Here is a 144,179-nt window from a genome sequence, read left to right as displayed (position 1 = left end):
CATCCTATTCACCTCTCTGGCCAAAAACAATGAAAATTCATTAGTGGAAACTATAGAATCATAGAATAATAGAATGCTTTTGATTGGAAGAGATGTTCCCAATCATCTAGTTCCAATCCTCCTGCCATGGGCAAGGACACCTTCCACTAGACCAGGCTGCTCAAAGCCCCATCCAACCTGGCCTTCAGCACTTCCACAGAGGGGGCAGACACAGATTCTCTGGGCAACTTGCTCCAGTGCCTCACCACCCTCATAGTAAATAATTTCTATTATATCTAATCTAAATCTGCCCTTTTTCAGTTTAAAGCCATTACCCCTTTTCCTATCATCACACGCCCTTGCAAAAAGTCCCTCTCCAGCTTGCTTGCAGGTCCCTTTCAGGTACTGGAAGGCTTCTATGAGGTGTCCCCGGACCCTTCTCTTCTGCAGGCTGAAGAACCTCTACTCTCTCAGCCTTTCCTCATAGGAGTGGTGTTCCATCCTGCTGACCATTTTAGTGGCCCTCCTTTGGACCTGTTCCAGCAGGTCCATTTCTTTCTTGTGTTGGGGACCACAGACTGGTTGCAGAATGAACACCCCCAAGTCCTTCTTGACAGGGTTGCTCTCAATCCATTCTCCACTGAGCCTGTATTTGTGCTTGGGATTGCCCTAACCCATTTGCAGGACCTTGCACTTGGCCTTGTTGAACTTCACGAGGTTCGAACGGGACCACCTTTCAAGTCTGTCGAGGTCCCTCTGGATGGCATCCCTTCCCTCAGCCTGTCGACCGCACCACACAGCTCAGTGTCATCGACAAACTTGCGAAAGGTGCACTCAGTCCCGCTGTCCATATCACTGACAAAGATGCTAAGCAGCATGGGTCTCAGTACTGACCCCTAAAGAACACCACTGTTCACTGCTCTCCACTTAGACACTGAGCCTTTGACCGCAGCTCTTTGAGTGTGACCATCCAGCCAATTCTTTCTCCATCAAGTGGTCCATCTATCAAATCCATGCCTCTCCAATTTAGAGACAAGGATTTCATGAGGGACAGTGTCAAATGCTTTGCACAAGTCCAGGTAGATGACATCAGTTTCTCTTCCCTTATCCACCAGCACTGTAATCGCTTTGTAGAAGACCACCAAATTTATCAGGCATGATTTGCCCTTAGTGAAGCCATGCTGGCTGTCACCAATCACCTCCTTATTTTCTATGTGCCTTAGCGTAGTTTCCAGGAGGATGTGCTCCATGATTTTGCCAGGCACAGAGGTGAGGCTGACTGGCTTGTAATTTCCCGGGTCCTCGTTTTTTCCCTTTTCCAAAATGAGGGTTATGTTTCCCCTCTTCCAGTCAGTGGGAACTTCACTGAACTGACACAACTTCTCAGATATGATTGATAGTGACTTAGCAACCTCACCTGACAGTTCACTCGGAACCCGCAGATGCATCTCTTCAGGTCCCATGGGCTTGTGCATCTTCAGGTTCCTTAGATGGTCTCAAACCTGATCTTCTCCTATAGTGGGTAGTTTTTCATTCTCCCAGACCCTGCCTTTGCTTTCTGTGACTTGGGCAGTGTGGCTGGAGCACTTGCAGATGAAGACTGAGGCAAAAAAGTCATTGAGTACCTCATCCTTTTGCGTATCCTGCGTAACCAGGTCTCTCATTTTATTACGGAGAGGGGCCACGTTTTCCCTAGCCTTCCTTTTATCACTGATATACCTATAGAACCTTTCCCTGTTGCCCTTGATGTTCCTCGCCAGATTTAATTTCTATCAGGGCTTTAGCTTTCCTAACCTGTTCCCTGACTGCTTGGACAATTTCTTTGTATTCCTCCCAGGCTGCCTGTCCTTGCGGTCCTGCAGAGGGATCTGGACAGACTGGATCAATGGGCCGAGGCCAGCTGTATGAGGTACAACAAGTCCAAGTGCCAGGTCCTTCACTTCGGTCATAACAACCCCATGCAACAATACAAGTCTGGGGAGGAGTGGCTGGAAAACTACCCAGCAAAAAAGGACCTTGGGTGTTGGTTGACAGCCGGCTGAACATGAGGCAGCAGTGTGCCCAGGTAGCCAAGAAACCCAGCGGCATCCTGGCTCGTATCAGGAATAGTGTGGCCAGCAGGACTAGGGAGGTGATCGTGCGCCTGTACTTAGCACTGGTGAGGCCGCACCTCAAGTACTGTGTTCAGTTTTGGGCCCCTCGCTACAAGAAAGACATCGAGTTGCTGGCATGTGTCCAGAGAAGGGCAATGAGGCTGGTGTGGGGTGTAGAGAACAAGCCTTATGAGGAGCGGCTGAGGGAACTGGGGCTGTTTAGTCTAGAGAAGAGGAGGCTGAGAGGGGAAAATTATTGCTCTTTACAGCTACCTGAAAGGAGGTTGTAGTGAGGCAGGTGTTGGTCTCTTCTCCCAGGTAACTAGCGATAGGACGAGAGGCAATGGCCTCAAGTTGCGTCAGGGAAGGTTTAGATTGGTTATTAGGAAAAATGTCTTTACTGAATGAGTGGTGAGACACTGGATTGGGCTGCCCAGGGAAGTGGTGGAGTTCTCATCCATGGAGGCGTTCAAAAAACATGTAGATGTGGCACTTTGGGATATGGTTTAGTAGGCATGGTGTTGTTGGGTGGATGGTTGGACTCGATGATGTTAGAGGTCTTTTCCAACCTATGATTCTATGCTTCCACCCTCTGTAGACCTCCTTTTTGTGTTTAAATTTGTCCAGGAGCTCCTTGTTCATCCATGCAGGATTCCTGGCATTTTTTCTCTTTGTTGGGATGCATTGCTCCTGAGCTTGGAGGAGGTGATCCTTGAATATTAACCAGCTTTCCTATGCTCCTCTTCCCTCCAGGGCTTTATCCCATGCTACTTTACCAAGCAGATCCCTCCAGAGGCCAAAGCCTGTTCTCCTGAAGTCCAGAGTAATGAGCTTGCTGTGCACTCTCCTTGCTGCCCTAAGGATCTTGAACTTCACCATGGTCACTGCAGCCAAGGCCACCATTGAGCTTCATATTCCTCACCAGCCGCTCCTTGTTGGAGAGAACGAGGTCCAGCATATGGCCTCTCCTTGTAGGATTCTCTGTTACTTCGAGAAGGAAGTTATCATCAACACATTCCAGGAACCTCCTGGATTGCTTATGCCCTGCCGTGTTGTCCCTCCAACAGATATTGGGGTAGTTGAAGTCCCTCATGAGAAACAGGGCTTGTGAATGTGAGGTTGCTCCTATCTGTCTATAGAGGGCCTCGTCCACTCAGTCTTCATGGTTGGGTGGCCTGTAGAAGACCAACATATAGGTAGATAAGTATATATGCAGTATGGATCCCTCCAGTAGCTGCCATTAGACACTCAATCCATCTATCCAGCTGCCCCTGGGTTCTCTGGTCTCCATGTTGCAGGCATCTTGGCATGTGAGCCATCAAGGCCACAGTCCCACTCCAGTTGCTGATACTCAGAAACCCCATCACAGAGGCGCACTACACACCCAGTCTACTCAGTCACTGTCCCCCATTCTCTCAGTTGCCTTACGCACAGACATATACATGCAAACAGGTCTCTCCACTACCTAGGTGAGACTCATGACCTTAGCTGTCCAGTAGCTGACCACCAGGCTCCACAGTCTCTCCAGAATCCAGAGTGGGCCTCCTGATCCCTCCAGTAGCCGTCACACAGACCCACTGCTTTCTAGTGTCTGGCCCAGACTTATGGCTGCTCCGATGTGTGTCTCCCTAACATCTTACCCTATTCCCTCGCTAGTCCTCGCTAGTTTGATGTTTGTCAGCTATTTCATACTGGCCTAGGGTCCCCCACAATGTTCACGCACCCCAGTCTTGCTGGATACTGCACCCCGGGTGCCGGGTCCGTGTGCCCTGAGTCCACCCAAGACTCACAGGTCACTATGACCTGATCCTGCTCCAGTGGCTGCACTCAGGCCCCCATGCACACACACACACACACACACAGAGTTCATCACTCGGGAAAACAAGTAGAAATGGGGTTTAATGAGAAGCCAAGACTGACTGCAGGCACCAGCCACGGGGCATGGCCAGACAAGTCTACTGACCTTCCAGCTGTTCAGCTGTTCACCCAACAAACCGCTGTTATTTTCCCACATTTCCTCCTGAGTCAGCCATGTTCCTTGCCTTTCCCTCCCTTTGGTTCCTCCCTAAATATTCTATAATAAGTCTTGTGCAATCCCCACATGCTTTTTCCCATTTAATGAGCCCACACCCCCTGGCAGCAACCCTCCAGTCTGTAGGTAATCTCAGGACAGCCCCTCCTAGGGGCTTACAGTGGTGGGTGTCACTTCAGAGCCATCAGGCTGATGTCGTCTTGGGACACCCTGAGGGGGCCAGGGCAGGAGCTTGTGTCTCTAGCTGGATTATTGGGATTCTCTTGCTTGGCACTGCGCTGTTCTGCTCCTTTGAGTCTGGGGAGACTGAAAGGAGGCAAATGTCACTCCTGTCCTCAAGCAGAGCAAGAAGTGAGATCTGGGACACTACAGGCTGGTTCTCCTCACCTCTGTCCCTGGGAATGTCATGGAGAAAATAATTCTGGAAAATGGAAGCTGATCAGCAGCAATCAGCATGGATTTATGAAGGGGAAAGCTGGTTTAACTAACTCGATAGCCTTCTACAATGAAGTGACGATCTTGGTGGATTAGGGAAGAACAGTGGATGATGTTTACCACCATTTCAGTAAGGTTTTCAACACTGACATCCTCACAGACAAATTAATGAAATATGTCTAGTTAGTGGATAGTGTAGTGGTTTGAAAACTGGCTGAATGGCCAAGACCAGGAAGTGGTGATGAGTGGCAAAAAATCCATTTTCTAGTGGTGTACAAGGGTCAGTACTGCAGCTAGTACTACTAGTCACCATTAATGACTTGGATGATGGGGCAGAGCACACTCACAGCAAGGCTTCAGATGATAAAAAACATGGAGTAGTGGCTGATGGTACACCAGAGGGCTGTGCTGGCATTCAGAGGGACTTCTACAGGCTGGAAAATTGGGCACACAAGAACCTGATGAAGTTCAACAAATGTAAATGCAAAGTGCTTACCTGAGAAGCAGTAATCCCAGGAACCAGTACATATTTATGGCTGACTGGATGGAAAGCAGCTCTGCAGAGAAGAACCTAGGGAACCTGGTGGACACCAACTTGACCATGAGCCAGGAATGCAGCCTCCTGGCAAAGAAGGCGAAAATCATCCTGGGCTGCATTAGGAAGAGTGTTGCCAGCAGGTTGAGGGAAGGTGATCCTTTGCTTCTGCTGAGCACTGGTGATGTCTCAACTGGAGTGCTGGGTCTAGTTCTGCTCTGCTACGTACAAGAGAGACATGAACAGACTTGAGTGAGTCCGGCAAAAGACCACAAAGATGATCAAGGGATTGGAGCAGCTCTTATACGAGAAGTGGCTGAGAGACCTGGGACTGTTCAGTCTGGAGATGTGGAGATTCAGAGGGGATGTTATCAATCTGTATAAATACTTGATGGGAGGTAATGAAGAAGAGGAACCAGTCTTTGCAGTAGCATCTGCTGACAGCACAAGAAGCAATTGGCACTAATTAAAAAATAGGATACTTCATCTGTACACAAGAAAATATTTCTTTGCTGTGAGGGTGGCCAAACACTGGAATCAGTTGTCCAGAGAGACTGTGGAATCTCCGTCTATGAATATATTCAAAACCCAAGTGGACACAGTCACAGGCGACCTTGTCTAGCCGACCCATCTTGAGCAGGGTGTTGAACGAGATCTCAAGAAGTCTCTTTCAATGGAAATAATTCTGTCATTCTGTGAAATGAGCCTTTATTCTTGAAGTCTAACACTTTAAAATACTAAAATCTAGTTTCTTAATGCAGAAAACTGTTACAGACCTCAGAATTCCATTTTCATAATCCAGGAAATTTATTAGTAATGCTAAATACTGTGGTACTTACTTACACAATGCAGGCCCATTACTTTTACAGTACTGCTGAGATGTACAAATCAGTGTACTTTAGACTTTCAGTCAGTACATGTTTCTCTTGAAGAGTCTACACTCTCTGTGTGGATATGGATTTGTATGTATGTATGTGTTTTAAGAAAAGAACACATGGCTGAAGTGGAGAAAAAACAAGAAAATATGCAGACTACTTTTGAGAACTGAACTTTCACGAATATCCCTCCAAAACCACCAAAACAGGAAAGAAAAAGCAAACAGGGACATAAAGGACCGAAGAAGGGGAAACGCTCACTTAACTGCATCATCCCAGCAACACCCCAAGAATATGCTAAGCTTTCAGCAATCTGAAAACCCTCCTAGCTTTGTTTTTAAATTGTGTGGGAACAATTGCAAGCTATCAAGATAGACCAATCTTAAAAGTTATTTTTCTGTCACCTGGATATTATTACACCCTTCATTGAAACACAAGATCTGGTCTTATACTTAGCAGTGTAAAATTAATGTCAATATTACTGAGTGCATTGCAATCTAAAGTAAACAAGTTAAGCTAAAGCTGCCACTGACAGTGAAGTAGTTCATGCCAAGCATTGATAAAAAATCTGGAACTCTTACAACTTGCTTTATATTATTAACTAATTTCAACTGATTTGCAAGTAAACTTTTTTCTTTTGTAATCACTCTGATTCAGTATGAATTCTGCACCGTATTCTGCTTAGTGGAATCATGATAAATGTGTGATCACAGTACATTAGAAGAAATGATTCAGCCTAATGGATGTATAAAGCATGAACCAAATATCTTTGAGATATCATGATCTTGGAAAAGTTAGATATTAATGGTACCAAGGGAGCTATTATGATCTAGTTTGCTAAAAAGAGCATTGAGATTAATCAGATTCAAGGCCATCCTACTGCAAAGAGTCACTTCTACTCAAGCTAATATGATACTCAAACTCCCTTCACATAAAGTTAATTTGAAATATTGTAGAGGTGTATTAAAGGAGACTTCAGGCATAAAACCATAGTGAGGCTGGTTACATACTTTATATTTTTTAGTTTAAATCACATGTGACAGGAGGATGAAATTTGAGTATGAGCTATTTATAACTTAATTCAATTAATATTTTGACTTTTATTTTCTTATTTTTCTTACTGCTTTAAACCATAGTTTGGGGAGTACTTAACATTTTGTCAGTGAGGCAACATTTTATAAATACCACTATAGATTAAAAATTCATATAACGCATTTAATAACTGATTTGCAAACAGTTGAAGACATGCTTGGTAAAAAACCCCTTGTGTTACATCAACTGTGCAAGAGGCTGATTTCTGGAAAAGGTCTATAAAACCCTGCAATTACAATTAGGTTATGAATGATGTTCTCACTTAATTACAAATCCTGATTAGGGTTGTCTATGCTAGGTTCTCTTTAATGTTAAGATTAAATAACGAGCTCCATAAAAGCTGTCCAGTTTGCCTGACCTTTAAATAACACTGGGTTAGATATCTGCGTATTGTGTGTGTGCCTTTTATGAGTCTGTTAGCTCAATCCCTGCGTTGACTGTATTTGAATTCCATTAATACAGCTGCTGCCAGAACACAGTCTAACAAAGTGAAATACAGGCAAAGGCTGGCAAAAAGGCTATTTTCTCTGTCTTATGACCTCGAAAAGAATCCTAAGAGAAGGCCACTAAGTAAATTTTGGAATTTTCAGCCATATGCCTAGGATGTTTAGGCAGAGTCAGAGATGCTCGAATTTAGTGCCAAGTAAGGAGGTAGTACAGATAAGTGTAATTATTCATTTATAACAATCCTCCTTATAATGAAAATCTATTTTTAAACAGCTTAAACTCATCAGTTTAATTTTAAGAGTCATAAATTTATATATTTTATGAAACCAAAAAAGTTAATACTGTAATCCATCTACTGGAAAAAATATCCTTGAGTATTTTATGAGCATTCATAGAATAAGACAAAAAAAAAGCATTGGAAAAAGACATATACTTGTGTTGTTTTTCACAACAATTTCAACGATACAACTTAGCTTACCAAATTGAATAGCCAGGTCACAGGTAGGTAAGTATTGGCAACAAGTTTAAACAAGCTTCCACGAGATCTGCCTGAGAAGTGGCAGTATTTCACAACACAAAAATATTAACAACTTTGAGTATCAGGCATAATTGTGTAGACAATGTAATGCTTTTAGATGCAAAATAAACTGCAGTATTCTAACCCAAATCTCAAATAGTTCTTTTCAAATGCTACTGGCAGATTTTGTGGGGCTTGAGATTAACATTGCTCGTGATCAGTTTCTGAAGATTCTTTCGTCTTGGTTTTTCTCTTCTTCAGAAAGAAGCAGTGATTAAATCTATTTGGGAAGTATGGCCAGCAAACAGGAAGGGCAACACAAGTCACTGAGCTGTATTTCTCATTAGGTAACATGTAAATATGTTCAAATCCACAAGAGTTATTTTCTGCCTGCTCATTTTCAGCAGAAATTGAAATATTTGTTTTAAACTTACTCAGTGTTTTCCACAAAAAAAATAAAACTATACTTATTTTTATGATAGCTGGAATTTTAGAAACAAAAAAGCAATTAAGGTCATTCAATGAAAAGCTGTAAGCCAGCCACAGTATTAAAAATTTGATGTTAAAAGAATGGGATTCTCAAGGTCTTATTGCAGAAAGTGAGATAAACCAAGTAATTCTCTTACTGTACCTAGCAGTAGACAGAAAATGGCCCAAAGCACAAGCCACCAAATAAGGACTTGTAAAAAACATTTATGATAGCAAGACTGGCAGTAGATAACATAAAACCGTTTTTCCCATTGATTTAATATTAGTTCAAAACCACTAAAATATGAAAAATTAAAGTGTTTTCCTCATGACAACCTGTGTCAGGCCTTTGTTTAAGCACAGAATATTCATTGTAACTAAACCTTTTATATCAAAACATATTTGTTGTTGTAAAAGTTTGCAGTGCCTATTGCAATTTTAGCCTGTCACTCTCAAGGTTTATTTTCACATTTCATACCTTAGCCAAGATGTGTGCTGGAAATATGATCCTGCTATAAAATTCAGAAAATAAAAATATTATATAAACAGACCTTGTACTTCTCTGAAGAGTAATGTTATTAATGGGTTAACTTCTGACATCTTTACTCACTTTTGAGTCAGTCCTATTTCAAACTGATCTCTGTTGTATTCCCTCAGTAACATACTTGCTTCATTAAAGAACTGTGATTTTGTCCTGCATAATCTTGTACTTCTTCTGTTGACACTAGTGAGGTTCCTTTCAGGTCTTTCAATATCTTTACCCCACCAAAACTGCCGAGTTTCAGCATCCGTGCAAGGACGGGAACGACTTTCACACACATTGATACGATGCACAGTTGGATCCTTTATTATCCCGCTTGTGTGGTTATATACATTTTCCATATCTGTACACGCGATTACACTTACTCGGATAGGCTACAGACATAAATCACACGCTGTTCACACGCCCCACATTCCCTTATGATTGGTAACTATGCACTAACGCCAATAGCAACAGACTGCCTCCACGTCCTTGAACACATCTTGTTTTTGCTAACCCACACCATGTGCACTATCAGAACTTTCTCAATGGCTATTCTTAGCTGCCTTTTCCAGCAGCCTGTTCAGTTATGCTGTTTTGCTTAAGCGGCCTAGTCGTGCTAATTCTCAAGCTACATCGACCCCAACATCTCCCCCTTTTTCTTTTCAAAAAAAGCTAAGCTATCTTATCATTGCCTTAAAAACATTTGCTCAATTTGTGTTAGTTGCATCACAAAAATTTTCTTCACAGTTACCTCTAGTGCCTTTTGTGTTATGCGTATTATACACGGGACCAACATAATCACTGCCATAATCATTACAACAATAAGCAATAACATTTTGATTAGTGACATTAACCAGCCAGAAATTCCCCATCTCTTTCTTGCTGCTTCAAATACTTCTGCAGCCCCAATAAATCAGAATGCAGATACAATAGTCTAAAGTCAAAAACCGGAAAACTTACCAAACCAGAAGATGCAAAGGCAGTTACTTAGTCCAGACAAATCCATTAGATCACAAAAACCAAATCAGTCCATCAGATCACATAAATACAAACACCATAACATAAAATCACACATTTATGGTTGCGACCACACACACACACACACACAGGCACACCAAGTTTTCAACATAAATCCAAATATTACAAAGACTTATGAACAGACAGCAGGCAGGCAACAAAAGTAATACTGGAAGAATTCCTTTGTCTTATTAATAGTCCCTGCTCAGAACTTTTTGGTCCAGTGATCAGAGGTTCTCCCCAAGAATACCTCGGTGCCGGCTGGAGGTCCTGCGATCCCTGGGACCATTGATGTTCAATAGCAGGGTCCTACCTGGGTACCCAAACTCTACTACCAGAAAGGAGCAAAATAATTCACTCTCCAAAACTTAACCCCGGAGCCCTAGAAAACAGGCACTCATATTGACACTCATCAGATAGTACAGATAACAGCTATACATCGTTAGGATGTAGCATCTTTGTTAACAGGACCCACTGTCTTTTTATCACCTCCCCTTCTTCTTCCGTGTTCATTCAAGATGGGTTTGATCCATTTTGCTGGCACCCACTCCGTCTGTCCATTATCTGTAGAAATACAAGCATATCCCCTCCCCCAAGTGAGTAGTCGTACTGGACCTTCCCAAACCCCTTTATCTGGGCGGAATACCGTTACTAACACCACATCATTGTCATAGACATTTTTGTTTGTTCCCCTGTGCTGAACAGCTGGGGGTCACTATGACCTCCTCTAACATTCAACCAATTCAGGACAAAAAGGGTTTTGTGTAGACAGTCTATCGGGGATTGCTCTCCCCCCTTTTTTGAAATATTTAAATGATCTTTTAGTAAGCAATGGGAACGCTCAACAATAGCTTGACCAGTGGATTTATATGGGATGCCCCGTACATGCTTAACACCCCACCGCTGAAGGAAACGGACCACCACCTGAGACCAGTAGGCTGGGCCATTATCAGTTTTAATTTGTTCAGGTACTCCCAACACAGCAAAGGCTTGCGCCCAATGTCGTTGGGTTGCTTTGGCATTGGTAGAAGTAGCTTCTGTTGCCCTGATGGCAGCCGAACACGTATCGACAGAGACATGGATGTGCTTCAAACGCCCAAACTGGGGGAACTCAGTCACATCGGTTTGCCAAAGTTGTCTGGGCTGTAGACCTCGAGGATTTACACCACCATCCTGTATAGGAGTGAGTCTTGCACAGTCAGGGCAGGCTGCAACAATAGCATGCGCATCTGCTTTAGATAATGAAAACTGTCATTGCAGCACCGCCACAGACCGCTAGAAAAAACCATGCGCTGCTCGTGCAGCGTCAAAGCTTGTGGACAGTAGTATGGGAGTGGCTGTCACTAGTTGGTCCGCATGGTGGTTACCTTCTGTTAGGCCCCCAGGAGTGGAAGTATGACTTCTAATATGAGCTACAAATAGTGGTTCTTGCCGCTGTTGAAGCATGTGCCATAACTGAGTTATGGCACTGAACAGCAATGGGTTTTGTATCTTACCAATAAATGCAAAATGTAACCTTTGTACGATAACAAAGACATATAGTGAGTCAATCACAATATTAAGAGGTTGTTGAGGCCGCCGTTTCAATACTTCCACTACCACTAAAAATTCTAAAATTTGAGCAGATCCTTCCGCCACAAGTGTGTGCAAGTACCAGTAGCCATGTAGTTGCCACACAAAACCAGCACGCTTCGATTTGCTGCTCGCATCCGTAAACACTGTCAATGCATCTAGCGGGCAACCCATCACAATATTCCGTGGCAACAACCGTAAACCTGTCTTAAACAATGGGTGACGCGGGTAGTGATTATCTATTACAAATGGTTGGTTCAATACGGCCACCGCAAATTCATCATTGGTTTGACAAAACTGTGCGACCAATTGGGATGTAAGTGGCATTATTACTTGGTGTGGTACAGCTCCAGCAATAATTTTTGCTAGTTTGCATCCTTTATGGATTATAGCCGCAATAGCCTCAATCCTTGTGGTCACAGTTCGTTTGAAATGGCTAGGACCAAAAATCTATTCCAGGATGCATAATGGGTCTGATTGTTGCTCCCGCCATTGAGCCAATATCCCAATGATCTCTTCCCGAGAGTCATAGATATATAACTGGATCGGGAGCCTTCAAGTATCCGGGAGACAGAACCATGTGAAATCTTCTGCACAATAATTTGAAGTGCTGCCTCTGCTGGTTGTGTTAATTGGCGTGGTTCGTAAGGATCCTTTCCATCCTGCAATAGTTCATACAAGGGCTATAAATCCGTATTGGTTATTCCACAAACGTTCCGAATCCGTTGAAGGTCTCCCACCAACTTTTGGACATCATTAAGGGTTTTGACGTTGTCAGCACGTATAGTCAACTTTTGTGGCCTAATCACGGTTTCAGTTAAAGTCATGCCCAAATATTTCCATGGGGGTTGTCGTTGAATCTTTTCAGGAGCCACCACTAAACCCCAATCTTCCAACACCCCCTTTAATTCAAGAACAATGTCATCTTGGATTGGACATCGTGAGGCCAATAATAAGTCATCCATGTAATGATACAAAAATAGTTCCTGATGAGATCGTCGGAAAGGTTGCAGCACCAAATCCACATACCATTGGCACATTGTTGGTGAGTTTTTCATACCTTGTAGTAGCACTACCCATTGGTACCGCTTCGTGGGTGATGCTCTGTTAATGGCGGGTACTGTAAATGCAAACTTTTCACAATCATCCGGATGTAACGGTGTCCTGGGTTTGGCCAGAACAGGGTTAATTTTCACCGGACTCCAGGAAGGGGCACAGCCGGGGGGTGGGGGCTGACCCCACCTGGCCAAACAGAGCCCGGTATTCCATACCATGTGACGTCACGCTGGGTTCCGGTGGGGGGGGAGCGGCGCGGCGGGAACGCACTCGCGGCTTGGGGCGGGCGCAGCGCCGGTCCGGTTTCAGGAGAGCGGCTGTTGTACGGTTCGTGGTTGTGTTTTCTCCTTATTTGTATCGTTGTTGTTCCTGTTTTCCCTCTGTTTGCTGTTCTGTTAAACTGCCCTTATCCCGACCCACCAGTTTCTGCCTCTTTCTTTCCATTCTCCTCCGCACGCCGGCGGGGGGAGGGGCGGCCGCGTGGCGCTTTTGTTGCCGGCGGCAGCCGAAACCAAAACATTAAATTGGCGCCCAACGTGGGGCAGGGATAACGGCAGGGCTGAGCAGCGGGTGTTAAAACTGTTTTCTTAGATTTGCTTAAATTTTGTTATACGCATTTACTGTGTTAGTTAAAGTCGCCGGCAAAAATGTTTCTGACTTTGATCAAATATCTCTGCTACGTAAATCCTTACTTCCTGTATGTGTTTGTGGCCGTGCTGTTTGTTACCTCGGGAAAAAAGATCAGGATGATGATTTTGCTGTACTGTACGATATCGACTTATGATATGATAACATCACTGTGCATGAAATTAGTCTTGTATTTGCATGCGGCACTGCGGTCATTTCCGTACCTCGGATCCTATGTCTTAGATTTTGTTAATAATCAAACCCAGTCTGTGGGGAAAGCCGAAGGGGATACCTTCCCCCACTCTTTCGCCCCCCCTCTCTCCCTCAGGCTGGTCCTAACTGCTTTTGAGAATTTCGAGTACCCGTGGGATGCTCAGGGCAGCACTCTCCTTTTGTTATGCCTCCTGAATGGGTTGCAGGTTTTGTTTAGGGTTAAGCAAGTCGTTAAGAACATCGTGCAGAGACCTGCCCCGGGGCTGGATAGCTGTGAGTGGCTGGGTGTGTGGGACAGCATGGGCAGATGTCTAGAGCAGTGGGCACCTGCGGTGTGTTTTAAACTCACCCCTGAACAAATACAGAATCCGGACAATCTGGTAAAATATCTGAAGAAAGTGTGCTGCCACCCTGGGAACTCCAGAGAGACACAGATCACCACAATGTGCTGGGGTCTGGCCCATGCCTACCGAGCCCTGTTCAACACTGTTCAGTGCCTTAAGGGGGAAAGGGGGGGAAGCGAAGCGGCAGGCGCTGCAACTGGCGCTGCCCCCCCAGCCGGCCCTGCAGCCCCTCCAGCCCAGCAAGCAGTCACAGCCCGCCAGACTAGCACCGCCGCTGCCACAGCTGCAGGGTCTGCCTCGGTTTCCCTGGCAGGCACAGCAGCTGCTCCAGCCCCAGCTCCAGCTGCAGGCAGCGTGGCTGAGCCCAGTGACCAACCTGTGCCCGTAGCAGTCGCCCCTGTAAAACTAAAGAAAGACGCAAAGAGAGCAGATCGCTCCGGGAGGGATGACGATGAGCCAGGGTCATCACGGGAGATAGAGACAGAGATCATCACCCGGTCCCTGTCCCTGGGCGAGCTGCGAGACATGCGGAAAGATTTCAGCCGCCACCCAGGCGAGCACATTGCCACCTGGCTGCTGCGGTGCTGGGATAATGGGGCCAGCAGCTTGGAATTAGAGGGCAAGGAAGCCAAGCAGCTGGGATCCCTGGCCAGGGATGGGGGCATTGACAAGGCCATTGGGAAAAAGGAACAAATCCTCAGCCTCTGGAGGAGACTTCTGTTGGGCGTGAGGGAGAGGTACCCCTTCAGTGACGATTTTGTATGCTATCCTGGCAAGTGGACCAATATGGAAAGGGGTATTCAGTACTTGAGGGAATTAGCTGTGCGGGAGCTGGTTTACTGTGACACAGACGATGAGCAGGTACCCACAGACCCAGATGAACTCCAGTGCTCACAATCCATGTGGAGGAAGTTTGTGCGGAGCGCACCCTCCTCGCATGCCAACTCACTGGCAGTTGTAAACTGGAAAGGTAAAGACGCACCAACAGTAGACGAGGTGGCTGTCAGACTCCGCCAATATGAGGAAAGTCTCTCTTCCTCCCTTGTCTCAGCCGTGGAGAAACTGGTCAAGCGACTAGACAGGAATATGTCCTACTCCCCACCTGTACGGGCCAGTGTCTCAGCTATTAGGGGCAGGCGTTTCTCTGCTCAGGAGAGGGAATACAGAGGCTATACACCCCGGGGCACCCTGTGGTTCTACCTGCGTGACCACGGAGAGGACATGAGGAAGTGGGATGGAAAACCCACCTCAAGTCTGGAGGCACGAGTACGTGAGTTGCGAGGTAAAACAATCACAAAAGGGGACTCTGTTAGGAAAAATGCCGCTCCAGTTTCTAAAAGCCAGCTCTCCAGACCAGGTAGACAGTTTGACCTTGATTCCGATCCTCTGGAGGGGACCTCCAAGTCATTTTTACAGCAGGTGAGCAGCAATTTCTCTGACGAGGATTAGAGGGGCCCTGCCTCCAGCCAGGTGGAGGAAAGGGACAACCGTGTCTATTGGACGGTGTGGATTCGGTGGCCTGGCACGTCAGATCCACAAGAGTATAAAGCTCTAGTGGACACTGGTGCACAGTGTACTTTAATGCCATCAGAGTTCAAAGGGTCAGAGTCCATTTGCATTTCTGGAGTGACAGGGGGGTCCCAAGAGCTGAGTCTACTGGAGGCTGAAGTGAGCCTCACTGGGCAGGACTGGCAGAAGCACCCCATTGTAACTGGCCCCGAGGCTCCGTGCATCCTTGGGATAGACTATCTTAGGAGAGGCTATTTCAAGGACCCAAAGGGGTATCGGTGGGCTTTTGGCATAGCTGCTGTGGAGACGGAAGAAATTAAACAGCTGTCCATCTTGCCTGGTCTCTCGGAGGATCCTTCCGTTGTGGGGTTGCTGAGGGTTGAAGAACAACAGGTACCCATCGCAACCACAACGGTGCACCGGCGACAGTATCGTACCAACCGAGACTCCCTTCTCCCCATTCATCAGCTGATCCGCCAGCTGGAGAGTCAAGGAGTGATCAGCAAAACTCACTCACCCTTTAATAGTCCCATATGGCCAGTGAGAAAATCTACTGGAGAGTGGAGACTGACAATAGACTACCGTGGCCTGAATGAAGTCACACCACCACTGAGTGCTGCCGTGCCAGACATGCTAGAACTTCAATATCAGCTGGAGTCAAAGGCAGCCAAGTGGTACGCTACAATTGACATCGCTAATGCATTCTTCTCCATCCCTTTGGCAGCAGAGTGCAGGCCACAGTTTGCTTTCACCTGGAGGGGCATCCAGTACACCTGGAATCGACTGCCCCAGGGGTGGAAACACAGTCCCACCATTTGCCATGGACTAATCCAGACTGCACTGGAAAAGGGTGAAGCCCCAGAACATCTGCAGTACATCGACGACATCATTATATGGGGCGACACAGCGGAGGAGGTTTTCGAGAAAGGGGAGAAAATAGTTCAGATCCTTCTGAAAGCCGGTTTCGCCATTAAGCGAAGTAAAGTAAAGGGACCTGCGCAAGAGATCCAGTTTTTGGGAATAAAATGGCAGGATGGGCGCCGTCAAATCCCAATGGATGTCATCAACAAAATAGCAGCTATGTCTCCACCAACCAGCAAAAAGGAAGCACAGGCCTTCCTGGGTGTTGTGGGTTTTTGGAGGATGCACATCCCAAATTACAGCCAAATTGTGAGTCCTCTGTACCACGTGACCCGGAAGAAGAATGATTTTGAATGGGGCCCTGAGCAACGACAGGCATTTGAACAGATTAAAAGGGAGATAGTTCATGCCGTAGCCCTTGGTCCAGTCCGGTCAGGGCAAGATGTTAAAAACGTGCTCTACAACGCAGCCGGGGAGAATGGCCCAACCTGGAGTCTCTGGCAGAAAGCACCAGGGGAGACTCGAGGTCGACCCCTGGGGTTCTGGAGCCGGGGATACAAAGGATCCGAGGCCCGCTATACTCCCACTGAAAAAGAGATTCTGGCAGCATATGAAGGCGTTCGAGCTGCTTCAGAAGTGGTCGGCACTGAAGCACAGCTCCTCCTAGCTCCACGATTGCCGGTCCTGGGCTGGATGTTCAAAGAGAGGGTCCCCTCTACGCATCATGCCACCGATGCTACGTGGAGTAAGTGGGTCGCTCTGATCACCCAGCGCGCCCAAATGGGAAACCCCAGTCGCCCAGGAATTCTGGAGGTCATCATGGACTGGCCAGAAGGCAAAGATTTTGGAGCATCGCCAGAGGAGGAGGTGACACGTGCTGAAGAGGCCCCACTGTATAACCAGCTGCCAGAAGATAAGAAACAGTATGCCCTGTTCACGGATGGGTCCTGTCGCATTGTGGGGAAGCAGCGGAGGTGGAAGGCTGCTGTATGGAGCCCTACACGACAAGTCGCGGAAACTGCCGAGGGAGAAGGTGAGTCCAGCCAGTTTGCAGAGGTGAAAGCCATCCAGCTGGCTTTAGACATTGCCAGTCGAGAGAAGTGGCCAGTGCTCTATCTTTACACCGACTCTTGGATGGTGGCCAATGCCTTGTGGGGGTGGCTGCAGCAATGGAAGAAGAACAACTGGCAGCGCAGAGGCAAACCTATCTGGGCTGCCCCATTGTGGCAAGATATTGCTGCCCAGCTAGAGCAGTTGGCTGTAAAAGTCCGTCACGTGGACGCCCACGTCCCTAAGAGTCGGGCCACTGAAGAACATCAAAACAACCACCAGGTAGATCAGGCTGCTAAGATTGAAGTGGCTCAGGTGGATCTGGACTGGCAACATAAGGGTGAACTCTTTATAGCTCGGTGGGCCCATGACACCTCGGGCCACCAAGGAAGAGACGCGACATACAGATGGGCTCGTGACCGAGGGGTGGACTTGACCATGGACACTATTGCACAGGTTATCCATGAATGTGAGACATGCGCTGCAATCAAGCAAGCCAAGCGGGTAAAGCCTCAGTGGTATGGAGGACAATGGCTAAAATATAAATATGGGGAGGCTTGGCAGATTGACTATATCACACTGCCACAGACCCGCCAAGGCAAGCGCTACGTGCTCACAATGGTGGAGGCCACCACCGGATGGCTGGAAACCTACCCTGTGCCCCATGCCACCGCCCGGAATACCATCCTGGGCCTGGAAAAACAAGTCCTGTGGCGACATGGCACTCCTGAAAGAATCGAGTCGGACAACGGGACTCATTTTCGCAACAGCCTCATAGACACCTGGGCCAAAGAACACGGTATTGAGTGGGTGTATCACATCCCCTACCATGCACCAGCCTCTGGAAAGATCGAACGTTACAATGGGCTGCTAAAAACCACTTTGAGGGCAATGGGGGGTGGGACTTTCAAAAATTGGGATACCCATTTAGCAAAGGCCACCTGGTTGGTTAACACCAGAGGGTCCACCAACCGGGCTGGTCCTGCCCAGTCAAAACCTCAGCGCCCAGTAGAAGGGGATAAAGTCCCTGTAGTGCACATGCGGAACATGTTAGGGAAGACGGTTTGGGTTAGTCCTGCCTCAGGCAAAGGCAAGCCCGTCCGCGGGATTGCCTTTGCTCAAGGACCCGGGTGTACCTGGTGGGTAATGCGGAAGGATGGGGAAGTCCGATGTGTACCTCATGGGGATTTAATTTTGGGCGAGAATAGTCCATAAATAAATTGTATAAAGTTAGTTGTTAAATAACCCTGTCACTGTCTGTTATCACTGTTATAATTGTTATATGTTGTACCAGTAGTAGCATAGTAAGAATCGTCCAGATTAAAGAAGGATGGACTTTTTCAATGAAAACCTAGCAGAGCACGGTGATAATGGAACTGGACCTGGTTTTCAACAACTGGCATCCAGCGACTTCATCAAGATCAACATCTCCTGCAGACTGTGGGCACGGGCTGCACCAGATACATCAGCCGTGAGCTCCGGATGCAGCAAGTGACCGCCCATCACCACACATCACCTCCCCTGCCACGGAAGACCATAACGACAGATGGAGCCTGAAGTCATGGATTAAATGAACTCAATGGACACTTTAGAGTGATGATCCATAGACTAAAGGAATGATATCTGGAGACAGGAGAAGTGGTGGTGATCAACCGGACAGTGGGGGACCTGGGCATGACGTAGATGGTATGGAATAAGGGGTGGATAATGTCCTGGGTTTGGCCAGGACAGGGTTAATTTTCACCGGACTCCAGGAAGGGGCACAGCCGGGGGGTGGGGGCTGACCCCACCTGGCCAAACAGAGCCCGGTATTCCATACCATGTGATGTCACGCTGGGTTCCGGTGGGGGGGGAGCGGCGCGGCGGGAACGCACTCGCGGCTTGGGGCGGGCGCAGTGCCGGTCCGGTTTCGGGAGAGCGGCTGTTGTACGGTTCGTGGTTGTGTTTTCTCCTTATTTGTATCGTTGTTGTTCCTGTTTTCCCTCTGTTTGCTGTTCTGTTAAACTGCCCTTATCCTGACCCACCAGTTTCTGCCTCTTTCTTTCCATTCTCCTCCACACGCCGGCGGGGGGAGGGGCGGCCGCGTGGCGCTTTTGTTGCCGGCGGCAGCCGAAACCAAAACAAACGGGATGGTAAAAAAGCAATCCTTCAAATCTAGAATCAGGATATCCCATTGTTCAGGTATCATAGCTGGCGACGGTAGTCCAGGTTGTAGTGGCCCCATATCCTGCATTACTGCATTAAGTGCTCTTAGGTCTTGTAAGAGTCTCCATTTTCCGAACTTTTTCTGAATGGTAAACACAGGAGTATTCCAAGGACTAGTGGATGGGACCAAGTGCCCCAACTTCACTTGTTCATCCACCAATTCTTGGAGACGGGCGAGCTTTTCAGTAGACAGCGGCCATTGGTCCACCCAGATCGGCTTTTTTGTCAACCACGTGAGCTTCAGTGTAGGCCTGGATGCACTCGCTTCAATGGCCGCTGTCAAAAAGGCGTCTGAATGACACAACCCCATTGTGATAGTACGTCTCTGCCTAATAGCCAAATAGTGGTATTCAGGACATAAGGGCGTGCTTGTGCCAGCAACTTACCATCTTGGTCTACAAAGGTAAGGAACTCAGTACTCATTTGTGTTGTTGTTGCACCACCGATTCCTGTCACCATGCCCAACACTACCATCAATGGCCATGACTCTGGCCATTGGGCCCTCGGGATTATAATAACATCCGCTCCAGAGTCTAACAACATTTTCTGGTCTTTTAGTACAATGTAGTTCGGTCCTTTAATAGTGATCTTTCTTGTGGGCTGTTCTGTGGAAAGAGATTTTACGAATGCCACCAAGGGGGGTCCACTTGAGCCAAAGGCATCACTTCCCCGATAGTTAGGGTCAGTTAGGGGGACCTGAGCAATAAAAGGAATCAGTTGGGCAACCTTGCTGCCTCGTTTGATGGTTAATGGTGGCATGAATACATTTAACATAATCCCTGTTGGGCCTGTGAAATCTGCATCAATTACCCCTGATAGGACAAAAATTCCCTGTCCAGATGCAGAGGATCGCCCCACCAACAATGGACTCAGCCCATGACCTAAAGGTCCTGTGGCTACTGAGGGGACAACATGCACCTTATCATCTTCCATAGTGATGTTTTGTCCCACGGCCAGATCGACTCCTGTGGAGCCGCTTGTGGCGGCTCGGAGCTCATCGAGACAGCCATAGCTGTGGGGAACTTTCTTGTCCTCACGCCCCACATCCTGGTGCTGCTCTGCCCGTTTCCCGACAGGTGGGTACCATCCTTTTTAACTGCGACCTGCATTGAGCTGCTTTATGCCCGAACTTGTCACATCTGTGGCATGTCCCTACAAATTCATCAGCCACCACCTTTTGCTTCTTGATCTGAGGACAGTTTCTTTTGTAATGGTCTTCCTCTCCATAAATAAGACAACCAGTTTTTGCTTTAACACCTCGATCCCCTTTCCCCGTTTGCATGGCAGGTCGTAAAGCAGCAGCAATAGCAGCCGCATGTATTCTGGCCTTCTCTCTTTCCTCTGCTAAGCGAGGTAATCGGGAATAAGCCTCCATGTACTGACTAAGGGTAGACCCACTAGGTAGGGATGCAATTATCTGTTGACATTGAGTGCTGGCATTTTGAAAAGCTAAATCCTTTCCTACTGCACCTTTTGCTTCACTTGGCAGATTTGGTGCCACATCTAATGCTTCCTTTAATCGGTCTATAAAGTGCATGTACGGCTCATCAGGACCCTGACGAATCTGCATATAAGGTAATACAGGCTTCGCAATCTGTGGTAACTCAGTTAAAGCGGCCAGGGCTAAGCTCTGTGACTGTTGCAATATTCGAGGGTGTAACGCTGCTTGAGCCGCCCCGTCGCGGAAAGCGCCAGTGCCCATGAGCTGGTCTAGTGTAACTACACATAAAGGATCATCGACACCTAGATGAAGGTTTTGCATGATTGCAACCTCACATTTATCCCGCCACTTATCCTTCCACAACATAAAGGCAGTGGGGGGCAACATCAATTCTAACAAGGCTCGGGCATCAGCTGGCACTAATATCTGATATTTGAAAAAGGTGGTAACCAGCATCATAACTTGCTTGTTATCCAAACCATAGTTCATTACGGTTTTTTGTAACTGACTCACTGTTTTCCAATCAAAAGGAGCCCATATCTGTTGATTACCCTGCGTAAACACCGGGAATGCTGTTAAACTCTTTGGTAGCTTTTGTCCTTCAATTACAGCATTTTCTATTACCTCCCTCCATCGTTGTCCCATATTAAAATTAGGCTCACGTACTGGGGGCGTCCCGTCTCCATTCTGACCTCCAGCGGCCACAGCACCACCCTCTGTACCGCCGGGTCCCTGCAGACCACACCCACCGCGTGCACAATCAGGCTTCTGAACACTGGATGCCCCTCCTCCTTGCTCTCTCCACTTCACGCCCCTCTTTCACGCCTCACGTTCATCATCCCCCACCCCCTTACCGTATTTACTGCGTAAATAGTGATCAGTGTCAGCTAAGCTCATTTCCCTGTCTTCCAGCATCAGCCTAACCCAGCGCCGTTGCGAATACTGTGCCGGCACACTTTCATTAATACTTCCATTATTTGACCTCCCTGAAATCACCTCCCCCATCCCGTCCGACTCCCCACATATCTGCTGCTCCACCTCTCGCAAACCGTCTGTTATGGCCTGGTGAGCCTTTCGATATGCCTGTTTAATCGTGGTGTTACGGGATCCTTTATCTAGTCGTTGCATCTCGTTCAACAGCTTTGTCATTTGATCCTGTTTCTTTCTCAATGTGTCCATAAGTTCACTTTTATGAATCTTTGGGTATAATAGCAATGTTGGTCCTTCGGGTGAGTCAGTATCCATTTCTTGAAAATCAGAGTCCGGGAGCAGCACATTCTCCGGCAGTGGTGGGGCTGTAGGTGGCGCTGGTGCCCAGTCTCCCAATTCAATACTCGGTTCTCTCCAAAACTCCATTTCACTAGGACGAACGGGGTAAACTCGAGGTGCCGTACAGGGATCTTGATACTCTCCCGCAGGCTGACTGATTGCATAAACAGCTCTCGCGGCGGCTGCAGCCACAGTAGCATCGTCCTTCATATCAGCAACCATATTTTTAACAGTTCGGAAAACAGGGGCTAATTGTCGCGCCTCTTTGTTTCCGACCTGCACAGTGTCCCACAAGTCCATCCCAGTTCTGTGCCACGCATCCGGATTGAACAGCTGATCCATTGTTGTTATCAGCTTTCAGCGGCAGCACCATAATAATAGTCCCGATATGTCTCCTTCAGTTAACTTAGCATTGTTTCGATCCGCCAATTCCAACAGGCTTTTCAGCGCCCTGTTTTCCAACGCTGATACAGTGGAACCCATACTGCCAATGTTCACGCCCCCCCCGGCATGCTGCGGATCCGCTCCTGCCTTTCTCAGGCAGCCTGGCGTACCTCGCCAGCTGGCAGTCCCCTGCGTTCTTCGGCTGCGATAAATCCTCAGGGTCACCACAATGCCGTGTTTCAGCATCCGTGCAAGGACGGGAATGACTTTCACACACATTGATACGATGCACAGTCAGATCCTTTATTATCCCACTTGTGTGGTTATATACATTTTCCATATCTGTACACGCGATTACACTTATTCGGATAGGCTACAGACATAAATCACACGCTGTTCACATGCCCCACATTCCCTTATGGTTGGTAACTATGCACTAATGCCAATAGCAACAGACTGCCTCCATGTCCTTGAACACATCTTGTTTTTGCTAACCCACACCATGTGCACTATCAGAACTTTCTCAATGGCTATTCTTAGCTGTCTTTTCCAGCAGCCTGTTCAGTTATGCTGTTTTGCTTAAGCGGCCTAGTCGTGCTAATTCTCAACCTACAGGAATAACCAAATTAGTGAAGTAGCTCACTCTGGACATCCATGTCAAGCTGGAGATTCAGAGGGAATTCTGGGACTCGGTGCCATTTTGAAGAACTGCTGTTCGAAATGTTTAACTTGAGCTGGGAAAACCCGCCTCTGGAGCTTGTTTTCTTCCTCCACAGACTGTAGTCCAAAAAACCAGACTAGTTACCTGTCTTCTCAACATCTACCATTAAGTGAGATGACTGTACTTCTAAATGACAAATGGCTTCTCTCCAACCCCCGTTCTCTCAGGCGAGGTACGATGCCTGCAGCAAGACTGCTGACTGCAGCAACTCTTGTTTAACCCTCTCCCCACACCTTTCCCACCTTATTCTCCCTAGGAAACTATGTGCTAACTCAAGACCCAGATTCAAGGACTTCAACGTCGACATCCTTCTGTGAGACTAAGTTGTAAGCCATTTCTCTTACAATCATTTTTGAAAACCTGAAGAATCTTGTTTTGGAATTATGTTCTTAAACTTTGTAGATGGTTTAAGACATGTTTTTGACACTCTTCCTGCCTCAGGAAAGCTTAGCCAGTCTTGGAAATGCTCCACATTCTAAGAAAATCTGCAGGTGGACTTGGTGCTACCATGATCCTATTTACAATTTCCAGCTTCAGGGCTGCTAGTCTCACCTGTGCAACTTATAGAAAAGAGGAATGGCAAAGATGCCACTATACACAAGAGGTCTGCTAATATCACAGAGATCCTTTCTGGCTCTCAGCACTGCTCTAACACCCTACAGAATTAGTCTTGCTTCCCTGTGGCCTTTGATCTAGAAAGCAGTAACGGAAAACAGAGACACATTTTAACTTACCTGGATCTGGTGTATCTGTGCAGATGAAACCCATTTACCAGAAGTAAACCCGAAGAAAAATGCTACTGCATAGAAATAACTTATTTGGGATATTTTTTTACTCATTTTTGGCCTCTGATTTTCATAAAGTTTTCTCCTCTGTTTTATGCTATTTACCCATCACAGAGTCAGCATGTGTACAATGTTGAGTTACTTTGCACATATACATTAGTTCCCATCCTCCTTTTACTGGTCATATGTGGACCATGGGGCACATCCTAAGTAGGTCAGTCCAGTGACTCAGAAGTATGAACCTCTTCTCAAAAACATGAGAAGCAGGGAGACAAGGCCCTGTATTCAGGTGACACAGTCTTCAAGTCATCTCTGTTCTTCTTACAAGTGAAGATGATGATGAATAAGACCTCCTGTGGAGCACAATATTATCATAACTTCTTACTAGATGATTAAAAGTACAAAGAGATCCTTGAAGCTCCGAAGGGGTCAATATTTTTTATGAGTGAATTAAAGTAAGTGCCTTACCATGACAAAAACATGGGGTGAGCTTTGAGCGCTACTGAATAAGATACCTAGATAATCTCGGAAAAGCTAAATGCTATGATGTTGAAACTCTTACGGGTTTTCAAGATTGCAAATAAGATGCAACAGGGTCTTTATAATTAGCAATCACAGAGACGCCAGAATCAAGTACAAAAACAGAAGAATGACTATTTGTTTTAAAACAACCTTGCTTAATCATCCTGTGATCGCTTAAAGAATGATGAGACCTTTTAGAAAATCATTAACAGTGCTGTCTTGGCCAGCACCTTCATGATGTTGGGAATTTCAGTAAAGGTGACATTTGCATCGAAGGATTTTGCCTTTTGTTTTTCAATGTATGAACATTTAAGAGAATACAGATCATTTATGCCGGCATTAAGAGCTTTTCATTCTTCTCCAGGTTCCAGTTATCATTCATGCAAATTAATTCATACAGCCATTAAAAAGCGTATTAATCTCTTTAATATCCAAGAGCCTAGCAACTTAATCATTTTTACCTTTTGCTATGTTGTAAGAACTTGCTGGTTTTCTTGCTATTAACCTACCAATTTTGTGACTGCATTGAGGTAAAGCCAGTTCTTCCAGTGAGAAAGGTGATGCAGATAAGTCAAATAATTTCCTGTTGAAGTTATTGATCTTTAACTTAAGTTCTACCTAAGTTACAACATTCTTTTTTCCTTCTTGCTGTAAATGACATTTCTGTCATTGCACTTCTGATGTAGGATCTTCATATAAAATAACAGTCTTATACGAAAGGAGTTTACTTTTAAAAAGAAATTCCAGGAATTAAAATAGAAGGGCAACATATTTCCTTCTTGATAAGTTCTGATGGAAATAAATTGTTATTTTGATGAGAATTAGGAAGATGAAAAGGAAAAAATGTCTATTAGACTTAGATTACACCTGGAGAGAAAATTCAGACACAGAAAGTATCAAAAAGACAATTTTCAAAAAGATATTTGTCATCTTTAGATTTCTCCTCTCCCTTGTCTTTCTCTAACACTTTAATAAGAATAATGCATCATTCTGTGTATGTGAACAGCACAGCTCTGTAAACAAGACCTCATCTATGCTTAAACACAGATTTAAGAACTTTGGGCATAGAGTTTTAAAAACATTGGTTCAAATAAAGAATTGCTCTGTCATGGTAGGTCACTGCCTACATTCTCTGAGATATTATACAGGCTTTCTGATCATGATTTCATAATACTGTTGATATTTTGCTCAGTACGGAGGAAAGCATTACCTGAAACACATAAAGAAATAATGGGTTATACGTATATTAACCAGTGATATACTGCTTCAATACAGCATAATAAGAGCTTGAAGTAACTGCCTTTATTGTCACAGGAAGAATCATTTAAAACACCATCCCCTGCCCCTTTCTTAGTAGGTTATGATAGATGAAGATTGCTGCTCAACGGTGTCTATATAAAGGTATAGAAAATAACTCTAATATGATGATAAACCTCCTGCCAGTGACCTATATGCAGCATGATTTTTCTATCCTTAGGGCTGCTTAACAAGGCTATCGAACCCCTATGATTCCAGGAGGATGTTAGTTCAATATATCCAGTCATACAGGATTAACACAGAAATGATGAGTGATTCATAGCACTACAGGACATCCCACTCAAATGTTAGGAAGGCAACTGAATGCATCATTAGCATAGGAAGGATAAAGCTTAAATTGTTAATGAGGTTCACCCTGAAGTCATGAAGTTATAGTGTCTAAAACAGATGAAGAATAAATATATGATTTTTCATACTCCCCTTGCCAATATGGTATTCCCGCATGAATGGAGTGATAGCATTTTATTCACATTTACACTAGCATCACTAACAATACAAGGCAGACAACGGTGGAGCATCAGCCTGCAAAAATAGCACCTCAGATAATTTCACATAGATTATCTTCTTTTTTCTTTTTTCTTTTTCTTTTCAGCGGGGAGGTCTTGCAGAATTCCATTATTGTCATATTCAATATTTATCCTCAAAACCTTGTTCCTTGCTCCTATTCTTTACCTACCCTGCCCCCTCTCAAGAGATAAACACACATCCTCAATCATTTGGCAGCTTGAAGAATGGAAATACAACAATTTGCCAGGGGTCAAATAGGATACCTGTGGTGGAGCAAAGAACCATATCCAGGTCTCCTTGAAGCCAGATTAATGAAGTAGACACCCTCTTTACACATTGTTCATTTTCCACAGAGAGGTTTCAAGCAACTTGTTTTCAGTTCCAGAATCATTGTAGGATAAAAATACAAAATCATTCAGCACCAACAGTCTTGCTAGGATGTCTAATAATAATAATAATAATACAAATGAGTATAAAACAAAATGTATGCATATACATGTTTATATTGCTGTACATATACATGTGTACAGGTGTATACACACACACGGAAGAAGATAAAGATGTTTATATCTAAAAAAAATAGTGTTAAACAGAGAAGTAACTAATGCTTTTGAGCCATTGATTCAAATAGAGGTACACATAAAATAAGATTTAGGCCAGGGATTATTACTAAATTCCATATATGTTGATTTAAATCCATATGTAACTTAAGTGAAAAAAAACTGCTATGTTTTGGTTTTATTAGTTTTTTGGTAACCAGTGAATTAATTTATTCATGTGAGCGAAATCTTGCTCAATCCAGCAGCACAGAAAAAAAACCAAAATATATGTTGGATTCTGAGCTCCAAAGTATATCAAGCTTTCAATGGGCAATTGCTTTCTCACTTTCCAACAACTATAAAAAGTTTTATGGCATATTTGATGTAGCTGAATATGGCAGAGACAAACATTTTTATTTACAGTAATTCCAGTGCTGTTAACCTGTTCAGCATAACAAAACATATTGCTCAAAGACAAAAAAAAAATCAAACCAATAAATCAGAAAAGAAAATAAAGGTGAAATTCTATATGTAGTAAAGGTCTCCCATGAATGTTGCCTAAGCCACTAAAGCAAGTGTAATATCTGATGAAATAAATGGGTAATGGTTTTTAAGGTTTATTTTCCAAACGATCCTAAGATTGCGGTGAGACCATTACCTAACTAAGTCCTCTAGATATCTTTAATCACAGCCCAAGAATCTGATTCAGAGTCCCCTGAAAATGATAAAAAAAAGATGACTGATTTCTTCAGGCTATAGATCTAGGTCAGTATCTTAATACTAGCAGTGATTCCATTCTCCTGTTGGTTACTGTTTATTCTGGGTAATATCCAGATATGATGACACCCATGGCCAAATTTTTCATATTGCATTGAAATATCTGTGCCATGACAGATATACTTCTGAAGAAATTCGGCTTGAATGTCAACTTCTTGGTTGTCACCATGGCACTAACATTAAATCCTCAAGATACACAGAAAAGCAAAAGGAAAGATGATCTTTCTCGTTGGCTTTTTCCCTGGAACAATTCAGGAGAGAAAAAAGTCACCACAGTTAATAGTGTAAAGTCTCTGAGTGGCCTGAAGCAAAAGCACCTGTCAAAACTGCAATCACAAAAAGAAAAGGTCATCAGAGGACAAATGCTGTATACAGTTTTATAGCAGTTCTTTGAAAATCAAGTTCGAATATACTGCAATTGCACTGTTATACAAGCAAATTTAAGGATTATTTTTTTAAATATGGAAATAAAGAATATCACTATGGATATGAAGTCAGTGGGACTTCAAATGGAAATCATTACACAGTAGGCAAGCTACATTACTGAATGCCCAGTTATGGTATTGAATTTGTGATTAAACAGGAGTTGAAGAAAAAATGCTCATGGAATTTTTAACTCTCATGGCAAGAAAATAGATTTTTTAATGCCAGCCTACCTAATGGATTTACTGTCTTCTATTGTGAGGTTAGAAAGACCAAGGAGGAAATGTGCTTTCAGCCACAACAGAAAAATGTAGAACAAAAATCTGCTCCTTCTCCACAAAAATTTCAAATTCCACCTTGACTGCTTGTGAATAAAGGATTTCACTAAACAGGAAATGCTGATTTATAATAGCACTGGAAGGAAACTATGTCATTTTTGTTTCCTTCTCTCAGAGAGGACTCAGCACTCATGCAAATACAAACAGCACCAACAGCCTCATCCTATTCCCCGCTCCAACTGATCAGGATTCGTGGGAGACATATATATATATTTCCACAGAGAGATGTACAATGTGGATTTTTGCTATAGCTGAGCTCAGACACTCAATCTGCCCTCATGTCTCCAGTGTATTAATAAGCCCTTTATTCATATCTTTAAAACCTTCAAAGCACCCTAAAGCTTATGACTCCTCAAAATATTGAAATATGGGGGGGATAAATTTATATTTTATTAAAAAATTATAGACAAAATCCCATATACATATGTTGAGCTTCCTCCTTCTTCCTGCTGTTACTTTGTTCAGGTTTGGCTCCCCAGAAATTCACTTCTAACCTTCCTCTCACCGCATTCCCCCAGGATCCTGGCATTTGATGCCAAGATCCTAGTGACAACTGAAGCCAAGCCCACACAATTCTGTAGCCCTTCTTGCAGAAACCAAATGTTTCTGGCAGGAATATCAAGTAGATTCATCATACAAGGAACTCACACAGCCAGGACTCGAGGATTTAAAAGACACAAAATGTCCAAAAGAACCCAACAAACTGATCTACAGTAATTTAAAACTCCTGCCAATTTGGAAAATCTTAGAGGTCTCCAGATGCAACTGTACCTCACCTTACATTAAAAACTCATCTAATTATGCACCTTGAAACATATTTCTTTGAAAATGTTTGGTATTCTTTTAGCAAAACTTTAGGTCTAGTTGCTGGTTTTTAGAGGTATTTTGTGCCACTAGTAGAGGATAAGTGTATGAGCAATACTACTGGATACATCTCTGTGGCTATAAATTCCTCTGAGATCTTTGTTAATAACAGCTAACCCAGTAAGCTCTGTAAATTTTTTCCACACCAAAAAATAAACCTCTTCCCCTCCTCCTCTGCCATTTTTGATTGTAAGACTCAATTTCTGTTTAACAGATACGCTATTAAGTCAGGGAGATTAGTTCAAAAAGCTACCCTTAAAAAACAAAAAATACATATATATATACTCACAACTATTTTGTCCAAATCCATAGGCTTTTTAAGTGATTATACCCAGAGTGGATTAGTGACTTGTAAACATAGCGACTCAGCTTCCTCTCCTATTTCTCCACCACTCTGCATTGTTGTCACACTCCACTGTGACAGGGTCTCATCACGCACATTGAGTTTAGTAAGTGAATCTTGTCAAGTGAGCTTCAGTCATGCCTAAGGCTCAGAGGCTTGTTGCAGTCAGCATTCCTTTGGACTGCTCTGTCAGCAGAAACTGGAAGAAAAGCTCTCACTTATGTTTTGAATCTGGGGCACTGACTACCTTGAAACACCAATTGATGCTCAAATGCTGCGCACTCAAAAAAAGGAAATGTTAGTTTTGCTAGTTTGGTGTTTACTTACACATATCATTTTTGCCATAACTTCTCACTTGAACGGAAGAGAACTATCAACAAGAAATATGTGACTCCCTGAACTGTTACAGTGAGAAAACAAAAAGAGTAGTACCTATTCCATTGTGCTAAATTACCTGCAGATTGAATTTAAAATAGAACTGTTTAATGAAGCTTTTGACTAGGCATTTCAGTACAGGGATTATGCTGTGCATTTGCTTTAAAGCGAATGTACAGCTAGTAGTGATTTTGACAATTAAATACATGTAGGAACTGCTTGAAGAGTTTTAAAAAAATATTTTAAAAGTAGTTAAACATATAGTATATTTCATGGAATAGATTCACTAAGGGGAGTTGTATCCTTTAAACCATTCAGTAGCCAGAAATCCCCTCCAGACCAGGTCCTTCGTTTGACTCCACAGCTGCCGTACTGCACATGTTGAGGTAAGGGAAGAGTCCCAGACGTTGGAGAATTTATTCCTTTCCTTCTGCCTGCTCTCCAGCGGCTTATGGGCCTCAAAGCAAGCAGAAGAAGAACCCGATCCTAAATAAAAGTAGCTTCCTGAAACCTTCACTTGCATTTCTCTCTGTAGCTCTATGACACTAAACAGAGTCTGTCTCCAGATATTTACTCTTTTGTTTCTTGCAGTTTTACATGAACAAGTTCATTTGCATAAGAACTGGAACTTTTCTGTCTTTATAATTCTTTAATGTCCTACTGCATGTTCCTTGCTGAAATGTTCCTCTTCAAATACGACAACTGTATGATGCCAGAAACAGAAGAACGTCTCAATGAGGGGTAAGCAAGAATCGCTGATAGAAAAACTATTTGGCAATAAAGATTTTCTGTTGCATTTTCTACTGCTCTAACCAATGTTTACACCCCTGTTGACTGAATTAGGACCAAACTTCAAGAGGCAGCACTAGCACAAGGAGAAATGTATGAGGTAGTTAAACTCTGAAATTCTTTTTAAAGCTTCCAAATAAGATCTTCGTAAGAAAACTTTAATTCTAAATTAATAATTCAGAACAGTTGCAGAAAGTAAATTATAAATTAATAATCACAAGTCTTCACACAGAAAACTTGATTCTCTCTGAGTTTGATGTGAACAGAAATAGCAACATGACCTACTTTGCTAGTCAAAACAGTCTGACTCACAGATACTCCCAGTGAACTCTTCACTGATGACATAAACTCTATGAACAAGTTTATCACTAGTCAGAAACTGAAAAATTAATAAAGATTTGCCTTTCTTTAAAGCACACAAGCACAACACATGCACTCACCCACATTACATATACACCTGAATATATGTGCATACAAATATATATGAATGTCTTACTGATTTATAATTTAGTAATGGGAAAACCTAGACTTCTTCACTGTACCTGCTGCTTCTTTGTTTTGTAAAAACTGATGTGAAATGGACTGGCAGAGAGTGGGTGAAGGCATTCAGGTACAAGATCTTTCAATTCACTCCTTAGAGACAGTTCCACTGTGCTAGAAAATTTTGAGCTGATTCAGCTGAAGCTACAGCCAGTTTCTGAACGATCTGGCACAAATTTCATTCCATCACCTATATCCACCCATGCTGTCCCTTATCGCTGGAAGACAAAACAGTCACAGATGCCTTTTCCCCAGAGTCAGGTAGCTGTTGAAGGACTTCACAGACAGCTTTCTCCCCTGCATTCTTTTCTTATTCTGTTCAGCTTGCACGAGGAAAGACCTGCCTGCTCCCTTTCAGTGGCCAAGCCATGTATTCATGGGCCTTAGTTGCAACCTTAGACATGGAGGCTATGAAGTGGTAGAAATTCCCCATGATGACAGAAATTAATTCAGATAACATTTTTGAAAAAGCAACACTGAAAGGCTGGCAAATATTTTCCTGGAGGACGTTCTTAGGCATACGGGAAAATAAACCTCTGGCAAACAGATTGAACTATTTCACTAACACATAAAATTATATTAAGGTCCAGTAGTTACACTTATGATTATGTAAGGAAATTATTTTTTTAATGCGCAGTCAAAATTTTCTCTTTTCCAGGAGATGCGTGTGTTTGAATTTGAACACACTGAGAAATCAATTAGTGACTACAAGGGTTTTTATTCTAGAAAATGCATATCATTACATTGATGACATGAGATTAATACTCAGAAATTTAGGATTGCTTCCTCACCTTTTTCAATATTTGGATAAAAATACATGCGAAAACTAGGATACAGGTGCTAACGTGTTTGCCTATTACAGTCACTGTTGCATCTATGTGTCAGACTTCTCAGTCTGAGCTCAGGCTTAACTGCCCACAAGCTTATTTATAGCTGTAACAAAAGTGTAACTGGTCTTTCATAACACTGTGCACAGAATCATTTTTACATGTTGTGGTATAGCTGAAATGAGAAAACATACAATACTTCATGTCTTTTGGAAATAGCACCAACATATGAATATATGGTTGTTCACAGACTTTTAAGCCTTATGCCTTAGAGATGACCAAGATAAATATCCAGCACCAAGTTAATCTTCGAAAAGAACTTGTTCTTCATGTCATGAAAAATTCTTTATTTCAAGTGATGGAGTTTACTCTGTAAATTAAATTTCTAAAGCAATGTAAGAAATAACCCATGACACCAGTGGGGGAAATTAAATTAGAGTCACTAATAGCAGGTCAGCACAGTCCGAGCAGAGGTAATAGAAGTGACCACATGAATGATAAGCAGGCCTTCGCTGGGCTGTGACATCTGTCTCCCAGAGACTGTGACAAGCATTCATCTTTGTGGTAAGCAATTCACAATTCAGGCACTTGCATGTTTATAGTGCGGCCTGACACTGGCGCAGTCAAAGCACACCAGTCTTTCTCAGCAGGATGCTTTCATTCCCTAATGAAGACCATTAAGACAAGTAAAAATCTTTGACCTTAGTCCTTCTGCTAAATCAATCTGCCACCGTTCTAGATAATCCTTTTGCTTTATTTATTTATTTATTTATAAGCATGGAAGATATTTTCTGAGCTACTACAATCCCCATTCCTTCCAATATTGCTAAGTTACGGTAATTCTACCCTGGAGCAGTAAAATACAAGGGGGAAAAAGGTAGGAATATATACAGAACAGATTCTGATTTGGAATTATAGAAAATCTAATGTATGCTTTCTCTAAAGACTTTAACATCACTGCAATAGCTGCTGGCAAAATAGCAGGGTAAGGCGTTAAGGTAAGATGGACTTTTACATGTCATACAAAGGACCTCTGAAATTCAAGTGCTGATGCATTTCCTAACATCTGAGCATGATCACTGATCTTCTGATGTAAACATAATAATGTCATAAATAACATATGGCCAGAGAAAATACAGGTTTCTATAAGATACAGGGCTAAAGCATAAGGCTGTATTCTACCACCCCTTTTCTCTGTATTAAAACAACTTATTAACACACACCACTATCATTATCAAAAATTTTCAGTAGTAATTAGGAATACAGACAGTAGAAGTGCCATTAGGATGACAAATATCAAAGTGCTTGGCAAAGTAAGGGTGTAAGCAAGTAAATAAATAAATAAAACTTACAGTATATGAGCTCCTGTTCAGATAATAAAAGAAGCTGAAAGAACTGCTTGTTTACATTATCCACAGGATATATGTGATCTTAACCTTTTAGTCATTATGTTAAAACAAACAGCATATTAAAATGGAAATTTCCCCAGAGTTACTGATTTGCAAAGTGTAATAATGAACTTCATATCCATCGTTCACTGACACAACTTGTTTCCATTTAAATGGTGATTAGGCTTGCTCAGTACTAATGATCATTTGGCAGTATTATTACATGGCTTAAAAATCCGGAGGTACAACTGCAAGGAGAAAATGCTACCGAAAATGCCAGTCAACATTTTCTGGTGTTGCAATAGAGGCTAGCGCACTGAGTTTGACATTTCCAGACAGCATTCTGGCACAACAGTACCCCTTGTGCCAAGGCTCAGTCACTCTTCAGGGGCAGAGCATCGGTCTCTCCAGCCCTGCAGTTCCCTGCCTCGCTCCTGAAAAATTCCTCCTGTGGACATACCGCATCCCTCTGCGGTGCTGAGGGCTGTCCAGGACACATTATAAACTGGCTTTGGGTCCAGACCCCGCTGATGACAGGAGGAGTCCTGAAGAAATGGCTAGATGAAGACACACAAGCAAAATGAATATAAGGTACACTGTGGAGGACACAAAAAATTGAATTAATTAATTAATTAGTTAAAGCCCTCTCAAACCTAACTTTTATATTTTCCATAGGCTGGATTTCAGAGCTTTCTAACATACAGATTCTCTTAATTTCATTTTAAAAAATTTTAACTATCAGTTCTAGAAGCCATAAACTTCATATGTAGTAGATATCCTTTTCTCAAATAAGTATTTTGACAAAAGTATTGGACTTGTCTTCCAAGAAGGCTGGAGAAGAGATGTACCACAGATCTCCAAAGTTCCTCAGAATGAACTCCTCAGAACTACAAAACTAACTGAAATAAAGACCCACGTGCTTCGAAAGCAAAAATAGACTATCTTAGTATCTATTTGGAAAAAAAAAAAGTTTGTAAAACAACTTTCCAAACTTCTACCCACCTACTACTACAACTAAGAAAAATTTCACATGTTTGTCTGTGCAGGTTTATAACTATGTACCTATAAATAAATGTTTATAAATATGTGCTGTGACAGGCTTGAGAAGTAGGACCACGTGAACCTCGTGAGGTTTAACAAGGCCAAGTGCAAGGTCATGCACATGGGCCCAGGCAATCCCAAGCACTAATACAGCCCGGACAAAGAATGTATTAAGAGTAGCCCTGACAAGAAGGATTTGTGGGCGTTAGTTAATGAGAAGCTCAACTTGACCTGGAAAGGTGCACTAACAGCCCAGAAGGCCAACCGCATCCTGGTCTGCATCAAAAGCAGCGTGGCCAGCAGGTCGAGGGAGGGGATTCTGCCCTTCTGCTCTGCTCTGGTGAGACCCCACTGGAGTCCTGCGTCCATCTCTGGAGCCCTTAGCACAAGTAGGACATGGAGCTGTTGGAGCAGGTTCGGAGGAGGGCTACTAAAATGGTCAGAGGGATGGAACACCTCCCCTGTGAGGAAAGGCTGAGAGAGTTGGGGCTGTTCAGCCTAGAGAAGAGATAGTGCCAGGGAGACCTTATTGCAGCCTTTCAGTACTTACAGGAGGCTTCTAAAAAAGGTGGGGACAGGCTTTTTACCAGGGTCTGTTGCGATAGGAAAAGGGGTAATGGCTTTAAACTGAAAGAGGGTAGATTTAGATTAGATATAAGAAAGATGTTCTTTACTATGAGGGTGGTGAGGCACTGGAACAGGTTGCCCACAGAAGTTGTGGCTGCCCCCTCCCTGGAAGTGTTCAAGGCCAGGTTGGATGGAGCTCTGAGCAACCTGGTCTAGTGGAAGGCGTCCTTGCCCATGGCAGGGGGGTTGGAACTAGATGATCTTGAAGGTCCCTTCCAACCCAAACCATTCTATGATTCTTTGATTCTATGCCTATACATACATATATATACACATATACAGATCAGATTGAAGATATACACAGACATTACACACTCTTGCAATCCTTCTCTCCTGCACCAACACCAGACTATTTCCAGTGTTACTTGGATTTGCAACACTTCTCTCACCTCTAAAGACAATTAAAAGGAAAAAGTTGCACGCTAAATGGTCCCATTATGAATTCATTTGCTAGGGTTTTTTATTAGCACACAGGATGATGAATTAATTTGGTATTCAAGTAACGCTAATTTCTGCCTCCAATAAGAGTTCGCTCATAACGCACCATTAGCTAAATGCACCATCACAATAAAAATCTAACAAAAAAAATCCTTTACGTTACTTCAAATAATGAGCCATCAGAAAAGCTGAATTAGCACTATAAATTAAGAAATGTTGCATTACGGTAAGAATATATTCTTTAGGTAGCATTAGTTCACAAGAGCAATATCCAAACTCAATCATTCTGTCTCCCAATTTAATTGTATAAGAAAGAGGGGAAAAAAAAAGAAAAAAGGAAAAGAAAACCCGTATTTAGGGCCCACATATACTCCCCCATGTGCCTGAGAGGGATAAAATGAGAATCATAGATTCTAGTTTCAGTAATAAAATAATAAATGCCAGCCACCTACCAATGTGTCATTATCAAATTTCATTAGTACACACCTACTTCTGTGCCAAAGCCTTTAATAGAAATATTATGTAAGACAACATTGAAAGACACAGGTAATCTATCCAGATGCGAGTTCTTTTTTCAACATAACCAACCGGACATTTCTCCTTCAGCTTGCTTCTAAACTATCTGACAATCTGTATACAAATCATCCTCTTGTCCTTTTAACTGGAACCTTCCTCTGAAGGGACTTTAATTCAGAGATATTACTTTTACTTGCACAAACCTCCTCTAGTATATCAGAAATGTGAACTACATTTCTCACTGTTTGTGCCAGTAACATACACAAAAAACTGTAGAAATGCAGATATGTTTATCTTACTCATTAGTCGAACTCTACAATACTGTGAAGGATTTCTTTTTTGTTCTTCTGGATATTTCACTGCTTTTCATAAAATTCAAGCCACTGACACTGAAAATTTTGCCCAAATTTCAGACAGCATCAGTCTACAAGTTAGGCAGACAAGAACAGTGAATACTAGTCCTGACCCGTGGTGATATTGATAGATTTTTTCAGAAAAAAAAAAAATAAAAATAAAAATCTACCAAAGAGATTCAATGAGCCTATGAATTTTTAATTCAATGCACACCAGCTCTCCCACACACCGATGTGAAAATACAATCCAGTAACTAATACTGGCAGCGCTAAGCACAGAACAAAATGCAGTCTGTATACACAGGCTACATCTATGCTATGAATTGAAAATATGAGTTCCGCCCTGTGGTTTTCCATACTGTTAATAAATTAGTGCAGTTTTGGGCTGAGTCAATCAGTACTCTCCTGGAAAGCGCTGCTTACAAACCCGTGCACTATGGAAAGGCATAGGAGAGTTTAGCTGTGTGAATGCAAACTCTGCCACGGCAGGCATTCTCAGGGACAGAGAACAATCTCTGCCTCATTTGATTTGTTTTCTGAGTGTAAAATGTAACTAAAGAAATGTGCTAGTAGTACATACCTCCTAATAAATAGAATTGTTCAGGAATTTCCAGTGAAATTTTTTTTTTTTCTTAAGAAAACACTGGTTCATTAAAACTGAGACCTTTTGCAGGAATGTTCATACCAGTTTCAGCAAAGATAGAACATCTACTCAAAATTAGAGACAAGAATGACATTAGCAACCAGAAAGGTCAACAGCTGATAGGATATTTACCTGGCATGTGAGATAATGAAGTTCAAGTCCCTGTTCTGAATCAGCTAGAACAAAGACTTGTGTTCTCCTCTCATTCAGCCTGCACAAATATTTTGAACTAATAGCTACTCTGAGATGAAGCACAGTTATTTTTTCATTCTCTGTTTTTTACCTGTTAAAGTTTAGGTTTCAATCCATGGGCAAGGGATTTTTTAACTCTCTCTCACATAGTTCTAACCAGAAATTATATCACCATCTTTACTCATCCACTTCTTTGACATCCACCAAACACCAACTCAATCATCTGTATGTTCTTTTATAAAGACTTAGGGGTCAAGTACATAAATATTTTACTTGATCCTGCAATAGGATGTAAGTATAGCTAATCATCAGAGGTGATTGACAGGGATGGCATACAAAAAAAGGAAAGGTAAGCTATATAAAGTTTCTTAAGGACATTGATCAATGCCTTTTAACTTAGAAAAGATGCACTAAAAGTGTATAACTCTGATCACAGGAGTTACACAAGAACTCTATGGGAGATTCTTGGTAAAATCTGAGGTGTGGACATGGATATTCTGCTCCAAAGAGATATCGTTTCATTTGGCTTTGGAGCCAGGGAACAGGATGACTTCAACAGTTCAGGTGTAGCCAACATTGTATCACTGATCAGACACAAAAATAGATGGTACAGTTGAAATGATGCACATTTTTCAGTGATATTTTACAATGATTTGTACTAAAATGTAGCTAACTTTCCTATATTTATGGTATAGCCAACAGTACTGAAACAGGTAAAATGCACAAGACAGGTTGTACTGCAGAGTGTTTTTATTAAAGTGTTACCTTGCTTATTGTATTCTGTTGGAACCTGCTTATTACCAGCATTTAGGTTAACCATGAGGCAGCAGTGTGCCCTGGTTGCCAAGAAAGCCAATGGAATCCTGGGGTGCATCAAGAAGAGTGTGGCCAGCAGGACGAGGGAGGTTCTCCTTCCCCTCTACACTGCCCTGGTGAGGCCTCATCTGGAGTACTCTGTCCAGTTCTGGGCTCCCCAGTTCAAGAAAGATGAAGAGCTACTGGAGAGAGTCCAGCGGAGGGCTACAAGGATGGTGAGGGGACTGGAACATCTCCCCTACGAGGAGAGGCTGAGGGAGCTGGGCTTGTTCAGCCTGAAGAAGAGAAGGCTGCGAGGGGACCTAATAAATGCTTATAAATATCTGAAGGGTAGGTGTCAGGAGGATGGGGCCAAGCTCTTTTCAGTGGTGCCCAGTGACAGGACAAGGGGCAATGGGCACAAACTGAGGCACAGGAAGTTCCGTCTGAACATGAGGAAGAACTTCTTCCCTCTGAGGGTGACGGAGCACTGGAACATTCTGCCCAGAGAGGTTGTGGAGTCTCCTTCTCTGGAGATATTCAAGACCCGCCTGGACAACATCCTGTGCAGCCTGCTGTAGGTGACCCTGCTTCGGCAGGAGGGTTGGACTAGATGACCCACAGAGGTCCCTTCCAACCCCTACTATTCTGTGATTCTGTGATTCTGTGATTCTGTGATTCTGTGATTTATAGAGTCACCTAATTTTTCCTTGATTAGATATAGGCTTTTGTATTTATGCAGGCTGAACTGATTTGCATTAGCAGCAGAGATCCATGCTATAGCTTTGCCCCAAAAATCTAATGTCTTCAAACTCATTCTGGACTGATGATATCTGTTGATAATCTCAGTATCTCTTCATCATACCTGTACAATTGCCTCATCCTTCTGCTGTATAGCACCTTTAAGTGGTTTCTTCAAAGTAGGTCATAGTTATACAGCACCTCAACCCCCTCCAGTTTTCCTTGACAAAGTGTCAGAAGGTTCTTGCTCCACTTGCCGGTATATGAAGCCATGAGATGCGAGTGAAGGCAGTCCTCTTTACTGCTTTGCATGTGCATGTATCTTTCATCTCTGTGCATTTTTTTCCTTTCTTATTTTTTTCCTTTTACTTTTTTCTTTTTTTGGCACAAAAGAAGCAGCTTACATCTGTTCTTTTTGTTCTCATGGTTTCATGCGCTCAACAAAAAAAAGACTGACTTTAAATGCTTCTGTACTAGAAGATTTAGCATGCTTTTCAGCTTGTCACTGAACTGATGAAAGGCACCACAACTGTACACTTTTCCCAACTGAGCTCAGATAGGTTTGTTCGCTAGAGTTCAAGTCTCCTGCCAGCAGCTCACTGCAGTTTCAAATTATTCTCCTTCCATATTCAATCTCTATGTGTGGATCAGCCTGTGCCTCTTCTTCCAGACTGTAAATTTGCCAGTTTTAAAGATTTAATAGCAGGGTTGCAGCAGTGACAGCTCTATTTGTGGCACGCCTCTCTTCCCACGGTTGATAGAGGTCTGGTGCTCAGCCGTAAAGTTCAACTCTCCAACACCTTATCAATCAGCTTCCCTAGGTGACCCATTTCAGGAAAGATTTAAATGAGGTAGTGTGCATTCTTCATAGTGAATATAGTAATTGGAGGGAAGAGCAAGCTTTACATTGTTCCTGTAATACATCAGTTCTTTCAATAGATTGTTTGGCTTTGACATTAATTCACAAATGGTACAAAAGGTGGAATCTGTGGAAAGGGGAAAAAATTTCTTAAGGAAAGTAGAACAAGTTCTTTTTATGAGATTCCTACAGGCTTCTCCTAGACTTAAATATGTCCTGTTCATGCCATGAAACAATCATTCCCTGTCACTTTCCCTTCAAACCAACTCGTCATGGTCCCCACTGTGAAATTCAAAAACATTGGGCTTCTCTCCCAGTCTTGGGTTATGCCTGCTATTCCAGAAAATACAGGTAGGAAGGACAGGGAAAGACTACAGACTTGCTGAGAAGTTGATTTCTTTCTTAAGAGCAAAAGAAGTTCTCTGGCTTCACCATTTATCATACAGATTTCCTTTCTGTCTGTATTGGTGCAGAGACTGGCATGTTTAATGTCACTCACTAGGCAGGGCTGCCTAGGATCTGTTCTGAAATAAGTTGTTGAATGAATGAAATTGTACAGTCAGAGTGGTAAATAAGAGGACACTCAGACTCCAGAAATGGAGGCAAAGAACAGGGCAAGCACAAGCTGCAAATCAGTCCTCTCCTACCCCTTCATGATGAAGAGACGATTGTACTGAACTGTTTGCAAAAGGAAACAAGGTCACCTTCCATAGCAGCTGCTTTCAGACCTATCCACTATTGAGCAATTACTGCTGCTAAAGAATACATGACCGTCTATTGTAATGAAAGATATAACAAAACTGTCAATTTTAAGAAACAACGCACATAAACAAAGCTGCAGCTTGAAGAAACACAGAGTATTTCAATAAAAATCTATCACTTCACTGACTATTCTACCCATTTTTGTCTTTCACAAAGTTTTAATTTCATATTTAATCTTTATTTTAATCTTTAATCTTGATTTTCGTTAATCAAGCGTAAGTCACTCCACTTATAAGGATAGTTAAAAAATCCATTTTGCAGTTAAATTACTGAGAGGAAGCAGAAAATCAGAGAAGAAATCTAGAAAACAAAGCAATCCAAAGAACAGACCAAAAGCTATTTCACCTCCACCTCTTGCCCATTTCACTTTCATGCTTAACGTACTCTGTTACAGTTACAACCTTTGGTCAAGTCCCTGTACGTTGTCATGCACTCTTCTCCAAATCTGTCAAGAGGTTAAAACTTTTTTTATTTTTTCTTTTTTAGATACATTTGCTTTAATACCACTAATCAAACAACACCTTTTGGAAAAGTCTCAGTTTCTGTTCTTGTGAATAAATGCCCACTTTGGAAACAGGGGCACAAAGTCAGGTGCCAACTAGTTTCAAAGCATAAAACTTAAAATAACACAAAAGTGATAAAAGTTAAAGTCAGGTCCAGATAGAAGAGTAAGGGTGTAATTTCAAAAGAAGAATCTAGAAGATCTAGTTGGAGACATGAAACGGAGAATCTGAAGTCAGGTATTGATCATTTGTCTGAACAGCCACAGTAATTTGAGACGTCACAGATTCAGCCCCTGCTTCAAAACAGATCACTCATCTCCCAGGTATTTAATCCAACTACTGCGCTCCAGCCGCAGGGTTTCTCTAGTTTCCAGTGAGAAATATAGAACTGATTTTGAACAATTAACTACAAAATATGGAAGACTAAAGATCCGAGACACTGTGAGACTCCAAGAAGAAATCTTTGGCAGACCTTTTTCAGTAGATTGGACATGTTGATGAATCGCTTTCTCTAGGAATATCAGCCCAACAAGTCTCATAAGTCTGACCTCAACAGTGGTCATGTTGTGTGTGTGTTTTCAATTTTTCTTATTAAAAAAAAAAAAATTATAAAAATGTGTGTAAACAGAAAGCACAGCTCATTTGCAAATTCTTGCTTGGAATTGAGAGAAACGCTGCCCAAACCACAACAGACGCTTTTATTTTCCTTTTAACACCACCTCAAGCGAGACCTCACAACAACTCAGGTAAAAGGAAGGCAAACTGTGAGCTGGTGCTGATGATGAGAACCAGACCTTTTGAATAGAGAGTCACTAAAAATGAGCAATTAACAGTTTTTCTTCTCATTGTCATGCACTTTGTGTTAATGAACTGTTAAGTCCTACATCAACTCAGAGATACTGATTGTATTAATAATCAATCATCAGAAGTCCCTCATCTCTGTTTGTAGTTCTCCTTGAATACATTCTGACACTATCACTTTGTTTCCCCACCTCCATGAATTCAGTCCTCAGATCTCACCCAAATGACGCGGCTGCTTGAGGTGCTGAACAGAACTGAAAAGTAATGTTTAGAAGAGAGAGGCAAATAGAGAATGACCACTTTGAAAGGTCTGGGTTTTATTAAAAGGAATGAAAAGTCAAAATAAAACAGAGTTGTCCTAGCTGCTTTCCAAACAGAAGAAATCTGCACAGGAGACTCAGTTCTTTTTGGTAGGACCATAGAGGAGAAATAAGTTTCTGGAAGAAAAATGTATTCTGTGAAGCTCAAAGCATCTTTTCATCTTTGTTTTACTTGAACCCAGCAGCAATAGTTCTTCTTAGCTACTTATTTATATTTCTTTCACTCAGTGACCCTCATTTCTTCTCTTTTATTGTCATACTTTGCTTTACTTTTAATCAATCATGTTGGATGTGTTCATGTTGGAAAACCTCTTTTTGTGTGTTTCACTGTCCTTCAATTTCTTTGGCTAGCTTTGTTATAGAAAAGAAACACACAATAGGAAGCTCCCTTGAGCCCGAGTCTCTGACTTGCTTTTCAGAGATGCTAAATACTCACACTTCACCATCTCTGAATGTCATGTCATTTATTACATTTCAGGTCCTGGCACAGTTCTGCAAGATGCTCTTTCTGCCTGTTTCTCTTCATCACAACACATCTGCTCCTCTTTTTTTTGTTTTGTTTTGTTTTGTTTTCCTCATTCCTTGCTATTTACTCTATTTATGTATACCCTTTCAATTTAACTTAGCCTTTTCTTTCGATGTTTTCTGTAAAGAAATACTCAAATGTTTTTATCATTCTTTCAACTTCTTTTGCCACAGTCCTTTCTATTTCCATCAGGCTGAACATAGCCACTTCTGATCTGTTATCATTCATCCACAATAGGACGAAGTCACCTGTTGCAGGTATGATGCACTCTAGAGTATGAGTTACAGGTCCAAATTTGCACTGCACTGTGGAGGGTAGGACTTTGCTTCTCCTGCTACAAAGCCTTAGTGATTAGATAACAGCTTGTACTTTTAGTTCAGAAGGCCATTCGGTAGACCCAAGTGAAATACAGCACCATACTCCAGAGCAACCAATGGTCTCTTGCCCAAGGTTTGAATTTAACAAAGTTATCGACCTCAGTTGCACAGAAAGAGTATCCCTATAGCATATATGGCTCAGTACTCTTCCAAAGACTGCATGTTCCATTCTGAATCTGAGGAACTTTTTCAGAATGCCTATAAATGGATAAAACTAATGCAAAATTGTATAAGTCACTGTAATTGGCCTATTCTTAGAGCTCTGGTTCAGTTCCATGCCGTCAGCCAAGAAGGTAACTATCACACATCTTCACAAGTCCTATAAAGAGTAACAGGCAAAACAGTCTCAACTTAGAGAATTTTTACTAAATTTAATTTATTCCCAGTAAACACAGACTTGTAACCACTGATTCCAGTATTAAGAAAAAGAAAACATAAAAAAATAAACAATTAGGCAAACACCTTCTCAAAGTTTAATCTAAGCCAACCACCTCTCCTTGCACCTTCCTAGTCTTGACAGCCACTGTTTTGGCCAGACTTTACTGCCACTGTCTCTCAATTACTTATATGAGGTTGCCGGCAGCACAGGAGGTTGGAATGGAGTGTAGTGGTTTCTTTCTGCTGCTCTTCATTTCCTAGTGGATTTCCTCTGCTCCTGCATGCTCCTAACTAGGTTTCCTCCACTCCTCTGTGCTTTTTAGTATCACTCCACAGGTACTTCAGGGTGTACTTGCCCTGGTTTGGGTCCACCAGCAGTTCATCAGTGGGTCAAATCCCCTTCAGACCAGAATGCCTCCTTCCAAGAGTGCACCCCTGGCCACATGTTTCCTCACCAGTCTGACCTTTCTGTCTGTGTCCAAGAATGCCTCTTCACATTTCTCCCATTGTATCTCTTCACATATCTCCTCATATGTCTCCCTGCCTTGTGGCTGCTGCCCCTTTTCAAGTATGCTTGAGCATAGATGTCCCATGTGCTCTCCTGGCTGGCTGAGTTTCTGGCACATGATGGGATTTGGTATGTGGTTGTTTTCTTGCTAAATCAAAAAATATCATAGACATGCTTCACAACACTTTTCTAAAATTTGCTGAGATGAGAAATGCAGAAAGTCTCCACTGATATTAAAATCATTCTGTGGCTTAGCCATCAGGGTTTGCTCAAAGAATGATGCTGAACATATCCTTTTGTTTCCATATTACAGACCATAACAGTAATTTCAGGAATGTCTTTGATGCCTGCCTGCCTATAAAGTCTACATTTAGATCACTCCTGTGAATCAACCTTTTTTGTGAGGATAACATCATAATTTGGCATAAATAGGTGTTTCCCTGCCTTAGTTCTGTGCATATTTAAGCTTTCCTTATATAAACTTATCACATGCAAAGAAATTATAGCAAAAAAACTGAAATAAATGTCCTAAATAAAATCTAATAAAATATGCAAGGAAAAAAATTGGGCAAAGATGAAGTTTCTGTTCCAAACTCTGTCTCTAATAGTCACTGTCAGCTATTTCCATAAAGAATTCTCAGAATGAAGTCTAAATCACACCACATGGCATTGGCTCTTACAGCGGCAAGTCTGCTATCCATCACTATAGCACTCTGAGCTGTAAACTCAGCAATGGACATCACCTTGTCAAATTCTCACAAAATACATCCAGCATTTCTCATCAGTCACAGACTTTGAAGGACAAACGCAACAACAACCAGCTGGTCAAAGTAGTTGAGATGCAGGGGTAATAAAATTAATTCAAAGTTTCCTACTTTTTACCTTCTCAGCTAGGAGAGATTTGCATATTTGCAAGATATGCTCTCTGTATCTTGTATTGACTTTCAGAAGTAAGGATCAAAGGGGTCTCCATATTCCAATATCCTTTGCTCTTTTGTTAATAATGTCTTAAAGGGAAAGGAGAGAGGAGAGAAATCATCTCTTTCTCCTAATCTCTTTGAGAAACTAGACGGAAATCCATACTGAGAAAACCAGCAGACAATTGCTTTTTTTACACGAGCAAAAATACTATTAATCTGTCATCCTTTATCATACTTGGATGATCATTAAGCCAAGCAGGCAAGCTGTTAATGTTTACAATATCTGATATTCCCCAACAATATACACAGACGAATAGGAGGAAAACAAATCTAATCCTGCCTTACCGCCAATGGGGATTAATTTCATTCAAATAAACATGTTTATGAAAATAAAGAAAAATTCCTTCTGCAAACAGCTGGTTAAATTTGACTTTTTTTTTCTTTAATTCATCCAAAAAGGCCAATTAGACTGGGTGCAGTAAGTGTTCTTCTCCCCTTGCTGATGCTTTATTAATTGCTAATGTTGGTGTGTGTAAATACCAATTAAATCTGTTCTGATTTACTCTTTTTAACCGGTGGTTAGCATTTTAAGGGGAAAAGTGGCTTTTTATATTTATATAGACAATGTGTGTCCTTTGTGATTTTCACAGCCTGTTCCAGTCAACAACAAATGAAGATAAATGCTGAGCAAATGTTTGCTGTTTCTATAGGAAAAAACAGCCCCATTTACAAGGTGTTGCCAAATACCTGGTATTTTATTATCCTTTATTTATTTATTGGCCATTAACTTCTAATCTTCTAATCCATTTGGTCACTTGCTTGTGATTTCGTATGTATCAGTCACAGAATAATGACAATGACATGGTAAGTGTTATCACACCACTTTACCTCAGTGCTAATTGCCAGTGATTTGTCAGTGAAGAGTGACAGTCATGTCAAAAGGGGTGACAAAGAGGAATATAATTCAAGTGGAGCTAAAGGAAGAATGAAGATATCTCCTTGGGTTTTAAGTGTTTCGCTTGACCCAAGTAAGCATCATTCCTTTAAATCATCATTTCAGATTGTTTTCTTCTGACATTCAAAGGATAATTTAGCAGGCTAGTTTGGTAAGGATGATTGACTAGACATGTAGACCAAACCAGAGACGGAATAAAGGGAATACGGAGTAGAAAAAAAATAACAGGATTACATCAAATTCATGGAGATTAGGTACTAGATTACAAATAAAAAATGCATGGTACAAGCTTAGACTTAACCATGATTAAATTGTGAAAGCTGGAAGGAAGGAAGCTGAAAATGAAGTTTCCTCTGTGGTGATTGTTTTATTCGGTTTAAAGCCGTGAAGCTCCATCACAGTCTCTTGTGTTCAGCAGTCCCATCAGCAGGCCTCATTCCTGACCTGCTGGGTTTTAGCCTACAGCAGAGCATGCCAAGAGCCACGCAGGTATTGCAGATTCAGCCAGTTCTCAGATAACCTGCTGCTGAGGGCAACTCTGGGAATTGGTGGGCAGCAGCACAGTAGAGTGATGAAATCAAAGGAGCTTGTTTCACGCTGGATCCCTCAAAGCTATCTAGCTATGTGACTGAAGTTTTTTTTAAATATTTTTCAAATATTTAACAACTATACAGCTGGTTATATGTTTGCGACTGGTTTCTGGTAAGCAGAGCATTTGCTCCAACTCCTAGTTTTAGTGTACTTCTAATGCAATCCTCTTGATTCACCTTTTCCTAACGTTACAATAAATCAAGAGTAACTCCACTTAAGTCCTGATTTTCAGATGGTCTACCCCTGTAAAATATTTCTGGTGAAAGCAGAGGTCTTCCACAGTGTCCTTACAGCTACTGATAGTAGGCTTGGGGTTTTTTGTTATCTTCAATGAATCCTTTAAAAGGATTTAGAGGATACCTTTTAGAGCAGAACCTGAGATCCCTGCTTCATGAGTTGGATGCCAAAACAGAAAAAGTTGTTAATGTCCAAACCAGGATCCTCATGTATAATAACGGCTCTGCAGTACAACTAATTAAGCAGTAATTCCCAACCTAGGACAAAATGTTTCCGTGGTTGGAGTTTGTAAGGCTCTTCCTGAGGGTTTGAGCTATATTATACTGCAGATTTTCCTGGTATTTGATCAAATCCTAGCTTAGCAGCACAAAAGATATAGAATTTGAAGACAGTTCTCATTTACACTCTGGTCCAAACCAGCCAGTACTCAGTACTTGGAACTCTAGTTAAATTAAAAATCCCACACTACTTTTCATGTCATATAAGCAGGTCAAAGTTCTAGCAATGGTAAGGTACAAGGAATGTGTCCACTGTATAAACTGAGAGCCTTCAGAAGACTTCAGAGTGTGATTGATACTTTCTGTCTTCACTCTCCTAAAAATGGCTTCAGCTTAGAGTGAGACTGCTCACCAGTGGAAATGAGGAGTAAGAGCATGGTCTAAACTGATAGACCGCCCTAGGACATCAAAATACCTTACAAAACAGCCTAGACAAATCCTCAGATCAAGGTCTATACTTTCTTCCTTCCTGGCTTTTCATGTCTCTTCATGTTAGCAATGTGTCTCTTTATTCATAGAATCACAGAATCTTAGAATAGTTTGCATTGGAAGGGACCTTTAAAGGTCATCTATTCCAACGCCCCTGCAATGAGAGGGACATCTTCAACTAGATCAGATTCCTCAGGGCCCCATCCAACTCGACCTTGAATGTTTCCAGGGATGGGGCATCTACCACCTCTCTGGGCAACCTGGTCCAATATTTACCACCCTCATTATGTAAAATATCTTCCTTATATCTAGTCTAAATCTACCCTCCTTTAGTTTTAAACCATTACCCCTTGTCCTATCGCAACAGGACCTGCGAAAAATTTTGTCCCCACCTTTCTTATAAGCCCCCTTTAAGTACTGAAAGGCCGTAGTAAGGTGTCCCTGGAGCCTTCTCTTCTCCAGGCTGAACAGCCCCAACTCTCTCAGCCTTTCCTCATAGGAGAGGAGTTCCAGTCCTCTAATCATTTTTGTGGCCCTCCTCTAGACCCGCTCCAACAGGTCCAATGTCTGTCGTGTGCTCAAGGCTCCAGAGCTGGACGCTATTCTATTTCTCACGGTTTTTAACTAAGAAAGGGAAGATAATTTAGCCAGACCTAAACCAAGGACTTCAATGCTCCCTCAAAATCATATTCATAAAGGTATAAATATTGCTATGTATATTTATTACACTGTAATCTTTTTTCTACCTACAGTTGCATGTCTTTCTTGCTGCTCTCTTCAACTGGGCTTCCATTTGCAGGACATGAATATAACACACTCAGGATTATTTTTCCTTCCTCTTTGTGCTTTGCACCATCACAAACATTTCTGTACTGAATAAAGCTACGTATTTTCTGTCATTGTTTAACTGCTTCTTCTCATCACATCATTTTATATCTTTCTTAGCGTAATGCTTTACTAATCTGTACAGTGTATTTTCAAGATGACACAGTGTCTTTGTAGACTCAGCTCTCTTTGATACAACCTCATTTTCTATTTCACCTTGACAAATGCAACACAGGGCATTCTGTGGACATCACAGCCCAGAATAGTCTTGGTTCAAATGTGATGTGTAGCACGTAGCAAAACATGCAGTAACAAATAAATGCATTGCTATTTTACAGGAACAGCATGGGTTATAATGGAAACGATGTCACTTTTTAACCTCAATTCTTTTCTTATGAATTTAATCCCAATTTGTACAAAAGGTTCCATTTATTTCTCAGTCATTCCTCTGGCAAGCCTGCAGCCCTTGTCTACTAGGTAATAAGTTGTAAGAGCTGTATATGAAATAACATTTTAAACAGGGGAAATCAACATGATATCAGATCCCTCTCTTCTTCCTTCCATTTTCACCCTCTTCTTCACTCACTGATGAGGAAGGCTAATACTAAACATTCTGTTAATGGTTGTCAAATCAATCATGGTTTTCACTGAGTTATGCTGGAAAGAAGCAACACACTTTATAAGAAATCAGAGAGTGGCTGAATGAGATAATGTAAAATCACTTATACATGCACTCTGGAGATGGAACCCCCTTTAATATTTAATGTAGTCATTAACCTGAGAGTGGAAGGAAGAGGGTAATGGATGGCCTATCGCTTTTACCTGCAGGACACGTTTCTGAAGCGAATCGTCTCCCCTGGGGCAAGTACCACACATACTGATAATCTATAAAGAGGGTCACAGATGAAAGGGGTTTGAGCAGCCTCAAAATTCCCATGTGAGCATCGTGAAAACTGCAGGCAGACCAGGTGGTGAAACTCACCATACTATGCACAGCCGTGGGCCATTGCCATCCAAATGCTCAATTAGTTTATTATGGCAACAGACGCACCATGCTGGTCAAATAACCAACGCATCTGCAGAAACTACAGAAAATAATCAATTATTAAAGAAAACTATCTACAAGTAACATCACTCTCACCCTTTCTTGTTCTCCTCTTTTTTTTTTTCATTCTGCCTAGATGCCCAGCTGGTGGAGATTACCCCTGAGAGCCAGAAATCTATGAACTAAATTTAACTTTGAGAAATACAGTGGGGGTATTGATTTGGTTTCAGTTTTCAGGTTTGTTTTTTCTTAAGAAACCACTCAAGCACATTAAACATTTGCAGGTGACTTTCTAAATACTGTAAATATTTCCTCTGTAGCAACAGCACAGCATATAGTGTGTTTTCGTACAGTGTAGCCAAGTTAAATAGTAAGCATTACAAAACAGTCAGGGCACATGCCCCACTGCCACAAGCGCATTGTACACAGATGTGAATTTACCCCAAAGTTTCAATGGGTTGTAGTGCAATGTTTTCCTCACCAGCACCACTTGGCATGGCACCCATCTTCCCAATTATATGGACCACCCAAACCCTTTGCCCAATAAGAAATGTTTAGCATCCAGCCTTGAATTGTATCTCCCTGCCTCCGTGCTAAACAGAGAAGCTATCAGGTCCTCCCACCTCTGTTGAAGTGCCTAAGCACAGGGATGAGGCAGGCAACTGCTGTCGTGCTGGTCCATCTATTTTTGCAGGTACAAAGAGCCACCACTGCATATTCTCTTACAAAGAGAGAGTGCAGAGCCTGACACACTCCCATAAGTGAATGGTCTTCCTCAAGCAAAGAGAATGTGATAGATGTCATTCTTCACTACTGCTCTGACTGATAGTCCTGCAGTTGGTATATCTGTAGATCAACATACATCTGACATAGAGGAGAGAGGAAAGAATGATATTTCTCAGAAACTGGAGTGACATGATTAATAATGTACTGTCCCTGGAGACATGGCATTGGAACGGGCTGCCCAGGGAAGTGCTGGAGTCATCATCCCTGGAGGTGTTCAAAAAATGTGTAGATATTGCTCTTTGGGACATGGTTTAGCAGACATGGTTGTATTGGGTTGATGGTTGGACTTGATGATCTTAGAGGTCTTTTCCAACCTTAATGATTCTGTGATTCTGTGATTCTAAAACTTGAAAAAACACAGAAATACAGGTCTATTTTTTTTTTTTCTGTCTCACTGCTAACTTATAGCACAGTATGGGTCATACATTGACCTACAAGGTAAATATCATGTGATAGCAAAAACAGAAAAATTACTAAGTGCTAGCATTTTATTAAATTTTGCCAGAACACCTTATTTTGTGCTAAACTCTATGTAACAGAGCTAGTTCCTTCACCATGAAATTTTCTTCTACAGAGATAGGAAAACACACAAAGTCAAGATCATACTTGGTGCCACCTTATTCACTACTTTTCTATCACTGGATTAGTTTGGTAAATACTTGAAAAAACAACAATAATTAATGCTACAAGAGAAGAGTAGTTTTAATAAGAATGGTCTCTCCTTAAAGAAGTTTCTCTTCCACAGGATCAAAGACCAAATTCCTGTATTTTAAAATTTCATTTTTTTCAGAAGTCTAGTGTTAAAAAAAGTAATTTTTTTAGTTTATTTCCAGAAATTAGCAGAATATTACTGCACCATTAAGGCTGCAGAATAAGCAGTAAATCAATTTCTGCCGCTCTTGAGAATCTATACAAAGGACAATGCTAAAGTTGGATCCACCCATCCTTTCACATCTGAAATCTAGCCTGTATACCAGTCTGAGATGTTCCTATGACTTTGCTTCACAAAGACTCTGGTACAGTTGGTCATCCACAGTTTGCATTGGATTCTATGTGAAGAAAGAAGAAAAAACACACTAGTAGGAGCAAAGTGATGTAGGATCATCAATAAAGCACCTTTGTCTTGTTATGAAAGGGGTTCCATCATGTTATCTTTAGTGTTGCACCATTATTTATCACATGCATAGTATCATTGCTGTAATACTTTCCAGGTAAATAAAAAGTCAAAGTACTTGCTACAGGGAAATTACAATCTAAATTAGGCCCATGAATGACAATCACCTGTGAAGTTCAGAGACAGGAAGAAGCAAAAGACAAGCAATATTGCTCTCCAGGGACAGTACATTATTAAGAATGAGTAAATCAGTACTGCATTCTTACTCTTAGCTCAATTAATTTATGATTATTAATATAATATTGTTATCGATACTTTAGTAATTTAGGTGACAGAACACAAATAAGTACAGTTAAAAAAAAAAAAAGCTGAAAGCAGGTATATGCTTTTAGTTCTTCATTTTGTTTAGCAAATATCCTGGTACCTATGAAATTCTGTCTTTGCTGGTACGGTGACTCGAATGAGTGATTATCTTGTGCCTCTGACTGTGAGTATTGTTTTCATGGCTGAGCCTTTGTGAAGGCGTTGACTGTATACTGAAGCATCCACCCGTGCAAGTGTACAACAGAGTCAATCCAAGATATAGATGCACAGGGTCTACCCTGCTAGAGCTGGGGTGTTGGACAAGATGACCTCCAGAGTCCCTCCCATCCTCAGCCATTCTGTGATTCTATCTGGAGCTGTAACCTTAGCACCGGCTGCCTCAGATATTTGGGCATATATTTGTGCATGAGTGGAGAGTCCTTTGGAAGATGTGGCTACTGAATTGATTATCACAGAGAGTATGTTTCTGGTGATTCTGTCACCATTGGACCCAAATCTCTGCAGCAGAGAGAGCTGATGAGTTCACAGCCAATATTCATCCATCTCACTGTTTGAAGGCAAGGGTGTAAGTGAGTTCATCACACAGCTGCTTTGCTCTCCTGATGCTGTGCTAGGCAGTCACTTATGAGAGCTGAAGATTCTGTCTTTCTAATAATTGACATTTTTCTCTCCAATCTTTCAGCTTTTGTGGTTGCCAGACTACACTGTTTACTGTATTGGGTAATAAGAACAGCTTGCTGAGCCACAGCAATATAATAACTATAAATCATTCGATAACGTTAAGAGATTGTGGTTGAACTCAGACATTTTTTATAATGGTCTAGTGAATCTAAAGTGGAAAATAGCTATATTTCTGTACCTGTAATTTTTGCTCACATATGAAAAATGCTAAAAAAGGCAGAGTTCAGAGCCAGAGGGAAAGTGGCCTTTATCATGAAAGATTTTTGTGTAGTAATAATTAAAAATATATTTTATCACTAAAACAGGCTAATGTATCACAACATTAACGAAATCTTTTGGTAAGGTCAAATGCATTATCCATACTTATGGTAAGAAATGGGGACATTAAGATGAAATATTAAACCCTTAGTAGCTAGGGGGGTAGGGAAAAGGATATTTTAAAGCACAACAACCAAAGCAGGCTGCTTTATATGCTTTTTTTTAAAGTTGCACTTGAAATTGGTATAAGAGTGATACAAGATGGTTAATTTTACATTTGATTTTAGAACTAAAAGAAGATGAAAGACAGATAGACAGGTAAATAATATTTACAGCTTCTTTTAAGAACACTAGATGCTGTACAAGGTCATAGGTCCTGATGGGATGCACCCACGAGTGCTGACGTAGCTGGGTGGTGTCCCTGTAATGCCACTCCTGGTAATCTTTGATCAATCATGGCAATGGGAAGAGGTGCCTGAGGACTGGAGGAAAAAAAATGTCACTTCTGTCTTCAAGAAGGACAAGAAGGAGGACCCAGGGAAGTACAGGTTGGTCAACCTCACCTCTCATCAGAGGCCAGTAACCATGAACCCTAGGTGTCAAAACTGAGTTCAGTACCATTCAACATCTTTATTAACAATCATAGAATCACAGAATAATTAAGGTTGGAAAAGACCTCTAAAATCATCAAGCCCAGCCATCAACCCAACACCACCATGTCTGCTAAACCATGTCCTGAAGTGCCATATCTACACATTTTTTGAACACCTCCAGCGATGATGACTCCACCACTTCCCTGGGCAGCCTGACATGATCTGGGTGATGTTCCAGAGTGTACACTCGGCAAGTCTGATGATGATACAAAACTGAGAGGAGCAGCTGATATGCCAGAGGGTCGTGCTGCCATCCAGAGGGACCTCAACAGGCTGAAGAAATGAGCTGACAGGAGCTTCATGCAGGGGAAGTGCAAGGGCCTGCAGCTGGAGACAAAAAGGATATGCTGGGCATCATCCTGCTGGAAAGCAATATGGCAGAAAAGGACCTGGGGATCCTGGCAAACACCAAGCTGCCCATGAGCCACCAAAACGTCCTTACTCCAATAAAGAGGTAATGGTATCCTGGGTTGCCTTAGACGAAGTATTACCAGCAGGTCAAGTGAGGTGGGCCTTCCCTTAGGGTGATGAAGCACTGGAATGGGTTGCCCAGAGAGCTAGTGGAGGTCCCATCCCTAGAAACATTCAAGGCCAGGTTGGACAGGGGTCTGAGCAAACTGATCAAGTTGAAGATGTTCCTGCTCACTGCAGGGGGGTTGGGCTAGATGACTTCTAAAGGTCCCTTCCAGCCCAAAGTATTCTATGATTCCCTTCTACTCATTTCTGGTCAGGCCACACCTGGAGTACTGGGTCCAGTTCCGGGCTTTCCAGCAGAAGAGAGACACTGCACATACTGGAGAAAGTCTAGCAAAGGGCCATGAAGATGCTGAAGGGCCCAGAGCACCTCACACATAAGGAAAGGCTGAGAGAGCTAGGACTGTTCAGCCTGGAGAAGAGGAGGCTCAGGAGTTATCTTCTCAATGTATATGAATATCTGAAAGGATGGTGCAGAGAGGATGGAGTCAGGCTCCTTTCTGTGGTGTCCAGGGACAGGAGCAGATGAAATAGGCACAAACTGAAGCACAGGAGGTTCCCTCTGAACATCAGGATACACTTTTTTATTGTGAGTGTGACTGAACATTGGCACAGGTTGCCTAGAGAGTTTATGACCCTTCTTGGAGATATTCAAAAGATGTCTCATCATAGGCCTGAGTAACCACCTCTAGGTGACCATACCTGAGCAGAGGCGTTGGACCAGATGACCTCCAGAGGTCCCTGCCAAACTTAACCATTATGTGAACAAGCACTTTTGGTCATAAACAGAAAAGAATGCAGGACTTTTGCTTTGATGCACATTCATGTTCTTTGAATGGATAACACCTTACCGAGTTACGTAACATTATCTGCTCGGTTTGGTTTTTCATTAGGCGTAGAAAGAAAAAAAAGAACTGAAGGAGGTGAGTATTCTTATTCACCTGTGATGCTATCAGCATGGAGTGAGAAACATCCAATGGGGTTGCCCATCTGTCAACATTGGAGCCCAGTCACTTCAAAGAGGAGGACTGAATTTCCCTACATGTACAAACAGTGAAAATCATGCATGCCGTGGGTCATCTATGTCAGTGGACATGACAGCAAAGATTGCTTCAGGGCTTGGTCACCAGTGCCTAGATTGAGAATGTGTTCCACCCCGGCTTGAAATAGCCTTTATCATTTTCCAGTCCAAGGACAATTGAGTACAGGTGCCTTTAAAAAGCTAAAGTATAATCAGTACCTTATTACCACAAAGGGTCCTAGCAGTCCTAGTGCTGAAAATCCCACACCTCAGATGGATTTCCTGTTTTATTAGAGTGAAGAATATTATGTGGTATTGACGAAGCTTTTGCTATTGGCATTTAATTACAAAATTTTCAGACATGTCTAAGAAATTGGAATGTCTCAGTGTTATGAATTGCAGCTCATATTGCATATCTCAAAAACAAAAGCAGTCACAGTAATTAAAAATATCAAGTTTAAGTAAGGTTCATGCTAATAGCAACTCTTTTCTTTTGTTTATAACTAAAATAATATAATACAATCAATATTTTCCCCAGAGGAAAGAGCAAACCATTTGAATAAAATCAATCTTTATTTTATCATCAACCAAAAATGGATAAAAATTGATTGTTTTTAATAACTGCACGGGTTCATTCATATTGGATTGGTTTTATTGACAGCAACATATGCCATTATCATTCTTACATATGAGCATAGAGTAAGTCTGATGATCTTATGTTAGGAGATTAATATTAATCATTTTAATTGCTTGCATTGCTACAACAAGAGATTTTACACAGATAATTCAAGTCAAACACAACACACTCTCCTTCCCAAATAAAATCTTACTTTTAGACAAAAAATATTTCATCATCCTTTTGGTCAGTGCCAGTATTTAACTAAGGTGTGATGATTCAGCACAGAAAATTAAAGTATCGGTAGAGAGGATGTTAAGTGATTCGTATGCACAAAAATAAGAATTATGAAAATAAGTGCATAAGCCTTATACTATTATCTGATCTTTATTTTTCCAAGGCAATAGTTAAACAATATTTCCAATAAATTATATTAACTCTATAATGTAAATATGTACGCTATAAATAAATGTACATCAAAAACAGAGTAAATACTTATTTTTCGGTTTTAATAAGTCACCTTTAAACAGGTGCTCATGGCCTAAGTAAAATGTGACTAAAGAAGAAAGACTTAATCAACATATCCTCATGATGCTCAGAAAAAATCCAATGGTGCAATGAGGAGATGAAGAATATTAAATACTGAACACTGAGCTAAGGGTAATTTTAGTAAATTAACTTTTCAACTCATATTTTATATGTGGCAGGAAAGAGCTTAAGGTTCTGATTATACTAAGCGTTTGAGCACCCGTCTAATTCCTTTGAAGCCAATGGGAGTCAAACATATGCTTCATAGAATCACAGAATCACAGAATGCTAGGTGTTGGAAGGGACCTCTGTGGATCATCTAGTCCAAACCCTTGCCGAAGCAGGGTCACCTACAGCAGGCTGCACAGGACCTTGTCCAGGCGGGTCTTGAATATCTCCAGAGAAGGAGACTCCACAACCTCCCTGGGCAGCCTGTTCCAGTGCTCCATCACCCTCAGAGGGAAGAAGTTCTTCCTCATGTTCAGACGGAACTTCCTGTGCCTCAGTTTGTGCCCATTGCCCCTTGTCCTGTCGCTGGGCACCACTGAAAAGAGTCTGGCCCCATCCTCCTGACACCCACCCTTCAGATATCTATAAGCATTTATAAGTTCCCCTCTCAGCCTTCTCTTCTTCAGGCTGAACAAGCCCAGCTCCTTCAACCTCTCCTCACAGGAGAGATGCTCCAGTCCCCTCATCATCCTCATAGCCCTCTGCTGGACTCTCTCCAGTAGCTCCTCATCTTTCTTGAACTGGGGAGCCCAGAACTGGATGCAGTACTGCAGATGGGGCCTCACTAGGGCAGTGTAGAGGGGAAGGAGAACCTCCCTCGTCCTGCTGGCCACACTCCTCCTAATGCATCCCAGGATCCCATTGGCCTTCTTGGCAACAAGGGCACACTGCTGGCTCATGGTCAACCTGTCGTCCACCAGCACTCCCAGGTCCCTCTCCACAGAGCTGCTCTCCAGCAGGTCCACCCCAAGCCTGTACTGCTGCATGGGGTTGTTCCTCCCCAGGTGCAGGACCCTGCACTTGCCCTTGTTGAACCTCATCAGGTTCCTCTCTGCCCAACTCTCCAGCCTGTCCAGGTCACGCTGAATGGAAGCACAGCCTTCTGGTGTATCCACCACTCCTCCCAGTTTTGTGTCATCAGCAAACTTGCTGAGGGTACATTCTAACTCTTCATCCAGGTCATTGATGAAGAAATTGAACAAGACTGGGCCCAGTACTGACCCCTGGGGGACACCACTAATTACAGGCCTCCAACTAGACTCAGCGCCGCTGATGACAACCCTCTGAGTTCTGCCATTCAGCCAGTGCTCAATCCACCTCACTGACCACTCATCCAGCCCACATTTCCTGAGCTTCCCTAGGAGGATGTTATGGGAGACAGTGTCGAAAGCCCTGCTTCTCTAAGACAAAGCAGTCACACACATGCACTTTGACAGGTCAGAGCCTGTATGGACACTTTCCTGTTGACCTTCTAGAGCACTCCTGGGAGCCTCAGTGTGGAGCAGTTGTCTGCATTCCCAACATAGCTCTAGGGTATTCCATGCATACCCCTGTTACGGGATTTGCATACAAATACGAGAGATTTGGGGGATAACACTAGTCCTTGAAGCCCAGGTGCATGATAGACCTTATCTAACATTTAAGCTTTTCTAATAATTACGTACATCTGGGCTCATCTCTATCATACTGTAGTTTGCAATATTCTTCATTGTATAAGGAGCCCACTGGACCTCATTTTCCACCCTGATGTCGACGCGTCAGCAGGCTTAGCCTAGCAATATTAGCAACACAGAGGAAAGATAGAAAATGGAGTAGGAGAAATAGGCAAGAAGCTGGTTCCCACACAATCGCATGGTGCAGTGCAGATAACCAAGTAGTTATCACTTCATCTTCTAAGTGCAAGCACCAGCCTTGCACCTTGTCCTAGGCACACTAATCTGTATTCCTGCAGAATGGCACAGTTGTGGGACAGCACAACTTTTCAGCCTATCGTACCTTGACTACTGCAGACTCACAGGTGCAGCAGGCTACAAATGTCCAAAGACAAAAAGCTACTTTCACAGCCTTCTGAAACAAAGGGACACTGATTGCAGCAGTCTTATTTCTAGATCTAAACTCCGTCCAGAAACAATCAGGCACTAGCTTTTGGAAGACCTCTATATCAGATATGAACAGAATTCGTGGAGCAACAGTTGTATCAGCAAGTCTATTGTTGTGGTGTGTACAAAACCATTTTCTGCTTGGTCTACTTCTGTTTGTCATCTGTGACATCCTAAACATCAGCACAGCCCTCAAGCAGGAAAGTCAATTGCACCAGAGTACTGCTAAGATATTCTGACCAAGTATTTGCTGAGGATGTTTGCAAGTATTCTTTTATTGCATTCTGACCTTGAAAAATCACATTACAAGTCTTTTATGCATGGTTAGACTGGTTTTAGAGGCCAAGGGCAAGGGCACAACACCCTCATATTTCAGAGTTCTGGTGTATCTTTCCCTGTACTACACTTGCATTATACTGCATGGGTCTTGATAATGTGAGGAACACTGCATGCTTCATCTTGTCGACTAGAGGAAAGGCTTGCTTGACCTTGGAAGATAATTGTTTTTTCCTGCACCCACACAAAGAATGGTTGTAACCACAACACATGGAGCACTCTGATGCGTCCAAAAGACTTGAGGATTTCAGAACTGTACTGAAAAAAGGCATTTTCTCTTTGCGTTCTACCTCTCCACCTTTCAGTGATTTCTGCCCAAGATACAGTTCTGCCTCACTCCGATGGAAGTTGACCCTATTCATAACGGAAAGGAGAAAAGACCTTTCCAAGGCCTTAATAATACTTCTTCTGCCATCAGTTTGCCACTCTGCTGTCACCCATAGCATGCAAAATAATTGTGCCATGACCAATGCCTGCTTAAAGAATTTCATACATCACTTCCCTTCCCACTCCCCTGCTGAGTCAAGTGTTACTGCCCCGTCCTACATCCTTCTTCCATTCTCTTCCAGTATGTGAACCCTACCATCCACTCCCACAAGAAGCTGCAGCTGGGTCCATCTAATGGTGGCACTGAGAGAATGTCATTTCTGCAGGTTTTCAGAAGTATCATTTTAAGCTAATAGATACATATTATCCACTGTAAAAGCGGATTACTACTTTTATTACTAAGAAAACACTTTACTCTTGTCAAGAGAAAGCAGAAATGGTGTCCTCACATTAAAAGGCTTTTAGGAAGGAATAGGCATTGAACTCCTGTTTGCAGCCTATTTCTTACAAGACTTTTTGTTGTCTTGGCAATGAAAAAGGCCTTACTTTCTTCATGCCTACTGAGATTAATTGGAGCTTACATCTGGACAATACATTCACTTAGGCCACCTTGTTTTAATTGGGCAAACTCAATTTAGCCACAGTCCTTGCAAAGGCATGAGATGGGACTCCATTCCCAGAATCATCTAAAATCGTATACATACAGACTTTCTTGTGGCTTCCTTGGAAGAGGAAGACAAGAAATAAAAAAAACAGGGACTACCCTCCCTTAGCCGTTAAAATAGCAGTGAACTGTAATTATACCAGTATTGTAAAGAAGAATCTGCCTTCATTATTGTCTCTTTTTTATGTTGGGGGTGTTGGTGAACCATTTCTGCCATCTTCGTGTTCTATGTATGTAATGTCATCTATGCCTTGTCTCTGAAACGCGTTCTTAAACTCAAGTCTCAGGGAAGACGGAGACGATAGTAACATGGATTTGGGGATGAGGCATGGCCTTAGGAGTGTGTTACATTTCTGCCTCTTCCTCTGCCTCCTCTCATCTAGGCAGTGCTTAAGAGCTATGGTGCACTGTGGGCCCTTCCAGGCTTTCTTTCCACCATCTGCAGAATGGGATAGCTGTGCTTCTCAGGAGGTACTGAACAGGCTCCAGCAATAATATATAGTGTGTCTTGCAGGTTGGGAGGGGACAAATGTTTTGCAGAATCACAGAATCACAGAATGGTAGGGGTTGGAAGGGACCTCTGTGGGTCATCTAGTCCAACCCCCCTGCCGAAGCAGGGTCACCTACAGCAGGCTGCACAGGACCTTGTCCAGGCGGGTCTTGAATATCTCCAGAGAAGGAGACTCCACAACCTCCCTGGGCAGCCTGTTCCAGTGCTCCGTCACCCTCAGAGGGAAGAAGTTCTTCCTCAGGTTCAGACGGAACTTCCTGTGCTTCAATTTGTGCCCATTGCCCCTTGTTCTGTCGCTGGGCACCACTGAAAAGAGACTGGCCCCATCCTCCTGACACCCACCCTTGAGATCTTTATAAACATTTATTAGGTCCCCTCTCAGCCTTCCCCAGGCTGAACAAGCCCAGCTCCCTCAGCCTCTACTCATAGGAGAGATGCTGCTGTCCTCTCACCATCCTCGTAGCCCTCCGCTGGACTTTCCAGCAGCTCCTCATCTTTCTTGAAGTGGGGAGCCCAGAACTGGACAGAGTACCCTACTAGGGCAGTGTAGAGGGGAAGGAGAACCTCCCTCGACCTACTGGCCACACTCCTCCTAATGCACCCCAGGATCCCATTAGCTTTCTTGGCAGCCAGGGCACACTGCTGGCTCATGGTCAACCTGTCGTCCACCAGGACACCCAGGTCCCTCTCCGCAGAGCTGCTCTCCAGCAGGTCCGCCCCAAGCCTGTACTGATGCATGAGGTTGTTACTCCCCAGGTGCAGGACCCTGCACTTGCCCTTGTTGAACCTCATCAGGTTCCTCTCTGCCCAACTCTCCAGCCTGTCCAGGTCACGCTGAATGGAAGCACAGCCTTCTGGTGTATCCACCACTCCTCCCAGTTTTGTGTCATCAGCAAACTTGCTGAGGGTACATTCTAACTCTTCATCCAGGTCATTGATGAAGAAGTTAAACAAGGCTGGGCCCAGTACTGACCCCTGAGGGACACCACTAGTTACCAACCTCCAACTAGACTCAGCGCCGCTGATGACAACCCTCTGAGTTCTGCCTTTCAGCCAGTTCTCATTCCATCTCACTGACCACTCATCCAGCCCACACTTCCTGAGCTTCCCTAGGAGGATGTTATGGGAGACCGTGTCGAAAGCCTTGCTGAAGTCGAGGTAGACAACATCCACGGCTCTCCCCTCATCTACCCAGCCAGTCATGCCATCATAGAAAGCTATCAGATTGGTCAGGCATGATTTCCCCTTGGTGAATCCATGCTGACTACTCCTGATAACCTTTTCCTCCACTTGCTTGATAATGAGCTCCAGGATAAGCTGCTCCATCACCTTTCCCGGGATGGAGATGAGGCTGACTGGCCTGTAGTTCCCTGGGTCCTCCTTCTTGCCCTTTTTGAAGATTGGAGTGACATTGGCCTTTCTCCAGTCCTTGGGCACCTCTCCTGTCCTCCAGGACCTCTCAAAGATGATGGAGGGTGGCTCAGCAATGACATCCGCCAGCTCGCTCAGCATCCCAGATACTTCCAGGGCTGCTCTGTCTGCACCTTTTCTGGGGCTGTCTGTAACCGAAGATCTTTAATGACGATTCTAATTTAGCGAAAGCAGTGAGCAGCACATGTTGTGTTTCAGCAGCAAGGAGGACATCATCCATATAATGATATAAGTAGATCTGATTGAAAGATTGCCGCACTTCTTTTAGTGCTGCATCCACAACTATCTGACAAATCATAGGGCTATTCATCATGCCTCGGGGCAGATTTACCAGACTTTTTTTGGAATGACAAATCTAGGGGTGTTCTATGGACTAGTAGATGGTACCAGGTGACCTAATGCCAGCTGTTTGTCCACAAGGAATTCTACTGCAGTAAGTGAATTGTACACACTTTTTCCAACCAAGGGCTTGAACATAAGGAAAACGGTTCTTGCCGCGCTGTTTCTGGGTCGCGTCAGGGGCAGGGAAGGGGGGGCCAGGCCGCGCCGCTGATTGCCGATCGAGGGGAGCCCACTGGCTTGGCAGGAAGGCGTGGCACGCGGGGGGCCGTTCCACTCGTTGCTCCAGTTCCACTCTTTTAGGAAGTAGGCCTGTGAGTCAACACAAGCTGCTTCAGAAAGGATCTCAGTGGAATCTTGCTGGCTCACAAGAGAGACTGGCAGCCTGTAAGGGACCACCATGAGGGAAGGAAGCCTGCCTGTTATATGACATGTGGATGGGGATGGAGGCTTACCTGTAGGTGACGGCTGACTATAATGTAGGTGCACTTAGGGACTGGTGGTCTGGGGTCTCCTTTCTGATCATCCTGGCCAGACTAGCAAACTGTTTATAACTGATACAGAGTCCAGGGGATTGGACATCTCCAGTGACTGAAAGGCCTACTGGTGTGCAGAGGTTTCACTTTGTCATTTGCACACTTCCCAAATCGAAATTTCTGCCATTGTGTAGCTGACAGTGTTCTTCAGTCTTTTTCACTTTCTTTCAACTTTGCCTCCAGATCCAAAGGTAACCCTGCTGATCTTCCAGTGCAGCCCTATACATGCAAAGTGTGCCTATGTTAAGAAAAAAGGAAAAAAAAACAACCAAAAAATAAAACACATAAAGAACCAAGAACTGTATCCATAGCAATAATTATAATATTAATGTAATAATTATGTGGAAGAAAAGCTTTGTGTTCTCCACTACCAGACTATTTTTCATAGCTGAGGCACAGCTGCAAGTTTCATCTTAACCACTGTGCTATGGGAGGTGAGGACAATGACATCAAGCTGAGGTTATCTGTTAATATCCTGATGGTTTATCCCATCCAACTTTAGGTAACGTTACACTACCAGCCAAACCTAAGTTAGGTTTCCATGCTGCCTCAGTATTTCTCAGCATTCAGAGAAATAACCCCTTCCTCTGGGTTATTAATCTCTGGCACCTAACTTGGAATACTCTCCAACTTGTAGGTACCAAAAGCTAAAGATTAAGAAAGCCCTCAATGCCCTGTTCAAAATTTCCTGACAAAAGCCTTATTAGCTGAAATATAGGTCTGGAGAATTGTACTACTTTAATATTATACAGAGTACTCGGAAGCATTGGATTGGTGTACCAAAACCAGAATAAAACCTGCAGTCAAATAAAAGGACAAGGGATCCTTCAAACCCACCTCAATTTGAACTGAACTATTAACTTTCATTCGTTCTGGGGCCCTCTCTGAATAGTCCCAGTTCTTCCATTTACACCATCCTCTGCTGGGATTTTATCACTCATTGACAGTGCCACATCTGCTGAGACATATGGTTTAAGGACACCACAAATTATGTAGTAATCTTCCTTACATCCTTGCAGAACAGTGATGTGGTAGCAGCCTCAAAGAACCAATTCTAATGTAAATCTCCAGACAAATGTTCCTTAACTGTGTAAAATATGGAACGCAGACCACATTCAAAAGCATTATGGAAAATGACAGAGCTATAGTGTGTGTCAAAAAAGCACACTTTGGGCATTAAATATTCTGCTATTTCAACAATATTATTGTCATTACATCAAAAGGGGTTAATCTGGTTACTAAGAGCTTGAAAAAGTCTATTCTTTTTAATATATTCTTTTGTTAGAGAAGTTAATTAAGGTAAAGAAATGCAAACCAGCAATTGTATTCTTCCTTTCTTAAGTAGTTTAATAGAATAACAGCTGAACTTTTGTAAATCAAGTTCTTTTTAGCAGACACACATACACGCAAAGACTAAAGTTTAGCCCAGTCTGACAAATTCTACATCACGTTGAAGTATAATGAAAAAAAGTAGGAAAGAGATTGCAAGCACACCACTAATGCTGTTCAGAATGGATATGCAGACCATGCTATATAGCAAATCAATCGGACATGTTAGAACAGTGGGATAATTAACTACCAACTAATGGCCAGTAAAGAATCAGACACACAATAAGCCAACTTCTCAGCTATGCAAATTGGCACAAATGTAGGACCTGATCTGCTCTATGCCTCGTAAATCATTGCAATTATAGACAGTAAGACTGGAAAGCAACACCCAAAGTTGTTTCATTTACCCTCTGCCCAAATGTGGGATCAACTGTACTGATGTCCTTCCTCACAAAATCTTGTCCAGTCTGTTTTCAAAAACATCCAGGAATGTGAACTCCTCTACTTCCCAGCAGCCTGCTCCTATTCTTCATCAAGAGATTGTTTTTTTCTCAATGTCTCACCTAAGTCTTCCCTGCTGTGATGAAACCCTCCTTCTCCTGCAAACATGAGCCAAGGAAGAGATTATTGCCTTCCATGTCATAGCCATCTTTTACATATCTTTCTCTCTTTTCCTTTCTTGACTAAATCATCCCAGATATTCCTGTCTTTCTGCTTCAGCCATGGTTTATCTGTTCTTTTTGCTCTGTACTCCACTGTCTCTCACTAAATTCTTAATCACAGAGAATTACTAGAATTACAGAATATCTCTGCACAGATAAGTCTGAGCTCTATAAATGTATAGCCCCTTGATTGGCTATATCAAGCTCTTTCACTCAGAAGGTTCTCATACATTTTGGTGACAAAGAAGTGGATAAATAAATATGAGTGTCTAGACTTTGGTGTCTTCTGCTAGTAAGTATCGTTGGATCTGATCCTGCTCTGTCTGAAGACTGAAATTCATCCAAGAATGCCAATTCAATCTCACTATGAGTGGCAGTTAAAACAAAGGAACGTGCATAAAAGGACACCATTCTATTTTGCCCCCAATAGGATAAAAGTGCCTTGGGCTCATACTGTATTGTGATCTGCTTTGATGCACTGCTTCTTGTGAAGGGGTTATTTTCCTTATTATAGACTCATAAATTCTTTCAGATAACACATCATCGCCCACTGACCCTGATGATGATTTCACCAGGGTGAATTTCATGTTGGAAAAAAAGACATTTGAATTCTGACCCATGTTATGAGATAAGAATTCATAATCACTCATAATCGCAGTCTTTCATAGTGTAAGAGCAAGGAAATTAACAGAACTTGCTAATTATACTTCTTCGATATTGCAGTTCTAAACCGTTCCCTTTCTGGTATCACCTCAATCACTTCTTTCCCTGAAAAATCGAGTGTATTAATTGATCAGCTGAATTCTCATGTTGCCAGACATAACTAATCTCTATATTTGTTTTTGATTTTGATTTTGCTGCACTTCCAACTGATGCCTGCTTTAAACAAAGTGTTCAAAAGGACTACTCCGTTCACATCATTGATCTCAGAAATACACCCTAATAGTAAAGTCCTGCTTTGATAACCAGGCCACTGTGGAGTTTTTTGGGGGGAAGGGATTGAATTATGTAGCAGCGGCTCCCTTGAAAACTCTGCTTCACAAACACCATTTATTGGCAAAGTTTTTTAGGCCTGAGCTTTTTGTTCTAACTGTTTGTTATTTTTCATTTTATTGCTAAGTTTTCACCTTCATTATCACACAGCTGCACGTACCTTAAGATACCTTTAATAACTCCCATCAATCTCCCTGTATTGACTCAAGTAACTTAAAATATCATCCTAACCCCCAGCAATTAAACCCATTATTTCAAAAGCAACATCTTTCTCCTGGTCCCTCGGCTAGCTCTGGCTGTGTTGATCTTTCAACAGAGCACAGCAGAATGCCATGCTTGCAGCAATATTAGCTCAGACCCTGCAAACAGTGAACATTTACTCAGGTTCAGTGCTGCGCTTATTCGATTTACTGTTCAGAGTGAGCCTGTGCAGTACCAGCTCTGCATGGAGCACTGTTAAGAGATGCAGATATGCTCTGGTTTATTTCTGTTTAGCCAGAGCAGTATCCCCCAGCTCCAGATTCTGTTAATGAACCACTATGTATCTAAACTGTCTTTTGTGCAATTCCCAGATTCGGATGGAACAGAGTCCCAAAACAATCCTTCCTATGTCCATGCCCTGGATCCCTTGGAGAAGAAACCTGGGAAGGTTTTCAACTGGGAAAGAAATTGCCCAGGTTAAAAGTCAGCCACTAACTACATGCTTATAGGTTTTCCACACTGAACAGCGAAGTACTAGGACTGCAGTAGAAATCGTCTCATAAGCATAATTTATTCCATGTGCTTTTGGATACTTGCACTTTCCATGTGATTCTTAATTAAGAATGTCCCCCACCGCAAACATCTCAGCACTATCAGTATATGCAGTGCCTTTTGCTGTCTTTGCTTGAAACACTCTCTGTATACAATCTTATCAAGAATAGCTGTTGCAGACACACATGTACACACACACACAGAAAAAGAAAGAAAAAGAAGATTCCCATTGCCTAGGCTTCTGCATTTCTCCTTTTTTTCCCTGCTTTTTCCCCTCTTTTCACAGCTCTTGAGGCAGAAGGAACCATAGAAATAGGGTCATCTCACCTGCTGCCCATAAGGGATTCAACTGGCTGGATAACCTTGGCATTCAACGCGTAGCTTTTTTGAAGCTTTAATGTTTTGTTGCAAATTTATGTTCTTAACTTGAAGATTACAAATGAGAGAGAGCCATTACCTGCTCAATTCCTTCAAAAGGGCTTTGAAACCTCCATTTCTGGGTGTTTTAGATCATCCACTGTAGGTAAGAGTAGCCAGACTAGAATGAATTTATCTTACCAGTTAAAGTAGAATCTGCCCCCATGATAAAATTTGGCTAGTGGGGCAGCAGAAATGAAAGTAACCAGCTCATTTTCTCTGAAGCATTCTACACTTGCAAAAATGTTCAGGAAAAAAACTGAGAGTTATTTTAGTGTGAAATTTCAGAACAGTCTCCGAATATATCCAGACAGACCTTGAACACAAGTAGGTATTTCAGGAGTCACTTTTAAGATGCAGTGGCATTATACTTGTCACATCAAGATTCAAGATAAAAACTGAAACCTCCTTAGAAGGATCACAGAATTCCAAAAATTATAGGTAAAAAAAGGTATGTTAAGACAATTTGTTACTATTTCTACCAACCCAGAAATATTGTCTGCAAAGCATTGCTGGCTGCAGTGTCCCATATATTGTCCAAACCAGCTGCTTGAATTTTTACCACTTTTGGGGTTGGAGGTGAAGGAGAAAGGGAGAGTGGAAGTTTTATTCTATAGTTCAACAAGGGTCATTTTTTTGTGCAACTATATGTCAAAGCATTTTTTGTCATTTCATGGCAAATACAGAATGCTATTATGGATTCACTGCAGTGTAAACTTGAAAGGGAAAGTTAACACTCGAGTTCGTGAAAAAGTGAGAACAGGCCCAGGCAAAGGGAGCAGCGTTTATCTGCCTGTACCGATTGTGAAAGCCAATAGCTTATCCAGAAGCATGAGGGGACTAGAGTCAAGGGTTAAAGATCTGTTTCAGTCCCCAACTGGTTTGCTTCTACATCTGCCATTCAGTTTGCTGCAAGCATCTGAAGAAGCCCAAGGGCCAGAGTAGTAAAAAAGTTTCTTAACTTCTCCATGATGTTCTTGCTATTGCAGGCTCATAGAGGAACAATCCTGGTTTTTGTCTCCTCCCTTGACAACCCTGAGTTTACCCAGTATCATTACATCTTTTTCAAATTCTCGCCATGAAAATCTCATGAAGAAGGCATTTCAAAGCTCCATAACATATACCTAAGAGAAACTTATACTTTGAGTACATAGGCTCAAATCCATCTTCCTTGAAGCTGGGACTCCACAAGGTGAGAATAATGGAGGAACCAGGGAAGGGCTGGGATCTTGCAAGACAAGATCCTCTGGCCCAATACTTTAAGAATTCAGTCACCTCTCCCAGTGTAGGTATCTGTGCTAAAAGAATGTACTGAAACACCAGACTCTGTCTGATACTGTTCAGGCATGAGTTGCTTGTGTTTACTGTGTGAGCTTGCGGGGATTCATTAATGGTCACTGGTGACGCAGCACTTTGACACCTCTGTCCCTGTGCACGTTTCACAGAAGCCAGCGTGCGTTTATCTGGTTTTCACTGCAGATCCTCTGCAGCAACTGGTATTTGTGAACTTGCTAGCTCCATCATGTGTCCTCCAGACAACACTGCAAGAAGGAAAACACTCCTCGGAATTTTCCACTTTTCTTGGCTTAGAAATAAAAACAAGTCTGTTTTAACACTTTGAGTTACAAAAGACTGTGCAATGCCTCTGATGACTACACCTGCACTGTCTGGCTGTGAACGAAAAGGCACACCTGTTCTTTATAATAAGAAAATCAACAACAGTAAGCACAATCTCTTTTGTTTTATTTTATGCTATCACAGCTGAACTAGAATTTTCTTAACTCACCAGTACTTTAGAATAATGATGATTGTAGCTAACAGACTGAAACGTGGCTGCTAGATTCAGCATCAAGTCTGACTCTAGGTTTTTTTCATTAGCTTGCTATGGTTTTGTGCGAGTTACACAATTTTCAGCCTTGCTTTATATGCACTTAGCACTTTGTTACAGGAGAAATGAGTTCAAAGGTATATTCATGTGGGTCATGATAGAGATGCACTATATGCCTTGTCACAGTGCTCCCCAATAAAACATCTGAATAGTGTCAATAATAAATAGACAGTATTATCAAAATATCATGTAGTCAATTAAACATTAATTAATTAATATTTCTGTCAGATTTTTATGCAAAAGAAGTAGAATCACTGATTCTTTTTGTGACACATCCTTCAGCACTCTGTACTTTGATGAAAGAGAAAGTACTTGAGCCAATTATGGTACTTGGGAAATGTTCAGAATGTATATTAGCTGCCATTTCTGCTTGGTGTAACATGGTTAATGTTACATCCTACAGGCACTACATTTAATAATTAATGTGTGAATGCAATTAATTGAGGGATTCGTCTGAATAAATGGAGATGTCAACAAATATAGACGTATACATCCAGGTTATTCCCCCCAGGCTCTCTTTGTAGTCTTATGAAAGAAAGCATCTTTAGGGAGCCATCCATCCTGTTCTGAGACAACCAACCAAACTATATCACACTATGTACAGTCTAAAGCTTCCTTTCCATTTCTCTCCAATAACTGGAAAAGGAGCTTCAATGACTAGTCAAAGTGCAGACATTAAGACTGTAGTTATCTACAGAGAGGTGAGCAGAAATATACATCAAAATTTGGAATATATACACATAGGAACTTGATTCACAGTTCTACCAGAAAAGTATTGAGTGATCTTTAATAGTTCACTCACTCTGTTCTGTTTCCATTTCTTCATTTGCACTAAGGTGATCATGAGATTTATCCATTATGAAGACCTTTGCAGTACTCAAGTGAGGGGAAACATTTAATCTCAAGTAATAATGTTATTATTACTATTGCAAATGACTCAGCAAGGGGAGTGCCATTTTCATTTCTTGTATGAAATTGTCTAGTTTGGTTTCAACCAGGAAGATACCAAAGATTAAATACTCATTGCATTCACTTCTTATCAGGTTAACTTTCCTCACTGAACATCTCCAGTACAATCACACTAAATAAATACCTCTGAAAATATTCAAAATCATTGCCCAAATAAGCTGGTATTAATGATCAAAATTACTTATTCTGTTCTTCCATTACTATGTTTCTGCACCAGATAAGTACTGTTTTTTTCATAACATGTCTCCTTTCCACACAGGCATAGCAAATAAAAGGTTGGATCTGAAGGCAATCTATAAATGCTAATGGCAATGTTGCATCATTTTTATCCCCTTACAACAAAACTTGCTAATTATATGTTCACCAAGCAACACAATGAAGTACAGCAAGAATGGGAGAAGAAGGAGGTACTGTCTCTTACCTGGCCTTTGGCCAGGCCTACAGGTATCCTGTGATCTGAGTGTGGAAATCAAAGCATGAACATTAGAATATGTAGTAATTGGAGCAATAAGAGGTTTGAAAGTCAGTAGTTTGTCGTTGCTTAACGTAAGTACAAGAGAATACTTAAATAAGTATAATAGAATTTTACTTTATAGAGATTTTCTATAACTCTGTTAGAATCCCTTACAATGCCAGTAATGTACTCCTGCTTCTGACAATACAGTTTCTATGGCTGGCTCACAGTAAACAACATTATTCATTTCAGGTGGTATAAGCTACCACCCAAAATTTAGAACTGGCTGTATCTGAGAGGTGGGAGACTCCAGAATATTCTTTGTTTTGGCAACAGGACTGTCTTGTAAGACACATTGTACAAACATTGCACTAAAGAGCAACAGTGTCATTCTTTAGTCAGCACAAAGATTTGATTGCTAATAAATTACAGATCACTGGAGCAGCCGGTTGTTACTTAAAAAGAAGATTGACTGATTGTCATCTAATCAACAACCTGCGGGAGGAACATCAGGGGAGTTAAAAAAAAAAGTTGCAATGGCTTGAGGAGATGGATTAGTCTGCAAGGAAGAAAAGAAATCACACTGAGCTGCAAGCTGATCCAGGTGGAACATACACTGAAAAGTCCAGACCGCAGTGGATATGAAATTTCCCATTTTGTTTTTTTAATTGAAAAATATTTACTTTGGAAATAAAAACTTCTGACAGAAATATACCACTTTTAATTTAGTTCTTGATAGGACATGTTTTTGCATGATGTAATTCTGGTCAAAACTAGAGGGAGGGAAGGAAGAAGAGAATGAAAGTCTAGCAGATAGTCGCGAGTGAACTAAGGCACTCCTCTTAAATATGGAAGGCTCAGGTCTCCCATTCTACTCATTTTGAAGAAAACTGAATCTTCTTCAGCCAAGGTAGATGACCTGATCACTGGAGTTTTAGTTACTTTTTGGACTGGGGGGAAGGTATATGTGAAAAATAGGCAAAGTCTGTAGGAAGTAAGTGAAAGTAATCTGTAGGAAAAACTTTTCTGACTTGTATTTCACCAAGCAGCAATAATCCTATCACGATAAAACAGCAGGATCAAATCTTCACTGAGTCCACTGCGCACCTTCGCTCTTTCACATGTCAGGACTATAGGCACACTCACTTATTTGGGCTTAAATATGTTAATCCCGATAGATCCTGGGACATGGAAGCATTGCATTGAAGTGGGGAACATGTGTGTCTGTCTTTTTCAGAATCAGATCACCCTATCAGTATTATTTTTTGCCATAGATTGTTTAGTCCTAGGGTAATTTCCAACCTTATCCCACAGGTAAGGAACAGTTAAAGACCTGCAATCTTTTCACATCCTGTGGGATCCCCAACCTCAAAAATTCTCAACTTTTTTATGGACACTTTCACCTTCTCACCTTGTATTTTTAGATGGATATTAAATGATTAAATTGCGTTGCATCTTGACAAAAAAATGTCTTTAAGCTTCTCAGTGCAGTTTGATTGTTAACAGACCTCACTGATTTATTTCTTGCCTTTGGTAATCAGATGCCATTCTTCCTTTTTGAATAGAAATAAAAATATATATTGAACAACTAGTGAAATCTTTTAAGAAAAAACCTTGTCTGAGAAGTGCAACAAATGAAAACCATCTTTCCTTCTTGGTGTGTCATAATGGGCAAATCTTTTTGGGGGTGTATCAGCCTGGCTTCATTAAACAGTGAGTCTATCCCAAGTTTCTTTATTTCCTCAGTTAGCTTTTTAAATGTGCTTTGAAGAGTGGCTAAATAACAGGGAGACTTATCCAAATCTGTGGTTTATTATTGTTATTATTATTGCTGCATAGATTTTCTCTGCGCTCACAATAGAAATAAAAGTAGAACTCCTTTACCAAGGGAAACATACAGAAGAACGAAGCAGGAGAACAGTCACATTTTATCTAGGCATGCAAACAGTAAAGCGCACTCCATTTCCACGGTACACTCCTCTGAGAGCCCTTCATCATGTCTGTGCTTACATACACTGGTTTCCATTAGATGTTTCTGGAGATGTGCAAGACTTAACATTTATACATAAAGAGCCATTAAAGCATTAAGAGCAATAAGGGGCTAACCAGGCAGTTGCAGAACACAAATATCACAGCTTGTGTATCACAGAAATGAAATGGTGAGCATGGTCTAAGCATATACATTGGGACCTCAGGATTTGTTTTTCTGCCTTGTATGAATTTTGTGACTTTTAAATAGTAAATCCAGGCCAAATTAGTTCACCTGGTAATGACAGCTGTGCAGTGACTATAGAACAACCTGCAGGAGTTCACATTTCTTCCATAAAGGGCAGCTCTGTGACTGATTGTCAAAGATGTATTAAAGGACGAGCCAGTCCCCAAAGAAGGCAATGACATTTTTCCTACAGCTTCTAAGGCAATTTGGACAGTTTCCAATATGTGTCAGACACAGTAGGAAGATTACGACTGACTTCATCCTGGGCAGGCTGGTCTTTAGGAAGAAGAGCTGGGGAGACAAGTCCTTTCATCTCTGGCCTCTTTACCACGTTCTTTTGCATACCTTGTCCTTGGTAAGAAAACTTGAACTGACAAAACTATGCCCACACTGTGCATTCAGCCAGAATCTGAACTCCAGGCTGTGGCCTGCTGGATTGCAACCATAGTTAGGCATGCAGCCCAGCTGGGAAAGGGTAGCTCAACTACCCTGCTGTGATTTGGAGCTGACAGGAGAGTTTGTCTCTGCTCTGGGGTCAACTGATTAGCAATTGCTGGCCAAACCTGAGCTCCTTAATACTGATCCAAAAGGGACCAAGAGACGAGAAATCCTAGAATAGGTTTGAAACAAGCAAATTAGAAGTTATCTAACATTTAAACCCAGAGTTTAGGTCTGGAGGTCATATGCAATGTAAACGTGGCTATAATGTTCTGTATCAAAAGATTTTGGGTTGCTTAGCACTACTCCAACTGTACCGGTGTTTTGTCACGCTGGAACAAATAGTGTTTAGACATAGGGAAATACAGGTTTTCTGATGGAGTGTTTAGAATTATTATAGCTGAAGAAAAATAGACAAAGAACAGAAGCCCTTTCTCAAGGTCTCTAAATCCAAATTCTTACTATCTTGTCCTAGTATATTAGTAGGTATAATAAAAAGCATTGTCTGTATCCACCAATTTTATTCCACTTTGCTTATGCGCTTTGATCTATATCTAACAACATAACCCTAAAACAAACTGTAGGTGCATCTTTATATCGTTGTAAAACTACTTGAAGATGTTCCCACAGTACTTCAAAGCCAAATAGTTATAGAGGTACCAAAATCACTACACTATGTTGGGTGCATTGTTGCTGAGATACTCACAGAGCCTAGACAAAATAATATCAATTTCCAACATGACACATTGAAAGTATTACTGCAAACAACTTACAAACTGAATTCGCCTTTCAACCTAGATGACTAACTAAGGATGTGATTAAGTCCAAGCAGTATCTTAGCATGTTCATGAGTATTCCTGGCTGAAAAGTAAGCAGTAAAATATAAATGTATGGTCAGCAACATATTTTCTAATGGTATGCCCATTTCAGTTCATTGATTGATTTTGAGGTGGGGGTTTTTTTTCAAATAGAAAACAAAGTATGGCAAAAAGTCAATATATTTCACACTCTCTGTCAAAAATAAGAATATGTTGCACAATACTTCATTTCAACATTGATTTCAGTATTTTGCTTTTACAGTCTTTAAAAGTTGACAAACAAGACACAGCTTGTTTTGGGATAAGGGAAACACTACACTCAGTTTCTTCTTTGTTTTACTTAGATGAAAATTTCCACAGATTTTCACTGCAAGTTAATGTGGAATTTATCTGTTTGTTGCTGTATTTTCATGTTAACTATCCAGTTTTGTTGAGCAATTTCTAAATCCTTAATGGTAGTTCTAATGTTATTACTTTTTAAAAATAGAATTAACTGGAATGCCACCTTCGGTTCCATAAACCCAGAGATTATTCATGGATCTAAGGTAATATAATGTTTGGTAATTCAGGGTTGTATAACTTAGAGATAACTCATTTGACTGCAGTATCAGTGTTGGGATTCCAGTAATACAAAAATGTGATATTTAGGGGTTTAAAAATTCTCTTCACTGTTCTAGATTCTTTAGAGCAGTTGGAAAATGGCTTAGAGACTAACTGTGTAAACAAAGTTGTTTAAAAGAAAGTGGCATTCTACATAGAGTTCTATAGATCCCTTCCAACCCAAACCATTCTATGATTCTATGATTCTACAATGCTATGATTCTATGAGTTTTATTTGGATGCACATTTTTTAAATTCCTCTGATTAGACTAATAAAAAAAATGGAAAAATGTCAGAACTAACATTTTCTGATGTGTTTTTCATAGTAATACATTTCAAATTTGTGTGTGTGGGTGTCAAGAGATTCTGAATTGCTCTGTTACCTAACTATTAGGTACAAACAGCATCTAACACTATCTTTTTACACTGGGCAAGGACACGTTTTGCATAGACAGCCTTTTCAGTGCTGATAACTTTTCTGCCTTAACCGTTTGGAGCAGAAGAGAAGGACTATAAAGGAAAATAGTGTTTAGAATTCCTCTTTACCCTAACATATCTTTTAAAAATCTGCATAGATCATTTCTTCATATTGTGCAGAAAAACTCTTCAAACGTTACTAAAGAGTGATTAAAATATTTAAAATCCTATTGGTGTTACAGGTTTGTCAGCCCAGTAGCTCCAACTGGAGGAAGGCCTCTCAACTTGAGAAGCCTGCTAAAGTCTTCAGGTTTATCTACAACCTGCTCAGCAAACCTGTGCTTACCAGAGATGAGCAAATGCCATTTATGTTTATTCAAGGGCACCATGAAGGACAGAATACTGCACAGACAGCTGAGGAATTCCAACAACATTAAAGAGACAAGAAATGAGTAGCAATCATTTCCCTCAGCATATTTCTTCTCTGTATGCTAGGCACTTCGCTGTGAATGAAAAAGAGCTTAGAGGTGGGACTTCTGAATAGATACCAAAGGTTACAAACCTTTTGATTAGAAGAGCTTTCAATTAAGGACTTCCTTTGCCTCCAGTATGTGGCCATTCACTTATTTTTATTTTAAAGGGCCATTCTATTCTATGAAATTAAAAATACTTACAGTGTAAGTGTTTTTTCAGGAAGATATCTTTTTTTTACAAAAAGGTAATTCATAAAAAATATTACAAAGAAAATTAGACAAAAGGAGTGAACTTGTATGTATTTGTTTGGTCTGAATGACTGCATACAGTTACATATTCAAACCACATTTTAAAAAAAAAGAAAAAATCATAGGCAGTAAAATGAAAGTTTGAAATTAAAGATTGGGTTAAAAACAAGAAACGATTAAAGGTTTATAGAAAATTTAAAAAGGAAAATTATTCTTCCAGTGCTATGTAGGTGTCTCTTGAATCTATTGAACAGTAAAAGCAATCATTACAGAAAGTGAATTTTCTTTAACACATAGAAAACATGGTGAAAATTGTTCTTCTTTCAGCCATTTGTAGGTTGCAAAGTAAAAAAAACAAACAAAAAACTAAAAAAAGAAAACGAAAAAAACAAACAAAAAAAATCAAAACAAAACCCCACAAACAAATAAACAAACCCCATCTTTGGCTAAAATAAGCAAAATCAGGTACTAATATTTTTTTTTTTTTTAATATTTTATGGAGAGATACTTTGCTCAGAACCGAAGCAACTGAATAACTATCATAGTCTGGCCTTTCATCCCCAGTAGGGATTTGTCTCGGTAAATACAGTTAAAAGATTTTTTTTTCTCCATTTTCCTACCCAGAACAGCAGTAGAAATTCTGTACAGAGACCAGTTTCAGTATATTTTAAGCATAAAGGGACTGTGCTGTGGGTAACTGCCCTAGTATTTTCTTCAATATTACGATCCAGAAACACTTTTTTTCTCAGTATCATTAGAAACCCATAGAAACTGAATGGTGTTTTCCAAATACTTTGCAACATGCATATTTTCCTCATATATCACCCCTCAGTTGTGATTCCTGGCATGTGATATCCCTTTTCTTTGTACCATATAGCACAATTTATGTCTATGCTTTCTTTTCTCCTGAATTCTCGGGAGAGTTTCAGGCTTTTCCTGGGCTACAAAAAATTAAAGAAGCTATTAATATTACACCTACTGCAGATGAAGAAACACTACTTTATAACCACTAATGAACGCAGTTTAAAGAATTTCATGTTTCCGTAGCAGCACATCACCATTTGTCTTACACACTGTGTTGTAATGACCCATTTGGTTTAGAACCTTATCGTATGTCTCGGGCACAGAAGGACACTGGGCTCAAGGAAAGACAAGATAGTCTCTGGCTGCATTTTAAACTCTGGCAGCTTGCACCCCCTTATATGCTAAATTAAAACATTTTAGTTATGCATCAAGCAGATCCAAGGGCAGAACGTGGCCCTGAGGAAGAAGCAGTTTTGAGAAGTGGAAGATGCCATCTGCAATTGTTTCCTTGTCTTAAAGACAGAGAGACACTCTGTTTTCCCTTTACACTCTTCAGTTTCCCAGCACTTTGTATTTTTATGAAAGCTATCAGCATTAGATACATCAAACTCCATTCGCTCCAGCCACCCCTGGATGACTTGCTTATTTCCCCAGCCTCCAGCCTGAGTTGCTGGAGAAGGTCTGCCAGACCAGCCCGTCGAATAGCCATCTCTGTGAGTCATAACACTGCAGCTCCAGATGGAAGACAGGGCAAACATCTCCCTCCAGAGTTATCACCAATTCAGTTCCCATCAATCAAACTGCAGCTGGGAGTGAAGAATCATTCACTGCTTTGCCTGGCTCGCTCATGCCAAAGACTCAGCACATTAGAGCTGCGCTTTCTTTCGCCTCCAGTCCTTGGGGAAGGAAAAGACTGAAGCCTCTCACAGATTTCCCACAGGGCTACTCAGCCCACCACCTCCAAGCATCACTGTAAAATTAGTGTGCGATGGGTATTTTGTCTTAGCATTTTGACTTGGCATTTTTAGTTTGGAGAATGAATCTATCTGGCTTGTCAAGCCAAGCCTGTGGTTTACAGGTGAAATCTAGTCAGTCTTGCCTCCACCCAAAAGGCAGAGGAGCATTACATGTATCATTCTAATGGCACAAGAGCAAGTGAATGGCAAGCCAAAGGCACGTCTGGGTTAACATGTGGGAAGCAAGCTCACTGAATAAATATGATTGCTCATGCCCATTCTACAGTTGGTAGAAGTAGTAGGAGTTGGCTGGTGAACTGTGATAATGGTGAGAATCTAGTTTCTGCTCTGTAGTAGCAGACGTGGCAGGAGGTGGCTGTTCCTTGAGCCAAGACAAAAATGGAGAACGAACAGTTGGAGCACTCTGGCAGCAGCGTTTTGGCACAAAGCTGCACAGCAAATGCTACATTGTGCCAGTGCGACCTGCTGAGCGGTGCTCTCAGCCGTCACCTGCCTGTGTGGATGGCTGCAGAAGCCGATACCTTGGAGGATATGAAAGAAACAAAACTGCATCGAAAACAAATACATAGCCTGACTATTATCTTCTAATCTGTTACAGACACAAGCAGTAAACAACAGAGAATGCTTCTCTGCTCAGAATTACATGGGCTGGCTGATATAGCCCTTGGTTTCCTTTCAGTTAACAACCCCCTGCCCCTGAGCATAGATGTTTGCTTTTACAGGAGACCGTGGGCCTGCCTAAGTGGGAATGGGAGCCTGGTCTGCAGGGCAATGCCTGACTACTGTTCTCAGGAAGGACATTCAGCACCCCAGATTTGCCTCTCCAAGTTGCGAGCAGGCCTAAAAGTCAGACGTCTTGTTCTGGGTTTTTTTTTTAAACTGTTAACACAGGAAGTTCTGCCACATATTCAATAACAAGAGGGAGCTGAAACAGATCTACACCACACAAGGTATTGGAGAATGAATCCGCCTCTGTTCGACGAAAACTCAATCAAAGGCATAGTGCTGATTCTTACCTTTAGCTAACTATGCAGTAGTGTTATTTGCCTGTGCTGCCTGGGCAAAGTAGGCAGGATCACTTTGTATCATTTCAATTGTATTCATCTGTTAAAAAGTTGACTCAGGTACTATTGGCATTGCATATCTGGGGAAAAAGGAACAGTGAGCAGACAAAAAGAAAATCATCCACTTGCAGGACAGAGAGAAGCAAAACAGAATCAGCCCAAGTGGAACAGAACATTAAAGAAAGCAATTCAGCTGGGAAATAAAATAGTACTATACACAAATTTTATACAGAAAGAAAAAGAGAAAGAAGGAAATCTACTTCTGTAGGTTAGCTTTTTGTAAGCATCATTTTATACCTAGCTTCTACAGGTAGCAGACCTTGCTTTTGCAGAAAACCATGCATTAGGAAAAGAAAACTTGAATCACCTACAGGGAAAAAGAGAAAGGCCTTAGGGCTTAATAATAGGAGTCAAAGATTTGAACTACATTGAACTACAGGTACAAAGCCAAAAAAAAATAGTGACAAATTCATAAATTCTACATAGTTGCTCCATTCAACACAAGACATTGTTCTCTGTCTCTGGTCCTGGGAGATTTTTTATTCACCTAGAAACCTGTCTTCAGTCTGTCCGAAATAGTATTTTAGTTCTAAGATACAGGGATGTCATTAAATAGAGGGCATCCGACATTGCCGTAGGGCTTCCCAATTGAAAAAGTGCTCTATCAGATGAGGGAATTTGGTATCATTGTATTGTTACTATCTACTGAAGTTAAATAAAAAATTATACCTTCTTTGCACCTTTTGTACTTCAGAGTCTCTGGGGAAATCAGGCAGATCACAACTGAGTTAAGATTCCAAATTGTCACCCAGAAGCAAAATGGGTTTTCAACATTTTAGGTAGGGCAAGTGGGTCACTCCCCAATTTTAACCCAAGGGGTGGAATAGCAAAGAAACCCAGCTGGACTCTGACTCTGACCCTCTTCCTGATTTCCTATAGCAGCACTGAAGAGAACTTTTGCAACCTATTGACAAGATTCTCTAAGGTTTTAATATCACCTCCTCCACCTCCTCCTCCTTTTTTCCCAAATTCATAATCACTGGAAGCCTGCATGCAACTTGGTGATAAAGCAGGCTTGTTTGTAGTTTTAAAAAATGTCACTGTCTTTTTTGAACTGTGTTCCGCTCATTTTTAAGCTTTCTTCTCTCAGTCCACCCATCACAATTCAAAAACGTCATGTTAATGTTTTATAGGCAGACGACTCCTAGCTTCTTCGTAGAAACAGCAGAATCCTTGAATAATTTACAGCCATGTGTTTCTGCTCTACTTTTTTCCTGGGCTTCAGCAGGCTTCCATGAAGGAGAGGAAGGAGAAATCAAATGAGCAAATGCTAGCGAGTATCTGCCTCTGTATCCAGCATTTGTCCTCCATCGTCCCCCCCATCTGGAAAGACAGGAAAGGAAACTCGTCTCTCAGAAATGTTAAAGGTTGATTTCAGGTTCAAAACTAGAAGGGCTTTCCAATAACAGCAACAAGGATCACAGCAGGTAAAATCAGGCTGAGCAAACACCTGCTTGTCAATATTGTGCTTAGCTTTGTAACTGGAAGATGTTTTAATGAAATATGGGGTAAAAAGGGAGTTTGACCATACAGGGGTCTCCACCTCGGGTCTTCTGTTGCCTCCCAAGCTGTTCTGTAACTTAAACAATTTATGACCTTGATGAAGAAATTTTAAAACCAAAACAAAGCAAAGCAACATCCCACACATACAAACACCACTACCACCCCCAATAAATAAATTCATTAATTAATTAAATATAACCTGCAAAGTCTGCAGGACTGCTAGAGTGTCCCTGCTTCAAGCTGAAATGCAGAGCAACAGCGAAGGGCTGGGGTCAGGCTGGAAACCCCCTGGCAGCAGCCACTGACATGGGGAACAGAATCCTCGCCCAGCAACCGCCATCCCAAGAAAGAAAATGCCCCCTCAGCCGGGAGGAAGAGCATGCCGAGCCGCGGGGGCACCCAGTCCTGCGGCCGCCCAGGCTCCCCTCTCCCCACCCGGGCTCATGTTTGTCCCTGCCAGCTCCCTTCAGCCCCGGCGTGCGACCCGTGGTGCAAAGGCCGCTTCAGAAGTGGCGCTCCTGCTTCTGCCAGGCGCTCGCACCAGGCTGCTGCCTGCGAGCGTGAGGGCGAGCCACCTGGCCCTGGTGTTTCGGGTTTGTGACTCCCTGCTCCGAAGGAATGAGCTTCTCGATCATGCTTTCCAAACGTACGTATGAAAACTTGAACTATGTTATTACTTCATGGCCTCCTCTTTGCTACGGTGGGAGCCAAGCGGTTCATGTCAGCCTCTAGGTGCCCGGAGGCGTGGGTCTGCCCCCCGGCTCTGCCCTGCGCCCAAGGGCCCGCTCGTTAGAAACCATCTCCTGTGCCACACAAGGAGATGCAGTCAAACAGCCAAAGGAATTTGCGTCTTTGAGAACGTCTCTTTGAATTATTTTTATCTAGCCAAGATCAACAGTTGATGTCTAATTTCTATTGGACTCACATGGTGTCACAAGGAGACCCGACCTTTCAGCCTCACTGTCTTGATATCCAGAGGAGAACTCCAGGTATATGGCTGCCACATGTCCTTGACTGCAGTGCTGGTCTTTAGATCAGCTTTATTCCCGTAGGTGTTCTCCCGCTTTGCCTGTCTTTTTGTCTCACCTTCATCCACTTAAGGCAGATAAATCATTTTCACTGTTTTACGCTGCAAATCAGAAGTGAGTCTGCAGTTTGTGTAGGCCATTTCTAGTCTCTTAACTGAGCCCAGAGACAGCGCATCTGCAGTAACGCAGGGTAAAAGCTGTCAGCTGAACATTTGCAAGGTATTGAACTCTGAGTTACTCCTGATGGGTAAGAAACAATGGCACTTTCATAGCTAGCCAAAAATGCTACTCAGGAGACTATTTATTAAACTTTCATCTTTCACTTTTGGAACGAAAATACTGAACTTGGATGACTAGGTGATTTGGCCTTCTCCTTTTCAATTTCTCAAAAGTAGAGAGGATAGCCTACCTGATACATCTTCACCAGCTAGTGCAGGGGTTGTTAATAGTGAGGCCAAGCATCACAAAACTGCAGAGACTAACTCTGTGATGTGTTTCTCCAGCTTTCTCCATGAAGGTGGCAATAGATCCTAGTTTCTTACAACTATTTGGTAGTGGCACCTGAGTTATCTTGTAACGTAAAGCTTGCCCTGTTATATTCAGACAGATTGAAGTCACACCTTTGCCTGAAGCATAGAAATGCCATGAAGAAATTGCTATTTCCTGATATCAAAAAGCCTGTTTGAAGTACCGCTGGCTTCTTAACTGCCTTCATAGCCACAGAAATGTATTCATGTTGAAAGTGTACAACTGTAAATTTTAATTTTAGAAGGACAGTAGTTTAATTTTACTTGTAAAATATAAAAGCTAATAAAGTAAGGGGTCAGATGTTTTTAGCCTTAAGAAACAGTACCATTATGATTTAGATATCAGTCATAAGTTAACTCCAAATCAATATTTGACACTTGCACTATATTTAAATTATATTGCTGTAAAGTACATTAAGAATTCACTGTTGAGAATACAGTTATTCCACAGATCAGGCTAAAGAAGGGCCAGTGTAATAAACAATTTATAACTGCAAGTATGTTTCCCACAATAAAGTTTCAAGATCTATCCTAAATAAATCTTGTGTAATATCTCATTATAACTCATAATTTAGTTATATGAAGAATTAAAGAAATAAATTATGGTTATTCTCTAATACTCTGGATGTTTTATCTCTGTCCTTAAGAATCACGTCACATGATAATTGATTGCTGGAGCCACATGCCTTATCTTAAGAGTGAATAAGAAAAACTTCACAAAATTATCTTAAGAGCTTTGGGACATGTATGAGGATGTGATAGGCACTTATCAGACCTCCAGAAACCACAAGTATAGTGAAATCTCTTATCACTGTAGGAGGCAGGGATTAGCAAATACACTTCCTTTATTAGTGTTACAATTGATTAGAGGAAAATCATAGCTACATTACACGCCCCTGAAGTAGAGTGGGTAAGTGTCTTCTGGAGTCAGACACGCAGTAAAACAACCATGTATCACTGTGGTGCCAGGATAGGGAGTGCTGTTGGATCACCCTGAAGCTGCTTCATCCTCCTGCTAACCCTGCATCGCAATCTGTGGCATTACTGGGCTATACAGGGTTAAAGCTGCAAGCACAATGGGAAAAGAGCGTGGCGTAGGAACGCTTCCAACTTTCAGCTAATTCAGTCAGTTTGACACTAAAAGTTAGCCTTGCCAAACTAAATTAAAATTAGCTAGAATGTTCCAGACATTAGTCATGGCTTTGGTTAGGAGTAGGTTTTCATGTGAGGCCAAAAAACGTGTAATAAACTTTGAAGTGTAAAATGAAACATCCATACAAATCTAAGTATGTAAATGGATAAGTGATCCAAAACACAATTCACCTATTGCTCTGAATTCTCAGTTTCCTTCCGCATCTCTCTTAGTTATGGTCTCCTCAGAAATTGTGTCAACTTACCCAAGTCCTTCATCTGCTTCTGCTGAGACAGAAAGTCAGTGGCATTAGGAATAAGCATTCCACTATCACAACCTGAAATCTTGTAAAATCTCTCAAAGGTCATGGGAAAGGAGCTGGACAGGGTATAAACACTTACTAAAACAAGCCTTCCTGTTCAGAACTTCCAAGGCAAGAACATAGTCTTGGTCGTGTGTGAGCTCCAATACGTACCAGCGGCAATTCAGAAATCAGAGGTCTCATCCACACCAAAAGTCAGAACGATCCCTGTTAGGAGCTGCTGTTTTCCAACAGCCATAGCCAGACGACAGCAGCTACCCCAGCTGGGCAGCCTGAAGGTCGTTGGGATATTCCTACACACACCCACAGAGTACAGACAAATACAGTTTGTCAGTGGTTTTCTTAAAGGCAACTGACCGTGTTGAAATTTCCTCTCAATTTTGGTCTCTGGTGTGTGTTTGCTTTTTGAGGCAGACTGCCCAGGAGCCAGAGCCTCATGTAGTCACAGCACAGGTAGAACAAGAGCACACCAGCCTGCCAAACCAGCCACGGTTGTAGATTGACACTTTGCTAACACCTTAGACTATAGTCATGCCTTGTATCACTGATTTTTCCTCCACAAGAAGTCCAGTCCATTTTCTGTTTGTAGTCTCACAGAAATATGCCAGATTAATATTAAGACCCCGATGTCAGGAATTTAGGGAACCATCACAATGTCTTGTGCTCAATGAATTTCTTTTCCTACCACCACTTTCTACAGACAGAGGCCTGTGTTTCTCTTTCAGGGAAGGCTGTTGTGAAGTTTGCGATGTAGCAGCTCTCATACCTCATTTCTTCCAAATTTCAGTACCTTATTAATCTGACTAGAGTAATATTATTCATTCACAGTTGAGGGGTTCCAAAGACTTATAGAGTCATTTCTCACTAGCTCTAAAGGCAGTCTGTCAACAGCGATAGGAGTCTATCCTATTATCTTAATTAAATATATGTGTGTGGCAGAGTAACAGTTAAATCAGTCAGAGAAGACCTGTGGGCTTCTAACTTCTAACGGCGTGCCTCTCTTTCCATTCTGGTACGTGGCAGGGATGAGAGTGAAAAACTCTTTCATTTTTCACCAGTGAAAAACTGGTGCCTAGGTTTAGAAGACGAGGTAAAAGAAAAGGTGAAACACACATTTTTGAAACTTCTGATTTTGGTACAAAATAGCCCAGAGCCAAGAAGTTCTAGAACATGCAAGTTGAATTTTCATTCTTCTGGCTTCTGAGAGAGATGTGGAACTGAGATGCTGGTGATGGCACAGAGTGGACAGGTATTTGTTTATAAGCTGTCTCATTAAAAAAAAAAATGCACTGAAAGCATTGTGTTATATTTTTGGTCATTTTAAATATTTGGCAGAGTAATGGAGCACTTTGGAATACGAACAGGTTTTGCTGATTGCAAATGTAAATAAACTAATCATAGCTTAAAAACCTCTGAGTAAATTTTTTAAAATATCAAGAACAGAAAAAAAAAAGTGAGAGAAAAAAAAATGCTGAAAACCATACATGACCAACAACAAAAACTTTAGCATGTTTAGATATTCGTCTAAGCAGAGAGGTATAACTACCCAGCTACAGAGACAGACAAGAAATAAAAATAAAACTGTTTTGATATTGCTATATATATATTTGAATCCTCTAGTATGTTAAAACACAGAAGTCCAGTCAGTATACTCAGATATTTATATGAAAGTAATTAGAGAAAAAAATGCAGCGTAATATCATTTTCTTTAACAGTGTAAATAGCACAACCAGCTTATCCAAAGAGTGTTTCTTACAAATTCTGTAGCAATTTTCTATATGCTCTGAAATATTTTACTGTTTTCTTTTCTGAAGGCATGAACAATGTTAAAAGCATGATAAACATTTCCTACATGTCTTCTCTTTTTTTCTTTTTTTGCAGGGTAGCTTCAGGAATAATCTTCAAGGCTCAATTTTTTTTTTTACTTTGGAAAAATAACAGAAAAAAAATCTTATCTTTCAGTGTAACTAAACAGTCTTTATACTCTGGGGGAATTCTAATCAACCTGTAATAATAATGGTAAAGAACGGGGGCGGGGGGGGAGTAAACAAGTTGTTGTACCCTAGTCTTCCCACATATCTGCCTAATTTTAGCAGAACTTATTTTGTTGAAAATAGTGGTGGGAACCACCAAGGTACAATTTCTATCACGTTTTTCAATTCTAGTGATATTTAGATCCAGAAATTGGCTAAAATTCATTTCTAGGATACTCAATGCTTCAGATGTACTTTTAAATTTTCTCTGTACCAAAATCAGGAAGCACTGAATTCTTCAGCACAATGTAGCTGTGCAGATTAAAATGCCAAAGTACTTTTCAGTGATTTCCCCAGCTTGCTTATACATGTCATTTCTCATATTGATTTTTTTCTTTTGTATTAGTCATTCCTGAGAAGCATGAGAATGAAAAAATAGATTACATGGACTTGCTCATAGTAAGCGTGGATAGAATGGAGTCTTTTTCATAGACACCAGTTCAGTATTTTGTTCGAGCGTACGCAGAGTTCTTCCTGGTAAACTTTTGCAGCAGGTGACTGAGGCAAAGGTCTGTCACACACTGGAGAACACGTCTGGTCCAGAGGTTGATGGAACAGAATGGAAGCCACACAGGTTTACTTAAAAATATACCATACTTCTGTATCGCTTTGAGCACAGCGACACACCTCTTACGTGCAGCATTTTACTCTGTTTGAAGGCCCATACCCTACAAATACCTGACTAGTGAGTTGCAATGCCCATGGGAGCACTGATTGGGCATGATACCACAGCATGTTTTCAAGGATTGAAGCAGAAGCATGTAGGAGAGCATAAGGAGTGATCACTTGAGTGAGCCATGTGCTCCATTGCTATGCACTGGTAGTTTGCTGAGTCTGAACCACAGTAAAATAATGCACTCTCCTGGTTCAGATCCTTGCATGCTATAAGTTACAAATACACACAAAGAAAATTGCTGCTCATAGTCAAGTCATTCAGAGAGCAAGTATGAGATACAATGGACAAAAAAGAGAAAGCAGTGCAAGTGATAAAAGGTTCCCTGTTGCCCTATCACATTTACTATCCCTGTATATGTTCCTGAATGCAGATTAGCTGAGCAAAGGTTCTCCAGCAGGAGTCTAAAATAAACTCTGGGGACTCCATAATACTCACAGTTCAATTGCATTGCTCCATAACTTCCTGAAGAGTGGAGAGTTTAAGAAAAATAAAGGTTCTTTCTTTCTGGTCAGGCATTTTTAAGTTATCTTTTGTAAGACCACATAAAATGATTTAGTTCTCAAAGAATAACGGAATTACATAAATAAAACATTACACAAAAGATGTCTCAGTACAATTTATGTGAAGTGAATTTCACAAGGACTGGTCTATTGTAGAAAATTCAACTTATCTCTTCCTGATCCTTTTATTCTATCTAAACATAGAAATTTATGTCAGTTCAAAAAAATCTATTACTGTTTCTCATAACTGAATCCATTATTTTCCCTTCACGATCCATCAGGTAAAAACAAGTGCAACAGATAGCTCTAGCAGAAACTTGAACATAAAAGGTCTCAAGAATAGAATGAGATAAGTTAAACACGTCTCGCTGTGCACTATGACTGAAAATGATAACCTGGATGTTTAATTTAAATCAAGTCATAGCAAAGACTTCTGACTATAATTGTTATCTGTCATATAAATAAAATTATTATAAAACAGAATTGGATTTCGAAAGGTGTAGTTTTGCTTGTTCCATTGCCTGTAAGCAAATTGAACTCTGTGAAGGTTTATCACCCTTTGTCGCCTTCTTCCTCCAGTCTTTCTCTGTAATGGATCCATTTGGCTGCAAAAATATGGAAAGAAAGAGCTGAAAACAAACGATTAGTTTTCCATATTATTCTTTATTTCCAGAGCTTTGCTGATTCCACTGCATCACTGATTTTTCTCTCCTTTGTTCCCCTGCCAGCCCAGGGAAAAAGACATCCAAAATAAGAGCTCATACTAGAGTGGCCGCATTTCACAATTAACATTTAACAGCAATTTATGGGCAGGGAAAATAGGGGAGCAAGTGCAAGTGCGTGGATTTCAGCCAGGAAGAGGAACCACTGGATCTCATAGCAGCATCTGTGATTTCCAAGCTTGGCCTCAGCTGGATTGTTGAAAGTGTCAAAGGGGCTTTACCAGGCACCAGACTTTCTCAGAGCAACCCCATGCAAGAGAAGAATGAACGTCCTGGCCCCGTAGTGTACCTGCCTTGCTGCCTTTCCTTCCTTCCTTTCCACTTCTGCTAAGAAAAGTGGATGCACTGGTCGCAGGACATGCACCAGTGGGGTGGAAATGGTGTTCAGGCTTGGAACACAAAGACTGACTGCACCTCTTCACCTACAATACACCGCCTTGGGGAGGCCAAATATACTTAGGCTGCCTCCAAGATGCGTGCAAAACAAACTAATTTCTTTGATGCAGTGCCTCTAATGAGACGCGCCAAAGTGAACCCACCTCCTGCTTTCAGGTGGTGCTGCTGCTTGTCTCCCACCCTGGGCCCGCAGGCACAGGAGGCAGCTGGCAGATCCAAACTCCATTAACTGGCTGCGGCTGTGCAAGCACGCAACGGCAAAGCGCAGGAGCTCAAACAGCAGGACGCAGCAGCGGAGGAACAGGCCTGCTGGCAGCAGCCCAGCATGCCGGGCCGTATCACCTGGAGGTGGTCAGACGCGGGTGCCCGCTCCTCACACAGCTCAGCAGGGTGCAGCTCATCAGCAGCTTCTGCTCCTTTCGGCTGAAGGTGGTTCATGAGGCCACACTTGGTAGAGGGAGCTTGATACAGTTAATTTCCGTTTACAGCGTGTGGGTTATTGCACACACCCCTCAGCAAAGGGTCTCATCTCTCCTGGATACCCTTACGGCAGCAAACAGAAAGAAGCCTGCCAGGGGTGCTTCAGAGGAGAAAAGCAGTTCTGCTGCATGGATTCATCACCTCAGAGAGCCTCTCTCTCTCCTTTGACTATAGGAGAAATTAAGGAGACAAAGTATTCAGCTTAGCTGGACGAACAGATCTTCTATTCCCTGCATATTGGTTTAGGAAGATATTTGTTGTGCAGGTGTGCTTTCCTCAGAATTACTGGTGTCACTTCAGTGGAGTCCTACAAGATTCTGCTGTCTTCCACCCGAGGGCAAAGGCCAGCAGAGAGCAGCTTGGACCAGTTGGTGTAATCTGGAAGTCTGAAAACCTTGCTATTTCCCTGCTGTCAATTTTTTTTTTTCCAGGTAACTCATCTGCTGTGAACAGCACACATCTGTGCTTTTTAAGATTGTATTTGTTTTATAAACAGCTTTTTTCAGGTGGAAAAACTCAACTTTTATTTGCAACATTCTTAATGTTTTAAGTCTGAAAAATCATGTTAGAAATAGTGCTTGAACATTAATATTGCAAGTTTGACACAGAGATCTTTCCAAATAACAGCCTTTGTTTTCTTATTACATAAACCTACTCTGTGGGATTTGCTAACCTTATACAGTAACAGTGTTAAATATAGCTCCTAGCCAGATGAGAGATGCATGCATTGACGGAGGTTTGATAATCATAAATAACATCTTGTTGGGGACATGAGCCGGGAGCTAGCATGAGTGTCAAAACAAACATGGACAGAGGACAGCAGGAGACTTTGCCTGGGAGTCTCCCACACCAGTTCTTACCAGGAAGGGTTTGGCAAAGCCATTTAACCTCTTTTTCTTTCTGAGTGGATGATTACTTTCCAAAATTGCATGGATGTTATGACAGCTAATTAATTATCGCTATATTGTGCTTTACAAAAGAAATTAGTATGAAGAGGGTTAGTAGGGAGAATCACTGTACAGAAAATGAAGGTGAACAGAGACAGAATGCTAGAAAGACTCTACGTGCACTAAGATAGGAAGAGGAGAAAAATAGTAAATAACAAAAAGAGTCTTGAATAGCGAGTGCATAAGAGATGTGTGTGAAAGAAAAAAAAAGGTGTGCTGCCTTCCAAAAGCAGAGGAGGGGAAAAGGAAATTAAAAATTAGAAGCAAGGCACTGAGATGAATGGATTTGAAGTACAAAGAATAGAAAAGAAAATGAAAAAGATGTAATAAAAGCCACCCAGCCTTTAAAATAATGAATCTTTTCATTTATTTATACCCTTTTTTGATATTAGAGGAAAATGGTAGCACACTTCTACTGAGCTCATTCGATGTTAACACAGTACAGCTCTTAATTCCTAGATAATATTGTTAAATAATTAACTGATGAATCATAAGTAAATAATTAAAACTTGGTTCTCTAACACTCACAATTGAGAACATAAAACTGTCACAGCGATATCGGATTTTAGCAGAACCAATATTGTAGTCAATTAGAAAAACCGCAAAAAAGTTCTAAAATCTGTAGCTGTAAAGACTGCTAGCAGAAGCACCTGGGCCCCCTTTCCCCATGGAACAAAATAACATGGATCATCTATCATTTAAATCTCCTATATTAAAGTTACATCAGGGAAAGATGGAGGCATGGATTGCTAGTTCCTCTGCAAAATACCTAGACCTGCTCTGGGCCTTGTCCTGTTGGAGATGGTCCGTGGTTTGGGCAGCAGGACAGGAAATGGGGTCACTCTAAATGGCTAAGCCAGTCTTGAGTTCATGTTAAAATATCTTTTCCTTCAACATCCCTAAAACGAAGAACTATAAAACAAATCTTTACACTTCAATGGACAATAACTCATCGGGTCCATGGCACAATTTAACTACTTTGAGAATAAACAGCTTCAAGAATCTAATAATAATTGTGTTTACTATTGTAAAAGAGGAACAGTAGACAAACTAAAAAAGATTGCTCTTTGCATCCACTAAACAAAATCATTCCTTTTCTCCCATGAACATCTGTTTTATTTTCCAATATAGCAAAAGCACACATACTTCAAGTCTAAGCAAGGTAATTAATCTGGGTTTTGCCATCATCACTGTCACGGGATTATTTTTAATGTGTTTTAGAATGAGAGGACTCTGGAAGCACAGATCCTGCTGTGCAGAGCCATTACATTCCTTCATGAAAACAACCCAGTAGGAACAAAAAATCTCAGGAACAGCAAATAATTATTCCAGTAAAGAAATAACAAAACACTACAGTGGTTATTGAGCAACACTCATTTCATTTGTCCATTCTTGTAATCTGTTATTCGAAAAATAAATAGAAGACATCTTATTTCTTAGAAGCCAACCCCCCCCCTCCAGCTTGCTGATGCTTAGTCTTGCAAAACGCTTGCCAGCAGCAAAAATTTTAAGTGTCTTTGAGTATCAGCACAGGGATAAAAATGTACCAGAATTCCTCAGCACGCCCTGAGAGGCTCCGCGTCCGAGGTTAGGCTGACTTCACAGCCCTGCCGCTGGCCATGCTGGCTGGCATCCATCCCTCGGCGCCCGCCTCAGGGTTCATTTCACCACGGCCTGGGGGTGGGCGTAGGACGAGGAGTCTCCCTCGAAGTAGCCCTCCAGCTGCGTGCAGAGGGCCTCGAATGTGGGCCGCCCGCCCGCCTCTGCGCTCCAGCACTGCAGCATCAGCTGGTAGAGCGGCGCCGGGCAGGTCTCTGGCCGAGGCAGTCTGTAGCCCTTGTCCAGCATCTGGATCACCTGGTGTCCAGGCAAACCTGCAGGCCGAGAGGAGTCCATCAGGCTACTCGGGGTCCGCTTAGCAATGCCGCGTGTCCCCGTCTCTCACCGCGATGAGGCAAGGGGATGCCCACCGTGTAGCACCCATGCACACCAAGCGCAGACCTAGCCTCAGCAGGCCCCCTCCGAGGGTGATAGCCCACAGGAGCTGCTGGAGTATCCCAGACCAGCAATCAAAAACCACCCCCAGCATTTCCCAGCCCCCTCACCCCAACTGCACCCCCTAAGAGGCATGGCAAAGGGGGTCAGTCGGGTGTGAGGATTTTTCTCTGCCAAAATTTTTCTGACACCTGTTTGTTTACGTTGTTCCTAAATCCCTCTAGTCTCCCTCTAGTGACTCCAAACTCTCCTGAGAAAATCTGTCCTGCTACTGAATTTTCCTCATGTTTAGAAAGGTTTTCCTAATGCGAGCGCTAAGTTTCCTCTGGCGCAGCCATGCGATTTCATCCTGCCTGCTCTGTCACCATGGGTCATGGAGAAGACATCACTCCCCTCCCTTTGTTATACTTTCATATTTTAAGACTATTGTCCCGTTCCCTTTCAATTTTCTACTCTTTGAATTAAACCTTGAACTGTGTAATCTTTACTTCTTTTCCCTAGATCTGAGTGGTGTTTCTTCTGTGCATCATCCACTGCCACCATGGATCAGCATAACCTCTTCTCCTAACTGGCGACTGAGGACAAACTCCTGAAAGTAACACCAAGTAAGCACATAGCCATGCCAAAAGGACATTTTCTGCTCAAAGTTACAAGTAAACGATGCTTTTGCAAAGGGATAGCACTGAACATATTTTCAGACAATAACGAGAGCCATTGTGTTACATATCATTTATACCTGAATATATGTTAAAGTGTGTGTGTGCATATGCACACACCTATAGCTTATATAAGAAAGAGTTGAGGACTTTTGGCTTTGGTTTTCTTTGTTATTTTTTTTTCAGAACGGTTTCACAGCAGGTGGGGGTGGGAATCAAAAAGCAAAATCAATTTTTCCTTTTGCAGAAAATACCAGTCTGGGACCCTGTAAAATGTAGTTTATGGTGAACACACCACCCCTCGGGCCTGCACAGATGCAGCATAACTGTTTTTTGCTTTAGTCCTTCCCTTGTGTTCTCCTCACCAGCACAAAATGAGTCACAGTCAATCATCTCACTGATATCTGGTGTTATTGCAGCCACAGTTCCTTGAGCATTTCTCACAGTGCTAGGAATAATAGCTGCTCTTACACCATTAAATCATCTTTTGAGGTTGGTGATATTTTATTCCTAATTCTTGTGTTCCTTCTGTTTATGAAGACTTTCCACTGCAATAGTCCAACATGAGGGAAGGGGGTAAAAACACCCTGATTCATTTTTCAGATACTTTCTTCCTGAAGTGCCTGTGCAGCACTTCATACATAATAATCTGCTCTTCCATGAGATACCCTCAAAAAACAAAAAAAAAACAAAAAAAATGAGGGCGGGATGAGGGACAGAAAAACCTACCCTTTTTCTGTGTTCCAAGAATTGGCATATTTGATCTGTTGCTGGAGGGAAACAGCCAGTTGGCTTAGGTGCCTGTGCAATGCAGGTTGACTCCAGCGGGAGGAAGCTTGAATGGCTGCTAATCATAGCCTTTGGAAGGCTTCCAGGGAGCCTGGGGCAGCCAGAAGGTCTGACCCACTAAATGAACCTCATCTGAACAGCCTTCTTTCTGTATTTACAGTTTTAACCCTTTAATACGCCCACAGAACAGCCATTCAACTTCTGTGTTTGTCTTTCTCAAAGCAAGAAAACATTAGACACCATTCTTTAGGTAAAAGCACTTACCAGCATAAGGCATCTTCCCATAGGTGATTATTTCAAACAGAAGTATTCCAAATGACCAGACATCTGACTTAATGCTGAATTTGTTGTAGCGAATTGCCTCCGGGGCTGTCCATTTCACTGGGAGCTTTGTTTCAGGCCTAGCTTCATATACATTTTCATTTTCGACCTGTCACGGGTAAAATGAAGCAAGCCTGATTTCAGGATCTGCTTCAGCAAAGCACTTAAGCACCTGACTAAACTAAGCATGTGCTTAATCTTATCCTCTTTTAGCCAAGCACTTGCCTTTCATGTTACGAAAGCGTGCACTTTCTGAAGTCTGTTGTTGAACTGGGGTTCACAGTTGAGAAATGCCACTGTTCATCGGAGGCTTTTCTAAAGCATTTATCATTTCAAGCGAGCACGCAGCGCTGCAGTGGCTCATGATTAATTATGGCCTGCTACTGTGAATTGTGGACCTGGCATGCAAGATCTCAGAAGTCTGTCAGGAGCGGCAGTGTAAGCACCCTGCTGACACTAGAGACCAAATGGCTCCACGTCTGGTCTTCAGTAAACAGAGAAGGCAAGAGCAAGAGCTAATGAATTTCGGAACCTTTCTTCTGTGATTTATTGCAGTGTTGAAGGGCCATTGACTTTGATAACAATCACTTAAGCAGGTTTCCGGGACAAAAGAACAAACTCCAAGCGATTCAAATTAACATATTAGCTTACAGTGGGTAAAATTAATTCATGTAAAGTGAAGATGAAAAAAACATGGAACCATTATTTGCTTGCAAATTTGTAGAATCATGTCCTTAAAGTTTTATAGCACAGACATCTAAACTTTGTGAATATTTATTCTGTCTTTAATTCCTAAAAGTAATTTCGTGTACATCAGTCACATGCAAGCCTCGGTTAGGTTTTTCACATGCAAATCCAGGCAAATGTACACAAGATTTTGTTTGCTTGATTGTTTTTAATACAAAATGCATGTTTCCCAGCTGTAATGCCCTGTAGTTTTGAAAAGACTGGTTGTTAGTGTTTTGTATCTTTGTACTGATAAGAGTTGGCATCTTGACTATAATACTTGTCTCTAGAAACAAGAAATTATTTCATTATGCTAATTAACACATACAGCAATACAGATTTCATTTCTCACACCTACTCCTTTGGGATCTTAGCATGTGACCATGTTAGTGCTTTGGCTTAGGAGACAGAGTATTCCTAAGAAAGTCTGCCAAGATGACTCTATAACTGAGTGTTTTTGTAAAGTTCAGTTTTAACAAGAAATGTCAACAGCTGTAAATTATTACCCTCTCTAGTGAGGACAGAGGAGAAATATCCATTGTAAGCATTATTCATTTAAAAATATACATTTTTCATGTTAAAAAATGTGCAATCTGAACTTATGCATAACTAGAAGTATCAAAATTAAGCAAAAAGCACTTTCAAAGTCCCTTGATGCCATTGTCAAGCCATTATTCTATACTTCAGTACGCAATAAATCCACCTCTGTTATGAACTTCAGTTTCTGCTGCTTGAATGGAAAAAAACAAACGAGAAGCAGAGGGCTTTTTTCTCTGATTTTCCTTCTCAGTGCAAGACCATAAATCAATAAAAACAATAATAAGACCTCAGAAATTATGAATTACATATTGAAACCCATAAAACATGGCAAATCAAATCTTTCCAACTCTGATCAAATCATTTTCAGAGGTAGGAAATCTCATTTCTAAACCACAGCTCTTTTCTAGGGTCATCTTGGTCAGCATTACTTGGCATTCCACGTCCTCAAGGGCTAGAGAAAAAAAACAATGCAATGGCAAAGAACTTGAAACTGCATCAGATTTAAAGCTCTGAGAGCTCACTTTATGAACTCCACTGTTAGTCGTGGAGAGGAATAAAGTCCTTTTATGATTACTACCTGCACTCGCAAGCATCATGGAGGCCATGGGGAAGTGAACAAGGAGAGAACAGATGCCAATACATTTTTATATGCCTTTCCTTACAGGCTCAGGAATACAATTTTGCTGCCATTCCTGTGATCTCTCTCCATGCAGCAGACACTAGTGCCGTGGATAAAGGTTGTGCAGCAAAGGGTATTGCTTGTCAGGCCCCTTCCTTGGTGGCTGAGTGGGAAGCAGACACTGGGATGCCATCTTCAGGCTGACACAAAGGCACCGGCCAGATTCTGACCTTGCCCGGGATAACGCAGGTAAAGGATACAAGTGAACAGGTTAGGCATCTTTTTCTCCCTGGGCATGCCTTTTGCCTGAACCAAAAATTCAGAGGCTACAGTTTGTTCTTTAGTTGACCTCTACCACCTTATTCCACAGAGTTAAAGTAGCGCCAATTCACCCTCTCAAAACCCACCTTAAAAACTCTTGCAAGTCCAAAGTCTGCCACCTTGTAAACGCTGTGTTCACCAACAAGAACATTCCTGGCTGCCAGATCCCGATGGATATAGTTCTGAGATTCAAGGTAAGCCATCCCGGAAGCCACCTGAGCAGCCATGTCTACTTGCTGTGGTAGGAAGATTTGGGAGCCTGCATCTTCTGTTTAAAAAGGTGACAGGGATAACATAATATTTACAGTACTCAAATATAAATAACATAACAGCTGACTGGTTCAAACAGCCAACACAAATCAACAAAATTGTGCAGTACAGTAAAGTGACCACCCAAAGTGACCACCCAACCAAATGGCAGAGGTTAGTGAATGACACTACTTAAAGCCATGCAGCCAGTTTCACCATAAGTGAGTAACAATGCCTGTCCCGTCTTCTCTCAAAGAGTAGATAGTAAGTGCAGCAGTTGATCTCGGCCTGGAATGAGCTTCTGACATAGTCCAAAAAACCAGGTGTTTATCTACAGAAAGTCATGCAGATGGAAAGGCACAAAATTATGCTGGTTCCCTGGTCTCCAGTGATTCTTACTAGGAAATGTACCATCTTCTGTCAAGTGTAACTCTCATTTTCACTTTCCAGTCCGCTTGACTGCTTCACGCTGTTGTCTCTGTTGCTGCTACTCAACAGTAGGACTCCTTGAGGTGTTTTTAAGCTGCCTGCTCCTCTTGTAGAACTTTCTGAAGCAATGCTTATGCCATTCCCACCACTGTAAGATCAGTAACTCCCAGAAACAAAGATTTAATAATCAAAGATTGGCTGTTCAAACGGCGTAGTAGTAGAACTACATCCTCCCTCCACAAATGAAAGAAAGAGCCTTAGGCCATGAAAAACTGCAACCAAAAACAGGTGCTCAGAAAAAGTCATTGGGGTATAACAGATCAGAATTCAAATTCAGGGCCTTTGTGGCATTTTGGGGACAGGTGACCTCGTCACAGCAAAGAATTTATACCCCAAGGTAATCTAGATCAGGCAAATCAGTGTTATAGTCAAGCATCGCTGACACCCAAACCCAAATGCTGCAGCACTGAATCATGAGTGCCTACCTCTGTAGCCTCTAATACTCAAAACTGTTTCAACTTGCTGTTTCAGAATCTGAACAATATCATAAAGCTGAGTGTTTGCTGCTACATTTATTGGCAGTTCTCCTTTCTCCTTGAGGATGGTGACTTCTCCTTACTGCCTCCATGTTAAAGAAGTAAAGCATTTGTAGCTGTCAGTTTTCTGTTGCTTATTTTGAATTGCTTCATTGTGAACGTATGTCTTAGCATCGTTCTGCATAGCCTGCTCCAGTTCTGGCATTTTATCTGACCTAACCTTGTAATCACTCCTTATGAAGAGTGTGAAATTCCATTGTTTACTAATCTATTCTGCAATCTCCAGGCCTTGAATTTCCTGCTCATCTGGATGTTCTGAGATGAATGGGTAAAAGAAATGAATTTTAAATGATTAAATTTGCCCTGTACGTGTATTGTCCTACTTCCTTTTTGAGGCTAAATTCATTGTCATGATAATCCAGCACTATTATTTACTTCTATTGTTGACTCAGAAAGTCTTTTCCTCTCCCACACATATGTTTAATAGCTGCCTTGACCTTTAAAAGAGAGGGGGAGAAAAATCATGCTATGTGAATTCTATGGCTTAACCATCAAGAAAATCCATCATCAGGCTACAGAATAATAGAACACTGAAGTTTTGCAGTTCTGATAACTGGCAGACATCAACACTTATTATTCAGCTTGCTGGACAAAGACATAAATCCGCAAATGATGCTTATGCTGTATTTAATCAGAAAATAACTAAATTTGTACAAATACCTTGCATGAGTACCTGGATTTTGGAAACTAGCTTGTGACTCAGTTTAAAATATCTCTCTCCATGTTCCCTTTCGCGCTGCTCCTTCATCTACACAGGCTGTGAACTACCTCCTGGTGAAAGCAGACAAGGATGCAGACAGACTCGAACACAGGTTTGTCCTTGCTCAGCCGATGCTCTAGGCTGGCCTGACACAAGCTTGCTCCAAGAGGCAGAACACAGCGATGTCACGGCTGAAAAGAATGACTCATGAGCCTTGCGTTTAATGAGCTGCTTCAGTGCAGAACAGGAGTTAGAGCTGCTAAACCCTTCCGGTCTTATTTCCTGCAGGAGACGCAGGTGCATTGTGTTAAAGGACAAGGACAAGGTCCACCTCTAATGGTGGAGCTGCAGCTGAAAGGCTGTTTCTTCCACTGGGGCCTGTTTGGGATCTCCGAGCACGCTTGCCTACTGCCTTTAGCATGTGGGCTGAGGGAGGGGAAGAGGCCACCATTGCCCTGGCTGCTGCAGTATTTCTTGTAGGGTTCTGTGAGCTGGTTCTGCACTGCTGCTGTTCTGGAGTTAAAGAAGGGAAACTAAGCAGGAGCCTCAGCTAATCTGGAATGCAAACTATGCACAAAGATGAAGCACGAGTCTCTTTGGGATCTGAAGTGCAAAGCTTGTATGGTTGTCTCATAAAGATTTCTGACTATACCTCCAAAATCCCAGGCTGGGCCAGTCAAAGCACTCAAGTTCAAGCACAGCACTGCATTAGTACAGCTACGGAGGCTTCCAGACCAGAGCCAGTTCCTGGCTGGCTGGCTGAGTGCAGGTCGGAAAAGTTTCTATCTGTATTCATATGGGCATACACATGCTCTAGTTTGTTTAAAGTGTTTTAAGGAAGGAAAAACTATAACAAAAAATAATATAACTTCCACACTCAGAACCAGGCACTACTGGTGAATTTATAAAACCTTCCCATGGCTTATTCTTTATCCTATAAAGAAAATGTAGCTCCTCCACATCCTTTTTTATTAATATTTTTTGACGAAACTATTGCCCTTTTATGAAAAATTTATTAGAGAAAATATTAAAGAAGGCTTAGGGTCTGCACCCTGTTCTAAGCAATCAATCACAATATCTCATATAGGAAAGACAGCAAGATATTCTCATTGACACATGCCTGACAATAAATAAATAAATAAGTAAGCAGCGCTTTGCACTGTTGAGAGCATTGCCTCCTTAATAATCCACCAAACTTCAAGACTGCGTCCCTGCCAGAACAAGCCCTAAGTCTATCAGAAATGATAAAAACACTCATACATTTATGACAATTTCATTCACACCCAATGACAAAGAAAAGTTTTCAGCTGCATTTTATCATACTGGTGGCAGCTCAATAACTGTGCGTAGCAGTGTTTGTCAAGAAGTACCCCGTAGTGCATTCACAGGGTGCACAGGGAATTCACATGCCCATCGTTATTAAGTAGGTGTCGTTATGGTGGAATGTGATAGTCACTATGCATGAAATACTAGGGATTCTTGAAGCTGGAAAAACATACCATGCATTTCTAGGAGGGGAAAGTTAACCAAAGAATGATCTCTGGACTTTCCCTCTCTTCCAGTTAGCCGTATTTACCCACAGTGCGCACAGACACAGCAGCTTTTTGGAAATGTTTTCCTGGTTCCTGCAGTGGCTGAATCTCAAGAACACTTATCAGGAGCTGTGCACTCACCACCAGCCAATACAGATCACTTCCAGACACAGAGTCCTATGCAAGTTCCAAACCTCTTTCCTTCTTACACTGAGAGCAATGACTTTTCTCTGACCAATATCTATCAAAGCACCAGGATCTCTGCCTCCACCTCTTAGTTCTGTTTATCTCCCTGTGCATAGCCATCAGACAAGGAGAGATACCACTAGGCTGGGTCTCAGCTAGCCATTTTTACAGTTATCTTGACGTCTGCCTGGAAACCAACTGGCTTTCCACAGTGTCTCTGATCCCGGGCTAGAGGAATGAGCGCTTAGGCAAAGATCAGGCTGCACACATGCGCTGCCTACAGCACGGGCAGCTGCTGTGCGTATGCTGGCAACCGATCTACACACAGGCTGCAGCGCTGGTGTGTCCTGGACACCTTGTACTGCGTGCACAAACAGGCCAATTTTCACCTCTGCAATAGCTATGACTCATCCTGGCTTTCTCAGAGCTTTTTCTCCAGTGAAATAAATGTTATCATGCACAGCAATCATTTCCTGACCCGGCAGGCTCTTTCAATCAGATAAGCAGCAACCTGCACGCAAAGGCAGCAAAGATGAGAATTTAAAGGAAATTTGTGCCTCTCTAACTCTGGCCACTAAATGCCTACAAAACTTTAGATGGTCTAGCCCCTCTCTGCATAGTTCCCCATGGGGCTGTCCCTCTACAGAGGTTTCTTTAGCTGTTGATTGTCCCTAGACTCAGCCTCACTTAAAAAATGGTTCCACAAAGAAGACAGGGGAAGGTACGTGTCATGGCTAATACCGTCTGCGGCATTTCACAGGGCTTTGCCTTATGGGCTGGAGACAGAGAAGAAATTTAGCAAGATAATCGCAGTGAACATTTTGTCTTCAAGAGGTCATTACACCTTTAGAGACATTTAGCATCTCGGAGACATCTGCTAAACTGAAAATGGGTAAAAACACTAGAATCAAGCATTTCTCAATAGCAGGGGTGAACTTAAAGTGCAATCATTATGCTAGTCTGTTCCAGGCTGTACAACTTTATTTTTAATTATTGTTTGCCTTCAAAAGAGCACTTTGAAGTGCTGCTGAGATAAAAGCCTTCATGCAATACGCAGGGGACAAATTCACAGTGAAAGGCTCTCCCTGCCTAGTAATAGATTTCAAAGCTGTTAAGTACATTTTGTGGAAGTGCCTCTATTTCATGTCAAATATGATGACTTATCCTTCTGTATGCTTATATTTTTATTCTGCCAGTGTATGTTCCCATCTACTCATAGAACTGGGTGGAAAAATGTGGGTCATTATAAGGCAAGAATCAAACTATGAATGTGATTCTCTCCCACTTCTCAAATAGTTTGGCACGTCAAAAATTCATCAACCTCTTTCTTTCCTCTTTTCTCATCCCCACATGGGACAACGTAGCTTTTATATTAAACCAGAGTGTTGTACTTCTACCTTTTATGTTATTATATTTACTAAATTGACAGTGTGGCACACCTTGAAATGAGTTTATAGTTATTTGCTTACTTTGAAGGTATTCTAGAAGACTTCCATATCTCATCAGCTCAGTAATAATATAAATTGGGTCCTCCAAAGTGCAGACAGCATAAAGCTGTATAAGCTTTGGATGTCTCAAGTTCTTCATTATTTGTGCTTCCCTCAGAAAGTCCTTTGGATCCATTGAACCTGAAACAACAGCATATAACAAAACATAAGCTGAGGTTATTAAAGACCTTCCTACCAGCCTGGCAGTCTTAAGGGAATAACTGAGATTGTTTTCTGTCTTTCAAAGTACATTAGCATCTCAAATCTTCACAGTTCCCACAGAAAACAGACAGTGCAACTGAAATAAACAGTTAATGAGTGAAACGTGCCAGTTGTGCAGGGCAGAGAACATATGTATTCCAGACACCACAAATATAAAGGCTAAAATTAACCACCCCAGGCCTCCCCCAGGCAGAAAAAATTGAGGCTAGAATGTTAACTGATACAATTTAAGCAAACAATTATGTTAAAACTGGTTAACAAAACAGCCAGAAACTGAGATAAGAATGCCTAGGTAATGAACATAAAACAGAAAAATAGTGCTGCAATAAGAATTTGTTGCACTTTTTTTTCTGCTTCAGCAATCAAAGCCTGAAAGCACTGAAATCACTTTAACATATAACGAGTTGATGTGTGCTTTTTATATACATAAATATAAATAACTATTTAGAATGCTCACGTAATATACAAATATATATACACGAATATTCTCATAGTGATCTGGAACAACCTTATTAGAAATATCAATGTATGCACAGCTATAACAGTAATTTTACTCTCCCCTAAATGCAGAAGTATCTTAACAGCTAATGATCCTAATTTTTTAAGTGTTACATAGGATCGTAATATCTCTAGTTCTACTCATATACACAATGGGTCAATGCACCATGTCAAAGAAACAGTACAGAAATGGCACAGTGTGCTAAAGTCTGCGGCAAATTTAGGATTAGAGCTCATACGTCCTGAATAGGTGACTGCATAGAAAAAAATATGCACACATAAGGAAGAAAAGCTTTCTCTATGGATGATCCAGTAGTGACCAGATATTCTCAGATGTTTGAGGAAGATGGTAAATAACATCTACTTCACAATGCTTGTTACAAACAAATGTGACATTATCCAAGTACTCAAATGATTCCTTCTTCCAAATCAAATTAGTTTCATTAATAAAAGATTACAATGAAGGTTTGGGAAAAAAGAAATCTACCTGAGTCTAGTCTGCTCTATGTCATATTTAAAAACAAACTCATTTCTTAGTGTAGGCAGACTGAGTCATTTGAGAAGCCAAGGCTGCAAGAGTAAGAGTCTTTATTCTGTGCTTTTTTAACATTAGGTAACCGACAAGGTTCATTTGGGAGTTTGGCTCTGTACCAAACATGGATGTTTAAATGAAGTGAAATGTTGGGAGGATGCTGAATGTTCAGCAATAAAACTCCATCAGAAAATCTGTTCTACAGAACAAACTGGCAAGTCAGCCTGGGCCAACTTCGCCCAACAACTGTCTTGAATGTCACATCCTGAAAAGTACTCCAACCTATTTCCCAAAACACAACAATGACTACATGAGTGCAAGAGGAATGACTCAGAAATGATTCTGACATAAACTTCATATAAATCTGGACAAGCTGGAGAGGTGGGCCTGTGTGAACCTCATGAGGTTCAACAAGGCCAAGTGCAAGGTCCTACACCTGGGTCGGGGTAATCCCCGGTATCAATACGGGCTGGGGGATGAAAGGATCGAGAGCAGCCCTGCTGAGAGGGACTTGGGGGTACTGATAGACGAAAGAATGGACATGAGCTGGCAATGTGTGCTGGCAGCCCAGAGGGCCAACCGTGTCCTGGGCTGCATCAGGAGAAGCGTGGCCAGCAGGTCGAGAGAGGTGATTCTGCCCCTCTACTCTGCTCTGGTGAGACCTCACCTGGAGTACTGCGTTCAGCTCTGGAGCCCTCAGCACAAGAAGGACATGGAACTGTTGGAGTGGGTCCAAAGGAGGGCTACAAAAATGATCCGAGGGCTGGAGCACCTCTCCTATGAGGACAGGCTGAGAGAGTTGGGCTTGTTCAGCCTGGAGAAGAGAAGGCTGCGGGGAGACCTGATTGCAGCCTTTCAGTACTTAAAGGGAGCCTAGAGGAAAGATGGGGACAATCTTTTTAGTAGAGACAGCAATGACAGGACGAGGGGTAATGGTTTTAAACTAAAACAGGGTAGGTTTAGGCTGGATATAAGGAAGAAATTCTTCACAATGAGGGTGGTGAAACACTGAAACGGGTTTCCCAGAGAGGTAGTGGAGGCCCCATCCCTGGAAACGAAGTTCAAGACCAGGTTGGACAGGGCTCTGAGCAACCTGATCTAGTTAGCAGTGTCCCTGCTCGCTGCGGGGGGGTTGGACTAGATGACCTCTAGGGGTCCCTTCCAACCCAAAACTTTCTATGATTCTATGATTCTATGATTCATGAAAAACAGCCCCTTGAGAACAAAGATTACTGCAAGGGACAGGTGCTCCTCTCCCCAGTGTCCTCATACTTTCCTTGGCCCAGAGGGTCCAATTTGACAATATTTAATAGGATGCCATTAGGAGTGATGGTGAAATGCAATGGATTTCCATGTCATCAAGAAATGGATAGCAGCCAATAATACATCCCCTCAACAGATATAGGGTATACCCATTTCCTTATGTCGCTGTCAGAGGAAAGTGAGGTCTTGCATGAAGAGTAAATGACTCATACTTGGTGTGGATAAAGCAGAGATTATGACAGTAATCTGTAATGCTAACACTATGTTCTTTTCCTGATTAGTGCAGCACAATCTTTACAGCTTTACTTGAACTTTCCACCAAGCCTAGATTTCAAAAAAAACGCCTGTGGTTATCTTTATAGGGTTTGGACTCACTTTGATACTGACTGTCGTCCATTTGCTTACTCTTTTCAAGATACGTGCATTTGTCATGGAAATCCTCCTACAGTCTACAGAGAAGCTGCATAGCGTGAGGTATTCTGCCTCCAAAGGTAAATGCATAAGCATGACTGGTGATTTAGCATTGGTCACAAAATTTGACATGTTGATCCTAAAAAGGATAAAGTATTTGCTAACTTTAGGTCTACCAAATCGCCTGCCCTCTATGGATCATTATACAGGATTTCTTCACACCATAGAATACGACAGTCTGATTTGTTCCAATCATCAAAGTTTGCCTACAAGGAATCTCTCGGTTTAATCATGCTATAAACTTCTTCCAACAAACTGAAACCAAGCAACATGTTTTTTGTGTATGACAACTTCCAATAAATTGATCAGGAGGGAAGTATTCTATTAGCTGAATAGCAGCAAATCCTTCTTTATGCTGTAAAAGCAATTAATAATAATAACAAAAAAAAAAGCAGTGATGAAAATCAATAAGTATTGTCTGCATATTTTAAAGAGCACATGTAACCTCCAGTTTTACTTCATTTACATTTTTAAATAGCACAAGTAGCAGATAGTGACCAAAACCCCCCAGAGCCCTGTAGCTCTTATATGGTAGTTAATAAGTGGATTGGATGCTAATCAAAAAAATTTAAAAGTGTCTTTATCAGTGTTTTGTCTAAGATTAGGCTTTAGCAACTAGATAAGCAAAGTAAAAATTGCCTCTAAAACCAACCAAACATGCTTGTTACACATTAGTTAGATAAAGCCTGTCACAACAGTGGCAAAGATTTATTTGAGGAAGTTTATATAATGAAATACATAAAATATATGCCACATACAGTTTCACATAACTTCAGTTTCTTAGTTTGTAGTTGAATGACGTGTGTTTAATGAAGTATACACTTCCAGCTGTAAGTGGTAAACACAGTATGAAGAGCAGATTACCGTAAGTAGGAACCAACTGATCAAAATCCAACTAGTTAACAGAAGCCTTTATTGAAACCTCAAATATCCCTTTTGTAAGACACCAGTTTGGGAGTAGATTGATCAGTACCTGAAGAAAATATGGTTTTGATAATTTGTTTTTTGAATTAAAAATATTTTTATAAATTCCGAAGTCCTTCTTAAGAACAAAAGGTTGGAATGTTTCTTTGATGTGTTCTGCGATGTACTGCTTTGCCAGAAATCACCTCTAATCTAAGTTTACCTAAAGCAGGCATATCAGTTCTGAGTACTTTCTTTCTGAAAATATTTTGTTCTGGAATTGAGGAAGCTTCACATTGTAAGATAAACACTGATAATTTGGAAATAAGTTAAAAAGAAAGGTCAGTTATTTTAATGTAGTTTCTACTGGCCTAAATGTAAGGGGCCCTTAAATATTTGATAAGCCCCTCCAAAGACCCCTTGTTTGCAACTTCCAATAAACCTTCCCAAATTACTTCAAAGTAAGCTCATACTTCAGAGCAACCTTGTCTTCTGAATAGGTTAATACAAAATGAAATTATGTATAGAGTACATGAAGCATATACTGTGATCTTCTGAATAGGTTTATGGTTAATAAAGAAATAACATTAAAAATTACAAGTTCTTGGCAACACAAGAGACTAAGTGTAAACTATTCACATTAACGGGAGAATGAGGTAGGTATCTGAAAATCCTCAAGCAACTTCCTCACCATACAGAAGTGAATTTACAAGTTAGTGTAAGGTTATGTACTGAACTAAATGGGATAAAAGAACCTCTTTATTTAGGGAAATTGGGAGACTTTCCTGAGCACAAAGCTTTTTACACTGCATATGGACTAAAGAGAAGACATATTGACAAACTGAAAATATTATTAAAACCTCTCCTAACAGTACCAACACAGAGACTATTTTGAGAAAGGCTTCTGAAAAAAAAAAAACATGCTTGAGCAGCTTCCATGTAAACAGAAAAGCTTGGGAGATGTTTTACAATATGATAATGACAAATGCATCTGTCAACTTCAACAGGCAGAAGTAACTTTCTCATATATGACTAACAGGTGATGATAGATGTCTGCTTTACGTGTTGACAGTTGGAGAAGCAAGCTAGCCCAGACAATAGGTTCTAGAGAAACCATCACATTCAGCATAGGACAAAGCACAAATCCCTGCTGCAATGACTTCCACTTAAGTAGAAAAAACAATGTCTCAGTGAGGAAATTAAAATAGAAATGTGCAATGACTTGTTCAGGGACCTACAGCAAGACAGTGCTGTGCAGAGTCAAGAACAGAAATAGCAATTGCTGGCTTCTAGACCATTTTCCTATCATCTGCTGATCCCTACACTTCTTTGATAATTGTGGGTCAACAACTCAGAGCTGTTCCTTAAGACAAAGATGATCTTGTATTTTGGTTTTATTATTCACACATCCGTCACTATATTTTTGGCTGATAAAATGTCACAGATGTCTCCAAAGCAGAGTCAAATACCAGTGAACAAATAAAAGAAATATCTGAATGAAGGCATCATATTACCACTGCTTTTTGTTTATACTCACAGTGATCAACAGATTGTTTCAACAAGATCTATAGTTCTGTGCCTTCTAGTCTAGGAGCCCTACATTTTAGTTGCCGTGACCTAGAAATACTAACACGTATCCAACTTTTAAACCCAGCTGGAATGTCTTCAATGCACTGCTGAAACATTTAAGCAACACACTGCCAGAAGCTTGAAGAAGGCTGCCATTGGTTTGTGTAATGCAGTTCTTCAACACAGGATGGATGGTTCATGGTTATACACCTATATATTCCCTGTGGAAAATTTGGTCCTCGTAATGCAGTGGACACAGTAACAAACTCACATTGCTCAATTTCTTCACCTGATGGCTAAAGTAATTGTGTGCTCAGTCACACCCTTATAAAGCCCTATAAAGTTAGGAACTTATGTTGCCTATGATACTAGAGTTACTGCGTAGGGTAAGGGGTTTTATAGACATCTGAAAATGCACTTATGGGACTGTCTTCTGAAGGAGCATTATTTTAATGTAAACACTAAGAAGGAAATCAATTGCGGACCTCCTGGGGAGCACCAAACAGATGATGTAGGGAAGGGGGAACTCTTCAGCTTCTCTGAAGCACAACAACAACAAAAAAAAGAACCTCCTGCTCCACTGACATTCTTCATCAGGACCAGGTCCTACTTTGGAGGTTGCAGGAAGCACAGTGCAACTGGATAGAAGATCAAGGAAGAGGGAAACTCAAAACTTTGGACATTTATGGTTACTGCAGAGGGGATGTAGCAGCAACCATGGCTGATAGGCTGTCTTACCAGAGCTGGGGTCTCCTCTTCCTGTGCTATTGTCCTCTGCATGTTTGTGGGAGGAACAATCAGAGGGTGGACTAAAATTGCGAGAAATAATGAGGGGACAAGGGGAAGAGGGGAAGCGGAGAGAAGGGAAAGAGAGAAACAAAGAAGAGGGGGAGATGGAAGACTATGACCACCATCTGTATCCTCCACAACGGAAGGTACTATCCCAGGGGGCAAATGCTACAGTGCTACCCTCTAAATATAACACCAGGAACTGGTGAGATGACACTGAAACCTGGTACTAATTAAAGGATGAAGATTTATGATTTTTAGCATAATGACAGCCTGTCTTACACTCGCAAATGAGGTTTAGGATAACAAAAAGTTCTAAATATTGTTGTATCAATGAAAGATACTAAAGATAAAACTTCGTATTACTTTAACCAAAAGACTCTAGTTTAATTAGGAGTCTTGTGACTCTTCCTGCAAGGTTAATAGAAATACTGTATAAATATAAAGATCACAGACTAATCATTCTGACGTTTTGAAGGTCTCCGTAATCCACCACTAGCTCTAAAAAAAGTCTCCAAAGATTCAGGGAAAAAAAATGGTTCTGGATCAATAGATTTCATCTTCTGATGTTTTCGATAGTGAAGTGTTGAACATTCTGTTTAGAGATGGACAACAAACTGCTAGCAGAAAGAGGAATTCATTGAAAAACAATTGTTCATTAAATCTGAAAACATCTCTGGCTGAGTTCTTTTTCCTGCAAAATCTCCCTTAAGGTAAGGGCTGTGTGTGGAGCCCTGCAGTCCACAGCCAGTGGACTGCAAACCCCAAGCTCTGAAGCTGGTTAAACTAGATACTCCATAATCATAAAGGCAGGGGTAAAATGACATCTCAACAGGCTCATCAGAAGGTGGACATTTCCTGTAGCCTCCTTTGGAACCCCAATTGCTCTGCAGTTCTCGGTCAGAGGGCTCCCAGACTGATCAGTTTAAGATCTCAGAGGCTCCACCAGATTGACAGTTTCCTCAGTTTTGTTACTGTTGTACATTCTGTGAAATTACAGAACACTGCTGGTATCTGGATTCACCTTCTCCAACTGTAGGCAATTATTCAGGCACCTAGATCTGAGTTAGCTGTCTGGACTTTACAATCAAGGGAAAGAAATATGCTTTAACAGCATGTTATTCTCTCATTATAATGTACATTTCTAATCTATAGTGTGATTTATCTGACATGTAACTGCTTATTTCTTCCCACTAATTATTAAAAAACCTGATACATCTAAGATGTTAGATGCCTAAAAATAGGAAAAATGCAGCTAATATGCTACGCACCGATTTTTCTGAAGGGAACACTTGTGAAATTTCCAGTTTGTGTGCAGTATCTGAAAAATTGGCTCTTGCCCCAAACTGGAATGAAAACAGATTTCTGAATACCCTAATTACTCGCAAATCAGGAATCACACATTCGCATCAAGTGAGAACTGGCTCTGGGAAAAGTCCATCACTGCCACCTCACCAGAATTCTGGGAGTTTAATTTTTTGCTATAGGTTGGAAGGTCATCTAGCTAAACTCAATCGTTTTAAGCCTTTTAGCAGCAATAGCTAGAAATTAGTGTAAGTCCAGAAAAACTATTTGAGAAATGAGGAGAGTACCATATAACAAGAAACCATATTTAGCCTTTGTAAAAACAATTCAGAATTGGGTTAAGTCGTTCTGTATGTACCTCCAGAACAGAAAGAAAAAATCATGCATATGAGGAGGCTTTTATTATATTACAAGAAGACATAATAAGAGTTAAAGAGAAGACATCAGGTAAATCCAGATGAGGGATCAGGCCCACATTCTTACAGGCATAGTGATACGTCATTGGTACAAATAAAGATAGCAGAGGCAATTTCTGTCTGTGCCTCCACCTCAGAACTAGAAGACTTCTAGTTATCTAGTTAGGAACAAGTTGTGTTTTCATTAAATATAAATGCTCTACCTCAGCAGAGGGGTGAAATGTAATGGCATATAACAGCAAAGTATTCAGACTGTACATGATCTAGGTCAGATGTGAACTCAATGGAAAAACTCAAACTAGCAGAAATCTCTTCTGGCCTTCAGGCCTATAAATCTACGATGTACTGATTGCATTATGCTCCTCTGTACAGTTTGCTGTGTGATTACCTTACCTGATGAACCTGTTCCTGCTTGGAAATGAGAGCATGGTTCCACATCACAGTTTCTCTGGTGGTACCGCCGTTTTAACAGAACCCTTTCTATCTCAGTCCCCTATACTTGCCAGATCGCTTACAGTTTATCACACCCCTCTGTTGTTCTGATGACTTTCTTTACCAGTGGGTCTACACTGTAAAGCAGCTTAGCAAAACCACTTTGCTTTACAACACACCCTCCCTCCCACAGGGTAAAGACAATTGATTTAGATCTTTGAGCCAAGTAACAGGAGAGAATTGTTTTATAATGTGTCACCCTTGAAACCTGAAATATTGACTATGTGAATATTGGAAGCTTCAATCATCAACATATAACATGATGCATTTCTTTATTGCTCATTAACTACTACGATTTCCATTCACTTATCATCTTTATGTTATGATGAATGAAATTACCAGACCTAGCTTTTGCTATAACTTTATTAGTGCCAAGCTAAGCACTTATTACTTGGACTAGGGTGGGGTTATTGGGTTTTTTTCTTTAATTATTGAAATGTTATTCCTCTTGAGCAACAACGAGAACAAGTTATGGAAAACCAATGTGCTAACTGATTACTGTAAGGCACTCCAAGTGGTGAAAATCACTGGGCAGAAGAGGATAATTGCCTAGAGAAGTATACTACAAGGTTAAATTCTTCCATCTGAGTCTGTTTCAACTGGTTTTTTGTAGAATGAGATAGTTCACAAAGTACAGTGATATGAGATTCAGGATTACCTATATAATTCATCAAGATGGCTTTGAGAATCAAGTCCTCATTCTGAGCATCACTAAGTACAATGCACGACTTCCTTATCACAGTATTAGATCACAAACTCTCCGCTATCCAAGCACCGCATCCAGGTGGGGCTTGTGTCTGCCCTAATTCAATATAACCCACTGTGAAATCAATGAGACTACTACTGTTGACCTTAACAGGAAGCAAACTAGAGTGGAAAAGACAGAGATTAAAATGGTATTGATTAATCAAGCCCTTTTTCCCAGTCAAGCTATGATACTACAAAAAGCATCACAGCTGAAGGGGCTTCTTCCTCTGTACTGTGCTAGTCTGAAAGTAATAACAAGTTTCCAGTCAATATTATATTTATTTCAGTATAAAATTTAATTTTTAGCTAACAAGTCTATTGAAGACGTTTATGTGATCATTTTTTATCGTTTTATAGTCTTCTGTGGGTGCGTTCTTACCACACGCTATTATTATGGAAACCAAAAAACCCCAACTTATTTCCCTGCTCACGTTGCTCTAGAAGTATTTTTTTCTCTATGTGCTTTATAGGTAAATTGCAGCTGGAATTTTCCACTAGTGTTTCATGTATTTCTGGGTAGTCTTGTCAGTTCTAACTGAAACCATTATTAAAATAGAAGTTTGTTCCAGGGAGAACTGATAATATGTACTGTCACTATTACACAGAAGGAAAAGCTGAATTAGAGTTTTGAAATGAGTTATTAAGAGAAGGAGATGAACCATGATTAAGATAGCTTCCCATTTTTGCATATGCAATACGAGATAAATGTCAGCTCCACTTTCCCGCTAAAGAAAATAAGTAGAAATGCATGCACTGCAATTTGTTCAAAATCTAATTATTTTGTTTGATGAGAAACAAATCTTTTCCTAGAGTGCTAATTACCATGCATTTTCTTAAAGAGGAAAGAAAAGACAATTTCTAAAGGAAAATTTAATGTAACAGAAAAATAAGATAGCTTAGTCTTGTTCTTCTTTTCAGCTTCATGAGTTTCCTTTTTTAAATAGTGTTTAAGGGATTTCACTCTTTAGGAAGAACCCTTCAGTCTTCTGCAATAAAACAGACTTGTCCAGATGTTGCATTAAATCACTAAAGGGAAGAAAACTCATATGGAAATATCGGTTTCTTGTCGTATGGAGAAGACAGACAAGCATCACACTGGAATGTTTAAACAGACATCTAGCACATCGGAAACGTGAAGAAAATCCCTCTCTTTACACATCTAGATTTGTTCTTCCTTTTAGCATCATACTTGGAAAAAAATATGGTTACCACCTCAAAACAGCCCAATACAGATCTTCTGAAAACAACGTGACATCTAAAACATCTGAGCTACACAAAGAAACTAGTTGAGCCGTTTAACTTAAGAGAAGACTGAAGAGGAATGTGATAATAGCTTTCTAGTATGTACAAGACTGCTGTAAAGAGGAAGAGAATAATAGGTACTCTTTAGTCATGGTGTATAAGGCAAGAGGTAATGGGCTTGTATCGCAGAATGAAAGATTCCGGTCAGACACAAGGCAGAAAAGGCTGGCTTCAGACTTGTGGTTTCAGAAGTCAATAAAAATAAGCATATGAATCCTTCTCAGAAAAGGTGCAGGCTTAGTGGACGCTGTCTTAGGAAAGAGAAATGGGAAAAGAGATTTCAAGATGCTTTCTGTGTTTACCGAGTCATTAGGGAGATGCATCAGTTCACTGAAAAAAGCATGCTGTTTTTCATGTGTATTATAGAAGGCTTTTAGTCTGAGCAGTTTTTTGAAATTCAGTTAAGCAGAGAAAAAAAGATTCTTTTTTGCTTTCAATTTGCAAGTCCCAAAACACAAACAATATCCTGATACATGATAGCCCTACAACACATGCTTAAACTCCTCCCTGTTCAGGAGACCATTCAAGCAGAGCTGAAGCATATTTAGTTGTTCTTCTGAATCAAAGATCTGAACCTGTTCTGCTTCTTGAAACACGACCATTACTGCCCAGCTCAAGCTTTTTTAACTAATAACAACAACTTATGCTGTCAACTCTTTTTAAAAAACATGTATCATCCAGGCTACTTTTCTTATCTATGTGATTCTTGCCATCTGCTGGCAGATATTTTATGTTGCCAATTTAAAATGCACAAATTACTTGAAGTTAAGGAAAAATAACTAAGAAAAATGTTAAAAGCTGTATTAGTAACAAGCCTATATTATATGCAAATATTGGATATTAATGTTGTGTATCAAAAACTTTGAGAAATTTTATCCTATCCATATTACGATTAAAGCTCTTCTTAAATACAAACTTAACATAGTACGTAGTCTATATTACCAAAGGAATCATTATAATAGTGTCTAAACACTAGAAGAAATTATACAGATGACAAACCAGTAGTAAACTGGTTATTTCACCTACAGAAGAAATGTAGTAATTCAATTCCATACAAGCAATATTGTACAAAAGAGATGGCCTTGCTGGAGTTCCCCTTTTTGTGTAATATAGATTTTGAATGAGTTCAGCTCATATGGAAACAGAAATATATATAAAATTGTAATTCAGAATTCCAAAGAATATCTGGTCCTTGAGCTTTACTAACCTTTATATTTAATTGCATGGATTTTAAGAATGGTTGCATATGTGGAAAAGCTCTTTTCAGTAGCATTTGAAAACTAAAGAAGCATTGTTAACATTTCATGCTATGAGCATTTCAGAGCAATTCACATACCTGGTTTTAATGTTTTGATTGCCACGGGAGTGGTATTATTCCACAGTCCTTCCCATACTTCACCAAACTGACCAGATCCTAATTTTTTCAACAATTTCAGAGACTGTCGGTCTATCTCCCACTGATCAACAGTTTTATATGACAAATCAAAAGTAGTAGGAATTTGTACCTGGTACAAGAAAACAAATAATACAGTAACTGAGACTTCTAATATTTTTTCAACAGCATATACAAGTCATTGTTAACTATGTCATGTAAAGTCACAACTGATCAGAATAATGTTTCCTTAGAGTACACACATGTGATAAAGTAAGCTGAGAACATAAAATACAGCCCACATCCTGGGTACTTTGTGTTAGAAATAAAAAATACTCTAAAGAAAATATCCTGTTATTAAAAGTAAAAAATGGAAATCATCCCTCCAGCAAGCTTTTTGAACAGTGACATACTGCTTGCTTGAACCTTGTGGTTTTGTCTCAGTAATTATTTATGGACAGCTAGAATTATGAAGTTGGAGATTTCATTTCCATATACATTTATAAAAAGGTATTCATAAATCTTGATTTGGCATATTTTCTCCTCCAGCCACACAATGATTTGTTCAAAAAGGCATGGTATTTTATTATTAACATGTCAGCCTCAAGAATGAAACTGTAGTGCTACCCAGAACTTCTTGAAAATAAGCAGAACATCAGCATTTTGAAATGGTAGAAGCAGATATGGGGTTATCATGTTCCAACTGATATCTGATGAGTTAGCTTACAGAAAACACATTGCACAATGTAGCATCCACTCTCACCTTTAGGCATGGCTTTCCGAGCACCACGCAGAGGCCATCACTGTTCTTACTGTAATAGTCAACAAACTCATTCAGAGTTTTAAAAGTTTTCCTTCTGCTTAGGAAAAAACCTCCTTCATCCAGCTTTCTGATCCTGTAGTGCTTCACAGATACTCCATCAAAAACTAAGAAGATTTAAATATGTTAAGTTTCCAGGAATTACAGCAGTGGTACAATACAGCTTATGGCCAAGCCATCACAATGATGTTCCTAAGTGTACTCTGAGGACCTTAAAATAAATTATTTTTGTTTCAAAGATGACAAGAATAAAAAATCTCTTTCGAATCAAAGCCCACTGTTTGGATAGCCTAACTTACCTAGTCTATCGGTCTTCAACCATTCAGACTCAGAGATTCTTGCTTGCACTATAAGACCTTACGAAAAAATACATAAATACATCTTCTGTGAGGTAGCTCATATTTTCCATTCCATTGAAAAGTGTTTTATTCTAATCTGTTCTTTCCTAATCAATAAGACTTTTCTCTCCTTACCTCCTGTAGGTTATTTTCCTGTGTGTCAGGACACCCAAAGTGTCCTTCCCTGTGACCATCAGAGCACTCTTTAGAGGTGTCAGAAAGAAGGCTGGGCCACTGCATGCTGGGGCTAGACCTGGACCAGCAGCAGGCCAGAGTTGGACAAAAAAAATTGCACTGTCACTCACCTAGTATGTTATTTAAGGAACATCAAACTTGGAATTGTCATTTCTAATGGCTCTGTCATATACGGCTTAGAGCAGTAGTCTTCAAAGCAGAGTGGAAGCAACCCAGGGAGTACAGAAGACAATCCATTGGGGTGTAGCAAAAAAGTACTTTTCACATCATTAAGAAATAAACTAAAATAAATATTTTAAAAATACTGTTTATCTCCTCTTTATCTCATCCTTTCTTAATTTATTTTCTTTTGTGTATGTTCTATAATGTCCATAATCTATCAGTACAGTAGTACATGTATATAATTTACAAATAAATAAATAAATAAATACAGACATACCAGGGATGAATGCTCATGACAGTACTTAAGGAAGGAGAGATTTTCTTTTTAATTTAATCACTTAAATAGTGAGAGAGATTATACTTTATATCAACTTTGTTAATTGCATGCAACCCGTAATTTTCCAGCTCTTCAGAACTGCCCTCTCTGCTGACACTCAGTCAGCCATTGCTACTGCTGATATTCCTTCCTAATGGAAATCTCTAAGCCAGTGGTCTCCAAACTTTTTTGATTGTGCACCCCTACCAGTAAAAAGATTTTTGAGCATTTCTGCCGTACTGTGCGATTGTCATCCCAGGCCACCAGAGAGCACACAGGAGCTGTTGAAAACATTAGGAAGGTTTCCATCTGCCACAGGTAACATTTTGAGAGAGCTGACTGACCAACTTACCACTCAGCATGAGCACCAGAAATAAGAATATTTGTAAATATAACTCCATAGTATAAAGATAATTACATCACACTTTTCAAATGCCATTTCTTTTTAATTCAACACCTCATAATTAGTATTTTTTAATTATAAAATGAATATGTATTTTTGTGATATACCCTTTGGGGTTGAAGCAAAATGAAGGAAAGAGTAATTCAGTAGCAACAGACTGGAAATGCAATGACTTTTCCAAAGCTCACAGCAGAGTGCATCAGGCCAAAGTAATGGTTATTTACGGCAAATAAAAAGCCAACAGGATGACTGTGTTAATCCAGTCTCAGTTGTATACCACACCTGATTGTAGTTTGACTACCTGCTTTATTTATTAGCAGCATTATAATTATTACTTGTGAAGCAGCTAATGTTAATGCAAGAGTTGGTTCGAAGGATGTGCTATAATTTCTTAATTGAGACTTGTTGAAGCTTTATGATTGACATTATACAGGTCAGGCAGTGACATGTGTGGAGAATCTGAGAAAATTTCTGTGCTGATACCATCTGAGATTAGTGCAGTATTGGGCAGGGGTCTGTTTCCTTGTATGCCAGGGCTGAGCCTGGCTGTGCAAGTCTTGCACCGCACACACGGAGAGCTGCAGCGTGGTGCAGCTCCTCTGCCCAACATGACACAGAGCACGTGTCACTCGAGGAGGAGCTACCATAACCCCCTTGGTGCTTCCAGTCATCCCTACATCCACACCAGCATGTTCAACAGGACAGAATCGCAGCTTCAGCTTCACACAGTTTGACAGCAACTAGGTTTGAAGACTGCAGTTTTCTCCTTGGCTTGCCCTTCCCAAAAGAATAGCTGCTCCATGTTAGATTTCTTCATGGGTTTGCTTTAATAGAAGAATTGCCGTCTCCCCGCTTCCCATCTTCATAAGGCTGGGCCATGCAGAAGTAGATTTTGCCACCCCAAGGATGAGAAGAAAATAATTTACTTCTCCTTTCCCAGGACAGCAAAATTAAATTTTATGGTGGCATCAACAGGGTCAACATCTTCACCAAACGAATCATGGGGACGCTAAGGCACCCTTACCACCACGTCCCAGCACATCTCCTGCCAGCAGTTTCCCCCCCAGCACTAGCAGTGCAGCACTGCTGGCAGGAGCTGTGCTTGGTCTCCATGCCCAAGGTGGATGTGGGAGAAAGATGGCTTATGAGACCACCCTCACCAGCACAGAATGGGTACAGCGGCTGCTCTGAAATCATTCTCCTGCTACGGCCATGATTTTGCCACTCCTATCAGTTTGCTGCCTTAAACTATTACCTATTTTTTCCATGCTGAAAGTCAGTCTGGCCTAGAGGAAACCACACAATATTTTTTAGGAGCAGGGAAAAAAAATGGAAGGAAACACAAACCATTTACATTGTCATTTAATGCAATCAGTCTTTCAGATACCATTATTCAGTGAGGGGGGAAGTAGAGAGCCTCCTGCTATCATTGGCAATGACACTCAATTAAGCTGAGCACATCTAAATTATGGCTTTTAATTAAAAAGAGGCAACGTCTAAGATGGCACCAACATGTTTAAAATTTAATACATTTCACACCAGATGCTGGAGTCATCAACATAAAAATCTGTCGACAACATGTGCATTTTTAAAATGAGAAAACCTATTTTTAAAATGTCAAACACTTTAAAATGATAGCAACGCATCTCAGTGGCCTATCTGGTTTGATGTGCTTTCCGTTTAACTATTCATACCTGATAAAAGCCTTTCTGAACATGACTTTTTGTTTTTAATTTAAATAGCCATTTATCATCTAAATCTTACAAATTGCGAGTTTTCTCATCAAGGCAAGTTAGAAGTGAAAAGTGTCATTTTAATGAAAGGTATGGCTTGTTTCCTTTTCTTTTTTGTTCCTAAGGAGATCCATTTGTCTCCATCATTAACTGTGAGTCTCTTCTACATTGCCCATATGAGTATGAAATCCAACACGAAAGTCAGAAAATCTGTTTATGGGTGCTTGGGTAAAATTCTCACTCGCTTTCATATTTCTTTTCCTTTTTAGCTTTATTACACTTAAATCTTAGGCCAGACAAAGAGTTACTGTATTTTTTAAATATTTTAATTCTGAAAGCCAAGTTGTCACTCTTCTAGTCGTTATCATCTACTCTGGAGTGAAACCAGAACAGCAATAGCAGGTAGAGCAAACCCACCCAGTCCTACAGAGGATCGGAGTTTCAGGGTCTATTCTTTCTGCACTGAAAAAATTGAACCAGAAATCAGAGGTATACTCCAAAATATCAGGTTGGTACTTCTCCCCTGTCAGTATATCAGCTACCACGGAGACAGAGGGCATTCAAGACCTCCTAAAGAAACACTCCTGAATCACTATCCCTCAAGAAAACACTGCTTTTCTGCCTCAGCTTTGAGTGTCTCATAACTCCTCCTGATAGAGCAAAGAGGAGAGAGTCAGAAAAACTGCTTTCTCCATAGCATCTGGTGGACTAAACCCTCCTTCCAATTAATTCTCCCCACAGTACAATCCACTTCATCATTTGCTTTAGAATGCACTAGCTCTCCCAAAAGGAGATCTAAGTAATGAGATTATGGACATACAGTGTCTGGACCATTATGTATACTGTTAGGTTGGAAGCAAAAAAGCTTGCACAACACAAACAGACACCATTCTGTCAAGCCTATTCAGAAAGCAGCAAATAATATTTAGTTCTTCAGGATGAAGTAGCATGTTGAGGATAAATTATGTTCAAGTCTGGGAAGCTGCTAAATGATCTAGCAGCACTGGTAAATCATGTCATTAATACTCACTGTCTACAGACTGCTTCAGAGTTTATTCTCTTTCTTTGCCCAAAAGAGCACAAATGTTTAGTAAATCTGAGATGACACATATATACACGCATACATGCTCAGAGGACAACCCGTGTTTGTGCACGACGGAGGGCTGCCTCCTGCAGCTGGAGCCTTGCCTCCACGTATCTTATGTTCTTCAGCACCACTCTTCCCTTCCTTCATCAAACAAACCAGCATGGAAGAAATCCACACTGATGTTTTCGTATCTTGCTGTTATCAGCCATCATCAAATCTCCTATCCCCAAATAAGCTTATACAGAAACCTGAAAAATGTCTACCACAACCTTTTATAATTGCATTAAATACACTAAATCAGATAGAATAGAGTTTCCATCCATTATTTTTAAGGAAAAAATTAAACAGCAACATCAAAGGATGATCTCATCCTACCACAAATGCTGGCCTAATATTTATTTTTATTCTCTTGGATTTTTCTCTGTGGTATTTCATAGTTCAGATAAGGTACTGCTGCCTTCCTGTTAGAGAATTAGTCAGGATGTAGGGTAAAGAATTAAGACTTTGAATCTTTCCTAGAAGGCTACAGCTGGAGAATAATAAAAAGAAATTGCATTTCCACCCCTAGGTGCACAAACAAAAGATTTTTCATTGATTTTTAGTGAGGTGTCATGTATTCAAGTGCCAGCATTAAGTAGATAATACAGGCCTATCTATCTTTTACTGCATAACACTACGCTGTTATGGGTCTAGCCCAGTCCTTGGATGAAATCAGTTCACTGATGAAGAACACTTGAAGGAAGCTGATTACATGGAAGACAGGGAAAAGATGGCATATAGAGGGAAAGCATTTTGAAAGGTCTGTGGCTATAATACAACCTTCGGCTAAGAGCGTGCGTGCACACGGGGCAGTTCAGTCACAGTTTGGGAGCAACCTGATTCCTTGCTGACATTAGTTTTCACACCAGCGCTTCTTGGCAAGAACAAACTTCCCTGAGGGCAAACTGAAGACTATGGAATGAATTCTCCCAGAACTGTAAATATCACATTTATTTCATAAATGTCCCTGTATTTCACTCCACAGGCAACATATACTTTTTTGTCTTGGCAATGAAAAGCACCCTCCCATTACCACAAGACACTGCAGGTATATATCTTTTCCTTTTGATTCGGAAAGAGAAACCAAGAATGTGTCAAAAGTTCATTAAGCTGCTTAATGTGTTTCTGTGTAATGCTCAGAAGGTGACTGACACATGAACATCCAGGCAGAAGAGGAGTCAATATGAAAGAAGCCAGTTATGCACAAAGTGCCTGTCATTTTACTGACATAGTTCTGCACGTGACAACTTACAGTTTATTCACAAACATCAAGAGTGTTTACAGGCATATGGAATCATACAGACAGCGCACATCAGGAGGTTTGGGTGTATAGCTCTTTTGTCTCAGGGTGAACTTTACACTCTTGGCTCACACTTGTATGACAAGTATGATAGAAAATGTTCACAGAAAACAATCAAAGATCAGTCATGTTCAGTATCTAATATGGCAAATATCTACGACACAAAAAAGATGACATGTACATATATATAAGAAAAATTATTATCAAATAAGTGTCCTTATTTGATAGTCTTTTCGATTCAAATAAAGAACTTTAAATACTTTTCAAAACCCATCATCATCATAAATTTAACTTTTCACTGATGTTTACAGCTAACTTTCAATGAAATATGACTGGTTCTAAAGTATAGCTTTGAAGACCTTCCTATCACTGTGCCCTGAAAACAAACAAGTATAAACTTAAGGGTGTGGTCTAGCAGAAATCTCATTTTCTCAGACTGCAGATAACTGCCAACAAGGTTTAATTTTTATATTGTATACTAATCAGAACAGTATGGTACAACTATAATGCATTTTTTGGCATTTTAATTGTGAAAATAATTTCTATTTTAAGGCAGCTGGAACACTGGAAATACTAAGCATAAGAAAGTTAATTTGTGTTTTGAGCTTAGTAATAAACAAAGCCTATAAAATAAATGCTAATAAAAACCCCAACGACTCTTGCCAAGTTTACTTAATACATCTTCTGGGAAAGAAATAATATTATCTATTTAATTTCATTTTCAGGCCCACAGTTTATCATTCTCAGAAATGAAAAAGTCCAGATCACCTGAGAAATTTTTTTAAAATTGCCTAAGAAAAACTAGAATATACCTGAAAGTGAGTATTCGCCTTTTAGACTTTCACTTTCTCTGATGAGGAAGGCTCCTGCCTGGTTTCCAGGGTATGACAGTTGTTTCTCAGCATCTGCTCGTTTGGTTGGGCCAAAAAACCATCTGAACAAATAGAAAACATTAATTTTACTAGTCAGTGAAACATATCAGGAAGACAATTTAGCTTTTATAAACATGCTGCATATTTACTAAAAGATAATCTGAGCTATGCTAATTAAATTCGAATAGCATGGGGAAAAACAGCCAGCAAGAACTACACGACAAATTTATTGCTAGAAAATACTGTTTACATATTTGGATGAAATCTGGAATTTACTGCTGATGGAAAGTCCTACTGATTTCAAGGGAACAAGAATTCAAAAGTGACAGACTAGCCTTGTCCCAGGAAAAGTTCACCAAAAAATTTTGCCAAGGCTACCACGGCAGAAAGTGGTGCCAAGTCCATTGATGCCACTTGAACTATGTAGAGGTGCAGGTATGCGCTAAAATCCTGACATCTTCAAAGCCACAGATCCCTGAAACCACAGAAGGGTTCTCACGCTCCAAGAGGTAAACCACTCTGCAGCCTTCTCCATTCCACTGCCACGTCGACCTCTCATATGAGTTACTGGCAATTTTTCAGGTCTGCTGATGTTACACAAACAAAACCGCTACGTCCCTCAAGTCACTGCAAACATCTCAACCTCCCTGTTCTGTAACAATCTACTCCTATCTATGTCTTTTAAAACATATTTCTCCTCTCACTAAACCCTGTAGTTTACAAGGACTTGTTCCAGCAATAGTTTTAGCTTACCTCGCTGAAGGTACTATTTAGGTCTTTGGTTGCTTTGTGCTGAGTGTAAATTAAATGGAAATAAGACTGACATGAGTCAGCATTTTCAACTGGGGTGGCATTCAGCTTCCATCCAACATACAAAGCTCTTTCCAAGATTAGCTCCACCCATTATTTGAAGTAAATGGTGATAAATAGTTATCAGAAATATGCCATACGCTCATAGGAGGACCCCTTTCAAATTAATCATAGCTAAACTTATTATGCAAGCTTTTAAGATAAATCAATGTATCACACCACAAGTTGCCTATTCAGCTAACTAACTACTTGATTTGTCAATTACTAGCGAAAAGTACAGAAGGAGTCATCAACAAGCTACTTTAGTATCTCTAAGGCTTCTAATCACCACGAGGAATGAAGGAAACAAATTAGAACATTGGGTGACACCTTGGCTGAGCAAGCATGAGGAATGAAAAATGGTTTTGTATGAATAAAGAGGAAATAAAAAGAAGCAAATACAGACAGTGCTAACCTACAATTAATATGCTTTGTTAGCAAAAGAAAATGAAATCCAGATATTCCAGACTGCATTCCTGTCCTCTGACTTGAAGATGATTTGGATAAAATAGGCCTTGATACATATTTGGCAAGGAAAAGAATCTCACTAGAAAGCTGGAATGCGTTAATAACAATTTTAATTAGTTAAACATGTTAATTAAACTAATTAATTAAATTAATTCATTAATTAGACTGTAGAAAACTAAGTAATCAACAACTGTTCAAATCCTTGACTGAGGTTCTCACTGAAGGAATGAGAGGACAGAGGACAAGTTCAACTCTATTCAAGTCCCAAAGAAAATTTTTCTAGCCTAAAAACTGAATTAAAAGTTTTCTGAAATTTCTAAATACAACTGCTCAGAGAAGAATATCTGAAAACTAATAAACTATATGATATGAAAAAAAATTGAACCGATATTTTTCAATTATAAGATATTACTTAGTGATGTCCAAATTGACTGATTCTTATAAGAGTGTATAATAAAAGGTGTTTAATTTTGCATCTCCTTTCTTCATTGGTTAAGAGGATAGCACCCTCTCAAAAGGATTTAATTTTATCATTTTATTTTCATTTTATACCAAAGGCAAAAAAGTTTCCAATTAGCAAGGTTGAATTTTGTTCCAGATAGTCAAAAGTATAGCCTTTACATGACTCAGTATTTGTACATACACTGCTAGCAGCTCATACTGGTGGAGCTGAAAACATGAGCAGTAATACAATGTATGCAACAAGAGGAAACTGTTGGTGTATTTGGGAAATACAATTTAAAACAGTATTACACTTGTGTATGTTAAATCATGATTACAATACAGAATACGATTTTGGAAGAAAAAACAACATAAGCTCATATTGTATTTAGGCATATGTATCTGTTCCTTTGACTTCAAAATATTTCAAATGATATGTTTATTTTTCTAAGGTTGGAATAAATTAATTTAAATCCATATGAATTTACCATTAAAGATGATATGGAGGATATGTAATATTAGGTTCTGACTCCGGATAAACTTAGCAGTTAAAAAGACTGTGACTTGCAAAAGAAGACAATTAAAGCAACAGTATTTGAGAAGGTAAGCGTAACTGAAGCGATTACTATGGAGAGTGAAAACTACACATATTGTATATTACCTCATTTGCCTGACTTTATATGATCTGATTAAAACGTTTCAGAAACATATAATGAAAATTACTTTTAATAGCATTTGAATATGGGATTCTTAGTTCAAAGTCACTGGGTTTGCAATAATAATCATACAGTACCAAAAGCAATATGGACCGCGAAAATATAACCCCTTAACCTCAAAGCAAATAATTCAATTTGTTATTCACTTTTTTAACAAAAGCACATCCAAATTTAAACTACTATTTCCATTATAAACAGGTTTAAATTCCTTTTAAAAGGTGTGAGGGCTTATTTCAATCTCTAGCAATTGAACGTATGCTTCAAAAGGCTTAATATTTTACCTCATCCAAAAGTGTGTATTTTAGAGGAAAAAGTACCCTAAACAGTAATAATGAAACAAAGTAATTGCTTATGATGAGATATCGTTCTGTGGGATAAGAAAGTCAGACCAAAACAACACCCAATCCTTAGTAAATCTATGTGGTTTTCATAGCTCAAAGTTAGATGGAGGTTTTGAAATAGAATATTTGGAAAAACAGGGCTAAAACATCCAGCCCCATCCATTGCAGAAGTTAGTTGACTAGCACTTTCTCTGGCTTCAGTGGGCCATATTGGCACTAAACAGTTCACGATAAGGCTGAATTAGCAATTCATACACAGTTCCACTCGGAACTTCAGCTCGCCGCCAGGTCAGCTTGGGTCACGATTATCAATGCAGGATCAGCAGATTACCAGGCATGGCGCAAAGGAGTGCATTCAGATTTGGGCATAAGTTTCCATTTCTAGCAGGAGCTGTCTGGTTAGCACGGCAGTTGTGCTCTTCTGTCAGTGAGACCCAGGAACATGCTTTCTTGGTCAGCACTGAGTCCAACACCCCTTTCTTTCTCCCTTTTCAATGTAGAATGCCAAATCTTTTTGGGGATTGTTTCTAGCAGCCTCCTGAAAATCCCTTGTTTCCACCATCATTCATAGCTCTCAGGAACCCCTTCATTAAAAACTCCATGCTACTTCAAAGTCATTTCAGGCCACCATATCTAGGAGGACTTTGGGGACAGAAAAAATGACCTTTATGCAGGTCCATAACAAACACAGTCCTCACTTGGTGCAGATGATGCCCATTACTAGAGTACCAGTGAGGTTTGTTGTGGTTATTAAGAGTGTAGTGATCCCATCTCTCTTGGTCATCAATTCCACTGGCAGGTTTTTGACTACAGGATCAACAGCTGATGGACACATGCATCATAGCAAGCTTGGTCACGGGATGTTCCCTGATTGTGACTGTATCATTGCTGAGACACGTGCTGCTATCCTGTGATCCTTTTCTTCCAGCAAAGGAAAGGCTATGTCTTCATCAAGGTGACTGCTGGTGGCTATTTTTGAAGGGAAAATTTTTTAAGTAACAGAGATCATGTCACCTACACTCACCCCTGCCTCCGCACTCAGTCTAGCTTGAACCAAAATGGTGTCATGAGTTCAACAGAAGTTGATGGTGTTACTTGGCTCCACCACCACCCTTGCTAGAAGACCTCTGTCCTCCACGTTGCAATGCACTGCTGACTTCTATCTAAATGTCGAAGACCCATTTGCCTTGCTCTGCTTTGTGTCTCCCTGTGCTTTGCTACATAAAAATCCACTAAAATAAAAATAATTAGTTCTACTCCAGCACATTTTTCCTATAGAAGGAAGATACGGCAGGAACTTTAAAGCTGGAAGAGAGAGGAAGAGTAACCAGGGCCAAGGGTATTGCATGCCGCATAGCCACTGACAGAATCACTAAAGCAAAAAAAAGATAGGAAGGCAAAGTTCTGCAATGCTACACCACTGGCAAAGTTTCCAGTGCCTGGCAACATGCCTAGAAAAAGATAAAACCCCAGTGGAGAAACAAAAAGCACAAATAACCCCATCCAGTAAACAGAGTATGCAAAATGAGTTTTCTTCCTTTTCATTCTGTTCCCTCTCATTAATGTAATACCCCCTTCTGACCATCTCACTGTCATCAGTGCAACGCACTCATTCGAGGTAGAGACTGAAGATTTAACAGAGGATCTCAACTAATCTATGAACTACAAGATCCTTTTCTTTCCTGAAATTAACTCTACCCAACACCTAGAGTTAAACCCAAACAAAAGGATTCCCAGCCATGGTCCAGATCAAAAATCTCATAGGGGAAACATTTTTTTGTCAGCCTACCATTCCTAGGGCAGTCCTTTTACAGCTCCTGACTTCCTTCTTACACTGGAGCTTTATGCTTGGTCTTTCCTAAGTCCCAAATACACTAACTCCTAGCTCTAATGCAAGGTGTGTGCTGAGCCTTAGCGAAAGTCACCCAGTCATTGGCCAGACAAAACACTTCTTGGGAAATCTGTCTCTCTGTAGACTCAACTTTTCTTGGGCAGACCCTTGCAGCTTTATTTAAACTGGAGCTCTAGGGTTTGTGACGCTCCTAACCCTAAAACTAATCCAAACCCTAATGCTAACTGTAGACCTGGTTTGAGCCTTAGCCAAAGACACCTGCCCCCCGCCTCCCAGCCATAGGCCACATGAAAAACTTCTCCAAGGACAAGTCTTTCTGCAGTTTTGATCTTCCTTGGGCATTCCCTCAGAAGCCATAGACACACTGGAGCAATAGGATTCATCTCTCTCTTAATCCTAACCCTAGGCATGGTCTGACATCTGCCAAAGATCCTCAGTCATGCCAAATGAACAAGAAACAAGGCATGGGCTAAGTGCCACGGAGGGGAGACCCTTGGCATGGGCCAGACACAAAAGTCCTAAGAGGACAAATCTCTCTGCAGCCTCAATCTTCCTTGCACGACCACTATGCCACCCCCCTCCAGCAGGAGCTCTAGTATTTGTCTTTCTCCAAATTCAGCCTCTTGCTTGTGCATTGGAGGAACCAAGATTTCCAAACATGGTCCACGTGAAAAATCTGTTATTGGAGAAATTTTTTGGCAGCATATCCTTTCCTCGGGCAGCCCCTTTGAAGCCCTACTCCAGCAGAAACTCTAAACTCATGATTAAGGACTCTGTGTGCATCCCCCTTTGGGAAGTAGATAAGATGTTCATCGCCAAGCCAAACACCAACTCTGAATTAAGAGCTACCATCTTCAGCTTTCTTGGAAATTTCAGCAGATTCCTCACTGCTCTTTTGTTATCCACACTGAAGATCAGCACAGAAAATCATGTGAAAGTTCTGACTATGTCACCCATTTCCATTAGGGCTTACCAGAGCACAGCTTCCCACTTCTATCCTCTGCCTTTACTTAGATTTAACATGTACAGAAACAAAGTCAGAATTAGCTCCACAACATCATGTCTGAAGTGACTGAATTTGCTTTAATAACTAGCTGTAGCTGGGATAAGAGGGAATTATTTCAGTTTCTCATTCAAGCTGCAGGACACTGGAGGTAAGATAAGGTTAAAGGCAGAAGTCCATGACATACTCTGAATTTTGTGAATGCCCAGCTAAAAGGGAAGATCCTGAAGGCTGAGTCAACAGTAAGGTATAACCACATATAGAAACCATGATCATTACAACAGGAATGAAGGGGGAAGAAAAGGGAGAAAAATTGCTGAGAAGGACTATATGGCAAGGTCGTTCAAAGAGCATGGAGGAAGAAACAGAAGAAATAGCAGGAAATCAGTCACATGAAATTTATTTTCAAAAACACTGAAGACATTCGAATGGACATCATGAATATACCAGCACTTTGTGGCATGAGGGCATCTCACTTCTCATTTTTCATCACTGCTTGCAACTGGGATTTACCATCTCATGTTAGGGTGAATCTCATGAGACCGCTAAATCTCAGCAGGTGGAGGGGTTTGCTGTGATTCCTGTGGTTCCCAAGCAGAACTCTTCATTACAGAAGAAATGATGATGACAAACAGGTTAGCTGGCCCTCCAGTAGATTAACTGGATTGTGTTAACTGTGTAGTGGTAGGCTATGAGAAAATTTGCTAAACGAAGAAGAGGAAAGAATTATTGCAATTAGAGAGAAAGTCTTGGGTGAGGACAAGGAAAAATAGATACTGATACTGAAACCAAATATGTCCCAGTTTCTTCTGGAATGCAGAAAGCTTGTGCAATAGCTAAAACCAATAAATAAAAGCTTTAACAGTATACAAATTTTATATTTTAAATGCCTCAGAATCCACAGTCATGGAAAGCTGTAGCTGCAAAGTCAAGAACCCCAAAGTTTGGAGATGGCAATGTTAATATTGCTTTCATGGCATCCACTCAGCCATTTTCAGGAAAATCCAGTACGATACCATCTTTAATTACATGGCCACATCTACTGCTTCCTACAGTGTTAATATGAATGATGCTCACTGAATAGTCACCCTCTATCTTGTTTTGTCATTACGTAAATAGAGTTTATTTACCGTACATTGTTCAGTTTCTGCTCTCAATACAAGTTATAAAACTACATGAATGGCTAATTTCCTAGCAGCATCTATTACAGTGTTCATGACTATAACATCCAAATGCTTTTTGAACACTGATTAATCTCTTTTTGTGGCACTTTTGCTTGTAAAATACTTTTTGTACACTGGTGAAACATCACACAAAAGGACTAAGGCAATAAGACATTATTATAAGCACTTTCTACTAATTTTGAGTGTCCAGTTTGAAATGCCTAGGGCCTACCTTTCAGCGATTTTAGCATCATACAGGATGCAGTAGTTTATTCAGAAAGCAATAGCTGCTAACTTCTGTGTCACAGGAGACAAGGAGAGATACATGGAAAGAGAGACAGAGAGACAGAGAGATCCTCCAGGGTCTTGTTCAATTACTTTCATCATATGACCATCCCATGATCACTGTCCTTACTCAGCACGTGGAAACCTGAACAGGCCTGCGTGTGCCACTCTCCACTGCCGTCATCCGTGCAGGACAAAGAGGGCTGCTGAGCCAGCTTTTAATCCCTGACAGGTTTGCAGTCTGCTGTGGGTAAACATTAGTGCAGAAGCAGGGACAGAAGTTTACCAAGGGTGCCACCAGCATCTCCTCTCTGTACGGCAAGGAAGGCCCCAAGCACTGGCTTGGTTTTCGCAAAATATCAAAACTATAGAATGCAGCTGTCAAATTCTAATGAATCTGTTCAGTTACCACACATAAAGCACAATTTTATTTTCAAAGGCTTGGTTAGACTGAAGCGACGTTTTCTTAGATAACAAAAAGAGCACACATTTTTAGTATAACAACCTCCCCTACCAAATATCAAGCTCTTCCTCCAAAGCACATGTGCAAAGGATCTCTTGCATTGTTCTGAGCCATGTTTTTTGCTTTCAGGGAGAGAAAGAGGCAGCCTGTCCCTGGTATCAACCCTGGAAAATTCACATCCAATTAGGTAAAGCCTGAAAAAAAGCAGCTAAACATAGATAGAAAATGTTAGGCTGCCTTAATTATAAGACTAATGAAGTAATATTATTTCTCCAAGAGTTGACATTTCAAGAAATTAGGAAATATCACTGCAAAGATGAAAGCCTTCCAGATATAACATAGTTAAAAAACAGATGTGCTTTACAAATGATGAACTGTGTGCGGGAAGGAGAGCGTGGGAGATGAGCACTGGCTGCTTCAATTTTCCATTTATAGTCTACAGTAAGCTGGATGACAGCACTGGAAAAAAAAGAAACAACCAACCACCACCAACAGAAAAATCTGTAGTCAGGCTAAACCATGAAGATGAAAACTTGCAAAAGATTCCTTTCATGAGCATTTTCAAAAACACAAGCCTTCCCAGACAGGGCACAAGAATCTACGCAGTGAAAGGTCCAGGATTACTCCAGGGCTTGCAGACTTTCACTGTGCAGAGGCTGGAAAACCTCAGGCTGGGTTTCAGGTCTTTTGGAAACAGAGCCCTTCCTTCTTACTTCCTTCTACAGGCTTGCCTGAGATTGTTTTCAATGCTGTATATCTCTCATCATCATTTGTTCCCAAATACTGAAGGATGTATGGGACAACGACAAAATATAAGAGGAAGGAATTTAAAGCTAATGATAAAGGAATGCACAGAACACTGCAGGAGCGAGGGAGATAACAGGACAGTAAATATTCAAAGGAGAGAGGACTGTAGAATATTATCAAGCAGATGGAGGGAGAGAAGGGAGAAAGTCAGAGCTTACAGGCTACAGTGAAGAGAAAATAAAGATAAGACAAAACTGAGGACTGCATTTCTTGCCCAGGGGCTATAACCTCCTGCTGTCTGGGCTGCTGCACCTGCTCAGCAAATGCTGGTTTCCAGCTCATCTTGCTCCCACAGGGCATGTGTGTTTGGCAGTGATTTCAGTCCTACTTGGGCAAACAATTTCACAGACTATCTCTTGAAAAAATTTTACAGACTAACTCTCTACAGTTAGATCTCTACAGACCTTTTCCCTTCCCCTTTCTTACTTCATCACACCTTTCATGTTTGTACTGGCCGAGAGAAAACTTTAACATTCATTTTCATCATGTATTTATTGACTAGAGGTCACCAGTAAATGTACTGGTTTAAACCATACTCACTAAATTACCTTCAGCAACAAGTGAATCAGAAGAACTCTTTAAAAAATTGTTTAGAAAACAACAGCCTTCTGTATCTATATATGTAAATTGGTCAAAATCTCAACAAACTGCAGAAAGTACCTGACTTGGACAATACTTGAAATGAAAAACCGTTTAAAATGTACATACAGAGTGACACAGCTCAGTTCTGATTACTTATTTACCATAATCAGAAACTAGTTTCCTCCAAGTGAAACTAGAAATTCAGGTTTTCAGGGATGATTATGTAGGGCAGCATACTTAACCTTTCACATCCACAATGAATTTGCTTCATACGTAAAGATCTGAGTCATGTATATTGCTCGGACCCTTGTTGAATAACTTATCACAAACGAACATGAAGACTATCCACATGCATTGTGCAGGGGACCTGGAGCTTCTGAGTCTTTTCACAATGACAGTGGGTGGAATGAGTCTGTTTTTCTTTCCACAGGAGAAAACATAGAACATGTGAATTGTTGTGAAAAACTAAAGGCTCATTTCTACACTATGTAAGCGGCAGAGAGCTATCAAAATGACAGAGCATCTTTAGTTTATGTTACGCATGTATGTATAAGCCTGCCTGTATGTTTGAAAGTGACAGTCTGGCAACATACAGTAAATTCCACTGTATTTTCCATATTTCAAGATCATCAGTGCAATTTTTCTTTAAATAACCATTACAATGAGAAATACAGAGTTTTGGAAAATAACAGATCCCATTTAGCTCTTGGCTTTTTGGATAACTTTTGGCTAATGTCCTTGTCACCAGATTACAGCTGACTGGTTGGTGTTTTTCCATAAAGACTATGTTTATGTTTAATTTGAGAGAGTGAGATGGTAGAATATAAGAGATGATAACTGAAAAGACATAGAAGAAAAAAAAAAGGGAAAGAAAATTAAATTGCACCTCTCCATATATTTTCTAAATAAAATATTACACCTTAGTTTGTGAAGGTACTAAATTTGAAAAATTTTCGAATTTAAAGGTTTTTTGATTTCTCTTTTCAAATGGAGCTTCCATCAAAATATAAGCATTTTTTCTTTTATTTTTGTTCAGAGAAGACTGAGTTATCTGAAAACAAGATACAACCAAACAATACCCTTCATTTTGTTTCAAGGCATGTTAAATATTTTGATTTGATATAAAACTAAAATGAAGGACTCTTTTCTTTTTGGCAAAAATAAAGCTAAGTGAACTAAAGGAGAAACTTCGCTGTTTCTTTCTTCCAGGAGAAGGGCGTCATTTTTCCCTTCTCTCCTCCCATACTTGTTTGGTCATGAGCATGAGCACTAGGACACAAGCGATACATTCATCCATGAAACAGGGGATCTTTAGTAAAAATGAGACAATTTAAACGTATTTATCAAATGCACCTTAGTCACTGTTTTGCTGGAATACACAACGTACATAGATGCTTACATACAGTAATTTGGAGAATGTACTGCAGTTACAACAGAGCTAATTCTTTTGGGACCGAGCACACATGAGCTACCACTGAAAGTAGGCAGAATCTTTGCTATCATTTATTTTTAGGAAGATAGGAAATCACAGGTTATTGCCAGGAAAAAAAAAAGCTTTATGCTACTAGGCTCAAGGACCAGATTCGCCACATTTATATTGCATGGTACCTTAAAAAAATGGTTTTAATTTTACTACTCACTGAAAACCTGACTCTAATGCTGAACAGGAGCTTACCCTACATAAGCCAAATGACCGTAGTGTAGCCATACGAAATGTGCAAAGCACCCACCTGCTGAGGCAGATGGACCTTGTATACACCTGAGACCTAAAAGGGGCCTCAGGCTGCACAAACAAATAACTGGAGGAGCCCAGATGAAGAAACTGCAGGAGAAGATCATTAGTTCATGGGAGAAGAGGGTAGTAGATGTGCCAAAAAGAAGGACTTTGAGCCTCTAAAGTCTGTTTTAGTCTAAGAAATAGCTTTGTGTTGTGTTACTCCATTGTTTTTGTTAGAAATAATAAGCTGTGCCCTAAAGAAAGGGTCTGTCAGGGATTTAGCAACTTTTACAGTAAGTAACTGCCTGGGGTTGTTTGGATAAGGTAACATTCAACAGTGAGTAAGTGTGGTAAAAACCACCACAGAGGTAGGCATTTCCTCTTAGAGTCTAGAACAAATTTTCTGCCTTGTAAACACAAAGATTACTTAGGCATTAGTCTAAAAAATCCATGACGTGTTATGTATAAACCTTTTTAGTAAGTACTTCAGGAGGCCTTAACTGCACTGTCAAGTGATTCTGTCATAAGGGATTATGCATAGTACTACATTAATTTTTCAATAGTTGATAATAGCAGTTGACTGTGCTGCAAACACGGAAATGAATTTTCTCTGAGTCTGCTTCAGGATGACAAACCATTGCAACTTTTGCTACTCTTGCACTCTGCATTGACTGGGAAGTGACTGTTTCTCCTGCAGTAACAGTATTACAAGACCAAGTGCACGAGCCCTGCAAATTAGCATAGCTCACCCAATATTAGTTTCACGGCACAATAGGAAAAAAAGATAATAAACCAGCAACCAAATCACAATCTGATAGAGTTAATTTGAGGAAATTTCCATAAATAAATCTCATCCTGTGAGCCTCCACTTCACTATTGCATAATTAATCTCAACATTTCCATTCATTCTCCACGATATTGGTCATCTACATGATGCATTACTTAATCTGTCCTGAAGTTCTTCTACATGAGAAAAAAAATGCTAGATGAAAGTGATATCATATTACTTTTTCTGTGGTGTTTTAGTTACTTAAGTCCCTGATATTTCTCCAATTTAAGAGAATAAAGTCAATCAACAAAGTTTGTTCCCAGTGATGGTTTTGTACCTGGACAAGAACTTCATTGCATTTAAAATGCAACTCAATGAAAGACTACCATTGGCTTTAATTTGCTTTAGGACATCGGCTGTGAAATATAGCCATATAATCACTTTTTTTAAAAAAAAAAGGTTAAAATATGTTCAATATGTTCCTCAGACCCTATTTCTGCTGCATGGAGTCTTCCAAATAGCGTTGTGAAATCTTGCACCAATGCTAGTACCTGTATGCATTTGTTAACACATACATGAACAAAAATACTGATATACTACTGCAACATACTCCAAAAGTAGCAATAACTCTGCTATTCATAACAACTGAGGAACAAAGTGGAAACCTTGAGGTAGCCTTAATGTTAACATGGTACAGAGAACACTAATAACTTCAATTGATTTAACATTAAGGGAGACTCAAAAGGACAAGAAAATGTTCAATCATACTTTCACTTAAACCATTACAGCTTCCAAAAGCCCTCGATTGATTTTCTTGAGAAAATCATTCCCGAGAAATTATTTTCTTTTCTCACAGGGAAACTCACCTCAGTACAGAAGTAATACAGAAACCCTTGGAAACCAAAAAGCCGCCCTTGGCTGCACAGCACAGTGGTGGCAGGGCAGATCTCTTCACCAATTTTTTGCAGAGCTCTCTCTTGGGCATTCACTTGGGCACCGACCTCCTCAGCTTATTGCCAGCAGTCTGAGCAGACTCATGCCCTCAGTCAGGTCAACTTTCAGTGGAGAATACCCAGGTCACTCTGTCCCCAGGGGGACTCAGAAAGAAACTGTGCAGTCTAGCACCCCCAGGTGACCCCAGGCCAAAGGACAGAATGGTTCTTTGACATGTGGACAAATTTCTTAACCAAATGGTACCCCAGTTTTCAGGGTAACCTTTTCAGTTGGGAAGGGTGACACACTAAAGAAACCTCTGACTTCCAGAAGTAAAGTTGGAATCACAGAATCCTTTAGGCTGAAAAAGACCTTTAAGATCATCAAGTCCAACCATAAACCTAACAATGCTGAGTCCACGCCCAAACCATGTGCCCCAGCACCATGTCTACAAGTCTTTTAAATAACTCCAGGGATGGTGACTCAACTACTTCCCTGGGCAGCCTGTTCCAATGCTTGACAACCCTTTCAGTGAAACAATTTTTCCTAGAGCACACTCAACTCCGTATCAGTGTGCAATCTGGGTATATCATCTGCCCAAGACCCACACACATGGTTTATATTCTAAGACATCACAATACCATGTCAAAAAGGTATGTTAGCATCAAAGGAAGTTTCTATGTGATTTTTCAAACATTTTAGCTCTGTAACAAGAACAAGATCTCATTTTCTTTTTTTCTTTCCTTGCAAGTATTCAGAAAACTAATAATTATCTTTCCAAGCTAATCAAGTTGATATTCTGGAACAGCAAAAAAATGTCAGTTGACTTTCTGTGGATAAAAATGATACTGGTTCATCCACGTCAGTGGCTGAGAATATATACACACTTCTAAACTTTCATAAATCTGTTGGAGTTTGGGAAAATCATACAATAAAAGGAACAGAAAGCCAAGACTTTTTTTTGAGGTAGGGGTAAAGGAGACTGCTACGGAGTTAGGAGTGGCCACCTCCTCCAGCCACTGTGGCCACTGGAGCCCAGCCCAGGGACCTGTTGCCCCTGCCCAGGCTGAGGGATGCGGCTGACGCTTTCCCGTTTGCAGGTTCAACCAGTGGTGAAGCTGAACACATGTGTTTCAGACACACAGACGTGTCCAGTCACACAGACTGCCACAGACCAGGCTCTGCCTGTAACAGCACCCATGTACAGGGCTCAGGTGAAACACAAGCACAGTCCCCTCCTCCTCCTCCTCCTCCTTGGCTGGCAGAGACAAAAGGTCACTACTGACCTCTCCCTCTCTATCTCTCCCCTCCCCACCCCTAAGCACACACACATTTGCAGATCCCCCCATCAAATGTCATCGTGGCCTCTCTCTCCATCCAACAACACTGCCCTGACCCCAGGCCCTCTTACCCACACTCGCCTCATGCACATCAGTCACCCCAGCAGCTGATTTCGAGACATTATGGCCTCAAGTTGCGTCAGAGGAGGTTTAGGTTGGATATTAGGAAAAATTTTTTTACTGAAAGAGTGTTCAGGCATTGGAACCAGCTTCCTAGGGAAGTGGTGGAGTCACCATCCCTGGAGGTGCTCAAAAAACGTGTAGATGTGGCTCTTCAGGACATGGTTTAGCAGGCATGGTGGTGTTGGGTTGACGGTTGGACTTGATGATCTTAGACATCTTTTCCAACCTTAATGATTCTATGATTCCATTCCCCAGTGGCCAGCAGCTAAGACCCCCACCCACTCCAGCATCTGGCACGGAGACCCCACTCGCTCCAGCATCTGGCACGGAGACCCCACTTGCTCCAGCATCTGGTATGGAGTCCTCACTTGCTCCAGCAGCTGGCACAGAGACCCTCTCGCTCCGGCAGTTGGCACAGAAACCGCACTCGCTCCAGCAGCTGGAACGGAGATGCCACTCACTCCAGCATCTGGCACGGAGACCCCACTCACTCTGGCAGCTGACACCACAAGTCAGGGGCACCCACGCCTCTGCTCTGACTCCAGTTGCTGGCCCAGTCTCCCCAGTCCCCCCAGTCCTCCCAGCAGCTGGCCCTTAGTCCTTGCAGCACTCACACATGGGACAGAGGAGAAGGTTACACACAGAGATAGTCAAGAAAGGATTTAAGGAGATGATAGGACAGAGTGCGGTGACCAGGCACAGGGCTCAGCCAGACAAGCGTACTGACCGGCTCCATTTTACATTTGAACAGCCCTTTTTACATCCCTTTCTGTCTACCCCTGTCCTTTTGTTTCTCCCTGATCCCCTTTCCCTAAACATTGCATCACCAGTTGGCACAGTCCCCCAGAACCCCCTCCAACATCCTGGAGCCCCAGGTTTGCATCCTTGGCTGCTGCAAAGTCCAGGTTTGCCTGCCATTTCTTGATAGCCCATCCATTAGTGCACCTGGCCAGGTTTGTTTCTGATTATTGTCTTTGTTAACATTATTCGGTCAGGTTTGGTGTCTCCGTGCGTTTGCATCCCTCCCTTTCCTTATCAGCAAGGTCAGATAATCTTGCTGAAAAATAAACATTCCCACACCCTGCATATCCTTATCAGTGAGTGTAACTGAGCAGACTTGTCCTCACCACCTCCCTTCTCACGTGTCCCTCAGGTTTGTCTCTGTGTGTTCTTGCGTATGGCTTCTTTCACCACGTACCCTTAGAGGAGCAGAGACTCCTTCCATACACCCTTAAAGAGACTTCCACTAACTGAAAAGATCAACAGTTTCAAAAGGAAGATTGAGTTTTGTGATTTCTCATAATTTCTGAAATTCAAGGTATATATTCACTCCCACATGTGAGTCTCAGATTTTTTTTTCTCTTCTTTTGCAGTGAGGTTTGAAAAGGTGTGCTACAAAATCATTTGTGCTACAAATACAGAAAAATTTTATTAATTTTTCAGGAAACTAGCAATATATCTGCTTTAGTGAGAGAAAGCTAAGGGAAAATGTTTACCAACAATACTGCACATAAATTTATAGTGTAAAATATTATAGATTATAGAGTAGTCTGCACAGAAGTAATGAAAATGTCACTTAGTGCAATCCTTTCTAGAACCATCACTTATTGTGTAATTTCCTGCTTTGTTTTTCCAGTTTTCTTTGATTAAGATTAGTGTACCAGCATGGAAAAACCGTATGTATATCTCTCTGGTTTAAGTGATAAAGAAAAGGAATGAGTTCATGATCAATATTTTGTTTGATCATCTGAAAAGCTATTTCCAGGTGAGTTCTAAGCATGTCTGGAAAATTGAAAACTGCAAAGATGTATATTTCCACTCTAATTTCTTGTAACTTTTATGTTTTTCTTATACAGTTACGAATGTGAACATTTAAGAAAACTCCCCTGAAGAACAGACTTCTTAACTAAGAAGTTTAATCTCTTATTTTTAAAGTTCTAATACAAGAAGGGTCTTCAAATGTTCCATACAGTGCTATTTAAAAAACACCGAAAATTCTTTTTTCCTCTTACATGTAGTAGTAAATATGTAATAGTACCCTGCCTTTTTCAAAATATCACCTAATAAATTATATTCTTTCTTTGCTACGCATACTTCACTTGCATAACTTGAAAAAGGAACACAACATTTTACTTCAGAAAAACATCTGAATCCTGATTAATAATATCTTTTCTAATAATCTGTTATAACATTAAAGCGCAGGTAAATTTTGTGTTGTCTAAACTAGCCTGCAGGAAGGCTGAATCATTACTATAATGTTTGCAAGAGGCATCTCTGCTATATCCTCTTGTTAGAAGATAATGTCTGTAACATAATAAGCAAACATATCCTAGGTTTTGTTCTGCATTTTTGGTAGGAAGCAAAATGAATTGACGGGTAAATCTGTGAGGGTAAAGTCACTGAGGTCTGCAGCCCAGGCTGACTGGGGTGCTTTTGAGTAGAGGGGGCAGAGAGGTGTGATCTGTAAAGGACTGGTCCCTGAATTTCTCAGGGACCAGTGCAGTGCTATCATTTCCTTTTGTTCTTATTTATTTTGAGCGTGGGTGTTTTTGAGTCACTCATGACTAAGCAACCAACTATCCAGAAAAAAAATCCAAACACTTGTTTAGGAACATAAAACTTTCTGCAGAGATAAAAGGGGGTTTTGTGGCTTGGTTTTTTTTTCCGAATGGCTTGGTCTTTGCCTACAGACAGAAATAAAGCATTGTGCAGCGTCAACACCTACGCTTTTGCTAAACAGACTTGACAATAGGTCTGTAATTAGACATGGTAGCGATGTACCCTCTGACATTGCTTATACAACAGTTCCAGCCTCTGGTGAAGTACAAAGGGAACAGATCAAAGAAAGTGGATGGGCCTGTGCACTTTTCATAAAATCCTTTCTGAAACAGGATAGCGGGGCTAGAGGGGCCATTGGTTTGACCTCGTAGTGTATCTCTTATGTTTTTATGGCTTAATCTCTTTAGTACAGATATGATCCCACACAAAGCAAGCCCCGAAGTCTTCTATAACCAACAGTGCTTTTTACATGTTACAAAATCATTCATCACAACGATACCTGACCTAGTTTGTTTAAAATCAGCCCCACTGTCGGACTTCTTAGCCTGGCTGAACTGTTGGTTACTATTTTTCTGTTCCAAACCAGCTCAGAGATCACTCGGCTCTGCACGGCCCTGCACTGTGCTGCATGGAGAGCCATCAAAGACAACTGCTGAGGAAACAGTAACCATTGTACAATACCTGGCAAATGTTCTTGCCAACAACGTTACTCAGAACCAAATAATACAGGCTAGCATGCACAATGCTTATTCCTACTGAGTCTGAAATTAAAAAAATATCAAACAAGACTATTGAGTTATTCTGACCAGTGTATGGTCTTTGTTTTTCTAAAAGGCACTGTAAAGGCCACCCAGGTTTCACAGTGCTGTAAGAAAAGCTAACGGGCTATGTTTGCAGGTTTTAAGGATATTATTTCTGGTCTTCACACAATTTGCTGTCAAATCTTGCACAACAGGGTAATGGAATCTAGTATATAATAATTATAATGCACATTTGTCAGAGTTTGAATAGACAATGCTGTATATTTAGAAAACCCCACTGCCTGAAAATAGGTGACCTAGATTGGACAATGCCTTAATTCCTTCCACCTTTCTGACCAGAGACACATTTTCTGGAAATGGGTATACACATGGATGTGTAAATACTGCTGGCACTTGACAAAATCCGACATTTCACAGATCTGTAAACCAACTCCTATTGTATTCAGTGTATCTTCGCATATTTAAGAAATGAGCAGAAATTAAGAGAAAGTTTGAGATGTGCTTGAAGACCGCACTGGAATGCTCAACCACAACTAAAGAAGTTCAGTGACTAATTTCACGGTCTATTTCTAGTATTCATTCACTTAAATTCAAGAGACGCGCTCCAAAACACACATGGCAGTTCCAAAATTTGGGTACTTCAGATGCTATGAACAGAAGGTCAAAAAACATCAGAAGCGTGATGTTCAGGCTTTGCAATACACATCGTGTCTCACGGGGGTGTTTTCCATGGTCTCAAATGAATCAGCCTTCCTAAGCTTTCTCTGTACTTCTGTGTGCACCCATGCATGCACACACAAAAGCACATACATAAAGTATATTCATGTACATACATAAAGTATATTCATTGAAATAAAAGACTGAATTTTATATGAGTTCATATACAGCTATTTCAATGATTTACAATAAATACATACTTTGGTGATAAAGAAAACATTTCTACCAAAAACTACATGAGAACAGCTTTCGTAATTAACATCACAGGTTCCAAGGACTTGAGAACAACCTACTACTACTTTGTGTAGTCATGTTAGCTGTGAACAGTTTTCAGAAATTTGTTTCGGTACAAGGGTTACTGCTGATACTGGTGGTGCCCTTGGGAGTTTGTACTGCAACAGGCAGAGGAATTAGGAGAGCAGGAGAGAGGCAGCACACTGAAACCACAGTGCATTGCATTCAGATTTGTGAGGTGTTCAGCAGAATCTGTGGTTTCACTTTAAAAAGAGCCTCTATGCATTTTGGCTCTAAACACTGCTTTGAAAAATGACCCACATGAACCAAAGAAACCTCACAAGCCTGACTTTGCAGAAAGTCTGAAACAGGTCAGCCCAGGGAACACTTTATTGTTCACATATAGTAACTCATATTCAGTAAAGGTATGAAATAGTTAAAGCTGAGTCAGGTCACAGAAGGTGAAGGAATTATGGAGACTGACAAAAATAACCCACAAGTCACTTCTGCTTTCAAAGGGTTGTTTAAAAAGCTCATTGTGGAATTGACTGGTGAGGGTTCATTGATTAGATCTGGGGCTTAGTTTCCACCAGATGGGAAATGCCTACATAAGAAATCTCTCTGAAATAAGGAATGTTTCTGAAACTGGGAAAAGTTAAAAGTAATTGCTGTGATTTTCTTTAACGGAATATGCTAGGAATTTGTGTGGGTTTACTTCCCTCAGCACACCAGTCTTGTGTCAATAATGTTGGGATGAACATATGGAATGAAGCTGATTTTCAATAAACAGCCAACAGGTCCATCAGGATGGCAGGAGGGAGCCCCCTCTAAGTACTCTCCACCTTTCCTCTAGAAAAAAAGAATACATGTCACTCCAACAGTAGGGAGTTTTTATTTTTGCTTCATTAAAATTAACGGTACAGCTGGGCTGTATTTGTTGCCCATAACAATTTACACTATGTGGCTTTCTTGTTTAGTTAAAACAATTGGCAGTAATAAAATAAGAGCAGGTGGATGCGTTACTATGGTTCCTGTTTATAGTGAAGAATAACAGGCACAGAAAGAGCACAGAGAGAGGAAGGTCACACTCGTTGCCAAGGAAATTTCTATATTTTAATCCAGATTTTGGCGTCAGATTCCTCTTTCTGATCATCCTTTGTTGGACATGCAAGGTAAAGTATGTGATTGTGTCTTCAATTGCATTTTTTGCTTTCCTTTTTCTAAATGTTATGTGTCTGCACCCAGAAAGAAGAGCATTCTGAAGTCACAGGACGCAGCAGATACAACCTCACTCAAACTTGCTTAGAAATGAAAAATCTATCTGGCTTGTGATTTTGACTGCTACCCGTGATGCAGAGAGGATCAAGTGTTCTTACAGCTGCTAATTTGTCATTAGCATAGTCTGTGTCTGCTTTTGGTCAGGTATAAAATAAAATAACACTTCTGTAGTTACAGATCTAACTCCCCATGAAGTGAAGGTTCACTGTGCAACTACGGTTTACTGGACAAATGTTTCCACTCCCCGGCTGCGCCATCCCACCTATCCCAGTTAGGGCCAGGAGAACACACCTGTCTCCAGAGACACTAGGCACAATCCCTTCACAACTCCTCCACCCTGACAGGTTGTTGTTGGTATAAGGAGTACTGCAGGTGCTAGAAAAGCTCAGCAATGAGAAGGTGCTTTACTGGTAAATATAAAAACGGAGGGGCTTGTTTCCTCCATCTGTCCAAAAGAGCCTTCACAGTAGCAGGTGTGCATTTCTTGGATGTATTTAATTTTATGCAGTAGATTTGGACTGCAATGCTGCGGCAGGCAGAACCCAAGTCATGGATTTACCTTTTTTTCCCCTTCCCCTATTCACATACAATGTTACTGTTTTCATCCAAGACGTTCACGCTGGAAGGGATCACTCAGGGCAAAGGACGGAAGGAAGACAAACTTTATTTTAATGGATATCATGCACAATTAGGAAGTGTTTGACTTTTGGTATGTCAGTTATATAATAGAATATAAATATATTAGCAAAATGTAATATAAGCAAAGATTCCCTTCAATTTTAGCTTACATTTTCTACCAACAAACTGCGGTCTGAGAAAAGCAACACAGTAAAGAAATCTCACTGTTTATCAGTTCTGCTTGAACATTCTGATAGCCAAGCATACATGAAAATTCCTTTTCTTATAAATAGTATTTATTTTTTGTTTTCCTCAGGCTGGAGATATTGCACAACCTTTCTTTCCTTTCATGCAGTTATTGATCCACCTTATCAGCACTACTTCAGTCATATTGGACAGAGTCAAAGAGACTTCCAGGATGAAAAACTGTTATCTCAATGAGGACAAGGAAGAAAAGTTTCTCCTTCTCTTCATTTTCTTTCTTATCAAGGAAAAGTTCAAAAAAGCCTTTCTCCCTGAAAAAATTCAGATACTTCAGCGAGGATATGAAATGGTCTGCTGCAGCACTTAGCAAGAACAAGCAATTACCTGGCATTATCTTCTGCCAGAATGGAAAACACAGATCCAGACGAACTTTCTGATCTCTGCCTCTATAACAAAGACCGTGTCAAAATGTTGATAGAAAGGGTCCAGATATATTTTGCTGTTAACAATCTCAAAACCTACAGGCAAAGCTAAAATGATTAGCAAAAGAAATCTGGCTGCTTTACACGCAGCTTTCAGGCATATATTGGCTAAACTTCCATAGTGGCTCTGTCATTCCATGACTTACAGAATATTTCATGCCCCTCTACCCCTTTATTTAAGTGAATTTATGGAGTATCCATGCATGCATATTAATGTCAATGTTTTAAAAAGTTTATACACAATCTTGCTGAAATCAGCTACTAAAGAATACGGCCAGTTTGGTTTTCCTCCCAAGCTTCCTAAGAGTCATACTACAAATCAAGTCTGTTTCCCAGAACAGTTTAGACCGTTTGTCTTGATCTAACAAGATGGAGATCAGTCCAGAAATAAGCTAAAATTCCCATTGTCTCTGCAGACATACAGAAGCTAGCTGGTGCTGGGGAATGCGCTTTCAACTAGCTCAAAGACTCTTGATCAGCTGTGCCTGGCAAATATTGCAAAGCATAAACAACACACTGCAAATATATGGCATATATGCATTTTGGCAGGTGAACATGTGATAGAAATTGTAAGTCTTCCATTCTTTGTCAGTTACGTGCTGGGACCATAAAGAACTGGCATAAAGGGGAATCATGCCTGACCAATCTGATAGCTTTCTACGACGACATGACTGGCTGGGTAGACGAAGGGAGAGCCATGGATGTTGTCTACCTCGACTTCAGCAAGGCTTTCGACACAGTCTCCCATGATATCCTCCTAGGGAAGCTCAGGAAGTGTGGGCTGGATGAGTGGTCGGTGAAGTGGATTGAGAACTGGCTGAATGGCAGAACTCAGAGGGTTGTCATCAGCGGCTCTGAGTCTAGTTGGAGGCTGGTAACTAGTGGTGTCCCTCAGGGGTCAGTACTCGGCCCAGTCTTGTTTAACTTCTTCATCAATGACCTGGATGAAGAGTTAGAATGTACGCTCAGCAAGTTTGCTGATGACACCAAATTAGGAGGTGTGGTAGACACACCAGAAGGCTGTGCTGCCATTCAGTGTGACCTGGATAGGCTGGAAAGTTGGGCAGAGAGGAACCTGATGAGGTTCAACAAGGGCAAATGCAGGGTCCTGCACCTGGGGAGGAACAACCCCATGCAGCAGTACAGGCTTGGGGTGGAGCTGCTGGAGAGCAGCTCTGCGGAGAGGGACCTGGGTGTCCTGGTGGACGACAGGTTAACCATGAGCCAGCAGTGTGCCCTGGCTGCCAAGAAGGCCAATGGGATCCTGGGGTGCATCAAGAAGAGTGTGGCCAGCAGGACGAGGGAGGTTCTCCTTCCCCTCTACACTGCCCTGGTGAGGCCCCATCTGGAGTACTGTGTCCAGTTCTGGGCTCCCCACTTCAAGAAAGATGAAGAGCTACTGGAGAGAGTCCAGTGGAGGGCTACAAGGATGGTGAGGGGACTGGAGCATCTCCCCTATGAGGAGAGGCTGAGGGAGCTGGGCTTGTTCAGCCTGAAGAAGAGAAGGCTGAGAGGGGACCTTATAAATGCCTACAAATATCTGAAGGGTGGGTGTCAGGAGGATGGGGCCAAGCTCTTTTCAGTGGTGCCCAGTGACAGGACAAGGGGCAATGGGCACAAACTGAGGCACAGGAAGTTCCGTCTGAACATGAGGAAGAACTTCTTCCCTCTGAGGGTGATGGAGCACTGGAACAGGCTGCCCAGGGAGGCTGTGGAGTCTCCTTCTCTGGAGATATTCAAGACCCGCCTGGACAAGGTCCTGTGCAGCCTGCTGTAGGTGACCCTGCTTCGGCAGGAGGATTGGACTAGATGACCCACAGAGGTCCCTTCCAACCCCTACTATTCTGTGATTCTGTGATTCTGTGAAAAAGGATGGAAGGGTGCAATAAAACCTTCTCCTATTTCCATACTGTATTCCACTATATTATGGCCATGAGCAATTGGCCAACACCAAAGGAGAGAGCTAATGAAAACTAAAATGGAAAGATGAAAGAAGTTAAATTTAAATTTCAGGCAGAAAATATGATTAAAGTACTGAAATTTAATTAAAGTGCTATTAAAATAACTTTTTTCACTCTCATTCTTTTACTTTAGGGAAAACAACAGTTAGTTCTTCAAAATACCATCGTTACTGTTTCTCTTCTTGTTTCACTTTGATAACGGCAGTGTAAAATGTAGAGGGTGTGTGAAAGGGAAGTCTTGGAGGAAATTATGGCAAGGAGTATTCCAACTGGATACAAGGAAAAAGAAATCCTCACCATGAGAGTAAAAACCTTAATGGGAAATGGCCCTAAGTAAATAAGCCTAGCTTTATTTTGGCCATGTTTGAGTTGGGAAGATCCAGTGATCAAACGTTCTGCAGAGGCCCTTTCCACTCTGAGTTAGTCTATGGTTATACGAAAGGATATCTGTGTGGCCTGACAAAAGGAGTCTTGTATACTTAATTTTGTTGAAGGTCACTAAAGCCAACTGACTTAGCAGGAAATCTGAGGAAGGAAAGACATGTTTAGCCAGATTAGTTTTGGTATGAAACTAAAAACTCATCAAACATTTTGGAGGAATGACTTAATCTGAGAGCTGCAAAAAGCTCTCCATTTTCTCCTCTCTACTGTTCTAAAAACGTATAAGAAAAATCTTTTGCCAAAGCTCAGTCTTTATTAATAAAGGGAGAAAGGTATATAAAAAGAGTAAAATAAAATCAGTCCTGTAACAAGAAAAAGCAGAGGTTATGCAACAATGCACTTTGGCAAAGCTAACTCTGTATTTGATGCTGTAGGTACACAAGGATAAGAGAGTCCTTAAGAGCTGAGACTTTGTTGTATAACTGAGCAAAATGACTTTCAAAGTACTAACAGCAAGCAGAAATCTTAGATGGCTTGTAATAAGACTAGTTCTTGAAAGTGAGCAAAGGCCAAGCTGAGTTGAATTAGAGCCTACAACTATTTCTCTAGTGGTTCAGAAAATGCCTTCCCTGCAGATTAATTTCTGCAATTGGAAGAATTCTTTTGAACATGACTGTTGAAAGGGTTGTCTGCCTGAATACAGAAATAGAAACAGCTGGTGAGACTCCGGAAATTAAGGTCTTCAGGTTAGAAAGGAATCTTACAGTTGCCCTTAGATGCCTCTAGCACAAATCCTACAACTGATAAAAGACTGGCATAATCATATCCAAGCCAATTTCCTAGTCCTTGGCAGTACGGTGGGCAGATCAGATTGGAGATGGTGTTTCAGGTATAAATGATCTTTAACTGAAAAGCTGCAACATCATCCCTCTAAAGTCAACATTGATTCTGAGACTAATAATGAATGCCATTTCTGTTGTCTCTTTCCACACCGATAATTTTTGCAAAAACATACTTCTGGAACTGCAGTCAGACCTATTTCAGCAAACGCTGCCTCTGATTGCAACACACACAACTCTGCATCCCAGGCTGACTCAGACCTTATGCATCCTCACTAGGGAGCCAAGTGACTGATTTTGTGTGATTTCTTCTCTAGTTATGAATATCAAATAAGATTGGACATGTTTTAAAGTGGCAGAAAAACATGGGCAGCATAATTAATCTCTGTGAAAGTTTAACAAATTCAATTTGTACTCTGTTGCTATAGCCACTCTTCTGCCCTTTGCAGTACTTACTCTAGTTAAAGTTTGTCCTTAGAGATATGCCTCCAAAGAATCAAATAATGCAGAGGTAACCACAAAAAACTTCCACTAGAGACTCGCCCATGCTTTGTAAGAAGACGTAAAGGTGTAAAGGTAGCTTCCTGAAGCTCTGATTAATTGACAACTTCGCAGCTGGTTAGGCTGAATGCTGTTTGGGGCATGGGTCATATCTTTTCACTCTCTGGGAAACATCTGACACAACTTGCTGTTCTACAAATAAAAATAATGAACCATCACAGGTAACCAACCTGATACTCCCAGATGCCTCTTAAGCAGGTGATTAGTGTGTATCACAGACGGAAATGATTTAAACCAAAACAAAACCCTCAACACTCTGCCTTTTGTAATTGATTTTTTTGTGACCACAGTGCCTTTTGCTTGACATGCCCACAAGCGCTATCACCGACAGGACCACCGGAGGCTGAGCGTGGCAGGGTGCTACTCAGCAAGCGAAAAGGCCGCAGTCTCCTGCCCCAAACCCATTTGACCTAAAAGGAAAGAGACCGGGGTGCGCGCTACTCACGGCTCAGCTTCGATGCTCTGGTCAGCCGCAATGTAGTTGGCGGGGATGTAGCCCTGGAGCTTGTGGCCAGGGCGGACCGACCCTGCTGGCAGGAGGAGCCTAGCGTACCACCAGCCCTCGTGGGATGCATCCAGCACTTCAAGCTTATCCCCGGCTCGGAAGCTCAAGTCCTCCTCAGTGCGAGCCTCATAGTCAAAGAGTGCCACAAATCTACAAATATTCACCAGATGCTGGCCAGGCAGTGGAGGTAAAGGTTTCTCTTTTATCTTACCGTCTCTGGCTTTCTGTCCTGCTTGGACCTCGTGCCTTACTACAGCGAGGTTGGCAAAGACTTGGCCGCCTTTCGCATCCTGCTCACCATCTCTCCCCAAGAACAGGCACGGGATGTAGGGCTCCAAGCAGGCGCAGTGCTTCTGACAGAAGTTTCCCATCCTGTTTCCTTGTGCCTTCCTCTGCTTCTGCTTTTCTTTTGCTTTTCCCCGTTGCGATACCCTTAGACCAAGTTTTGCATCATCAACATTCTAGCTTTTTGCAGGATTTCTTCTCCCTCTCCTCCTTTGGCACAAAATGAAACAGCTCTTGGCACAGCTGGAAGCTCCTCTCCGAGCCCCACTGAGAGCTCATTACAGGCAGCTCCTGGATGGGGAGTGAAACCTGAGGATCCAAGTGCCGGAGCACATGTGGAGGGAATTTCTCACTTCCTCTTCGGAACAGCAAAGCAACACAAGAGCTAGGCTGGGCTGAGCTCCGGGAACAACGGGGGAGCGCAGAGCCTCTTTGGTCACAGCAAAACAACAAAATCAGAACATGTAAGCAGGGGAGGCTGCTCAACTCTTACTGCTACTGCTTGGGATGGGTGTTTTCTTACCTCAGATGAGGTCCTGTCATATGATCGGCAGTGAACGACTGTAAAGTCCGTCTTGGTAATGATTAACCAAGCTGACCTGCCTGTTTCCACAGCACTCTCCCACGTGGACAGCTTGAATAATTCTTTTTGTTTCCTGGTTTGCGCAGGTTTCGGTTCCTGGTGGGCAGCCGTTGCTCGCCCGAGGCTGGCAGATGCCCTCACCTGGGGCACACCTGCAGCTTCTGCTCTGCCTCACACCCAGGGACTTTCCCCTGCCGAGCACCCGCCCTTCAAACCAGCCCTCTGAGGTTTGATTTTTTGTTTTTGGTTTTTTTT

The 144,179-nt window shown here is 41.2% G+C and overlaps 1 protein-coding gene across 1 annotated transcript; it reads right to left on the bottom strand.

Annotated features, from left to right (window-relative positions):
• Positions 1-88,194: 88,194 nt before the first annotated feature.
• Positions 88,195-143,889, bottom strand: FRK (fyn related Src family tyrosine kinase). The gene is made up of 8 exons (XM_009944877.2): positions 142,997-143,889; positions 118,045-118,166; positions 111,603-111,766; positions 110,804-110,972; positions 98,941-99,099; positions 93,866-94,047; positions 91,517-91,682; positions 88,195-89,686 (listed from the first exon to the last, which is right to left on the bottom strand). The coding sequence occupies exons 1-8, from the start codon at positions 143,425-143,427 to the stop codon at positions 89,472-89,474; spliced, it is 1,608 nt and encodes a 535-aa protein (XP_009943179.2). The 5' UTR covers positions 143,428-143,889; the 3' UTR covers positions 88,195-89,471.
• Between the last annotated feature and the right edge of the window lie 290 nt (positions 143,890-144,179).

This window comes from Opisthocomus hoazin, chromosome 2 (assembly GCF_030867145.1).
Source record: "Opisthocomus hoazin isolate bOpiHoa1 chromosome 2, bOpiHoa1.hap1, whole genome shotgun sequence".
Lineage (NCBI taxonomy): Eukaryota > Metazoa > Chordata > Aves > Opisthocomiformes > Opisthocomidae > Opisthocomus > Opisthocomus hoazin.
This window is presented reverse-complemented; position numbering and strand designations above follow the sequence as displayed.

Bases quoted from the DNA above. Each gene is read 5' to 3' on its own strand.
- FRK (XM_009944877.2), bottom strand. From the start codon at position 143,427: ATGGGAAACTTCTGTCAGAAGCACTGCGCCTGCTTGGAGCCCTACATC. The intron at 118,167-142,996 runs GTGAGTAGCGCG...CTATTTGTTCAG, and splicing joins CAGAGCATCGAAGCTGAGCC to ATGGTTTTTTGGCCCAACCA. The intron at 99,100-110,803 runs GTATGTGAATTG...CTGTTGTTTCAG, and splicing joins AATCAAAACATTAAAACCAG to GTTCAATGGATCCAAAGGAC.